The sequence below is a fragment of the Leuciscus leuciscus genome (genome assembly GCF_965113295.1).
Source record: "Leuciscus leuciscus genome assembly, chromosome: 8".
Taxonomy (NCBI): domain Eukaryota; kingdom Metazoa; phylum Chordata; class Actinopteri; order Cypriniformes; family Leuciscidae; genus Leuciscus; species Leuciscus leuciscus.
In genome coordinates this window covers 27,401,551-27,545,729 of record NC_138732.1, presented here as the reverse complement: position 1 = coordinate 27,545,729, position 144,179 = coordinate 27,401,551, and the positions used below count along the sequence as shown (strand labels likewise).

At 37.5% G+C, this 144,179-nt stretch overlaps 3 protein-coding genes, 2 long non-coding RNA genes and 1 pseudogene across 7 annotated transcripts in view; 3 read left to right on the top strand and 3 right to left on the bottom strand.

The window, feature by feature from the left end:
• Positions 1-37,799, top strand: part of aff2 (AF4/FMR2 family, member 2) — a 227,105-nt gene extending 189,306 nt beyond the window's left edge. The window contains exons 10-21 of the mRNA XM_082178263.1: positions 15,654-15,816; positions 18,440-19,492; positions 20,390-20,505; positions 22,357-22,615; positions 23,142-23,278; positions 23,428-23,491; positions 26,128-26,264; positions 26,365-26,436; positions 29,766-29,859; positions 30,103-30,152; positions 32,204-32,421; positions 36,839-37,799. Of these exons, the coding sequence (XP_082034389.1) occupies positions 15,654-15,816; positions 18,440-19,492; positions 20,390-20,505; positions 22,357-22,615; positions 23,142-23,278; positions 23,428-23,491; positions 26,128-26,264; positions 26,365-26,436; positions 29,766-29,859; positions 30,103-30,152; positions 32,204-32,421; positions 36,839-36,960 (2,485 nt within the window). The 3' untranslated portion in view covers positions 36,961-37,799. The remainder of the gene's footprint in view (positions 1-15,653; positions 15,817-18,439; positions 19,493-20,389; positions 20,506-22,356; positions 22,616-23,141; positions 23,279-23,427; positions 23,492-26,127; positions 26,265-26,364; positions 26,437-29,765; positions 29,860-30,102; positions 30,153-32,203; positions 32,422-36,838) is intronic.
• A 47,187-nt stretch (positions 37,800-84,986) lies between these two features.
• On the bottom strand, positions 84,987-98,612 carry ids (iduronate 2-sulfatase). The gene is made up of 8 exons (XM_082178351.1): positions 98,284-98,612; positions 97,993-98,170; positions 97,702-97,790; positions 96,005-96,205; positions 95,753-95,923; positions 95,503-95,629; positions 93,513-93,686; positions 84,987-86,400 (listed from the first exon to the last, which is right to left on the bottom strand). The coding sequence occupies exons 1-8, from the start codon at positions 98,503-98,505 to the stop codon at positions 85,874-85,876; spliced, it is 1,689 nt and encodes a 562-aa protein (XP_082034477.1). The 5' UTR covers positions 98,506-98,612; the 3' UTR covers positions 84,987-85,873.
• Positions 98,613-98,798: 186 nt separating this feature from the next.
• Positions 98,799-128,516, top strand: LOC309505100 (lysozyme g-like; annotated as a pseudogene). Its single transcript, XR_014211815.1, has 6 exons — positions 98,799-99,073; positions 99,198-99,314; positions 99,413-99,586; positions 127,845-127,989; positions 128,280-128,419; positions 128,450-128,516. The product of XR_014211815.1 is annotated as a lysozyme g-like (transcript).
• LOC309505121 lies at positions 113,702-116,683 on the bottom strand. The gene is made up of 4 exons (XR_014208297.1): positions 114,836-116,683; positions 114,511-114,760; positions 114,348-114,436; positions 113,702-114,215 (listed from the first exon to the last, which is right to left on the bottom strand). It is a non-coding gene; the product is annotated as an uncharacterized lncRNA (long non-coding RNA).
• Positions 120,886-123,306, bottom strand: LOC309505125. 2 transcript variants are annotated; one of them, XR_014208302.1, is made up of 5 exons: positions 122,011-123,306; positions 121,847-121,935; positions 121,686-121,774; positions 121,532-121,620; positions 120,886-121,399 (listed from the first exon to the last, which is right to left on the bottom strand). It is a non-coding gene; the product is annotated as an uncharacterized lncRNA (long non-coding RNA). The 2 variants fall into 2 exon arrangements; XR_014208301.1 differs by having other exon boundaries at positions 121,686-121,935.
• A 4,823-nt stretch (positions 128,517-133,339) lies between the features above and the next one.
• Positions 133,340-135,331, top strand: LOC309505076 (lysozyme g-like). Its single transcript, XM_082178462.1, has 5 exons — positions 133,340-133,462; positions 133,624-133,707; positions 133,797-133,993; positions 134,170-134,308; positions 134,767-135,331. The coding sequence occupies exons 1-5, from the start codon at positions 133,459-133,461 to the stop codon at positions 134,901-134,903; spliced, it is 561 nt and encodes a 186-aa protein (XP_082034588.1). The 5' UTR covers positions 133,340-133,458; the 3' UTR covers positions 134,904-135,331.
• Positions 135,332-144,179: the final 8,848 nt, after the last annotated feature.

The following is a 144,179-nucleotide window of genomic DNA, read 5'->3' as shown; positions in this document are numbered from 1 at the left end:
TCACAGTTAGATCATTAGGACACGCTCATTAGCAATTAAAAGAAATCTGGCAATATTAGCACCGCGGGTTAACCGCAAACTCTGCTTGGACAGTGTCCAGATGCTAGTGGGAGAATAGGTAGTGTTAGCGCTGAATAGATGCTCCAACACAAAAGCGTCTGTGATGGTAATTGAGCTTCATTAGCGATTAGCGGCAGCAGCGCGCTGTGGCTCAGGTGCCTGGGTCAGGTTAGCACAGGTTAGCGCTAATGTGCAGTGGCACTGTAATAACTGCCGCGTTACAGCCTTGTCAGAGCCCAGCGCAGACGTTAGCGGTGTATCTCCCCACGGGCGGTCAAACAGAGTAGGTGGGGGGCTGTTTCTCTATCTGCAGGATGGCATACGCGCAGAGGCAGTCAACACCACACACAATCAAATTAATTGGAAGCAAGACTATTATCCAGCTTGAATACATTAGCACTTCTAGCATGCAGAGCAATATCCTGCCCTTGTTGTGTTGGAGCTACATACTAGTGTGGCTGTTTTGATGAAGCTGGGATACAGGATGTGTTGACCTCGGTGGGACTGCCTCATGCTCAGGCACTGTTTTTAAATAAATGCAAAGTATATATGTTAACGAGAAATATCTACCGTTCCAGACGCAACAGGCACTGCAGTGAAGCAGAGAAGAGGACATCTGAAAACATCCCCAGTTTCTTCATCTGATGTGCTTTCCAAAAAGCATCGTTAGCCGACTATGGTCGCAAGTTCCGTCTTTAACAACATAGTTGAACGATTTGGCGTTTCCCGAAAGCATAGCTCCAACAAAGATTCGCAAAACAGCATCTCAAACTTCTGTGAGTGGAACGAGCTGTGAATAGAAGCATAGTTTCTTGTTAAAATGTGGACTTGAAGAGATCATGCTTTTTGGGCAAAGTAAGCAAGCTTTCTTTCAGTAACATTCAGTACATTCTATGGGCCCTATTTTAACGATCTAAGCGCATGGTCTAAGGTGCAAGTGCACAGGGCGCGTCCGAACACACTTTTGCTAGTTTAATGACGGGTTGTCCCTATTCTCTTAACGAGTAATTGATGTGTTTTGGCCGTAACATGCAATAAACCAATCAGAGTTTCATCTCTCATTCCCTTTAAAAGCCAGTTGCGCTCGCGCCATGGCGGATTACCAGCGAGGAAACAGATCTGCTCGTGCGCGAGGTTAAAGCGTGCAAGCAGACCATCTACGGGACAAAGTGTACGTGCATTGTAGACCCACCTATAGGCGCACATTACTAACATGCTCTTTAAATAAAATAAAAAAATTGCGCCATTGACCAACTGAAACCTGGTCTAAAGGCATAATTTTGTATTGTTATTTAAAGAGCGTTATGTCCGCCTATAGGTGGATCCGTTTCTTTTAGACCAGGTTTTTGTTGGTCAATGGTGTTGGTCACACCTCGTTTTCAGACCAGCACGCGCCCATGGGCGGACAAATGGCCGCAAATGCATTTGTTATTTAAACAACGTGGCGCAGGACGTGAAAATGATAACTGCGTCGGGCTGAAACTAGCAAAAAACACTTATGTCGTGCCTAGCGCTGCATTATATATATATACATTTTAATCTATATATTTTAGAAAGCATACGGGCAGGTAGTATGACGTAGAGGAACTCGCGATGAGTCATGACTAGCTAGTTAGTTTCAATAATGATGCATAGTATATGGTTAAGCTGTAAGTTGTGTCATTGGATGGAAAACATACCCCAGTTTGTTAAAGATTACCTATTATACCCTTATAGACCCTTGTTTTTGGGGGTCTAATAGGTTTTCATGCTTGAATGTTCAAAAAACATATCTCACATATTTTACAACTACTTCGAGCTTGTTTCATAAATGTCACAGCCCTTACCATAACCGCGAGGTTCAACAAACTACTAACACAGCTCAACCAGACCTCGCCCTCTTTGATTTTGTGTGTGCTTTGGGTGAGAATTATTTAAATGAGGGATACTGTGACTTGTTTGGTCCCGAAAGAGAATTCGAGAAACTCGAGGAACTCACGTTTCAGGGAGTTTAGAAACAGTGCACACTGATATAGAGAAGTTACTGTGCTTTGTAACTTTGCATACCTTTTTCATATTCAACTAGCACAGAAAGTTGAACATGTATAAGCATAACAGGAACTAAATTAGGCTTGACTTCTTTTTGAGTCGTTTAGTCATTCAGAAAAATGGTCAACTGGTTGGTGCCTTAATGTTTAATGGGCACTGAATTAGTTTCAGGGCAGTTCACTGTGGCTTTTTGTTTGAACACTCCAAATCAACTCAGACCATCTCTGATGTTTGCACAGGCAGCGTGGCTCACTTACATGCTTTGTAAATGCAAAGGGCTCCGGGTCAGCTTTATTTTCACATCAGCGTAACTGTAAATGTATTTGGCCATTACATCTTAGTATACACAGCTAATGACTTGCAGATTCACTGGGACATTAATAAAATAAATGCAACCTTGGTCAGCATAAGAGATTTCTTTTGAAAAACATTAAAAAAATATTACAGATCCCAAACTTATTATGGAGTGAAATTGGGTCGAATATTGAGAGATTCTTGATGGATCTTCTGAAAATCAACACATCATAATTTTTGTTTTTTCACTTATTCCCCTGATTTGAATATGACTTCACCAGAAGATGTAGCCAGAAACGTACTGTTTACAACTACAGAACATCCCTCGAAAATCAATACCAAAGTATTGAGTGCGTCAGCTGACTTTGTTTTCCAATTCGTCCACACACAAGCCCAATAAAGTTTAAGAGCACTAAACAATCACAAGATGACAACTTGAAAGGACAATTATCTGGCCACTGTATAATTTACAATGGATTGTATCCATTGGTCCATCATGCTAGGAACAAAAAGCCAGTGGAGAGAGGATGACATATTCATTGGCACTCACACACGTTTAAACCGAAGCTGAAGTCATAATCACAGTTGAAATGTTTGCTAATAGGGTGCAAGGCTGTCATTCTAAATTAAGGTGAATTTAATGTGCTTTTTCTGCTTAGCTTCACGTCTATGGAGTCTTTTTTACCACAGAGCTAAGAGGATGACTTGGGCATCAGAGAAACAACAGCTGCAGGCTACATTGCAAGCTCTCTCTCTATCTCTCTCTCTCTCTCTCTCTCTCTCTCTCTCTCTCTCTCTCTCTCTCTCTCTCTCTCTCTCTCAGTCTTTCTCTCACACACACACCTCTCAGCTGGAGTTAGTGTGTGTTATGCTGGCTGGTCTTCTGTTGAGGTAATTAGACTCTCTGTATGCCTCTAGCCTGCTCTCTCTCTCTCTCTCTCTCTCTCTCTCTCTCTCTCTCTCTCTCTCTCTCTCTCTCTCTCTCTCTCTCTCTCTCTCTTTTACCCAAAGCTCCACACACTCCAGATTTTCAACTCATTTATTGATGTGTTTTTCAGCTTGGATCCACTCTCCCCTTCAATTTACGTTTCTCTCTCCACTGTCAAAACACTCTCTTTTCCAGGCCTACACCCATCAAGTTTCATTGAATGAATTTTTCATTTACTGATCCCACTTTTTATCCTTTTTCCCTTACGCCCGAAAGTGTTTTCATCTCCGAGCGGAAGACAGATTAATGTCCCCCTGTCTGATTTTGACTCGCATGATGTGTTGTCTCTTAGACTTTGAGAAATTAGTGTGTTTGGGGCAATTTGGAAAGTCTGCATACATGACCATGTGCCAGAAACAAACCAACTGACCGAGAACATATTCAGAAATATACAGAGCAGGTCCAATGATATTCGGTATGCACCTAACTTTCACGTTCACCGAAACACAATCATATCCAGAAACTCTTCAATGATAGAGCATATACACTGCCAAGGCATCTATTCAATGCTTTTTATGTTTTTTTAATAGAGGATGTGGTTTGATCTTCTGCAGTATGTCATTAAAACATTTCTCATCTATTTGCATTTATTTCTAAAAGTGTCTGGTCAAAGAACATTCCAGGTTCAATGTAAGTTAAGCTTTATTAGCACTATTTGTAACATCATTTTGATCACCATTTTGGGGATAACAATTAAGTGCTAGATGGTAAAACTTAAAACTTATATTTTAAGTGTCTTTAACTACTACTGTATGTACTAACATTTAAATAATAATTTGATACAGTGCATTTATTGTGTACATACATGTTTTTTTTTTCATTTTACATACATCTATAATTACGCTGTTGACCTTCCCTTACACCTTAACCCACCTGTAAACATACAGAACCAACCCTAAACCTGTCCCTAACCTTACCCGTATCCAACCTCAATAGCAGCACAAGTGTTTTGTAATACATCATCAGTACATTATACCAACCAATGTTTTTGATGTAAGTAAGTACATAGTAGTTAAAGACGACTAATATAAAGTGTGACCGAAAGTTGCATTATGATATACAAAGCTGCAATTACAAAGTTGAAGGTGAAGTTGAAATTGTCATAAAATTTGCAATTACAGGAAAAAAGTTGCAATTTTGGGACGTTAAAATTGTGAGAAAGGAACAATTACAGGAAATAAAGTCGCGATTGTGGGAAATGAAGTTGAAATTGTAAGAAATAAAGTTGCGATAATGAGAAATAAAGTTGCAATTACAAGAAAAAAAGTTCCGACATTGAAATTGTGAGAAAATTACGATTACAGGAAATAAAGTCGCGATTGTGGGAAATTGAAGTTGAAATTGTACGAAATAAAGTTGCAATTATGCGAAATAAAGTCACAATTGTTTGATGTAAAGTCGTAATTACAAGAGGTAAAGTTGCAAATTTGAGATCTGAAGTTGCAATTACGAGTCATGAGAAATAGTCGCAATAGTGAAAATTAAAGTTTAATGTTGAAAACTCTTCCATAAAACAGAGCCAGCCTCCAGGGGATTTAATAACAAAAGTTTGAAGCACTTAGTAAAGAGCAGTTTATAAATTGAGCAGTAATTTGTCTAAATCGTCCCTTTTGAAATTGATAGATGAACTTCTGGTTAGGTGTTACAGATGTATTTCCTGTAAGTAGAGTTTGTTCCATTTCCACACTCCGTTTCAGGCATCTGTACATGTCACAAGCAAAGGTTACTGGGTTCACCGACATTACATGCACATGTCAGTGAAGTTGAAAACTGGATATAAGTTTACAGAGACAAGGTCAGGAAGCCATTCTATCATACAATCACATGCCAACAAGTATAAACTTTAAGTTTAAGTGCGACTATAATTTTGAAACACTAATGTTTACATCCTGGCTACAGACCCACAGTAACTATGATTTTTACTTTTTGAAGGACAAGTCAAAATGATTTCCTGTGGTAACCGACATCATGCCAACGTCATGCCATCATGCAACATTCCTCTTATCCAATGTGTGATTATTTCCAATACAATTTTTCTCAAAACAGGTTTTTGTACATTGCCACAAACAGGGTCTAATTAGTTATTGTCATTGGAGGAATGACAATGTAAACAGTTCACTTTTTCATACAGCAGCACGTTCCATTGATTTTAGAGAGAGGTGAGGCTTCAATTAGCCTCTGATGGTGTATAAAAGCCAGCGGAGCGCTAACATTAGCATTGAGAGGGTGTGTATGACAGAGGACATATCTCTGCCTCTGTGCCAGAGGTCTTTTTATAAGGCTGAATATAGAGAGCCCATGAGCAACAATGTACAAATTGCTGCTTCATTAGATTTCCAGCAGCACTTAGAATGAGCGTGTCAGCATTTGAGACTCTGCTGATCCCAGCTGAGCTGTGTGTGTGTGTGTGTGTGTGTGTGTGTGTGTGTGTGTGTGTGTGTGTGTGTGTGTGTGTGTGTGTGTGTGTGTGTGTGTGTGTGTGTGTGTGTGTGTGTGTGTGTGTGTGTGTGTGTGTGTGTGTGTGTGTGTGTGTGTGTGTGTGTGTGTGTGTGTGTGTGTGTGTGTGTGTGTTGGCAGCTCGTGGGTGGCTCAGCATTTGAATAAAGCTGGAATAGTGCAGGGTAAGAGGACACTCTGGTGCCCGGAGAGAGAACACACTAGATCAACACCTAAAATACAGGGTAAACTACATAAACATAGAAAGACACTCAGTACCACAGTACTTTGCCAAGTAACCATAGGCAATGGTATTCATAGTGGACATACTCTGTTTTACTAAACATTTAAAAGGCATTTATTAGGCATTATACTGTATAAGTAATGGTTTCATTTCAATGGTTTATTTCAATAGTTCACTTCACACATTCTACTGACTATAAGTAACTCTGCAACTACATGTCAACTAACTTTCATTAATTTGAAACTACATGTCAACTAACTCTCATTAGAGTATTAGCAGAGCATTAGTCGACTGTCTGCTTAATATCTGAAAACTCTGAAATTTTGATGCTCCTCCAAAAGACAATCTACTGACTACAAGTAACTCTGCAACTACATGTCAACTAATTCTACTAAGCCTAACCTAACCGAATACGCTAATGAGAGTTAGTTAACATGTAGGTAACATGTAGGTACAACGTTATTTATAGTCAGCAGAATGTCATATACAGTATGTATATACATGACAGACAAGTGACATTAAAGTATATTTGAATTCACCAGACTAATACAGATGTAAGTCCTGCTTAAGTGAGTCAAAAAAGCAACACATTAAAGTTCAACTTTATTTAGTGTAAATTTAAACTGTAATACGTTTTATTTTAATTGCATTTAACATGCAACTAAGTGTCTGAAAACATTTCACTCAGATCGGCCAAGGCTGATTAGTCAGACACTATTTGGCCAATTTGATATTTTTTACATTGTCACTGTCATTGCCAGTTAAGTATGCATTTCCAAAATCTATTGACAGATTGTCAATGGATAATATTTTATTTATTTTTTGCATTCTTTTTTTGTGTAGAATAAGTGTTAATTTTGATTTAGCAAAACTTTTTTAGTTGTCAGTTTTGTCATTAAATGGTATTGTTTATTAAAACTATAGGTAGTATTAGCATCAGTAATAAAAAAAAAAACAGTAAATAAAAAAAAAAAGAATATCTTTGAAACATTATTAATGTGCTTCTCAGAAAGTTATCAAAGTAATTTCAATGTTGTCTGTGTAATGTGGTAATCTTTTTTTTACATAAACACTCATGAAACTATGTTTACATGTATCCTGAACAGTTAAACCACACACATGCATCATCGAGGGAACGGCTCTGTTTTTAATAACAGATTTGTGTAATTAGAGGAATATTATTACACCTTTTTCTTAATGGCTCTTTTAATCTCTCTAGGCCAGAGTTCCTTTTCTCAATAGTGTGGGCCCTTTACATATTAATCATAGTCAACCAGTGCTTAATGTCTGCTGCTTTGTTTGCATCTTAATTCATTTATGTTTTTTGTTTTTTTTCATTCAGCTGTAATCTATTAACATTTTGCATCGCTATTCTTTCTCTCTTTCACTCCCCATCTCATTCATTTCTCCACTTCTTTGTTAATTGTATTCACACACATGGTGTGAATTCAGGTTGACGATGTGTGTTGGGAATATCTAGACGGGGGGAAAGCGTGTTCAGAAATCCCTCCACATATTAATAACTTGTTAACTGTGTCAACATTGCCATTTTATCTCTCAAAGGCAACTTATGAAATCAACTCACGCTCCAGTGAGGTGGATCTAATTGTATGAATATCAGGTGGCACTTTATAATATCCTATAAAGTCATCCATCTTAAATGTTGCTCATTAGCTTCAAAAATGGTCATTAATCCGATGGCACATGCAAATATACATGTACAAGAATGTATATGCGAGATATGATCTGATAGAGGACTGCTGTCGTTAAGTTATTTTGAAGCAAATTTCAAAATGTCGTCGTTTCTGAAAAGTGAACGAAGTTTCAATACAAAATTTGTATTGTTTTTGTTCATTACCTCAATCTGTTAGGATACGATTGCCTCATAAGTTTCCATTTTATGTCCAAAATGGTCAAAAGTTCATTCTTTTTTGGCATGTCTTGAACTGAACAGCCACTTTTAACTGCATGTATGCGTAATATATCCTTGTAAATCCACTATTAACATTGACATTTAACTTAGCTTGTTAGCTTTGATTCATCTCATTTGGCATTGTGGCGTAAAATGCTGTCCAAGGCGGTGGGATATGCTCTTTTAGCCCTCTCAGAATGCTTTAAGATAGGCCAAAAGCAAGCCTGGGATTTGTGTACCACCCTTTGCAATGGTCATGGTCCTGCTCTTTCTGGGGAAAAAAACACCAAACAAGCAGAGCTTAATTATGTGAGAAATATCTCCATCTGGAGCCTTTGGGGCTTTTCTGTGAGACTTTTGACATTTAAAGAAAACCACATATGGAGTGTTTCAAAATCATGATAATTTGGGTAATATTCCTTTAGCTAGATCAGACTGTAGAGCATGGCGCTTGCATAGCCAAGGTCATTCGTTCCATTGAATGCACAAATTGATCAAATGTATTGTATTTGGATAAAAGCATCTGCCAAAATGCATAAATGTAAAACATTTAGGTTAGCAATGCAATGTCACTCACAGACCTTGAAACATTTGAATCTACAAAAACATAAGAAAATATGGTAACACTTTAGTTTAACTAGTAACTAGTTGCTTATTGCATGCAAATTACTTGGATATTGGTGGTTTATTACTGCCTTATTCTGTATGACCATATTCTACATCCCTTATACCTCAGTTGTTGAGGTGTTCTGGGTGTGTGGTTGCTTACTGGTCAAAAAAGCCCACCCTCAAGTCTCCGACACTCTGTCTCTAAATATGTCTCGGTTTCCTCCTTCAATGTAACCACTAACAATGCTTCTTTTAAAAGCACAGCATAAAAATAGCATGTAAATGTCACCAGCTTAGACACAAGTGTGTCCTTTATAAATGGACTGCAAGTTAACCATTCAAGGCAATAGCCTCTTAATGACTGGACCATATGGTTGCATTGCCACAACAAAGCCAAAAAATGTCTCCTTTTTTTAAATGTATTCAAATATGCTTGCACAGACTGAGATTTTGGGTTATGATACAGGTGATTCAAGAGCAACTGACCATCCGTAGATCAGTGGTTTGGCATCAGTATACCCAGATTTGATTTTGGACATCAGGTGGTGATTCAATGCAGAAACAAAATTGTTGACAAAAATATCTTACTATTAAACGTGCAGCTTTATTCAATGTGTTCATATTTCCACTGAAACAGGAAGACAGGGCGGGACATAGAGCAGCTCCTTCTCTTTTTAAATAGCCAATAGCGTTTCGTTCAGGCCTATATCACAACTATAGGCCAACGTCATGAGGACGTTGAGTTAAGTTCGGTAAAGCCACAGTTTCCTCCTAATCTCGAACTGTTTCTCCTCCTAACCTCATCCATATCGCTTTAAAATACAGCATTCTGTGCAGAATTCAATTGGGTCCGATATGTTTTGTGGTCTTCAGATTCTAGAGAGCATTTGATTGGACAGAAAATCTGATGAAAAGCTAAAGCGCAGAGTGACGTCATCACAATCATTGATCCGTATTGGCGGAAGTGAGAAATGTGAATTGCTACATTGTTTTCGAGCACAGTAGCTTATAGATAACAGTAAGTCTAACATATTCAAACTAAAAGCCATAAAACTTACATTTTGATTTTATGGGGACTTTAAATATCAAACTGCATAGACCCAACAATATGAAAATGAATGAAATGAAAATGACATTGGATGAATTGGATCGATTTTAATTTTGGATAATTCATAGCACAGAATAAATTGTAATTTAACTTATGTTGTTTTGAACATGCTTTTTGAGGATGGCAGAATATTAAGCAACCTGTCCATGTTGACATCTCTCTGGTTCAGGGAGTTTCTACCAAGTGACAGACGAATTTGCACCAAAATACAATATAGTTTAATTGATCTACTATTAACTTTGACATTTAACTTTACTTTGATTTAGCTTGTTAGCTTTGATTTATCTCACTTGGCATTGTGGCATGATAAATGGCATTTAACTTTGTTTCTAACCAAATAAATTTTCACTCAAATGCCATATAGTTTGATTGAATGCATAAATTGACATCAACAACACGGGAAGGGTTTTTTCCTCGCTTTTTAAAGTTGATAAGCCAATGTATTTAGCTGTTACCTTAATGATGCACTATTATGATTATTAGCATTTTATTATTTGCATTTACCACTATTTTTCCCTGCTGTCAGCGACCCAATCAGAACAGACCAGCGACCCACCAGTTGAAAATCACTGCTTTAGATTATGGTATGGAAATGTATTTGACATCTGTGATGTGTTTTCACAGAGAGTAATCAGTGTAAGCAAGTCAGATGGAATTATAGTCTTGTTTTGAACATTCGCAGACAATTGAAACATTTTAATCAAGGACCAGACCTAATCTGAGCTTTGGAAACCAACCATCAACTTGTAAATACGCTCAGCGTGATCCTGTTGAGAACAGATCTTGTAATGATTCAGGAATCAGAGCCGTGTTTTGAAACAGGAACTATAATCCATTCCTCATGCGAACAGACCATTGATTGAATCAAATAACGCTTGTAATGGATTTAAGGGCAAAGGGAAGTCACAATCATCATCGTAGAGATGTGTGGCGAGTTATTCTTCGGGGTGATTTATAAAAATAATGTATGCGCTGCTCGCAGATGATCGTTTTATGAGGCGGTGGGCTGATGACTTATAAATGAAACTCCTTCAGGTCTCTCCTCATCTTCTCTCTCCGTCGTTTCATGCTTCAAGCACTTTGTTGCTTTCAACCACCCCCAAACACATAATCGTATTTAGTGCCGAGACCCCGGGTCCTCGAATTCTTTTGAACTTTTTCAAATTTAACTTATTGATGGAAATCATAAATTCACAGTTCATTAAATTCTCCTACGCCGAAGGCATCTGGCTGGCGGTATTGACTGGTTTCGGTCCAGACTAGATGTCTGAAACGGCCCCAGCTCTGTTTTCTAAAGGGAATAGAATCAAACGTGGGCTTCTGCTACAGCGACCGTAGGAATCATTCATCTATAATTTACTATTAAACTTCATTGAAGGAGAGGTTGAAAAAAACGAAGAAAAAACTTGGATACGAGACACGGCGGGAGATGGTAAGAATCATAATGCAAACTTGCTCAGAGTTCGTCACGCCTTTTGATAGATCTGCAAATAATTACAATCTAAAAACAAATGCGAGAACAGAGGCGGCCTTTGCTGAGGTCCCGAGCTGCAACGCTAGTCTCGACCCGCTAGTGGCCCTTGGGTCTGATGTGAATTTCTGGATGAACTTGTGTCTTAATGAGCATCTCTCACACATTGCTTTTTCTTTTTCTTCCCCCCTCCTTCCATTGTAAGCTCTCTCCATCTGCGATTCGAACCATCAGACAGACCGCCAGGCTGTGACTATCTGTCACATTGATCTGAGATTATGGTATCAGTGTAAACACAGAGAGAAAAACACTAGTCGATGGGGTCCCTGCAGCTTCCAGTGATGCATCAGCCTTTGTTTTTGGTGTGAGAATCTCAAAGGAGCGAGCATGGCTTTGGCCCTTGTGATATGTTCTGCTGTTAGCAAGAGCTGGAGATGCTGTGTTTTTAAATATCTTTTAGTTGGTAGTGCTCTTTTTGTGGACCCGAGTCAGAGTGTGGTTCATTCGCTTGGTGTGAAAAGGGTTGTCCAAACTTGATGGACAAGAAGAAGCTGTGTTCACCGTATATATAAAATGTATATATAAAATACATGAAGACTGTTTTTTTTATAGGCTTTATAGACAGACAGATTGAGAGTGACTCTTGAAGGACCAGCACCTCATCCTCTTCTACCACTATTTGAAGAATTCATCTTCCAGAATACGTTTTAATAGGTTTTGGGAGTTCATTTTTAGTCCATCTCTGCAAAACGGACTTCAGGGTAGGAGATGGACTAAAAATTAACTCCCAAAACGTATTAAAACATATTCTGGAAGATGAATTCTTCAAATAGTGGTAGAAGAGGATGTGGTGCTGGTCCTTCAAGAGTCACTCTCAATCTGTCTGTCTATAAAGCCATCAGTCTTCATGTATTTTACTACACTTCAGCTTGTGATTCTTATTTAGTGGGGGTCATTTTTTAGGATTCTTTACCTAACCTAAGTCTCTGAGACCCTGACACCTTGCTCTTCGGGAGACTCCAGGTAGGTTGCAGTTCTGGAAAATGGTGGCGCTGGAGACTTAAGGGTTCCTGATAGTTTCACACTTAATTCTTCACCTTAATTCTTAATTATTTTGCAGTTAACATGTGTCTTTTCTTCTCCACCTGTTTTTGTCTGACCCTGCTGACCCAATGAGTATTTCACTTTCCAATGGTCATACCTTAACTGCAATTTCAAAATTTGCATTAGTATTGCATTCTCATGGGGATTTAATAATTTAAATCTAAAGTTAAATCTCTTTTTTGGCTTATTTTATCTGTAAAAGAAAACGTGCCTAATAATTATGCACACCTGAATATAAGGCGTTTTTCATTTCCAGCCTGAACAATTATATATCACTTATAAATGATTAAATACAAAATGAATAGTAGTTATTACGATTAATGTGGTTTGGAATTGGTAAAAAATGCCTGGGAAAATAAATATGATCAGAAAATCAACGTGCCTAATAATTCTGCAAGCACAGAATATATATATAAGCTTTTAACACAGCTAAGCTTACATGCTTTCTTTTAAACTCTTTGTGAACCTATATAAATTATTAATTAAATTAATTAATTTAGTTTGCATTAATATAGTAATAGTGATATGTCCTTTCAGTTGCCTTCTCGAGCTATCGTGGCAGCATCATTGTTTTGTTCATTTTCTTTTTCTCCAGAGTTAATCATAAACTCTGGATCAAACCCTAAATTGACAGAGAACGTTTATAGCATCTAACCCGATTTGAATTTGTCTGGTTTTTTTTCCAACTCTAAACCTATTATGAAACTCAGACTTTGTTCAAGCTTTGTGTGACAGACCACAGAAGTCTAGCTAGTGTTTATTTTTTGTACATCAGATTTCATATTCCCTACTGTTTTGTATAGCACCAGCCTGGTAAATTGCTTGATTATAAAACATGAATATTTAAAATGTAAATTGTACTAAATATTGTTATTTATTTATTGGAGTTGTTTGAGATATTTTGCTTATGCCTGGAGATCTTTTTGGGTTTGTAACAGCAACATGCATTGACAGAGAATTATTTAAAGCCATGATAAACTAGGAGGTCTGTGCAAATTCTTCCCTTGCTGAATATTAATAAGTGCCTTGATGGCTTTCGCACTGCATAACTTATGATGGATTTGAGAAATATATGTGTGCACTTCTGTATATGTGTATATAGTGTGGCATGTGTAATGAGGATAGATTGTGAATAAATGCTAATATATTAATTAGTGAAACTGCTATGATATTTATATAGTTTGTGACTTTAAATATTTACACTTATCTTTTACAATGAATAGACACTGGCAATATTGCATTTCAGTTTTTTTTAACCTTGGCTTAAACATGTTTCTCAGGCTACAAGTTTTCAGACCTATAAGTATCAAACATAAACCCTTATGAAAGCAGATATGTTAACGTTCCTTATTACAGTTATAGTTCAGCAGTGAGATTAATTTACCCAGTTCTTTCAGTCCCGGTGGCCCAGTCCTAGTTGAGTTTGCCCAGGGCCTGCTGTAACTCCTTCAGGGGAACACTTCCTCCTTCCTGTATTCATGCAACGTGTGCTTCTTTACGAAAAGAAAGCTATTCCCAGAGCTGCTCTGTCCGGTCTGTTTGGGGACGAGGATACTGTTAATTAGGAATAATGATAATAAGTAAACTTTGTTTACTTTACATCACTATGCTAGGCAAATCTGCAGATCTCTCTCTCTCTCTCTCTCTCTCTCTCTCTCTCTCTCTCTCTCTCTCTGCCCCTGCATGGAAGTTAAATCATAAAAAAGTTGGTATAGCACTTATTATAGTAATAACTAGGTACTGAGCCTGAACCTTAACCCATGTAGTTACCTTATATTAACCATTACTTTCTTAGGTAAGTATGAAATGAAAATGTTTATCTATTAACGCACTATACAACACAATAAATATTTTCAGCCAATGTAATGTAATGCAACTTTTGAAGAATAAACTTTTTAGTTGCACTTTATTTTAAAGTACATGTACTTACAGTGTACTTACTTTCTTAGGTAAGTACACTGTAAGTACATGTACTTTAAAATAAAGTGCAACTAAAAAGTTTATTCTTCAAAAGTTGCATTACATTACATTGGCTGAAAATATTTATTGTGTTGTATAGTGCGTTAATAGATAAACATTTTCATTTGTAATAAAAGGTGAAAGAACCAGGAAATATTTTCTCAGACTTGCCTTTCTCTCATGAGATTCCACAGCTGTTAGCCAAAGGTCAACCTTATTTAGACCAAAAGATGGAGAGAAAATGACCTTCTGTTTTTTGTGTGTGTGTGTGTGTGTGTGTCTGTATCACACCAATCAGTGCTATTTGCATAGACAAAGGTCACACAGGTTGGTGTTTTGAGAGAACAGCGTATCCCAAGCCCTTTGTGTCTTTTCTGTAACAGTGTCCTATTTCTTTCAGATGGTATTTGATTATGAGACTTTCACTGTATAGCACACATTGGGTGTCAGGTAGTTTGTAGGGTTTTTTTTCTGTAGCTGACAGTGCCTGAGTGAACAAGTGGCCAATTTTGGATGGAGCTTATGCCGTGATTTGTCATGCATCTGTTTTTTGCTTTTTCGCTTTCCTGGGACAGGTTCCTCTCTCCTTGCTAGTGTTGTCCATGTCTTGCTGGCACAGCTGTAGACCAGAGCGCTTTTTCCTGTCGTAACATAATCTCTAATGAAGTGTCAACATAAAGCAGCCTGCTCTGACCTTTGGAAAGGAGTTTAATTTGCCTCCTTCTGGCATGTTTGACTCCATGTAGAACAATCTTGGATGGCCACGTCTGAGGATACCCTGAGAAGTGAAGTACTTATTGGATTAGAGCGCCGTGGCCTTTCATGAACTCATAAATAATGCCGAGCATGACTGATAACTCTGAGACAGAGCTGAGCAATAGCCTCACGGGTGGAGAAGTAAACAAATGCTTTCTATTTATATCTTTCTATCTCTGTCTCTCTCTAAATGATGTGGTCTATCATCAATTGGTTCAGTTGTCTCTTTATTAGTTGGTTCGCCAAAGCAGCATAGTGTTGAAAAATGTACAGTATTATACATTTAAAGAAAAGAAAAAACGCAGAGATAAATCAGATATCAAGGATATTATTCCCTTTTTCATTTGGAAAAAGGTGTGTATTTAGTATAAAGATTGAATTGAGTTGTGTTTTAAAGCATTGAACTAAAACGTAATAGCTGGCATTGGATTTTTATTTTATTTTTAATCTCCACATAAATTTATGTGACAAGCCCTTCAGCGATATAAACTTAGGAGTTGTTCACTCCAAAATCATGTCAGTTCAAACCTGAATGCTGCTATTTTTTACCATGGGTCAGAACAAATTAATATTTGTATGGAAAAGAGCAGCATGATCCTTCTTCAGCATCTGTGCACATTTGTATGGTTTAAATTGTGTGTCATATCGGTTGATGAGTGTTCTCCTCCGTTCTTTTGCCTAAAGCCTCCCTGGAACCACACCGCGGACCGGCGAACCGACCGGTCACTCCAGCGCGGCCTCGGGCAGCTCCAGCGAATCGGATAGCAGCTCTGAGTCCGACTCGGACAGCGAGAGCAGTTCTAGCGAAAGTGAATGCAACCGAGCGTCCCGTGTTCCCACACCAGAGGTACTGATCACTTTACCCCCCTCAAATACATTCACACACTGATCCATGGCTTAAGATGTTTGCTAAACTTCTATTAAGCTGCTTTAAAACAATATCCCTGATGCTTCAGTGGTGGAATATTTAGAATCCTGACAATTTCGAGCCGCTCAATTGTTAATTTATCATCTTTACTTCTCTATGAAGCTGATTTTAAGCAATTTTGGGGGGTTTTTTGCACAAATTGTTTCAGAAATTAAATTGATTGTGTATTGTATGTGACATTTTTTGCAAAACACCCATACTGTTTTCAAAATCAATTAATTACCATTATTGTAATCTAAAGAGAAATAATTTATTATTTAAATGTTGTATTGGTGAAGTGTAAGAAAATACTGTAGTAAATGTTGTATTTGGTAGCATTCATAGATTGTTTGAATTCATATTGCCATTATGCTTGCTTTCATAATAATGGTAACACTGTACAATAAGGTTCCGTTAGTTAAGGTTAGGTAATGCATTAACTAATATTAACTAACAATGAGCAATGCATTCATTACAGTATTCATTTATCTTTGTTAACATTAATTGATAAAAATACAACTGTTCATTGTTAGTTCTTGTTAGTTCAGGTTCATTAACTAATGTTTAAAGGGATAGTTCACCAAAAAAATTATTTACTCACCCTCATGTTGTTCCAAGTATGAATTTCTTTCTTCTGCTGAACACAAAAGAAGATATTTTGAAGAATATGGTTAACCAAACAGTTGATGGACCCCATTGACTTCCATAGTATGGAGAAAAAAATAATAATACATGTTTGGTACAACTTGAGGGTGAGTAAATGATGACAGAATTATCCTTGTTGGGTGATCTATCACTTTAACAGATACATCTTTTGATTTTAATAATGCATTAGTAAATGTTGAGATAAACATTATCTGAGATTAATAAATGCAAATCAATGCAAATATTTGTCATTGTTAGTTCATGTTAACTAATGTAGTTAACTAATGTTAACCAATGAAAACTTATTGTAAAGTGTTACCATAATAATAATAATAATAATAAAATAAAAAAATAACAACTAAAAACTAAACATCACTGTATTATGGTTGTAATAAGAATTTGGGGGGTTTGGTTGTTCAATTGTTATCAAAATAGTGTCACAATATAAAATATCACAATGGTCCTATAATATGCATTATGTACCTACAGCAAAATATATATGTTATATGTATGTATATATGTATATGCATATTTATTTATTTATTTATTTATTTATTTATTTATTTATTTATTTATTTATTTATTTATTTATTTATTTATTTTTGTGGTGAAGAATGACCCAGACATGTTCTTGACAGGTTGTGGGTAGATTTTCCTCACCCCTTCTGTTAGTGTTATTCACAGTTTTATTGTTTTGCTTGCCTTCTGAACTCTGGGCCCTGAGGTAAATGAATACCAGCTTATGCAATTATTTCTCTTAGATGATTAGAATTCGCCCATTACCAGAAATTTCAAAAGAACTGAGATGAATCTGAGTTAGTCTATTTTCTCCTTTAGCTGAAGGCAAAGAGAGACTTAGGCAGCATTCCCCCTCCGAGTTTTTCTCAGCATGGGTTAGGGGTAGGATTTTTGAAAGGATCTCCTCAAAGGATTAATTGGCAGCTTTAAAGTTGTCCTGCTATAGCCTGCCCGGGGCTCCCTAAGAGCATTACACAAGAGTAAACATCTCTCGGTTCTCATCGCCCCTTCTATAGCTTTGCTCTCTGCCAGGGATGGCCAATGGGAATCCGTATCTTAGCACTGCAAGCGCTCTGGTCTACAGAAAGATGTTCTCTTTCAAGCGGCGGCACATAGCCCTGATGCCTCAGTGGCGAAATATTGGGAGGCCTGTCAATTTCAACATGCTCAATTGTTAATTCATCATCTTTGCCAGTGCTTTCCCTATAACATTTGGTAGCTTGTATTGGCGGAAATGTCTCTCTGACAGATGGAGAAATATCATAGGAGATTGCCTTTTGTCTCAAAACGTACCATCAAGTCTGATTGGAAAGTGCACTGAATTGAATTTCTTACCCTTTGAGTTTAATGGTTAATATGGATGTCCACTCATTTCCACAGCTTCCTTTTCTGAATGATTTGCTATCATTCAGAGCATTCAAGGCAGTGTTTATGGGTTTGTGGGAAAGATTTACTTGTGTCTGGAAACATAATGGTACACAACAATCGGCGTGAGATAATATAGCTGATGAAAACATCTTTGCAGTGAGAGCTGTGAGCAGTCATCAGGACAGAACAGCATTTCCTCCATTATTCAGGAGTTTTATGACTTCCTCTCTTAATGGCCTTTTCATCATAGCGCCAGCTCATTGGTCTGTGAAAGTCATATGACTGCTTCTCATGAATCTCATGAATCAACACTTGAAGACAGATTAAATCTGTACCGATATGCATCATTACAAATTCCATTTCCATGTTATTTTAAACATGTATCCATTTACATTGTAGACCTCAAAATTCTGATCTGGATTTCATTTCCAGTCTTCAAGACTGTCCACAGTGTCACTGAGCAATTGATAAAATAAGTTGTAAATATGCCTAAAACTGTGGTCCACAAATTTGTTTTGTCTTTTTCCACTAGCCTGAACCTCCATCAACAAACAAGTGGCAACTAGATAAGTGGCTAAACAAAGTTAATCATCACAATAAAGCACTAATTAACACCCAGTCAGATAGTCATGGGCTTAACAGCTCTCGGACTGATGAAAGCCAAATCTCTGAGAACCAGAGCTCCAGCAAAAGCAAGCCTAGCACAGCACTGGCACTGGCACCAGCAGACCCCAAGGAGAGAACTTTGCTCAGTCCAATCCGTGAGAAAGTCAAACCCAAGACTGTTCAGAAGGCTCCAGAAAACAAAAGCACCAAGGTGAAATCACCAGCTTCAGTGGAGCTAGCACCCCCTAGGAGAAGCACTGGCAAGAAGCAGCCCAAAAAAGTTGAGCGATCTTCCAGCAGCGAGGAGCACAACTGGCCAAGACCAGGAAACTCAAGTTCTACCCCGAAAGAGAAAGAGCCTCCGCCTTTAGAACCACCAAAACCTAGAGGTAAGGGCCCTGGGGTTAAGACGGCTCCAAGAAAGGAACCTCGAACCATCACAACAAACACTGCGCCAACTAATATCACACCTGTTCAAGATAAAAAGAAGCACCGAGGACCCAACAAGATCATCCCCAAATCTAAGGAATTCATCGAGACAGAGTCCTCTTCATCCGAGTGTCATTCAGACCCTGAGGAACTCATCAAGGTTCAGCTTCCCTGTCCAGGTCCCAACAGCCTAAGCCTGAAATCCAAGGATTGCAACAGCAATATCCTGAGTGTTAGTAGCCTTACCAGCACAAGCAGCACCTCCATTCCTGACCCAGGTGCCTTGGATCTCCTGGAAGAGCCCCTCTTTTCTCCCATCCCCATTGTACAAAATGAACTTCTGTCACCGCTAAGAGATTTTGAGGACATCAAGTCCCTCTGGGTTAAGATCGAACTCAGCTTCCTGTCACGGGTCCCGGGGCAAGATCCCCCAGAGCCTCCCCCAACCAAGGCTGAGTGTCGGGAGGTCAGTGTCAAGCACAGACGGCAACAGTCACCGGCCTCCATCCCTGCAGAAAAGAACCCTAGCAAATCAAAGAGGAAACACAAGGCAAGTGATCAATGTTCTCACTCCCATTTCATGCACTATAATGATAAAATCAAGAACTGCAATAGCAAATTAATCATGTAATTATTATTTTCACTAAGTACTCATTCAGCAGGTCCTTTTTGCGAAGTGCAAACTGAGATGTCCTCTGAAGCAAACTGGGGGTCAAGTAACACATCATTGATAGCTGAAGAATTGGCCCCTTGTCGTGTTCAAATTGCACAATTCATTAGCAGTGCAGATATTTAATTACTATACATTTTTATTGTTTTATAATATAGTACAGTATCTCATCCAATGTCATGTTTATATCATAGAACTTCCTGGTGTTTCTGGTCAAAGGATCATACAAAAAAACGTAACACTGGCAGGCTAAAAATTGACAGCTCACGGAAGACCATTTGCACATCCAGCGTTTCAGGGCGTTTTCACACCTAGTTTGTTTGAGCACTACAAGTGATATCACACCGATATAACATATGTGATCACCCCGAAAGGACTCAGGGACCCACAAACAAACCATAGTCAGATTACCTAAGGAGGTTCATTTTAAGTCCGTTTTGATTTAAGTGCACTAACATTGTGAACACCAAAAGCACTGAGGTCACTTTCATTTCTGGTTCACTTTAACTGAAATGGGTTTGGTTCATTTGAAGTGTACTATATGTGAAAACACCCTCGGTTATTATATCCTGATCTTTAACCACCACCACCAGGTTATCCAGACCTCATTACAGAATTCTGAACACTATCTAACACTATACAGTCTTAGACTATAAAAGATGTTTGTTTGAGTCCTAGTGTAGATGTTTCAACTCGTCCTTCATCCTGCCAAGCTAAATAACATGTTCAATTCTGGACAGTGGTAATTAACTTCTCTCTCTCTCTCTCTCTCTGCAGTCGGAGCACTGTGACGTGATGAGTGGAGGCAAGAAGCTTCGAATGGACAAAGACGCACTGCTGCTTCCTCCTTGTATTTCGCCCATACACAACCACAAGGTCTCCAGCACAAAAGAGTGAGTATTCTATACTGACTCATGGCTTGTTGCCTCCATTATCGCACCATCCCCTAGCTTGTCTCGGGAGCTTGTCTAGTAACTTTTCGTTTTGATTTCCAATGAATTTAGTTATTTTCAATGGAAGGATTCTCATTAGATTGCATAAATTTGTTTACTGTTTGTTTCTTCAGTCCTGAAATCTGAAATCCTCCTCATAAACAGCCCGCAATGTTTCGGTTTTTCTTTAACATATGCTGCCAATGTCCCCTGATGTTTTTGCCACATGTGCACAGAGATTTGCCAACTCAGCTTAGTAGCCCACTCTGTCTTATGTCCTTTGAGAGAATTCTGGGATACGCAGGGTGAGCAGCAGGTCACCCTCTCGCGCCGCCTGCCTGCTTTGTCCCACTGCATTACAGTAATTTAACACTGACACCAGCACAACGGCTACTGCTAATTTTAGATATTCAATTAGTGCCGGGACAGGCTAGAGCTCATCAAAGACACACGCATGACAGGGGTCGTGTGCTTGTCCTGTCCGCCTGAGTGCCCACCGCACTGCGACACGACTAGCGGCAGCGAATCTCGATGATACGATCAGCAGTGCTAAGTTAAATTATTAGCCACCGCTAACGTCTATTACTGGAAGTGTTTAGCACCCCGGGCTATTTACTGTTATCACCTGCCCAGTGTGTTTTAAATCAGCTCATTCAACGCATTCACCCTTTTAATTGAATTAGAAAAGCAAAGAAGCCTTTTTATTTAGTGTTGTTAACTGATGAGACTCATGTTTTATAGCATATTTTCAGCCTAATAAACCAAGGTAAAAAAAAAAGAAAAGATGCTGCTGTACAGGACAGTCTGTCTCAGTGGAGCTTCTTTATTTAGCACTTAGGCTAAGTTTAGACATGTAAGCACTTATGTAAATGAATTTAGCCGAGTTTATATTAGAGCACATGCACGTGCCACCACCTTCACTTTCATATGCACATTACCTTTTGTCTGTCCCTTGTTGTTCTAGAAAAAGGACAAAAAGGAACAAAAATGTTGAATTTAAAAGCTTGGACCTAAAGTAGGCTTGGACTAATGTCAAGTAAAAAGAGAAAATGTATAGACCATAAATATTTCTTACTGGCCATGAAACTGTATTTATCATTATTGTAATAAAAAAAGGAATTGTCCCTCACATGCAGCGTCAAATATACAATAAGCCGACAGGCTCTGTCTCTCTGTGAAACCGCACCTGTCACAAAAACATGGACACATTGTGATTTTGTTTTTCATAATTTTGTTCCGATGCAAGTAGTAATCCACATATGTGTCGCCTCATGGAGTTTTGGTTAGTTCGCATTCGCAAACAGATTTTTGCAGAAGGTTGTATGTCTGAGCAGTCAGCGTTAGATTATCGTTCTTAAAACATTTAATGAGTGGCATCTCTATTCTGACTGATAAAACCAGGCATCACCAAACGGGGTGATGTAGTGCAAAAAGCATTGCATGATCATCAGTCCTAAGATGTTTTCAGAGAACATATCTTCAAAATACAGGCCATTGTGTGGTAACCTCACAAAATGTTATTAGATTTGGGCTTAAAAAAACTATTTGGCTATGAGAGTGAGGTAAGAACTTAATTTAAGAGACATTCTCTGAAAACAAGTCCTAATATATTTTAGGACGAGGACGATATCTTATTGCTTCTCCTAATTGTACTTAAACAGGATGTCTCTATATTAGGAAATGTTTGATAAGTCTCTGAGGTATTATGCTGCAATTACATTGCAAGTCCTAAAATCCAATATTTTGTGTCCTGTATGTGCATATAAAGAAACCTTTGACATGTTTTTAAAAAAAATGTTTATTTGTTCCAAGTTCATTGAAGAAGCAACCTCGCAAGCGGGAGGATAAACTGTTACCGCCTCTACTGTCACCGCTGTCGGATGAACCGGTGGGACGCCCACGGAGGAGCAGTGAATGCAGCTCCCTCAGTCAGGAAGGAAGCACCTCCACCGTCCCAAACACCCTCTCCTCCACCCGCACAATCCCTGCCTCCTGCTCTTCATCGTCGTCCTCGTCACACAAACACCGCAAAGGAGAGAACAAATCCTTCTCCCATTCAAAGACCAGCACTGTAAGATGGATGGATGGATGGATGGATGGATGGATGGATGGATGGATGGATGGATGGATGGATGGATGGATGGATGGATGGATGGATGGATGGATGGATGGATGGATGGATGGATGGATGGATGGATACAGTAGATAGATAGATAGATAGATAGATAGATAGATAGATAGATAGATAGATAGATAGATAGATAGATAGATAGATAGATAGATAGATAGATAGATAGATAGATAGATAGATAGATAGATAGATAGATAGATAGATAGATAGATAGCTCGTTTGAGGTCTTCACCACATTTCCTGTGTTTTTGCTAAACTAATTACCTTTTTGGAAAGATTTCAAAATAGCCTTCAAGACACGTGAATGGCTCCCATGAGCCCATCATCCAAAATCAATCCAACTAAATGGCCCTAAAAATAAAAACACTGAGTAGATGCAGAACAGATAAAGAGTGAATGGATCCTTTATGTATTATTCAAGCTTTTAAAGGCTAATCATCATTTTAATGTTCTCTTGTGTTTCCAGGATGAAGATGGTCACAGCAAGCCGTCCGGTGGTTTTCATGGCAATGGTCAGTCGGACACAGACCTCTGGTCAAACCCTTCAACACTGTCCATTGAGCACATGGAGCCCAGGAGACCTAAACTCACATTTAATAACACGTATGTAACAGCCATGTGATTATTTTGGGTAATAACTGACATATGTATTACGTGTTCCAATTGTATAGTAGCTCTACATATTTGAGGTTTGTGTTTATGCGAACAATTGCAGATACGTGAAAAACAAACCAATCTTTATATGATTACAGAGTTCACAATGCAGATTACTACATGCAGGAAGCCAAGAAGTTGAAGCACAAGGCAGATGCTTTGGTAAGTCTATTTATAATTAATCTATATGCCAGCAAAAAAGTTTAACCATTTAAAAAAAATGGTTACTTGAAATAAAATAAACATTAACTACATTTATATATATATATATATATATATATATATGAAGAGTTCAGATGCAAAAGCATCTAAGTACCATCTGAAATTTTCTTCTAGAATGATTTTTTAGTGTGTCTTTATTTTTCATTTGTATAATTTGTAATCACCATTTTTAAATGAAATCCATGTGTAAATAACAGATTTTTTTTTTCGAAGCAGAAACATTATGACTTACTATAGTGTAAACTACAGAAAGACATTATTGCTCAAAAATTGATCTGATAATTCTCCATTTTGATATTAGTGCTTATTCTGACTTTTGATTGCAGAATTTAGTTCCTATGGTCATTTTAAACCTGTAATTATGTTTTAAATATATAAAATGTCATTTCCCGGCTTAAAAAGCCCCAGAAAAAATATTATTATTATTATTTAATTTTAATTTTTTTATTGTTGTTTTTGTTGTGGTTAAACATATAATATTACTACTGCTAGTACTAATAATATTTTTAATCTTAAAAAGTCAAGCAAAATTTCTAGTGATATGTTTTTCTATCTTTGTTCCACTCTAAAAGATTGCTCAGATTTGTTCAGCTACAAATTGCTCTTTGTGAATGCAACATCTATAAGGCATTATCAGTGGCGTAACTTTGTTTTAAAAAGTGGGTGGGACAGGTGGGGTGGGGTGGGGTGGGGTGGGGTGGGGGGGTTGCTAATAAAATGCTAAATCAGATATATGAACAATAACATTACGATGACCTTCAATCGATTTAAATAGTAGGCTACATGGGGTTTAATTTGTCGTTTAATGAGATGTAACCTGATATATGTATCCGCTGCTTGACTAACGTGTATCTTAATGGTCCAGTGGTAGAACTTTCGCCAACCGTGTCAGAGGTTCTGGGTTCTAATCTGCTCTCGCATAGTTATTTTTTTTTTTTTTCTCATATAATTTTTTTTTTTCTCATCAAAACCGTTTATGTTCATCAGTGGTTGTATATCAAGCAGGGGCACGTTTGTGTGCATTATGTTTTGTGATTTCACCAGAACGAATAGAGAGTATCCGCAACGGACTGAAGCGCGCGTCCGAGTGAAGACAGTGCGGTCCACCGAAAACACTGTATCCGCGCCACTGATCACAGCGCCAACGAGCACTTTGATCACTTGATTTAAAAAACACATTTGAGCACTAGATCGTCTTTTATTTAAAAAACGAACGAAATGAATGCTCTGCCAGTTAACTGGAGATGTTTTATTTATTTGTAGAATTGGTACATTCGTGCCGCGAGATGTTTTAAAAAGTGATGGGGACAATATCGACCCTGGCAAAAAGTGGTGGGGACATGTCCCACCCGTCCCACCCGCAAATTACGCCTATGGGCATTATAATAGTGTGGGAACCCTGAATCTGAAATCTTGGCAGCTAAACACTGCTGGTAACATCCTTCAGATCTCTTCCGAAACTCTAGAGTAGACGCATGCGAAGTTATGAAGTGTTTTACTCAGGAGAATAATCTGCAAAGCCAGAGACTCCATTCAACTCTCCCTGCAGCCTAGGAGAAATTAGCGCAATCTTTAGAGATTTTTCTTTCCAATGGGAAGTTAGCACTCAGTGAGAGTAGATGAAAAATTCCTGTCACACTGCTCTTAACTACACGGACACATAACCCTTCCGCTACGGAGAGCCATTAGCAAGCTGAGAAAAAGCTCTCTCGGCAGACCTTTTATAATTGAAGACTTTCCAATCTAGGCGAGCGAGAGCCCTTGTGTCTGCCCTTAGCATCCATAAAACAGGAGCTTTGTTAGAGATTTACAAAACAGAACCCCCAGAACCCCTAATAATTGGATCCAGGCAATTATCTCTGGAGACATTGTCCATTATCGCAAGTTACTTCCTCTCTGTCATAAATCGCTATGACGATGTATAGGCCTAGTCATGAATACAAAGTAAAGGGAATTGATTGCCAGCGCTACATGAGCGTAGTGGCAGGCGTGTAATGAATCCCTCGCTTCGTATTGAAGGGCTCACTTGAAAACGAATGGACTTGGCTCCAGAGGTGCCGGCGGAGGCAAGTGGTCAGTAAATCTATTTTACGCTCCTATGGAGATGAGATATACTCTTATTGTTTGTAGTTGTCTGCGTGAGTTGGATGCTGTTGGGGTTTTTTCGGAGGCAGGCGTAATGTGGTTTCGGGCTATTGATTCGTTTGTGTTTGAGAAACGAGACATGCGAGTTCAAGTTAGCCTTTACGGGGTCGTACCGATAAGTCAGGGTGAAAAACATAATCCCTAAATGTGGAGAAAATCACTTCGCACTACTTCACCGCACAAAATGAACTGCTCTGAATCATAAACTTGTCGTGAAGTTGGAGATATATGCCAGTCCGGAGGCCATAAATCTGCACGTTGCAGCACTATCATAGAGACCTGCATTACATCTTGAGACATATGAGAATTACCTCAGTCTAATGGCTTTATTTCCTCCTCCCATGATATCTGTTTTCTATATGCCTTTACGAGCTTTGAAAATTACGTCAGTCTTTTTCATTCGCGTAATTACCGCCACTTTTGCTTCACAGATGGACAAGTTCGGCAAAGCTGTGAATTACGCAGACGGGGCGCTCTCGTTCATCGAATGTGGCAACGCCATGGAACGGGACCCGTTAGAGGCCAAGTCACCTTACACAATGTACTCAGAAACCGTAGAGCTCATCAGGTCAGTGCCCTCTTCGTATCTTGATAAATCGAAAATAAAAGATGGTTGTCATTATACGTCCTATCAGGCTTGTGTAACTCATGTACTTTTGTTATTTAAGGTACGCAATGAGATTAAAGAACTTCACCAGTCATTCCGCCACAATAGCTGAGAAGAAGCTCGCTGTACTGTGGTAAGTTTGCTCTATTTGATCATATATATCGTTCAAATGTTTGGGGTCAGTACGATTATTTTGGTTTTTATTTTTTGGAAATAAATGAATACTTTAAATATTAAATTAAAGACATTAAATTGATTGAAAGTGACAAAGCTTTCTGCTTACCAAAAATTTATCAGTTTTCACAAAAATATGAAGCACACAACTGTTTTCAACATTGATAATAATGAGAAATGTTTCTTGAACATCAAATCAGCATATTAGAATGATTTCTGAAGGAAACAGTGAACAGTGACACTGAAGACTGGAGAAATGTGCATCGCAGGAATAAATTACATTTTAAAGTGTATTCCAATAGAAAACAGTTATTTTAAATTGTAATAATAATTTTTTTTATCAAATAAATGCAGCCTTGGTTAGCAGAAGAGACTTATTTCTGAAACATTCAAAAAAATCTTGCCAATCACAATCTTCAATCTGATTGGCTAGCTCACAGTTTCCAGAAATTAAGGATGCATAAGTTTTGCTTACAATGCTTCTGCAATGAGCACTTTAGAAGAAGAGCTACTTGCTTGATTCTTACAATGTTTGCGAAGCTCATAGAATCGAACTTTAGCAAGTAAACATGCTGTCCTTGAGAATATCCCTACATTCCGCTTTGCTTCGAGAGTTACGCAGGTTATATGACATTAACCACCCTTAAACGTCACAGAAAAAGATGACTCATGGTCAATCACTTTAAATGTTAATTAGAAGAACCTTTCTTTACTATGTAGACAGAATGACCCACAATGTCCTCAAGCCGTTATGCCAAGTCTGGAGATGTCAGATTAAAGCAGTGCCTATTTGAGAGAAAACAATTTTATTTAAAGTGTCATATGCAGTTATACACTCAACATGCATGGAGGTCAAAATGCGAATTGCATTGATAACGCAACTGATGTAGTTGTTTTGGAGTGGTGTAAGCGTTCGGGCCTTCTAAGGGCGTTAGGGGTGGTATTATAACTCCAACGCCGTTCCCCGCGTACCATCAGAAGCTAAATCCAGCGCTTTGCTCTAGCAGCCAGTTAAATCTCCTCTCAGCCATCGCTCGACGACAATCATCCGTATCTGGAAGGAAGCTTTAAAACACTGCTAAAGCGCTTAATCAGCTTAGAGTGGATCATTATTCCTGTATTTCATTAAGCTATTAGAGGATAATGAAAGATTTCCACATGGTGACGGCAGAAACATATTCTCGCCCAGATAAAAGCCGCCCGTGCTCTGCCTGCCTGTCACGCCGCGGCGGCTTGTTTATTCTGAATGTCAAGGTTAGTTTTGCGCTTATAGCGGAATGACAGTCATCAGCGCAGATTGGAATTCAGCTGCCAGTCTTTCTGGCTTGTTAATGAAAGCCGTCTAGCAGCCGAAAGGGATTTTCAAAGGCTGCTGCGTTTATGATTTATAAACCTGGGTCGAGGACATAATACTGTTCGGGTGATATTATATGCATTTGAGAGAGCTGTGAAAAGATGTTTACTCTCTGGCTTCAGATATATTAGGCCAATAGATTTTGACCTGTGACATAGGGAAATGTTTCACGCACAATGAAGACGCATCAACAAGATGCCATAAAAGACCTTTTCAATTCTGGCCGGCTTTAGGGGGATAGACACCTTGCTTATATATTAATGTGACTTTAGTAGTTTGGACGCGTCAGAAATGTGAGAAAGCTAGTTTTGGTTTCATGGGGCTGTGCATATGTCCCAAGCATCTGGTGTCTCGCAAGCATACTGTTGAAAGGTCAGCCACCCCATGATACTGGCTGCTTTTTCCTCACTGCTCATATTGATGCACACTGATGCTTATGATAATACTGTTGTTGTTTTTGTTGTTGTTGTTGTTGTCAAAATGATTCAAGTTTTTGCTATAGGGTTTTTTGGCCCTGTGAATTTTCACAATTGCTAGTATTCAACTACTAACTGTGTCCAACTGTGGGCATACGTGCATCACAGGATCATTTGTTTTGTTTTGTTTTGTTTTTAACATTCACCTGAAGACATTTCCGCCTTATCTGAAAGTTTGTATTGTTTTTAATAACACTCGATGGTGGAAATGAAATTTTTGGAATAAAACAGCCGACTCCTTTAAAAGTCACATTCACACGGCAGCAGAATACAGTTGTCAGTCGTTGTACGGTTATGTTCACACACATTTCAGTTTCTTACGGGAGTGACACCCGTACACACTATTACCGTATAACTCACACCCGTACATTTTCAGGACTCACAACCGCATTCTCAAAAAAAAAATCTGCGCTGTGTGAACGGATCCGGACCAGACAACTAGTTGTCTGTCACGTCATACAGTGCGATAGCCGTGTGTTGTGGGTTTTCGTGTGACTCAAATGCTCCACTCTCCACACGGATATAGCCTAATAGCTGCTGTCGGTTAATGAAGATTTAACGGATGAACCTGGGGCTCGATTGGACACTTGTCGTGTCAAAAGTGATAAGACTTTTCAATTCTCTGGACGTCGCCATCTTTGTAATATTTGGTCCTGTCGCTATGAGTACTGGTTAGAGAGCACGGGCTTGATTCCCATTGGACGTTCATACAGACAGTATTCGAGATGCTACTGTAAGTTGCTGTTTGAACGGGACATTTCGAGACTCGTGGCTGTCAATCCCAAAAACTGACGGTGTGAATGTAGCCTTTGTCTTGCTAAAGCGAATTTCATGCATCCTAAAAACAATGTTTTCACATTTTTTGTAGGATTTGACAGAATTACCGCTTGGTTAGAAAAAAAGATTCATTTATATTGTTATTTTCTCTTTATTTACTTCACATTTTGTTTAATATATCATCTCAAGCTGTTCTTTAACACTGTAGTTAATATACTGTATAACATTTTTGGTCATAATGGAAATGATGGCACAATTGTGGGAACGTCATCATTTCATATACAGTACATGATGGTTGAAGATCACGTCACTTTTTTGATTATTATGTTTTTAGAAATGCAATAAAAAATTTCTATGATGGATTTTTATATTTAAGACAAAAAGTCTAGGTCTGTGACAAGAATAAAACAATCAATCAACACAAAATCATGATTTTTTTTGCATACATAATTAATAATGGCATGGTTAAAAATGTCCAGTTTTATTGTAATCTTAATATAACAAAAAGTTTGTTTTAATAAAAATCAAATCAGTGGGATATAAAAGTGCACAAAGCTAAAGAAACACCCATGCATTGCCTTGATGAAGCTACATTAGTATTCATAACAGCGTCTTTCAATATTCCTAGAATACGTTAGGCAGGATCTTAATGGCACATAATGATTATTTTCTCTTTTTCAGCAATCGATGTTTGTCACTTCTGTACTTGCGAATGTTCAAGTTGAAGAAAGATCACGCAATGAAGTATTCACGCTCACTAATGGAGTATTTCAAGGTAAGACCCCATGCCTTTGTTTCTTGCAAATAAGTAAAAGAGCCAGAGATCATGGTTTTTGACTGCATATTTATTTGAATAGCATGTTCTCATGTATTATGCATCCCATTATTACATGTACACCGTTAAATTGTAAACTAATTATGCAGTTCATTTGCACGAGACGTACCATGTTTGCATTTTCTGATTACGTGCTGTCTGTTTATAAATAATGTTCTCAACCTACGTTTCTTGTTCCCTCAGAATTCTGCGAAAAGTTCCCAAGCACCTTCACCGTGGGGAGCCAATGGAAAGTACGTGCATTTTTCCTCTCCTTGTCCTTTTGTATTTCTGCCAGCTTATGAAAAGATTCTGCCAGCTTATGAAAAGATTCCATCTTGCTTGAGAACAGCCTGAAACTTCCTCCCGCTGCCAAGTAGGGGGGGGAAAAAACTATAGTGTGAGATATGAAACCTCAGTCATGGTTTCTTGACATCAATGAAAGGACATGAAGAGATGAACTCTGGGAAAGCAGCATCGCTTCCATGTCAGCTCCATGGCAACTGAGTACCAATGGGGTGAGCTGGTGCGAGAGGCGCTGTGTTTGACTGTGTGTGTGTGTCTGATCTGGCCTTTAGCAGGACACTACCCAGGCCCGCTGTTCGCCTGCCAACCTGCCTGTCAAAAGCTATTAGCCTCACCGGTCCGGCCCCTGCAGCCACTACATTAGCAATAAAGAGTGTGATCAACACATCCATCCTCAACCTCCTCCTCATCCTTTACCATCATGAATCTTTTTTGCCTTTTTTTTTTTCGCCTCCGAGGGAGTTTATTTATCTTAGCGGAGCCCTGAAACCCGTTGCGAACGGGCCTGGCTGTTGACAGGGCGCATAATTTAGCCGGCCGAGGCTTGAGTGTGTTTTCATTTTTCAGTGGATTACAGGCCACTGAACCAGATTGTTTGGGGTTGCAGGACTAAAGAGACCAATGAATATGTGTGCCGATGGTTGTCTGGAGGGACGACTGTGTCTGCAGGTTACTGTTGAGAATGTACTGAGATTCTGATTAAAGGGTTGTTGGGTAAATATAAAGAATCGTATAGCTGGCGGCAGTGGTGCTACCCTTGTGAATAAGAAGTGTGATTTATTGTATTGAATGTGCACTTGAAGCGTACTTCAAATCTTAAAAGTATATTTAAAAAAATCTGTACTTGCAGATAATATAATATTAATGAAACAAAACACTATAAAGAAATATATGATCAATAAGTTAAGTTAAGAAATTTTCAACTTTGTTATACAAGATTCAACTCGTTTAAAGTCAGTTTAATGTAATTTAAGTTGAAATGACTTAAACATCCAAGTTGATTGTACTTAAAAATGTAAGGCAGCATTTTTTTTATTTTTTTTTTACAATGAAGGCCACTTCTTTTCTTAACAAACTTATCTAAACTTTTAAAAAGTGCCATTGTTATAAAATTTTTAAAAAGTGTTACTTTAAAGTACATTTTAAATCATTGTTTTAATAATCTTGCTTGCATGATTTAAAGACGTGCACTGTGTTGACTAACACACTTAAGATTGTGGTTACACTTTACAATAAGGTTACAGTAACAATACAGTAACAAATGTATTGCTCATGGTTAGTTCATGTTAGTTAATACATTAACTAATGTTAATTAATGAACCTTATTGTAAAGTGCTACCGCACATGTAAAGTGCTTTATTATCAACTGTAGTCTGTTATTTTATGGTACATTGAAAGTTAATATATACTAAATTGCAACTTCATCATTACAAATGCGTAATTACAAATACATGACACTAGTTTCATTAGAAAGCCACAGCCAATCAAAACGTATTTGAGTAATATAGAGTAATGTGGCACTGGATATTTATCCAATGAGAATTCACTGTGGGCGGGGTTACCATTACTCTTAAAATTAAATGTTCTTTATCAGCACCTATATGGTTCCATGCTGAACATTTAATATTTATGGAACCATTCCATTGCACAAAAGGTTCTTTATAGTGTCAAAAGGTTCTTTCATTAAAATGTTCTCCATGTTTTTTTTTTAAGAACTGTTGACTGAAAGGTTCTTAGGGGAACACAAAATATTTATTCTACGGTATTGCTACGAATACCCTTTTGGCATCTTTATTTTTAAGAATGAAGCATAAAAATATACAGAAACTGAGCAACAAACTTTCTTTTAATGTGTCGCTTGTTACTTACCTTTGAAGGATAGGAATGATCCGTTTTGAGGGTATGGAAAGTGCCGGCTCAATTTGAAATAATACTGGTATACAGTGGATTGGATTTTCCAAAATTCTCATTGGTCAATGTTTCATCTGTGTCCTACCAGGAGCACAGGTACCCCGTCTCCCATGTCCCTGAGTCCATCTCCTGTCAGTTCGGTCAGCAGCGGCACTGGAGTGATGGGCTCTTCCTCTGCCTCTGGAAGTGTGGCCATTCCCCAACGCATCCACCACATGGCAGCCAGCCATGTCAACATCACCAACAACATCCTGCGCAGCTACGAACACTGGGAAACCTCTGACAAGCTGGCCCAGGAAAGTCAAGGTAGGATGGGTTTTGAGTTATATTTCAGGTTTTATTGTTCAGTAGACAGCTTGTACAGACACTTGTTTAGACTGAAAGTACAGAGTGGAGCAGAGCGATAAATACTGATATAGCCTATATATACAGTGATTTTGTTGGGATATAACATTAAGCAATGCTGTTTAGACGAAAGCGACGAAAGGCTATAAAGGAAGTGTTGTGCGGAAAGCCCTTATATGGAGATGATTTGGGCGTGTTTTATGCAAATGACTAACCTCATGCACGCACACGCTCATTTAAAATACTCCAAATTCGTTAACATTAGAACGAGGTTAAAGTCGACATGAAACCAAAATTGACCCTGTTTACTTTGTTAGCGCATATTACTAGTCTTGTGGTGAACAACTAATCCGTGCAAGTTAATACACTGAAAAAAATGTTTTGCCGTGGTAATCTTTAATCAAAATCTGAAAAGTTACTTCCGGCCTGGAATGGCGTTCCTTCTCTGATGACGCCGGTTTGACGGCTTGGGTTGAAAACGCTTAACCACTCCCCTCAAACCGTTAGTCTGCTATGAGCAGAGATGGAGAGGAGGAGCACTAAAGTGAAACCCTGCCCTCTGTTCAATATTCCGTTTCACTTGGAAATACGTCACAACACTGGAGAAAAGTCGTTTGCAACTTCCGGTTCACACAGACTTTAAGAACAAAAATGCGGACACACGTGTTTTAGGTAGGAATTTTTTGTATAGTTATCCTGTATGTACAGGAAAAATGAGTGAAAAAGACCCATTCTTTTAAGCTGTTTCAGGAAAAATACTGTAAAGAGCAATACGTACAATATTTATCAAAGTTGATCAAATATCAATGTATATTTTTTATAGCTATAGTCGAGAGACAATTCGTCATTCGCCTGCCATTTTTAGGGCTTTTATATCTTGCATTACAAAACAATCATTGAAGTGAAGAATCACTTTCCCAAATTCTCCTAAAATCTCTCCCTCGCGGATAAATCTAATTCATCTTCGCTGTCATAAACTGTATCTCTGTGTTATATAAGAAATTCACCTCTCACACTTGCAGTGACTCAACATTTTGATATGAACCACCAGAGATATGAAAAAGCCACTATGCTAATTGCATTTGAGATCTGATGTGGTTTGTCATCCCTCTCTTTCGTTCTCTCTCTCTCTCTGTCCTCTGGAGGAGACTAATTAAAACGCTCTGAGACCCCGTGTGTTGTACGAGGTCTCCCCCGCCTCAGAAATCAGCCGTAATAAACTCTCTCTCAACTTCCCCTCCTCAGTGTCTTTCCTAGAAAGGAACGCAGTTAAAGGCTGGTGGGTACGAGCTTTGGTCAGAATGATAGCGGGATTGGCTCATTATGACAGTAGCAGGTCCTCGGGCGCGTACATGACTCTTTAGTCTGTTGTTGTCGTCTGTTTGCTAATTGCTGCAGTCATTAGTAGGTGGCAGTGATGTCATCAGATACTCACATTATCTTCAGGCTAAACTTAAGAAGATTCACATTGATGTTTCTCTTTGATTTTCAGTGCCTGGGAAAATTTAATTAAAGATGAATGGGTAGTGTTAAAAAAAAAATTTGATTTTTCTGTGTTCAGTGAAGAAAGAATTATTATTTTTAATTATTATCTTTATAGTAGTTTTTATTTTTATTTTATTTTTATTTATTTTTATCATAGCTGCATGAAAACTAGTGGCTGAAAGGGTAAAAAAAAAAAACATTTCTTAACTCTTGCCCCGCCAGTGTTTATTTTTTAAGTTGCCAGCCAGCGCCAGCATTTTTGATCATTTTCACAAAAATCTCACGGCCCCCTGAATATTTTGTTGTATGATCTGAACATGCAATATATCAAAAGAGAGAACAGAGCCTTTGCTTTTAAACACACACACACACACACACACACACACACACACAAAAAAAACAAGCTTCATGAATTATTTTTTTATCAACACTTGAATCTGGGTAAGATTCATAAAAAAAGCAACATTTTGTACAAAAAGCACAAAACATTTTTTTTTTTTTTGTAAAAGACTACAATATGCAAAGGCAATGCTTTTATCACTTGTTTCTGAATCTTTTTCGCCTGTAAAAAGTGATAATTTGACTTATTATAAAAAAATTGAGGAAACCCGTTGCCTTAAAATTATTAAGTAATTAAACTTCATGCTTAATCGAAAAAATTAAGTAATGTGGAATTGTCAAGTTCACATAACTTATTTTTTTTCAATTAAGCATTACGTTTATTTACTTAATACGTTTATTTACTTAATAATTTTAAGGCAATGGGTTTACTTTAAAAAAAATTAAGTAAAGCCGCGTTTCCACCGCAGGAACTTTCCCCAGGAACTAGGAACTTTGGGCTGGTACTCGATGTGTTTACACCGCAGGAACCAGGGTCTAAATGAAGTTCCGGGTAAATATTTCCCCCTCCGATAGTCCCTGCTCATGAGGTAGTACTTTTTCAAAGTTCAGGAACTTTCAGGGGTGGGACTTGTGCGCTGCACAACCTGATTGGTTGTGTTCTCGCCGCATTTTGGTTGGATGATTCCACGCAGCATTTTATTTATTTTTAACCTCCCTTTTTAAAAAATCGATTGCGGTTCGTGTCGTGGCTTCATGCAGTAAGAGTTGTCTGTCTGCAAATATGGAATTTAATAAAAAAACTGGTGGACTGGCGACGAGTTTCAGGCTTTATTAAGGGTATTTGTGGAAGAGGAAACTTTCTGCGCGTTCGTCCCAGCCATCTCACGGTCAATGTCCGCAATAGCTGATAACATACAAATTTTATATCTAACGTTAGCATTACGAGCTTACTGAACACGCTTTATCAGTGCTCATCTCTTTTCTGCCACAGCTTTTATTATTAAGTCTTTGTTTACACATTGTCATCTATTGCAAGGCACTCCAAACCATGTTACAAATTTACTATAACAGGATTGAAATAGCCCTTTTTTTGGTTAGAGTAACAAACAACTATTTACAAGACTGTCACTATTTATGATTGATAGACGGGGTTCAGGCTTTCTTTAAAGCGTATTTGCGAAAGAGGACATTTTTTTGCGCGTTCGTCCCAGGCATCTCACAATAACATAACATACGTTGTCTAATTTTATACGCATACGAGCTTTCTGAACACGCTTTAGTATCAGTGCTCGTCTATTTTGTTTTGTTAATTACCTCGTTAGTAAACCAATACATAACTGCAGCACAGTTTGAATCTCCTCTATACTTATTATAAATGTGGCGCTCAAAACTGATTACTGTCCGTCGCAGACTGGGAGGAGCAGTTGCGCGCAGTTTACCTTCCCGGTACTTTAGACCGCGGTGTAAACGCAGAAAGCAACCGGTCTGGGGCAAAAAAAGTTCCTGGGACAAAAGTTCCTGGGACAAATTGTTCCGGGTAATTTCGGTGGAAACGCGGCTTAAGTGAACTGAAAATTTTTTTTTACAGTGTGGAGATTCTGGCCTCTATCAGAATATGTGTAATAGCGCCCCCTACCATGTAACAGTGGATTGACTGAAAATTCCTGCAATGTTGGGAAAGAGTTGTGTCATAAATTACGGAAAATTCTGTCAATGGCGGGGGAAAGAGTTAAGATAAATTCTTAAGAATCTTGATACTTAATGGAATCATACAAAAACATACGATTATTAGAAAAAAGTAAGCACCCCTAAACATACCCGTCACTGGGGCGTAAGAAGACCGTACGAAAATGTTCAAATGACATTGTGCGAATTCATATTAATTAGCCACCAAAATGTAAAATAGTTGTGAATTGCCTTGAGATTGTTTTGGGATGTTTCTAAATGCAATTCGTGAAATAGTTCACACTAAAATGAAAATTCGGTCATAATTTACTCACCCTCAAGTTGTTCCAAAACCTGTATGCATTTCGTTCTTCTGCTGAACACAAAAGAAGATATTTTGAAGAATGTCTACCAAATTGATTGACTTCCATTGTGGAAAAAAACTACTATGGAAGTCAATGGTGTCCCTCAACTGTTTGGTTACCATTATTCTTCAAAATATCTTCCTTTGTGTTCCACATAACACAGGTTCTGGAACAACTTGAGAGTGAGTAAATTACAGAATTTTCATTTCTGGGTGAACTATCCCTTTAAGAAGTCCTCAAATATATTCTTAAGATCTTTTTTTTTTTTTTCTGAATACATAACTACTTTTGAATGCCGTCAATGGACCCACATGCTCTTTGGGTTAGATTAGTATTTACGTCTTTTTCGCCAGCAAGTTGCATCTGCTTTGTTGTTGGTTTTTGCTGTCAGTGCCACACTAAAAAATGGCACTTAATGTCCAATAGATCGTCAGCAGCTGTTATATGTAATTTACCAGAGTCTCAAACTTCCCTTGATGACGATCACTGATGTGTGTGTCTCTATCTCTCTCTTCTGCCAGAGTTCTTTGTGGAGCTGGACTCAGTAATGGAACCGTTGACGCAGCACAGCAGCATGACAGAACTGGTGCGCTACATACGCCAAGGATTGCACTGGCTTCGGCTGGAGGCCCATTTGTTATAGTGCTGGCACTTCCACTGTGCTCTTCCTCTCTCTCTGTCTTTCTCTCTCCCACTCTCTTCCCCACCGTTCATCACTACCTCCACCATCTTTGCCATCTACAACCCTCCAGAACCCTGAGGGAAGTCGGCAGTTAACCACTAGCGAGCCTCAGAACTGTGAGTTATTCCCTGGAGGGTGCCATGTCCTCGTTCAGGCTTGATTCCTGTAAGAGTACGTCAGGAAAGTCTTGGGATGTCGGATCTGGAAGGACGGAGCGCTGCTGCTTCAAATTACAGCACTATGGGAGGCCAAATGTATTAATCTGTTACAAGAATAGAATTTGTGACTGTATAGCAGCAACTTACTAATGTTGTTGAACGGAAATTCAACTAGTGACCTCTGTGTGGCAAATCAAATTTGCTTTGTGAGGCAGGTTAGGCCAGAAACACACTTTACGCAAGTACGCAAAGGCAGACATGAATTCTTGATCAACATATTGGAAGTGTTTTTAATGTGTGATACTCTGCCAGTATCAATCCTCAGCACTTAAGGGCCGTTAGATTTACCTTTCAATATCAACTTTTTTTCATCTTATCTATTATTTAGTCAAAAAATACATAAATGACATGAATACACCTCTGAACATGTTTTTAAATGTTTAATTAAAATAATTTTTTGTGGGACATAAAGTCAGAAATGTCAGTTATAAGAATGAAATTCTTTAAAAGAACTTAGTTTGGCATAATATATATACACACACTACCTTTCAAAAGTCTGTTTGTTTGATTTGTTTTCATACTTTTATTAAAGACATATTAAATTAAATCCAATCATATATATATACAGTATATATATATATATATATATATATATATATATATATATATATATATATATATATAATGTTACAAAATATTTTAAATAAATCCTCTTCTTTTGAACTTTCTATTCATCAAATAATGGTAATGGAAATTCAGGAACATTTTTTATCACAGTTTTGCAGTATCAGTATCAGCTTTGCATCACAGGAAAAAATTACATTTTAAAATATATTCAAATAGAAAACAGTTCTTTTAAATTATAATCACATTTTACAATATTACCGTATTTTTTATCAAAAGGGGAATTCCTTCGAAAACATGAAAAAAATCTTATGGACCCCAAACTTTTTAACTGTAGTGTATGTGTGTGTATATATAGTAACTGCTTTACTGCTTAATATATTTTTTTAAACATTTAGCAAAAAAAAAACAACTTAAAACAGGAAATGATATCATAGAGAGACCACTCTTGACATACTTGCTTAACTAGCTCTTTAAACTTTTGCTTTAAGTTGAACTGAAACAGAAGTGTCCAATCCTGGCGCTGCAGGGCCTTGGGAACAGGACTGGACATGTCTGGTTCACTCTAAGAGCCGCTATGGCATTGCTGAGAACACACATTGGCCTTTGCATTATGAATTGCGCTCTGACACCTTTTAGAACATGACACATGAAATCCAGCATGTCTAATGTACTTGCGTAGAGTATATTTCAGGCCTTAGCACTGCAAGATTGAGATACACAGGAATTAGGGGACAGATAAATGAGCTGTTAAAACTGCATTCATCTCAAACTTATAGATTCACCCCATCTGGAGATTCACACGCATCCATTAGAAATTGTGCTTATCTGTCAAGGGTTTTTTTTTTTTTTTTTTTTTTTTTTTGTAAGGGACGGGTGCAGCAGTCATGTATTCTCTCAAATGTCCCCGTCTTCTATTTTACTGTGGCACTATGACAGCTGGCGTCAGTGTGAGCAGTCTCGTTGGCTTCGCTCCAAAGCTGCGTTCTCGGAGACAGACTTCACGTCTTGTGTTCGCAGCGTCAGAGGCTGATGGGAGATTTTATCCGTGCAATTAACTTATACATATGCACATATGACAGATTGATATCTCTGAGGGGGGTATCAGAGAATCTTAAAGATTTTTTGGTTTTTGGTTTCAATATGTACCATAATGACTGTGTTGTATATGACAGCTATTTTAACTGTTTGGTGTTTGTTCAATCTTGCATGTTAATGCAGAGAGGTAGAGGTACAGTAGAACAGAGACATCAGCGTATTTCATGAGCACTATGAAGAATATATGTGTTTCGTCCAGTTTTTCGTCGTTTTTTTTGTTCTTTTTTCAGCCTCGTTAGGGCTGGCTTGATAACGTTTAACATTAAGTTATTATCTATAGAGAGTTTATTAATGCTTGTACTTGAACATTACATTTTTCTATCTCCAGAGACGCTCCCAAACAAGCTAGGTCAGAATTTTGAGGCCTAAACAATTGCATCACGTGATCAAATCACAAATCTTTTTTAATCAAATGTTAATTTTCCATGCATAAACTCTTTACTGATGAATTTAATGTTAAATATGATACGGAATTGTTGATAACCTATCAGTGAGAGTCAAACTGTTTCTTCTTGCTGGTGTGTTCATAGGTATTTGTGTGTGTGTGTGTGCGCGTGTGTGTGTGTGGATCAGATTTTCATTGGCAGGGTTCATTGTATTGTAAAGCTTCATATATCTGTCAGTCTATCACGTGAATGTCAGAATATGAGCGAGAGACGGGATGTATGTGTGAAATAGACATTTCACTAAGATTATTCAAAAGTGCCTGCGTATCCAATGGAAATTTATTAGAGTCTATATTTAAGGATGACAATGGATCTGAATGATTTTCCATACCATATTGGTATATCCAATTTTTCTGTTTTCATAACATGATTATTTATTTATTTTCTTTGTAAAATGGCGGTTGTGGTACCTGTTTTTCGCTTTAATGTTCAAGTACATTTCAAATGTTTGCTTTCTGCTCTGATGATGATAGAAAATGACTTAAAAGTGAATGACGTCTAAGTGCATCTTTACATATTGTACAGCTAAATATACGTTTCTCATTACCTCCTCCATGGGCAATGTTCACATAACGTAGCGAGAAATGCGTACTGTCCAATAATGGTTTATAGTGCAATACTCACTGTAGCACACGAACAGCAATATTAAAAACATCTAACGATCAGAAATAATTGTTGCCCAAATTAATTACAGAGCAAAAGCACGTTTTTGTTGGAAGCCTCTATTCACTTCATGGACTTCATGGACTTCCTTTGATGCAAGGCAAAAAATATCATTATGCAAATAGTGAAATTCACCTTCCCATGAACAATATTACCAGCTGTTTTCTTACGTACATGGAGTCGGTTTCTAAAAATTGTGTGGTTTCTGTGGCATCTGTTGCTGTGCTTGTTTGAGTTATGCCAGTCTGGCAAAGAAATCTGCGGCCCTCTGGCAGTCCATCAGAAACCAGCAGCTCTGACTCACTCTCGCAGTGAAGTAAACAACCTGCTCTGCCTATTAGATGCACCTCTAATGCCCCCAGTTTGTCTTGCAATGAAAAACAGAACAGTCGTGTTCTTTCTGGAGCTTTTTATCATGCTTTATATGCCGTTCTTGAATTGGGAATAAAGCAAGTGGGAAAATACATTTGGTCCGATAGACTAGTACATGTTCACTTTTGCTTTAGAAACCATTAATTGAGGCAAATCTTAAAAAAGCTGGTCTTTTTTACTTATTACATTGTTACAAATTGGTAATTACAATGTAATAAGGCAGAAAAATGCCATAGATGATACCAGCAGTGAATATTTGATTTCAGTTTATTAATAGTAGGTGGAAACATTACAGTTTACAGAGATATAGTGAACTTATCATGTGAATAAATTACAATGATGGAAATGTCAGTTTATAGATTGCATCAGTAGTTTGTTTGTATTCAGAGAAGGCTGGATGTTTAATGGAAAATCAGTTTCAGCTTTAAATAAAGGGCATTGATCCAATAGAACCAAACCAGGGCAAATACATATTTATTTGAATCATATATTCTAGGATACTAGGATTTACAACATTTAATGCAGTGAATAATGGCCTGAACATCTATACATACAGTTTTGTTGCATTCATTAGTTAAATAATAGAGCCTAAATCATCAAGGTTGTCCATTAAAGTGCCACAAAAATCATGTGTTTTTATCCCAAAACTGGGACATGTAACCTGCTTTTGCAATGGATTCAATATATTAGATTTTTCTTATATTGACTTTGGTAATATTTCAAATCTTGTAGAACTTCACTGTTACATATTAACTTAAAACAAACATTTTACATATTGCTTAAATCATTTAAAAAAGGACCACAAACTTATAGCATTTACATTTGCTGTTGTACCATTCAGACCTCTGGTTTGACAAAGCTGGAAGGTGTTTATTTGTTAAATAATGACAACATAATAGCAATTACCCCTCATCTTTCAGAGGTAGCATAAGGTCGCTTTGATTCTTTGTACTCCTGAATGAGCTCTACATCGATGAAAAAGCCTATAAGGAAGAACAATCTCCAATTAAAGCAGGCTCAGCTGGAGGCTTTCTATTTGCTCTGCACATTAGACATGTAAATAGCTCTCCGTTACCGTAAAACCACATCATGTCGTCAATTAAAGATCTTCCAATTTCCACACTGATTAACATGCGGCGTGTACCATGGTACTTTTAAAAGACATCGGCACTTTTGAACAAAACGCATCAAAAAGCCTTGATTTTAATTAAATGTGAGCACTTCTCTGGTCGTATGAATATTTCACTATAACACAAGTTTATCGTTTCCGCTGATTGCCTATGGATCATCAAAAATCTCTTTGCTGTTGTCAAATGAACACGTTGCAAAGTCAGTTTCTAACTTCATCAGAGATTTCTTTTTTTAAATACCTTGTTGCAAATGCCTTGTTACCAATGTAAACTGTAGAGAATCAAAGACCAGTTATTTACAGTCTTGTTCTGTCCGTTTGTCTTTTTCTGTACAGTATAAGGTTGTGCACCATGATTTGTCCTCTTGAGATTGTAATCACATCAAGGCGTTGCATTTGACCCTTAAACCCATCCACAGCTTTGAATCTATGAAGATATGCAACATCTCTCATTGCTTCCATGTCATACGAGTCGGCCTTTTCTGCTGAGTCCTACATTTTCAGTTAAATCACCAACTGGAGAAACTTATCGTTGGGTTTTTGAGTCAGAGTGTACAGATGGGTAACACTACAATGGATTTCTTAAAGAAGAAAGGTATTTACACACAAGGCAATATACTTACTCAAGGTGGATTGTTAGAAGCCATTGAAATAACCAAATGAAAGGCAATGTATTTGAGTACATTGGTGGCATAGTGTATTCAAAGTGATGTACATGCCAGGGCGTTTCGGGGTCACAACTGGCAAAATCTAAAACTGAAATTGGAGCAATGTCCCAAAGAGCAGTTAATCTCGATTGAGCCTTATGGGAAATGATAGCATTTCCTCTCCTTGTGGTTTTAGAAATGCAGCCATCATACTGTTATTTAAGGAAAGTTTCAAGAATTCATTTTGATAAAATATGCAAATCGATTTATGTGGAGAAAAAAAAAAACTTAAAGGCAAAGAAAAACCAGTTTTCTTACGAGTTTTAATGCAGCATGACTCTTTCTACCAAGTAACTGTCATAATCAAAGTTGCGTTGAATTAATACTCGATTTCAAAGACGTCAGTATTGTTATATGTTGTAGACATATTTAAACCTATCAGAAAGCAGTTCTGTGAAACTTGCGCTTTATAGAAATGCCTCAATGCTACCTATTGCCTAAAAGGATGTTGGTTTGACGTCACGAAAGAGCAGGATTTCTACTTTAAGTAAAAGGCCTTCATCTTACAAAGATATTGGCTGTTGGCAAAGTTGTACACATTACTTGCAATGACAGAAGATTTCAATGTTCTGGCATGCTGTAGAATTTAGGTTTTTGTTTTGTTCCTTTTTTTGTACAGAGCAGGTAACCTGCAGTGCTTTGAATTTATACATTGTATAGTTGTACGAATTCATTTTAAAATGCGTTATGTATCAAAAACCTTTCTGCCTGGTTAGCTTTGTATTTCCAATGTGTTGCACAAGTCCAGCGATTTTTTTATTATTATTGTTCTTTTTTTTTTTTTTTTTTTTTTTTTTTTTGGCTATTGTATGTTTATTTTATAATAAAACTGTCAAAACGTAATGAACAAAACTGAGATGTAGTTATGTTGTTTTTAAATGTTTAATGTCTGTATAAAAATGATGAATAAAAAATGGTATGAGCCAAAATGAAAAAAAAAAAATGAAAAAGTTTCGAAGAATTTCTGACCAAACAAGACTGAGTTTTCCATCTAATATATTTCAGAAAAATGTACAGTGTCTTCAATTTCTGAATAAACAAGCCTGGGAAGGAACACATAACTTAATATGACACACTACTGGATCTGACAATATTTAACAATATTAACAATAATGACCACAGTAACCTTAAAGCACCCCAGTAAATATAAACATGTTTCCCAGGACAGACTCGGTGAACTGAAAAATAGTTCATAAGTCAATGATTTTGTTGGTGTTTGCCAAATGTAGGAGGAAAATGTTTTTATGAATTTATTGCATGTATTTCCAAAATCCAGTGATCATATACAAGACATATTTTAATTTAAATTAGATTGTGGTTATACTGGGCCTCATAACGGAGCGTTCCTCTTGAATATAATGCCCTCTTATTTATTCATCACTGGGAAATTTGCATGCTCAGACATGTCTTATTAATTTATGAGCCTCTTTGTGTGCGGGGAAGCGCTTGGATTCTGTAATTTAAGCCATAAAATAATATATCTTTAATATAATAATGCACCTAATAAAATAGCACACCTTTCTCTCATATTTTAGCCATGGGTTCCTCCCATTAAATAATGCTCCAAATGATGTGTCAAAAAGACTTTTATTTACTGAATATGAGCTTTTCATTTCTTCCTGGCACTGAACCACCCCCTTGACAGTTAAGATTTATTGATTTAATTGCCTAAGGTAACCGTGCAATAAAATCATTGCAAAGATAAATTTCCATGTGCGCTGTGCACAATCAAGGTAATTTTTCAGACACTAGGGCCGCATGTCTTCAGGTTACAGGTGCAGATTTATAAGTCAGAGTCCCTCATTACCAGGGGATAGTTTTAACAGTGAAAGGTGTAATAGTTTCATGAGTGATTGTTTCCTGAACTGGGCATTTGCTAATTGACGGTTTCGGTGGCAAATTAGATTTAAAACATGACCAAAACCTGATTATGTTTCTCTTTACGATTCAGAAATGTGCTTGTTATGAGATGGTCATTTTTTGAGCTCTTGCAACCCATTAAAAACTCTAAAAGCAAGTCATTAATTTTGTGTGACAGCACAAAAGTTCACAGAAATTTAAATTTCGTCATCATTTCTTCATCCTCATGTTGTTTCTAACCTGTATGACTTTACATTTAGATGTTTAGATTTACATTTACATTTATTCATTTAGCAGACGCTTTTATCCAAAGCGACTTACAAATGAGAACAAATAGAAGCAGTTAAACTAACAATAGGACAACAATATGCAAGTGCTATGACCCTTCTCAGTTTAATCTAACGCAGTAATTCATTTATTTATTTAAAAAATATAGAATAGAAGAGAAAGTGTTAGTATTACTGGATCAAGTGCTATCGAAAAAGAAGCGTCTTCAGCCGTTTAGATGAATGTCTGAGCTGCTCTCTTCCAGAAAATGACAGTGGATGGGGACCAACTTCTTCAAGGAGAGCACAAAAGCATTATTACATTTCAAAATTACATTTAATCATTCATCATATGCTATCCAAAGTGACAACTGAGGAACATTACCAGCAATTCATCATGCGAGAGTCGACAATATTCACAGTTCCACAGTGCAGACTAAGATAAGAGTGAGCTGTTCCCTGTATGGCTTAATCTTATAAAAGCTGTTGGTGACACATTATTTTACAGTGTCCTTGTTACACACGTTACATGCAGTTACTGTAGTAATAGCAGTAAATGATGTCTAATTACATGCAACTAATCCTAACCTGTAAGTACCTGTTGTTAAAGGGATAGTTCACTTTGAAATTAAATTTTGGTATGTTTTAGCTTACCTCAAGGGCATCCAAGATGTAGGTGTCTTTTTTTCCGCAGTAGTTTCAATTTTGATATTTTTAGGTCAAACCGTTCTTGTCTGTCAGTCATATAATGCAGGTCGATGGTCACTGTCTCAAAGAGCAAGCACAGAGTCCAAATTAAAACAATTCCCCGTCGTCCAAATTAAACAATTCCCCATCGTAAGTACACATTGATGGCCCAAGACACGAAACGAGCGGTTTGTGTGAGAAAACGAACAGTATTTATATCGTTTTTACCTCTTGAACACAGCCGCGTCCAAATGATCTGAGAGCGCGGGCGGGTATAGATATATACACTAGATGTCGCATTGGCTACGGTTTTGCAGTGTATATATCTATACCCGCCCGCGCTCTCAGATCATTTGGACGCGGCTGTGTTCAAGAGGTAAAAACGATATAAATACTTTTCGTTTTCTCACACAACCCGCTCGTTTCGTGTCTTGGGCCATCAATGTGTACTTACGATGGGGAATTGTTTAATTTGGACGACGGGGAATTGTTTTAATTTGGACTCTGTGCATGCTCTTTGAGACAGTGACCATAGACCTGCATTATATGACTGACAGACAAGAACGGTTTGACCTAAAAATATCAAAATTGAAACTACTGCGGAAAAAAAGACACCTACATCTTGGATGCCCTTGAGGTAAGCTAAAACATACCAAAATTTAATTTCAAAGTGAACTATCCCTTTAATAACTCTTTCCCCACCAGCATTTTTGATCATTTTCACAAAAGTTTCATGGTCCCCAGAATATTCTGTTATATTAATATTTGAACATATAGATTCTGCTTTTAAACAAAGCAAAGCATATTCTATTTTCATGGGCTGTTGCAGTGTTAACGATTTTGTGCTTTTCTGTAAGCACACAAACACCTCCAGCCATCCTCTCAAACGTGTGAAATTTAGAGGAAGAAAAAAAAACACATTGTTTTAAAGGAATGAGCACAAACATCTGCTGTTTGTTCCCTACATGCGATGTTGCTGGTGAGGACAGTTCATTTTAAATTAGATGTTCATTAACAATATCTGTTTACTTTTTAAATTTGTTTTTCTATTTAAAGTTTTACTGATATTAATTATAAAATTCCTTATAAAAAAAACTAGTTTTACAATTGCCTAAGCACTGAATCTCTAGAAGTCAGTTTATTTGACACTCAGCTTATTTACTAGACATTTTAAGGAACGCTATCTACAAATATGCAATTATCCGATTTTTCCTCCTCCCCTTGCCGTTCTTGTGCTCAGCAGTATTGACTTAAGTGTGTTAGCTGCTTAATTAAATGATTCTTGATTAAAGCCAGAGCCTGGTGAGAACAGCACATCACATTTCACTGCTTTATAATTGGCTTCTTGTTACGTTCCCTCAGATTGTGATGTGCGGAGGGCACAATTTATTACTTTTCTCTTGCATCTCTTAGTTGAGCAATTAGACAGAGTGTACATGTGATATGCTTCATGAATTGGACCAAAAGAAATCTCGTTTTTGTTATATTGAACATGTGTTGGCAGAGTTTACTGCATCCATTTCCCACCTTTTCCACATGAAGAGAGTGTAAACACATGGATGCACATAAAGACACTGATGTTTGTACGGTGTATAATGTTTACTGCTTCGAACAATTGCATGGGTAACACTTTAAAATGCATCAACTAACAATGATCAATATATTCGTACAGCATTTATTAACCTTTGTTAATGTTAGTTAATAAAAATGATGGTTGGTTCACAGTGCATTAAGTAATGTTAACACATTTTTTTATCTTAAAAATGTATTAGTAAATGTTGAGATTAACATTAACTGAAATTAATAAATGCTGAAGTATTGTTTTTTTATTAGTTAATGTTAACTATCTGTTGTGCAGCTTTCCAAAATGCACAACTCGGGTAATAAATACAAATAATCTTTAATGAACAAGCAGAACATTCAAGAGATTCGTAGGAGAATAACAAATCAAATCATACACACTATAACCAAAGGCGAGAACCGACAAACACAACTGAAAACACAGGGCTGTATAAGAACAAATGTCGAAAATAATACGTAACAAATATAAACATATGAGGACCTATTAAAGGACAAGTTCGGTATTTTACACTTAAAGCCCTGTTTAGAGATCGTATCTGATGAAATAGAACGGTTAAGATTAAAATTTGGACACATATGCTCCTGTCCCGAGAATTTTAGGTTTATTTCGCTTTTGTGGACCTATTTTGCCAAACGCGTCACACCCGTGATTCTTCCGTTGAGAGCTTGAATAATAGACACTCCAGCCCAGTTGGTGGCGATAATGCACCTTTGCCAATTGCAAGCAAACCACGGGCATTTCATTGAATACACAGAAGAAGCAGAAGAAGAAGCGGCGGAGTAATATCGTAAAGGTGCTGCGGTCTCACACCACGTCCTATTAAGTCAATGGAGTTGGACAAAAACTACGATAAAACCTGTTGGAATGCATCTTTTTCAGCGATTTTTGATGGAACATATCAGTGAACACCCCCTGACCACTCGGTGAGTTTCACGTCTTTGTAAACGAAAGTTTAATGTGTTTTTAGGACGGAATCTTCCAGTGCATATAGACAACCATTGTGGGGGTGGTGGGGGGAAGCGAAATAAACCTAAAATTCTCGGGACAGCAGCATGTGTCCAAATTTTAATCTTAACCGTTCTATTTCATCAGATACGATCTGTAAACAGGGCTTTAAGTGTAAAATACCGAACTTGTCCTTTAAGTAACCAAGAAAACAGAACTAAACTGCAATGAAACAAAAGAAACAGAAACGACAAGACAACTAAACCCAACATAACCCTGACAACTGTAGGAAAGAAAAATGTTACATCCATTCCACAGAAGAAATAAAGTCAAATGGGTTTGGAACAACACAAGGGTCAATAAATGTGTGAGCAAATCCCATTCATTTGAATATGTATTTAAATATGTGTTTATCTGAGTGTTAAATTGTGAATGATGTCAGATATTGGACGTAATGGATGTTCTATGGTTCTAATAGACTACATGTTGGTTCATTTAGACAGGTTTCTCCAGACATAAGCTCATGTAAAAGGTCTGTACTTTTTCCTGCTGTCTGACATCATGGTCCAGGTTCCTCTCGACAGTCTGTCACGGACCGAAAAGTCTGGAAAATATAAGAGCAGTTTCATGAGAGCATGACACATCTATCCCAATAGCAGCCTGCTCTAATATAATAAATAAAGAGTCCTATTAGGATCAGCAATGCATGGCAGTCTATTATATAGTGTTAATCCACATCAGAATATACATTAATAATGCAGTAATATGGCATGGAAATACAAACAATTATAAACAAACGCACAATTTCAGTTTTGATGGATTCCAACCAATTGCTTCCAATCCTTGTTGTATTGACACATTTGAGAGAGTTTGTAGGAATGTTCCCTGTGTGTAAAGAGGAAGCAGTTCAACACACTCCAGTGACAGCATGTCTGTCACGATACAAACGGCGTCTGCCATACATCAAGCCGGCGACCTGACTTAAGGACGCGACTATTGTCTGCTTTTTATTACACGCCGCACTTGACAAAGAACAGCATGCTCTCCTGGAATTCACGGCCGCCTCGCTCCACAATACGTGTTGTGCTTCCCCAAGGTTATAATAAGAATTTATTCTCTCCCTCCTTCTGTTGGCAGATTGGAGGGAAGCCGATGATGTATGAGCCATCGCTTGTTATTTATTTGCCAAACTCTCCCAGATGTGGGGCTATCATTTATCTACTGACAAATCAAACCTTCCAAACAACCTCTGCTGTGACCCCAGCCGGAGCGGAGCAGTGCTGCTGGTGAAGATACACACACACACACACACACACACACACACACACACACACACACACACACACACACACACACACACACACACACACACACACACACAGACACCTCTGCTGTGACCCTATAGTGAAAAGAGAGGCACCGGCTGGTCAGGACACATGTATGCACACACACACACACACACACACACACACACACACACACACACACACACACACACACACACACACACATAAATGTGCCATAACATTTTGGAGGCTGGGGCTAGTTGTCATTACTCCATCATTTCTCAGTATCATTTTATTTCTGAAAGTTGTCTTCTGTATTGGCACCTTATAGTCTTGAATATTTACTCTGATGTTGCTCATAACAAAAATAAAAAAATAAAAAAAGATACAGATCATTGAACACACTATATGGAGTAAGCTGTCACTAAATCAAAATTATGACATTAAATGAGGCTTTCCGCAAAATATTAACAGCATAAAACGATTTTGAAGCACATTCATGAAACACCAAACATATAAAATGAAGCATACAAAAAATATCAAACTAATGCTCTCACTAAAAATATTGTAGTTCATGAATTTAATAGCTAAACTGTAACTAAATGAGTAACAATAATTAATCTATAACATTTGAAATGAATAACAACTTGTCACATTAAAAAAAGTGACAACGTTCCCAAACCTAACATCAACTATTACTAAAATATGATGATATCCTTTGTGATAAATAAGTACATTTTAGCATTTTTTTTAAGGGATGATGGAAGATTACAGAAATATTATACTGTGTGTATGAACTGAATGTAATGTATTCGGACACTTAAATGCATGTCAATTGCAATTTAAATGAAAGGGTTTTTTAGTTTATATTAAAACAAATTAGCTGAACTTTAGAGGGTAATTTTTTTTACCTCTTAAATGTACTTTTTAAGTACATCTTCATATGTAATTTCATAATTCTATTGTGCTTGAAATATGGTTAAAGTGTACTGACAAATGTACTGACAAGAATTTATGGTGACCTAAATTATACTTTAATGTCATTTTGGTTACACTTTATTTGGATAGTCCACTTAAGACATTCATTGTCAACTAACTGTCATTAGAGTATTAGTAGACTGTTTGGGTTAGTTGAATAAGTTGACATGTAGTTGAAAAGTTGAGTGAGTTAGTACACTGTAAAAAAATATTTTCATGATTTGTTATCACAACATTTTTTATTTTGTCAAGTCAACTTCGATAATTTATGCGATTCATATAACATAATCTTTTTAGTTTTTGTTGATTAAATCAATATCCTTCATTGTATTAACTGATTATTTTGTATTTATTTTTTTAATGAACTTAACATTTTAAGGCAACCAGGTGACATACTTTTTCAAATTAAACCAACAATAATTTTGTGGGCTATCGAAATAAAGTGTTACAATAATTTCTATTCAAACTTGTATGTCAGGCAATTTCAACATTACACATTAGTAATGATGATCTGCAAGCAACATACAGTTAAAATTATTTTATAGTCAACACAGCAAAATAAGTATATGTCTTTAAATGCAACAAAAGTTTATTAAAACATAAACATAATTAATGTGAAGTGCACTATTTTATCAGAAAAATCTCTTTAAAGTTTGTCAAAGTTGGCATTAAATGGAAGTTGAGTTAGTCTTTCTTTTTTTGTGATACGGCTTTTCAAACAAATGAAATGTAGGGCGGAGCTTGATTTTGTTCATGGGGAATTGATTGGATGGTTGTTGTTTGCTATTGGTGGATCTCATGTGAGTGACAGGTTCTCAGAGAAGAGAGAGATTTTAATTAAAGATCATGAGGACATATGAATTTTTTTAATATAATAATAGCGATATGCACATAATTCATTTATAATAAATACTGCAATATTCCATTTAAAAGGTGACTTTAAGAACTTTGACTTTAAGTCATGAAAGTGTCCTCTCTTTAAGTACTATACACTTAAGTGGCCTTTAATTGAATTAATACAAATGCAAGTAGCTTCAAAGTAGATTTGAAGTTCACTACAAGTGCACATTCAATAAAAAGCACACTTCTTTTTCACAAAGGATTGCAATTATTCTAAACATGATTTCAAACTAAACCACTGCAAAACAAAATGCACTTTCGTGTAATTGCTTTAAATGCATATAGTTACTTACAGTAAACCCTTGTGATACCTTATGCTGTACACCCTGTATACACACACCAAAGCATCTTCACTAGCTGAAGAGATCCTCACACTCATATGCACAAACTTTTAATGAATAAGTAAGAAGAGATAAATATTTTTATAGATCATTTTATAACACCATATGATCCGTTCGGCTCAGTCTGTTCTGGATTTGATCTAATTCTAAGTAAGCAGTCTGCGTTCTTCATTCCTCGAGTAGACAAGAAGAGTGTGCCAGTAATGAAATGATCATATGTCTCTGTTATGCTTTGAATGTCTGATGTCAGTGAAATAATGATTGATACTGTACGATTGAGCAGCGTGAAAGCCAAAATAATGAACAGCTTTTAAAGTCAATGGGCTGAACAGCTACAGACCACAACAGAAAGAGACAAGAGGAGATAATAAACGTTCCTACACATGCATGCTTAACCAAACAACTACACAATGATTGGTTTATGATTGTATAATTAGTCATAAACAATAATGATATATAGCATAAGTTAAAATAGCTTTAATAGAGGCAATAGTGTGTTAAATATGCCAAATGAAAGGGTTCTTTATAAATAGTCATAAATAGTTCCCTGTCCTGGCTTGTGATTGGTCAATACAGCATTCCAGTCATGCATGCATTCCACAATAAAGTGAGATCTATGACTTGAAACACCTGTTCGCTGTCTCACTGTGCAGCATTTATAGCGCATCGTCATTTTTCTTCCATAACGAGATTCTGGTAGGATGCCACTTAAAGAATCTGCTTGATAAATTAATGGTTTTATTTACATGTCATATTTTTGTTATGTAGAAAATGTTTTACCCAAGGCCATGCTGTATTGTGAATATACATTTTGTGAACCCTTATTACATTTAGCATGTGTATGTGTATGTGTATTATATATATATATATGTGTGTATGTGTATTAAATATAAATAAATATAAATATAATTTATTATATTTTTTTATATATACAATTTATATATATATATATATATACATTTTTTATATTATATATATATATATATATATATATATATACATACATACATACATACATACATACATACATACATATTAAATATAAATAAATCTTTTTATGCTGAGTTGAAGAGTTCAGATGCAAAAGCCTCTAAGTGCCATCTGAATTTTTATCAAGCTCGTATATTTAAGTTCAGTAATTTCACTTAAATGGCAATACAAATTACCTATTAGTTGTCATTTAAGTGAAAGTACTGAACTTAAATATACAAGCTATATTTATTATATTTATTATATATTTTTATATTAAATATACTATTATTATTCTAGAAGAAAATTTCAGATGGCACTTAGAGGCGTCTGAACTCTTCATATACATATATATATATACATTTTATATTTAGAATGAATAGAATAGAATTAGGCATTTATATAGCGCTTTCATATGTACCGCTGTACACCCAAAGCGCTTTACAATCATATCAGGGGATCTCTCCTCAACCACCACCAGTGTGCAGCATCCACTTGGATGATGCGACGGCAGCCACAGTACAACAGCGCCAGTGCGCTCACCACACACCAGCTATAGGTGGAGAGAGGAGAGAGAGTGATAGAGCCAATTCAATGGAAGGGGATTATTAGGAGGCCATGATTGTTGAGGGCTAGTGGGTGGAATGTGGATGTATTGATGTATTGATGTATTGATGTATTGATGTATTGATTGATTGATTGATTGATTTATTGATTGATTGAGTGCTTGAGTGATTGATTGATTGATTGATTGACTGGTTGATTGATTGATTGATTGATTGATTGATTGATTGATTGATTGATTGATTGGTTGATTGATTGATTGATTGATTGATTGATTGATTGATTGATTGATTGATTGATTGATTGATTGATTGATTGATTGATTGATTGATTGATTGATTGATTGATTGATTGATTGATTGATTGGAAAGCTTTTGATCAGATACATGTGAACTGCAGGATAAATATGATAATATCTGAGAAAAGGAAGTGTGAGATGTCTGTAATTGTAATACTGCCCCCCTCTGCTCACTTTATGCTCTCAAAGTCTGTGATTGAGCAGACAATGACATCAGCTTTACTCACTGTTGATGTGACTGAAGACGCTGAGATGTGACATTAAAAGTAATGTGACATTGTGTCATAATTGTTTATTAACTAATGAATCTTGATCAGTTTACTTATTTAAATATTTTCTTTTCATTTATTTTAAATTCTAGATCATAATAATACAGACAATTATGTTTCAAACTGCCGCTGCGTATGCAGTCATAAGCATTTTTGTGTAATTTGCCTTTCAGTTTATTGGTATCAATTACAACTTCGGGAAGACTTTAGAATACTGTTCCGTCATTAATGAATAACCACACAAGAGTAACACAAAATTAACATTCTGGTAACTGAAGTAAGTCATTTTGAATAATGTCGGTAATCAAACCAGTTGATTTACCCCATTGACTTTTTCCTACTATGGAAGTCCATCAACTGTCTGGTTACCGACATTATAAAATTTTCCTTTTGGAGTGAACTGTTCCTTTAAGCCTAAAATGTGTTTTAATATCCTATTATGATCTCTGTAAAATGTAATTATTTAAATGCAAGATATTTAAAGTGTACCCAAAGTATACTTGCAATAGTTCCACTTTAGCACAATCAATACTGAAGTATATATTTAGTTGAACTTCAGCACTATTTCTGGATAACTAAAGTGCATTAAGTACAAAATTAGTTGTTCCAATTTAGCAGACTTTAAGTATATCAATTTAGTATACTAAAAGTATTTCAGGGTATTTATATCAAGTACATAAATATGTAAATGTATTTGTAGTATACTTAGCATAAAAAAAGTATTTCAAATACATTTAGTTATTTTTACAGTATTTTTCACTAGGGAGCACTTTATTTTACAGTCTTGTTTCGCATGAACATATGTTATTGTAGTAATAAAAATAATTGGGTAATAACTATGTACTAACACTGAACCTACCTATGGGTTAAGGTTAAGTACACTTTAAGTACATAGAAAGTGCACGTACTGTAAAATAAAGTGGAACCTTGTAAAGTATTGGATAGTAATGACTCAAGTGTTCCTACATAATTCTAAAGTGATTACTATTATTTGGATCAGTATTCTAAAGTGACGATCATGGTAACCCACTAGTAATGACTCAAGTGTTATCAAATCTGTTGGAAGGAATTACTATACAAAACATTACAAAAGCCTCAAAGTCTTACAATGACTTCAGTCATTACTAGCTATCATGCTTTTCACTTCAGAATACTGATCCAAGTAATGAATCATTCCTTTTGAAGAATTTGTTTATTTGTTTATCATTACTAGTGGGTCTTCACTTTAGAATTAATAATAAATTATGCATTATTCAAGTTAATTATGAACTTGTGGTTCCACTGGGAGATATGAAAAATAGTAGTTATTGGTTAGCTATTAGTGAAGTCTACCTCATTCAACTGAGCGCTTTTACTTGCCATTTTGTTAATCAAAGTGAATGTTGATATTGTGTTACTCCTTTGTTCCTGAGTAGTTATTCAATAATGACGGAACAGTATTCTTGTCATGTCTAGTTTTGAGTTTTATTTCATGTTCATGTTTCATGTTACTAGTTTTGGTTCATGTTTCATGTCAGTCATGTTTCCTGTCTTGTCATGTGATTCCCTTGCCCTCATGTGATCCTGCCATGTGCTTCCCTAGTCTTTTGTGTCATGTTGTCATTGGTTAACTGTCTAATCATGTTCACAGGTGTGTCTTGTTTAGTGATTAGTCCTTGTGTGCATTTAACGGTACAATATGTAAGATTTTTCTAATAAAATATCCAAAAATGACTTGCACAGTGTGACATATTTCCAGCAGTTGTGTACTTACAATATCCCAAAATTTCCCAAAGATTTTTAATTTCAGAGAAATTTTAATTTTGAACAATGGCTCGTCCCTGGTTATTGTCGCCTGTCAATGACGTAATATCCGTGTTATCCCTGGTTTCCACTCATACTGCCATAGTAACCATGGCGACAGACGTGGACAACTGTGTTACATCTAGCGGCACGCCCACACTGTTGTTGTTTCGTTCAAACATTATGGACCATGGCAAGCAGACTTTGGGACAAAAGGAGAACTACTGTAAAACGTGGATCAATATCAGCATGGCGTTTTCGAGATGCCGAGAGCTCCACGTCCGCGACTAACTTCAACTTGACAGAGACATACTCTTGCATGTATTAGACAGGTGAGCAAATGTACATAAAACGAATCAATATAGCTCAACATGATGAAATATTAGAATATGATCAGTATGTTATTCTAATGTTGATCTAGCTTACTGCTAGTCTCATACAGCCAACACAATAGCACATAGAATGACATTATAACTTTCAAGACACTTTCTATGCAGTTTAGTGTGACAGTGTAGACCAAGTGAAACAGCGCTGCGTAACCTCACACGTTTCATTCGTCTAATAAACTGACCTGTGTGAGTATTAATTCAGCACTTGCGGGTAGTTCGGAAGAATGAAATATACTTATTCCTTTATATCCGCGGGACTCTCATTAGCAATCGCGACCTTCTTCATACCACAGTCATGTTAAAAACATCAATGTATTCACTCATCCATAACATTATCACATCCATCAGCATGATGACAAGATCCATAATTCCGCTTATGCATCATCAACCTACGTCTTTGTTATTGTAAGAGGTTAGCGACCGCTAGTGGTGAAAAAATTCGTCAAGTATTGTTTGTGTAACCACTGTGGTGAGCGTTAGTTTATGTCTAGTTGTGTCATGTCAAGTTATGCTTAGTCAAGTCTTTGTTTTGTATTTTGATCACATTTGGATGTAAATAAACTACACTTGGGTTCTGCAACTCGCCTCCAGTGGATTCGTTACAATTCTAAAGTCTCACCACAACTTAATAATAATTGCAATAATTAACACGCAATAATTATGACTTTTACAGTGTAAAAAAGCTTTGTTCTATTCACATTAGAAAACATATACCCAAAAAGATAACTGACAGTTCTTGAAGAAACATCTCTGATGGCAGGAATAGACAAAGAGACTGTGTCCAGCCGAACGAGTATCTTAACAAGCGCATAGTGCTACATGGCATCAAAGTGTTTGCTGTTGGTTTGATAAAAGCAGGAGGCTGCGTGCACAACCAACATAAATCGGTTCTGCCGTTCCAGCTAGACTCAGAATGCTCTTAGATGAAATATTGGCTTTGCACTAAAAACACAAACAAAACGACTGTTGCGCTCGAAGCCAAACTCAATATTTTTCTTTGGTGAATGCGAGCACTACGATCAAATGTGACCCTGGAGTAACTGTAGCTCACATCAGAAGCGAACAGCAGTTTTTCCTTTAATTTGTTGAAAGAGTGTGAAGCTCAAGGTCTTGTTTGTTCCGATGGAAAATACGAAGCGAAGGTCACTGCCTGAGACTCTAGCGAAGAAGCTGAGATGATACTGAAGGATTTCACCTTAACGCCTCCTGAGAGCAGAGCGTGAAGCAATTACTACCAAATGTTCAAGCCATTGTTCTTACCGACAATCTCTTACGGTGCGAATCCCTGGAGAGTGTGTGCTGTGTGCGGCAGGTAGCCATAGCAACAACATCTCAGACTTTATCTCTAAAAGTTTTGAGATAACAAATCTGTTTTTCCTGGATGGAAAACTTGGATTTGAGGCTCGCCAAAAAAAAACAAAAAAACATGCAGCCAATGTTGACAGAAACAGTGAACAATTACCGTACGACTTGGGAGTGCAAAATGCAAGTAACGGATTTCATCATGTTTGGCGATTAAACAGAAGATAGAAATAAAATCAGGTTTATTGGATTCAAAGCACTGGAGCTCTTTTCACTTTCCATGACATGAAAAAACCTATAATGGATATTGTTTATTCATGAATGTGATTGGCGTATAAATTCACTGCATCTGATTGATGTCTTAATAAGACACGTCCAACACAGCTAATATGCAAAGTCCCAACTGGCAAAGTCTATGAATATCATGTTACACTTTCAAATGATTTCTTCTGGCCTGCAAGAACAGCTTTGAATCAGTGTCGATATTTGTCAGGGGACAGTAAATTCCATTTACTTACCAGTAAGTGTCCCGCGGTGAATAACCTGTCCCGCCTCAGCTTTGTATCGGTGTTCCAAGCGCTCGTCTGATGACAATGGATGTGTTGGCTGTATTAAGCTGTCACTCACCCCATCCCTTGTAGAGACGCACAAGCAACACTGACACAATTATATCCCGTCCTTCACAACTGAGAGTAACACAGTCAATATTTGGCTGGTGAAGAGCACGTTTTTGATTTGCGATTACTGTAATTCACATGCAGCAGGATCAAAGCAACTCAATGGGATGTTATCCACACAAAGACAGGGCATTTAACATCGCTCAGTTTGATGGCTCACGCAGTGAAATTTGTGAACAGTGCCGATATGTCTGCGTTCTGAAGCACATAATGGACTAAATGTGTGACTGAACTGATACCAGTCATTCATTACTGAATCAAAACCCTTTCCAGTTCTTCACTTATTCTCACACCAAACCAGTGCTGAAATACAGTGCCTGTACAGGCCATATGTTCTGAAAGCTAAACTCTCACTCTTAAACATTAAATTGTTGTTCTCTAAGTAAAAATAAAAAATAAAAAAATGGTTCTTTTAAGAATAACTGACTGAAAGATTATTTTGGGAACCCAAAAATGTTTCTTCTGTGGCATTACTGTGAACCTTTCTTTTTAAGAGTGCAGTCTGGCACCCAACACTTTATGTGAAAATGGATGGATTTGGATTCAACCAACTGTCAAAGGGATAGTTCACCCAAAAATTACAATTCTGTCTTCATTTACTCACCCTCAAGTTGTTAGAAGATATTTTGAAGATTATGGGTAACCAAACAGTTGATGGCACCCATTGACTTCCATAGTATGTGGGTTGGGGGGGATACTATGGAAGTCAATGGGGTTCATCAACTGTTTGGATACTGATATTCTTCAAAATATCGTCTTTTGTGTTAATTCGAAGAAAGAAATTCAAACAGGTTTGGAACAACTTGAGGATAATGATGACAGAATTTTCATTTTTGGGTGAACTGTCCCTTTAAGTTCCCCATTCTGAAATCAAATATGTGTGTTTCGATGTTTTAAGAAGCCATTGGTCAAAAAAGTGAAGATGTATTAGTGAAAATAACCTCAAAGAGCAAAAACTCTGTAATAGCCCATAATAGACTACGCACGCTGTATGATTACAACCAAAGTCAAGAGTTCTTACTGATTGACAGACTCCCTATGTGGTGTTCACTGCTCCCTACTCCTTGAGCACAGGATATCTGTTTCACTTCACTTCACTTAAGAGAAAGCTATTATGCTTTTTCACTTTTTAATGTTTCTGTTTGAGCATTAAAAAGAGCTGCAAGATTACAAAGCTCGGTCCACTCCAAAGAGAGATATTTTGTATAACAAAATCCACTTTCCAAGAACTACAACGAGCGGGCTCGTTTGGAACACATGTGCCAAAACACATGCAATTTGCTTAAATCAATAAAAAATCCAAATCTAATGTGAACAAGAAACTGAACTTGAAATCTGAACTTGTTTTGAGAAAGAAAAAAAAATGGTCATTCGAGAATTGAGCCAAAGCGATCGAGAAAAACTGTAAATAGCAATGGACAAATAAAAAGAAAATCAGAAAATGATATGGATGTAGAGTTTCTCAACATGCCGAATCCTCAGTGCAAATATTTTGACAACCTGGGCATATTAAATATGATATTCATTAATCAACTATTTAACCCTCCTTTAAATAGCCGTAGAATGAACAAATATTAAATGTGCAGCAGAAACTTCAGTAAGAGCTGATGTCTGGCAACTGTTGTTCATGAGGCTCAGAGACAGGGGGCTGTAATGGAAACAAATGAAGAGGTATAAGCATGGAGACAAATCCATATTTCTCTCCGTCTTGCTCCCTCTGGAACAGTGGCTCCCTTGATGTGTCTAATCAATCTTAGGCAAGCTGCCGACATCATCAGTGCCAATCCAGCCTGAGACAAAATTGCCGTGCCATTCATGATTAGCTGCATGCAAACAGTAGCACTCATGTAGGTCAGCAGCTCTCATGTGGTTATTCCCTTTCTATGCATTATGTGTTTTCATTGATACATTCAACATCTTTCGTTTCTATTATATACACACACCCCAAGTATAACAGCTTTAAGACATTATTACATGTCAAAAAAATCTGCACTTCAAAGTGCTTGACAAATGCAGTAACTGAATTCCACAGTCTTTTTAAATTAACATTGCTCATAAGATTTTTATTTTTTATTTTGTAATTATGGCGGACTGATAAATACAGTGATTAAAGACACCTTAGGAGCCCTTAAAGTCAATTAAGGTTAGAACACCAATCAAGTATGCAGAAAGCATACTGTTTTAAATTACAGCCTGTTAATTGGCCTCCTCCACCTCAGAACAATAAAAACACAAGGCTATGCACTTTTAGTAAAAGAAGAAAGCTTTCTATTGTGTTGCTATGGCAACACAGACAATCTTTTGTTCTCTTGTTCAGTAAGACTGAAGCTGAAGTCAATATCCACAACCTCAACTAAAGGCACTGCTACATTATCTGTTACGCTAGATTATTAACTTCCTTCGTTTACCAGCCACTTTTAGAACTGGAAATGATGAAGTAATAAATACTAGCATATCATTATTTCACAGAATGTGTCACGCAGTCGGTCTACAGGTATTATCAGATTTGCTGTCTTGCTTGCATAATCTCTTATACAAAATTCCATCACAATATAATTGTTTTATTATTTGTTTTTACATGTATTTTGGTTTGTATTTTATAGGTGTTAGTGTATAAGACAAGATAAATGTTCGCATGATACTAAACAAAAGGTCACATATATACAGTAACACACACACACACACACACACACACACACACACACACACACACACACACACACACACACACGTGTGTGTGTGTGTGTGTGTGTGTGTGTGTGTGTGTGTGTGTTACTGTATATATGTGACCTTTTGTTTAGTATCATGCGAACATTTATCTTGTCTTATACACTAACACCTATAAAATACAAAACCAAAAGAATTGGTCATATTTCAGAAATATTTCATATTTGTTATGACCCACTTTCACTGTAATGACTGCAGATGACAAACCCGATGACCATGTTTTCCAGCATATTTTGAGAGTGTTTGATTGAGATAGATGATAGATAGATAGATAGATAGATAGATAGATAGATAGATAGATAGATAGATAGATAGATAGATAGATAGATAGATAGATAGATAGATGATAGATAGATAGATAGATAGATAGATAGATAGATAGATAGATAGATAGATAGATAGATAGATAGATAGATAGATAGATAGATAGATAGATAGATAGATAGATAGATAGATAGATAGATAGATAGTCAGTCAGTCTATGGATAGATGGATGATGAAAACATTTTTTTACAGTATAGATAAAACTTTATCCTGCCTTAGAAAAATATTCACTCTCACATTTTCTCATTTCTTGTCTTCTTGAGAAAGCAATTGAAAATGCTTTTTCCCCCAGACATAGTGAATGTTTAATGCACACACCAGGCAGATGAGTGTCTCATTAGGGAGTGGAGGGCTATAGTGTTGCTTTACGGTTCTGTTCTGACTCTGTTTTAATTACGCGGGGGGGAACAGTGTGGCTGGTGGCAGTTGAGTGATTAGGCTTGCGGGCAGGCAGAGCCCTGGGGCCTGTCATTATTATGCTCATTCAACTCAGCACTAATGAAAAAGTCAACTCAACACCAGTTCTGTTCCCCAGAACAAGAGCTCATGGCAGGAGCGCTCTGTATCTGTCTCACTGGCTGCAGTCAGTGGGGTAGACCTAGTACAGTGGGAACACTTTTTGCTTTTTCACACAAAAACTAGTCATTGCAAACACAAATCTTTTATTTGTATACTAAAGAGCATTGCACGTGTGGAGCAAAAATCATGGGTCAGGTGTGATGCACATGCAACTTTCCCTCTGTTGCACATTTGTCCGATTAGGAAGTAAGCGCTCTGTAAAGTAATGCATAGTTGCATAAAATGACTTTTACCTTCAGTGATCCAATATCAGTTTTCAAATTCATGAGCAGAAGTTTTTGAAATGCTGTGAATTTCAGTTTATCCTGTTAAGGTTTATTCTAACTTATTTTGCCTCACATTACTAATGGTAAAAATATACGTTTCCACTGAAACACAATGCTTAATCATGAAATAACGTAATAAGTAATTTTTTATATGCACATGACATTTAGAAACTGTATTTGAAATGAATAAGGAGCAATGAATAAATGCTGGTCCAAAAAACAAAAACAAAGAAATTACATTTATTTGTTATGACTGATTTTATTTGACATGTGCAACATGGACCGATGCACATGTGTGCGCTATTTAAAACGGATTTGTGTTGAAGAGCCACAAGTCATTTATTCACATAATATTCTCTCTCTTAAAATGTAAATGGGTGTAAATGTCAAAATTATCATGTATGTCTAAAAGATTACATTTGTTCAGGCAAAACAAGAGCTTATTGATGCAATTGTTAAATTCCATTCTGGTCAGATGATTCTTTAAATATTTAGTTTATACACTGAGTTATGTTTCTATGACAAGTTTAATGGTGCAATGCATATTTAGTAGTGTGTAAGTTGTAACTTACGTCGCAACTAAACTAAACTGTAACTTACACACAGCTGGTGTAACCGGCCACTGGACTTCAGCTGCTTTCCAATAGAGGCTCTACTAACTGTAACTCCACGTCCCTGCTAGTATCCTCAACATGGATTGTGCCAGAAAACTCCTGCAGCCAAACTCAACCAGTACCACACAAGTCTGCCATCTCTTCTCCCTATAGTCCTGCGTCAGGGTTTGGTATTTGAAGGTTCTCATCTTAAAGGTCAACTCAGCCCTCCACCCATGAGACCGTCAGGTCAACCAGGATGACCTTCTTTGACTCTTCAGACCAGATAACTACTGTACACATGGCCTCAGGCTTGTGTGGGCAGTCCATGGAAACGGCAGTGGTTTCCTCCGGTTATCCCTCATTCGCTCTTATGCATGGGCACTCTGCATTATTTCTAAATGATTACAGTATAACTCTTAAAAGCGACTTTTTAAAAACCCAATGATTTTTTTGTTTTTTATAGAAAAACATGATGTGTATTTTGATAGACGTTTTTTTTGGAAATTGATCAGATTGATCAAAATGACCTAGATGTGTTATTGTAGTTTTGTTTTGTTTCATTTTCTCTGTGTTCTGTTCCTGTTTTGCCTGTGTTCCCTTTGCAAGTTTGTTTCCATGGTAATTCATTGAGTTGGCGTGTGTTCCTAAGTTACGTTAATCCTCACCTGTCTATATAAGCCCTGGTTTCTCTTTAGTCCTTGGTTCTGTATCTTCAATGTTAGTTTGGTTGTTTTCGGTAACACTTTAGAGTTCTTCTCTGTCAGTATACAATGAATAACTACACAGAAACACTATTAACATTCTAGTAGCTACTTTTAACTAACAAGAAACTAATTCATGAATTAGTAAGTAATAGCGCTCAGTGGAACGTGGTAGTTCACTATAGCTAATAACAATTCTTAAGTAAAGATCATGGTAACCCATAGTAATGTCTCAAGTATTACCAAATCCTTCAGAAGGAATTACTAATTATTAGGAACAGTATTCTAAAGTGAAAAACATGAAAACTCTCCTATAATGACTCAAGGTTTCCTATATAGGTTTTTGTAAGGTTTAAGATAGTGATTACTCAAGTATTACTACATCCTTGAAGGAATTAATAATTATTTGGATCAGTACTCTTAAGTGAAGATCATGGTAACCCACTAGTAATGACTCAAGATGACTCGGAAATAATTATTGTCCAAAATTTGATTAAATATTACAATTTACCTTAAAAAAAAAAAAACATAAAATCAAAAAGCTATTTTATTTTAGTGAGTGTATCTTGCTTTGTTGTTAGTCTTGACTTTTCAGTTTTATACAGCCACTAATGCATTTGCATGGCATCTCTGAAGATGCTTGTACTGTATGTTTGTAAGTATGATAATTATTATAGCACTTCCCAAGGCATTTGAATTTATTGGATGACCCAAACTTTCCCTTTGTTTTCCTTTTCTAATGCTGTAATGAGGAGATTTATTCCCATAGTTGAAACAATTCAGAGACATTCTGAAGCTTGTTATTCTCTTTTTTAAATCAAACTGGGTATTTACATTTGCAACTGGGTAGACTTTTTTTTGTCCAAAACAACTTATATTGCATTACATAATTATTTTATCAGGTTTAGGCATTGCTAGAGGCATGTTTTAGAGAAACTGTACAAAATGATTGTTCCCTGGAAGGGATCACAATTGTATTGCTTTGTCACAAATATTAGGTCATGTGGGAGTGACCCATCCACCAGATCGACTGACCACTGCTAGGTCACTGCTAGGTCACTGTTATTTATTTTGACCTTCTAGATCATCTGGCTAAGAACTCTGGTGCGGTCCAGGCATCGTAAGATGTCCCCTTTCTGAATAGATGTGTCAATATGCCTATTCTCAGTCATGAGGTCATCCTTTGAGCTTTTACTGCAAAAATCTCGCTTTTCATGCTGAGAGGTGAGATTGTTCTGAATTTATTGATCTCAAAGAGTCCTTCTTCTTCAGTATGAAACAGCTCTCTACTCCTTTCATGTGAGATGGAGTGGTCCCATTTGGCTGTATATTTAGAAACATCCATAATCTTCTGAGAAGGTTCAGGCCACTTTGTCCTCAGACAAATGCTGATGGGATTTTTTACCGCTAGCTTTTGTATATTGTGTGCTTGTGTTCTTCATCTTCCTAATTATTATGGGGAAAAAATCACTTCCAACAGCTCAGAGGGTTGAATAACTATTTTGTGGACCATGAGGGCAGTTTTTCCACTTAAAGATTATACAATGCATCATAAAGTTCCCCTGTTCTGCTATTTTCAAGGTTCCTTATTTTGTTTTGGAGGTCTCCTACAACAGGTCCAACAGGTTCTCATAATATACATTGCAGCTCTTTTCTCACAGTATCTGAAACTGTTCGTTACACGATTCAGTCTCTCTAAACCCCTCCTTTCCGAGAGTCTACTCTGCTCTGATTGGTCAGATGGCCCAGTCTGTTGTGATTGGTCTACTCAGTTCTGATTGGTCAGATGCCCCAGTCTGTTGTGATTGGTCTACTCTGCTCTGATTGGTCAGATGGCCCAGTCTGTTGTGATTGGTCTACTCTGCTCTGATTGGTCAGATGGCCCAGTCTGTTGTGATTGGTCTACTCAGTTCTGATTGGTCAGATGACCCAGTCTGTTGTGATTGGTCTACTCTGCTCTGATTGGTCAGATGGTCCAGTCTGTTGTGATTGGTCTACTCTGCTCTGATTGGTCAGATGGCTCAGTTTGTTGTGACTGGTCTCAGTTCTGATTGGTCAGATGGTCCATTCTGTTGTGATTGGTCTACTCTGCTCTGATTGGTCAGATGGCTCAGTCTATTGTGATTGGTCTACTCTGCTCTGATTGGTCAGATGATCCAGTCTGTTGTGATTGGTCTACTCTGCTCTGATTGGTCAGATGGTCCAGTCTGTTGTGATTGGTCTACCCTGCTCTGATTGGTCAGATGGCCCAGTCTGTTGTGCGCATGTCGGAAACAAAATACTCATTACCATATCAAAATTTTAGCTCTAGATCTTCCTCAGCACTTGATACACAGTGATACGGACAGTAACAATGACATCAGTTTAACTGTATCAGTTCGAGCTCGAGTCCTCAAGTGCATACAAAGTTGATTTGCGATGCAGAAAACAGCGTCTTCTCGATATGTCGGCACGAACCAAACTCTTGTAGGCCTCAGCCACAACTACAGTGTTTGAGGGTCAAAGTAGACGTTGTTTACAGGCAGCCAATGAAGACCATTGGTCGGCATTATGCTAATTTGTTACAAACCTGAGTAGGTTTGAGCAGGAAGTAAGACTAGTTACTGACGACTCGTTTCAGGCAGTACAGAATCGGTTCTTTTTTGTGAGAAAATAACTCCATATATCTGTTCTTTGATCTTTGAAACTTTGCAGACCTTTTACATTCACAACAACTATTCACACATGAAAGGTAATATCTGGAAAATAAATCATAACAATGGCATTTTAATGTTATGAAAGTGAAAATTTTGTAATAATAAATCATATTTAAATTGTGTTTATTATTCATATTAAATTTGATAATAATTTAATCATATTCATGATTTAAAAAATATAAATTAATCATAAATCATTACCAAAAATACACTAAGAAAATGTCAAATGAGGAAATCTTTATGTAGACCCAGGAAAGAAAGAAAGAAAGAAAGAAAGAAAGAAAGAAAGAAAGAAAGAAAGAAAGAAAGAAAGAAAGAAAGAAAGAAAGAAAGAAAGAAAGAAAGAAAGAAAGAAAGAAAGAAAGAAAGAAAGAAAGAAAGAGCATTATGTGGTCGTAATTTGCTATTTTGTGAGGTCCTGTATGGACGATAAAATTCCAAGGTGCTGTTTCAGTCAATAGTGAGCCACAGTGCTGGTTCAAACCATCAGCCTAATAGATTACAGAGAAAGCAACTGTGTGCAATAACAAAGCTTCACCCCAGCAAAACTCTTGTCTTCCAGACCTCAAGGCTGAAACGATCACTTAAGGAAACATTTTCCATTAAACCCATCCAGCAATCACATAACATTTGAATCCAGAACAGGCAATACAAAGCTGTTCCAACATCTTGGTAAACCACAACCTCAAAACGTCAAAGCAATTACCCCTTAAAAAATATGAGAAATAATCCTTGCATGATGCAGTCATATGGAGAATGGAAACTTAAAGGGTTTCAGGAGGTTATATATCACTGAAAAGAATTACTGTAAACATTAACAAAATGATTTTTTAACGTATCATATTTCCATTTCACACATCTTTTCCTGGTCCAAATCTTGTCAGAACTCAGTCATCCAGTGAATATGAGTCCTCGAGGAATTTTTAAGGTTGATTTATTTTGGTTATTAATAACAAGTCCTGCACGTCAACCCTCCAAAATATATTATGATTACAATTAGCATGGCTTTGTGTTAACATGACACGCCAAACTGCTTGAAATGGAGAGATTCTAGGATCAATCAAATGCAAAAGCACATACTTATTGTATGATCACCTACTGGGATGATTTACTTGTTTTAAAAATATTTAATTTATGTTACTTTTGGCTATTAATTTGGGTTGCAAAATTATGCAGAATGTGAGGACATTTTGCAATAAGTTCTAAATGGAGTTAAAATTGTGTTTTGAAATGAATATACACTTTTTTTCTCTCACAGATTCTCACCAACTGTAAAACATTTATTGTGTGTGTGTGCGTGCGTGCGTTCGTGTGTGCGTTTTAATGGATTTGAAAGAAGCTCAGATGCTCAACCAAGGCTCCATTCAATTAATCAAAATACAGTAAAAACAGTGAAATATTATTACAATTAAAAATAACTTTTCTATCTGAATAATAGTACATTATTTTCATTAGTATCCCAGTTTTGCCAATCAAATAATTCATTAAAAAAAGACATTCACATGTAATATTACACTGTAAGTGAAAGTCATCCAGGTTTTCCATGCATATAGACAATTTTTTATAGCTGTACAGTATGCAAACACACTGCAAGAATAGTTTTTTTTTTTTTAAGCCTGTGCCATATTCCGAACACATAGCTAACACAAACTGATAAAGCACTAACTCCATGAAAGATACTGACAGTAAAGCTCTTTTTGTTTGTCCAGTTTCAACGGGCTATTGCCTCTGTGCTTAACAACATTAAAAAGTGCTGGACAGATTCATTAAATATTAAGGACAGAAAGAAAAAGAGGTCCTAAGTGCAGAAAAGGAAATGTCCCATCTCACCATTGGCAATTAGATTTGCCAGAAAAGCCATTGTGGGTCAATAACATCCACTGAGAGGAAGAGCTAATTAGCCAGCAATTAAACTCCCTCAAGAGGGCAAAGTGAGACCCAGTCACCCAAAGTCTCCAGGCCCATTTTCATGTGCCACTGAGTAACAAACAACCCTTTACTTTCTTGATCTGAGGGCGCTTTGTCCAAATTCACTTTGCTCATAGGTCATAATAGTGGAGTGGGACTACATATGACATTATTGCATTACATGTTGTACCTTTACATTCTTTAAAGTAAAAAGCCAAGAGCATTTTTTATCTAGCAGATGTATTTAAACTGTACTGTAAAAACAAAGGTCAGGTAGGTCCGGAATTGGCAACAGTCTTAATAAGTCACAATAATTATGAATTATTCCACAGGCAAACTCTGAAAATAAATATACAGTTCTGCATGTGGATATCGTTTAATTTCATAAACTTTACTAAGTTTATTAAATCCCGTAATTAGTTAGTAACTCAGAGACAATGGTTGCTTTTAAACATGATGCTACTTTCAAGTCCAAGATGGCAGACAGGACAATATAAATGACAAGATCACCTTGAAGTGCATTACCCTGACAATACTGTATATAATAGTCAGAAAAAATATTTGTTTTTACTGAACGGGACATTTTATTAAACCTTTAGAAAAAAAGAACGAAATGTGTATAAATGTATATACATATATAGTTATATATATAGTTATATGTTAGTTTTATATATATATATATATATATATGTATATAAAGTTTGCATTTGTGCTTTTTGGTATATCAGAATTTTATGGCTCAAACATAGTATTATTTAGGTGAGTACGAAGCTCATAAAAGGCGAAAAACACCTCAAGTTTATTCAGAGGCCCACACTGATCGAAAATATGCAATTTGGTGCTAATATTATTATGGCCAGAAAGTAAAATGAAATATAAATCTGCCAATAATATGTCTTTCACGAGTTTACTTGAAATTAGATATAGGGCCCTATATTAACGATCTGAAACGCAAGTATCAAAGGCGAAACGCAAGTAACTTTGTGGGCGGGTCTTGGGCGCTGTTGCTATTATACCGGCGGGGTAAATGACTCTTGCGACGCAAATCTAAAATGGGTTGATCTGAAGTAGCTTCATTACTCATAGGTGTGGTTTGGGCGTAACGTGAAATAAACCAATCAGAGCGTCATCTCACATTCCCTTTAAGAGCAGGCACGCTTATTCCATGGCAAGCATTTTTCCTTGATTTGCAAAAATGAGAACTGCTGCTTCTGTGTAGATGAGAGAATCAAAGTGTATGCGCGTTGTGCACACGCTACATTGATTATGGCCAAGCATGCGCCCATATGAATAATATGCACAACACGCCACTGACTTTAGACTAGGTTTTTCATGGTCAGAGGCGGAATTGTTTTCTAAACCTGCAAAATAGCATCAGGGAACGTTTGCGCCGGAACACGGCTCTTCTTTTCGCTGCACCGCCCCCGGGAGCGTAAGTTCACTCCTTAGTTTACCAGCGTGCGTCTGTGGAGGGAAAAGTCCGCTGTGCGCGGGTGCAAACTAGGAATGATACATGCGTCGGTGTACAAAGTCAATTGCGCTGGGTGCAAGATAGGGCCCATTGTAAATGATGCATATTTGACGTGCTGTCCGGGGGAGACATATATAATGTGAAGTAACATGAACAAAAAATGGACAGGTGGATTAACTAACATTAATAAAGATAAAAAAATACTGTAACAGATGTATTGCTCATTCTTGGTTCATGTTAGTTATACATTAACTATAATGTTAACAAATGAGACCTTATTGTAAAGTGTTACCATATGTACAGTAGGCCTACGTATATTGGTTGGATTACTTAAACGTGCTCCTCCAGAACTTTGTTAAATAAACTTCCTCAAGATGATATTTGAATGCTTAGTTATATGATCAAAGTTCTGTAGTTTTTATTGTCGGGGCATTCCTACATTCCTAAAAATTCCTAAAACGCCTGATCTTTCATATTTGATGGTTATTAACATGCTTTTCTAAAAATTATGTATCAGTCCAGTAATTGTTCATCTTGAATTATTATTAACAATAAAAATGTTTCTTACGCTTCTTTTATACAGAGCCCCTAAAGGGACATGATGATAGAAAAAATTATGAGATGGTAGGAAAATATATATATATTTCAATGCTTTTGTGTTTTCGCGCAAATTTGTTGAGCTCTTTGCGAGCAAATGCAAAGTTTTTCGGGAGAACGCAAAAAAAATAATTTTTCCTCCCATCTCATATTTATTTTCCTTCACAATGTCCCAATAGGGGCTCTGTCATAAAAAAAAAAAAAAATGTGTATGTTTATTTTTTTTAAATCAGTAAAGACCTAGACCTGTAGGTGTTTTTTCAACCATACTAAAAAGGCCTTTTATTTGCTAAAAAAATTAACTATCAATCAGACGACAGAAGGCATAGGTTTTTCATGTTGACGGTTCAGAGTTAGACTTAGAAATTTGCATATCAAATCTGATACAGTGGGCTTTAGAGGGTTAAAAATGGCAATGTCTTTCTAACAGCATTGTAGAATATAGGCACTAGTTATGATGGAAAGTTCTTTAAAGAATTCACCTTCATTAAGCATTATGACTGGTCATTATTGATTTCAATTATTCAGTTCATATTCAATCAGCTTGCAAAGCCTAATGATCCCCTATTAACACAATACACTTAATAAGATGTTTCAGAATGTAACAATTTAATCAGTTTGCCGTCTTCATCACTCTATCTGCATGACATACAAGTTTTTCTCTTTTAACTTACACCTGTTTTCTTCTATTAAAACAAGTTGACGTTCAGTGCCAATTGTTTCGTATTAAACAACTCTCAGGGAACATTGTGTTTCTCGAAGAGCATCAAACGGCTTTATTTCGATTAGTTCATTAGATATTCAACCACTTTTTTATTTTAGAGCAAAATATATGAGGCATTTCAGCCAGTTTCATCATGGGTAGCTGCAATGCTGTAATTTTTACAACCCTTGTTTAAAGACGGAGAGGGTCGTTGTGCCTTAAAAGCAAGTGATGTATGACTGTTTTATCACAGTTAACTCGCTCCAGTGCCTTAACGAATTGAACTATGCCCCGGGGAAACAGTCAAGCTAATTCCTCAGCCTCTTATTATTATTATCACCCCGGCTGCCGTATAATTTTTTTTCCTTTTATCGTTTAGTGGGTGCTAGATGCTAGCAGTGTTCATTCCAAACTCCAAACCTCAGAGGTCATTACCAATCCTGTTTCCCTCTCCTCCTCCAACCCAAGGATACGGCCTGACTTGCGGAGACTAAACAGATGGCTGTGCACCATCCAAGATGACAGCCCATCAGAGCAGATGGCAATCTAAAGGGCACCAACCTCAAGATCCACACAGCGAGAGAGAGCACTGCTGTCACCAGAGCAAGACGTTACACATGATACACCCTAGCATCTCTGTACTGCAAATGACTGTGCTTTTGTTAACAGAGAACAACCCATTCGTAATGTGTCACGAGCAGCGTCACACCCCGCAGAAGACATCAGTCATCAAACGGCTGAGGTTAGAGGATCATTTACACATTGCTGTTATGCAGCTCCTAAAAAAGGCTTGAATATAAAATTTTGATTAGAAAAAGAAAAATGAGCTGGAATGTTTCTAAATAAAAGAAAACATTTTTTTAATACACTTTATTTCAATGGTTCACTTTAGACATTCTAACTCTACAGTAAGTAACTTTGCAACTATGTCAACTTGTTCTACTAACCCACAACTGCATGTCAACGTGTTTTACTAACCCGCAACTCGTCAACTTGTTCTACTAACCCGCAACTACGTCAACTTGTTCTACTAACCCACAACTCATCAACTTGTTCTACTAACCCACAACTCGTCAACTTGTTCTACTAACACAATACTACGTCAACTTGTTCTACTAACCCACAACTACGTCAACTTGTTCTTCTAACCCAATATCTAATATTCTAACACAATACTACGTCAACTTTATTTAATTTAATTTATAATTAAATAATTTATATTTTTTCTCAATTGTTTTATTGTCTGAATTGACAAAAATACTTGATTTACTATTTACTTAAAAAAAACACATAATTTCACCCTTGTTGATGCATCAAAGTATAATAATGGTTCAGTATTTAGTTATTTTATTTGATTTTTTTATTATTTTTTCTGTGGAACATAAAAGAAGATATTTTGATTTTGATTTTGTTTTTCTATACAATGGTAGTCAATGGTCACCAATTTACCACCACTCTACACCATATCTTCTTTTGTGTTCTACAGAAGAAAGAAAGTCATACATGTTTCGAACAGTGAGTAAATTATGACAGAATTTTCATTTTTGGTTGAACTAATCCTCAGAATATGTTTCGTCTTGCATCTAAAAAACATGTTGATGTTGAGAAAATGTTTCTGATGAGATAATCATATTTCTGCCTTTGTAGACCCATCTCTGCACTAGATTACTTTATTTCAGTTTGCATATTTTATCTACCAGCCAAGACTGTATTTGTGTTTCCTTTCACTGTGTCTCCATGGAAATAATTGCGACAGAAATGCGACATATGCCAGCTGTCACTTGAAAAGGAGGTCAAAATAGATAAATACGCTTCTTTGAAGTTAGTGCTCAAAAGACCAAGACGTTCTAAGAGAGAGAAAAAGCTGTTATTTCTGAAAAGTGACCAATAAATATGCTATTTGAAGTCATTTTCCCTCTCTTACTTAACTCATACTAATGTGTGGAACGATTAAGAGAGAAGATGGAGAAAGAGTTCCTGCAAAACTCCTAAGGAATTACTGTCACTTATAAACGGCTTTTCCGCTGTCAACCCGAGGGTGTGTCGGGCTAATTCAGTAGCAGCATGACTTTATGTCTGATGTCAGGTGGCATCATTGTCATTTCGGAGGAACCCCTGTACGGCCATTAGAATGACACTTTCTCACCGTTCCCCACACAATGCAAGTCCCACAAATGTGATGTATTAAGAGATAATGAACATCCATCTCCCCGAACACATATTTTGCTGATGCAAGCCAACTTGCACTGTCTCTGCGGGCTTGCTTAGCCCGATTCAACCAAGACTCTGGCTTGTGGAGTGACATTCCTAAATGCCAACATAGTGCCATGGGAGCATCAGGGGGAAATAATGATGGAGTGCCCATGCCCGCAGGTCGGAGCAAGCTTGCTGCTGGAGTCGCTCCCTGGCTGCGCCAGATGGAGGACATCAGATCCTGGACTATAATGTGCATAACTCTGCCTTGCATTTTATTTTTTTATTTTTTTTGCTTTTTCTCTTTCTCTTGTCTGCTCATTTCCCAGCGGAGCTGCACAGTCATTAGCAGGCGCTCAGCTGCCAAACACTATTGAGCATGTGGCGGCTCCAACTTTGCAGTTCCTACTGGAAATGGCACTAGCTATGACAACATCCTAATGTAGGTATGTGTGGTGGTGCTGCATTGTGTCGATCGCGCAAACATTGTGTTACAGGGTTTGTGTTGTTCTGATCTTATTGTGCATGATTCAATGGTGCATGTTGTTACAGGTAATAAAATATTGTTGTCTTTAGGCTTTTATAAAGACTTTCATTTTTGATGAAGAACCAGTTGGTCTAATACAACCTGGAAAAAGCTATATGTTAGAATTCCCATTTATCTCAATGGCACTTGCTTGACTGGCACATAATCCCCCAATGACTACATAATTCTGCCATTTTCGCTCATAGGAACCACAGAAGTTTTTGAGCCAATCGTTTGAGTCTTAAATGCCATGAATGCAATCACTCTGGAGCAGCAAGAGAAAGTCCATGATAGCAGTGTTATACATATAGTCGTGGTCAGAATTATTGCCACCTTAGGTAAATATGTTCAAAGAAGGCTGTGGAAATAAATCTGTATTGTTTATCCTTGTGATCTTTCATTTTCATAAAATTACAAAAATCTAAACTTTCAACAAGTAATGCCTGGTAGACATTGTACCATTTTGGGCAGTTCCAGATGAGGGATGAGCAATCGTGGCGATTTCGTATAATATACATACATATCTAGTTTCTTGGATCCATGTTGTACAGTGTGATTTAATGATCTTGTAGGATTGCCAAAAATCGCAGTCTGTAGCAGGCATAATAGACATAAAGTGTGTGTGGGGGGGAACACATTATGAAATAATGATGCCATTTTAAATGGTTTTACTTCAATGAAAAGATGTTTTTTTGTGTGTGTGTGTGTGTGTGAGTTCTTTTTTTATATATAAGATCAAAACGATATATATATACAGTATACTGTATATATATATATATATGTCACAGTGGGAAAACGTAAAAATTCTACGAAGTGGCTTATTCGTACGAATTCATACGACCTGACTCGAATTAGTACGATTTTTGCAAAATCGTACATATTTTACGAATTGGCCAATTCGTATGAATTCATACGAATGACCTACCCCTGACCCCGCCCCTAAAACTACCCATCACGTGGGTTTAGACAAATCGTACAAATTCTTATGAGTGAGGTCGTACGAATTAGTACGAATTAGCCAACTTTTTATCATTCGTACGAATTCGTACGAATTGGTCGTGAGATAGCGTTGGAATAACACAGCCACACAAAACTCAGATGAGAAAGGATCACAAGCCTGGACTCAAACTCAGAACTGACTGCTTTTTCTTTTTTTTTTTTTTTATGTTGAATATCCTGTTTCTCTCTGTAATACGTCAGATCACAGAAGAATAATTGGTTGTTTTTCACGTTGATTTTCAAGCTAGGTTTGCGGCAGCATTTTTGGCGAGCTCCGTCTGTTTACCAGCGCTCGGTGCGATATGATCTGGGCACATGATGGTTGTGGCACTGGCCCCGAGGGTGGACGTCACTGAGCCAGCCGGAAAACAGCTTCCCCACCAGGACACTCAGACAACAGGGCCAAGAAATCTGGCCCCAATCTGACTGGCACCATTAAACTCATCTGAGACAGAGAGACTGTGTGTGACCCCTAAGAGCACAATCAGCCAAAGTGCACAAGATGACAGAAAACTGTAGCTGTTAGCGCAGTTTGGTACAGACATGCATGAACACACTGATTAACCCGTTAAAGCCTACTGTGTCACATTTGATACACACATTTGTACATCCTCTAAATTATTAACACGATCTACACAATCTTCTATGCTTCTGTCGTCTGATTGATAGTTCATACTTTTTTCTTTTTTTTTTTATAAAAAGGCCTTTTAAAATCGTCCACCTTCAGGTTGTGGTTCACGTGTCTTTTTGCTGTGAAATCTTTACCGACTTTTTGGTCACATAAATATCAGGAACTCCAACAAATTGCATATTTTAGCTCAGTTTGGACCTCTGAATAATATTTTCTTGAGTACATATTCTCACTATATAAACCCTAAAAGCCTGATGTATCAAATATGAAAGAAAAAAGAAGAAAAAAACACATAATGCAAACTTTTTATATACATTTCTATTTTGTCTAAAGGTTCAATAAATAAATAAAATATTTTTCTGACTAAAAGTGCACATCAATTTAGGCTTTACATGGATAATTCCATAACTGCAGTTGACTTCACAGAAATGCATTTTCATTTTAGAATTATAAACTGTACATTTATTATTAGCTTACACATATAACAGCACATCATAAGAACCATAACATGTTGAAAATATCATATCAAAAATAAATGAGCAAATTAATTATAATAATTATCATTCATTGAGTAGAAATGTAATAGCACACCTCTCTTAAACAAGCCGTTTGATCTGAGATATGATTCATGTCCGTAGCATGTGATGAGTTACATATTGAATTTAAATGTGTGGTAATTGTTTGTTTAAATCTTTAACCCCAATGTAAGCAAGAGTAATTGTTATTCTTGCAAACACACTAATGATGAGTAATAATTAACTGTTAACCGTTCTCATTTTTCACCATTGGTGGGATTCATGCAGTTCAGTCTGTCCCCTCTGACCCGAAGCTGAAAAACATCATTACACAGTTCTGATTTTGAGATTCTTGTAAATCAGTTTGTTTTGCTGGCTGTTTGTGAGCCTTGTCAGACCATCAGATCTCTGGAGACGGCCATCTAAAGAATCTCCAAGTTCATTACAAAAGCGTTCATGTTCACAAATCTAATTGCAAAAGTAATAGGTCACAGACTGTTTCATAATACAGTCCAGCTGTCTTTTATTGCTCCCATGTCAGAGCTCCAGCAAGCATGGCATTGTTACTTTTCATCCAGGACCGTGCGGTTAGAGTTGGGTTTCCAAACAACAGTGTCTGGTTGTTTCCAGAGGATATGGAGGAAGCCTTCAACTTTGTCAAACTTACATCACTTTTGCTAAGTGAATGTCGTGTGGTTTCTTACAACACTTCAGGTATAAAGCAGACAGAAGAACTTGTGATTATGGGGTACTGAGAAAGCCACAAAAAAATTAAAAAAAAAAATTGATTCATCTGTTGATTCAAATGAGAAATTATATAATATAATATAATATAATATAATATAATATAATATAATATAATATAATATAATATAATATAATATAATATAACATAATATAACACAATATAATACAATACAATACAATACAATATAATGAAATATAATATCATATAACATAACATAATATAACATAACACAATATAATACAATACAATACAATATAATGAAATATAATATTAAATAACATAATATAACATAACATAACACAATATAATATAATATAATATAATGAAATATAATATAACATAATATAACATAATATAACATAACATAACATAACATAACATAACATTACATAACACAATATAATATAATATAATATAATTAACATAACATAACATTACATAACACAATATAATCTAATATAATTAACACAACATAACATAACATAAGATAACATAGCACGATACAATACAATATAATACAATATAATAAAATATAATATAACATAACATAACATAACATAACATAACATGACATGACTGAAATGGTGAAATGCGTTATGGTTAGGATCAAGGGTTTGGTTTAGGGTTAGTAACTATGCTTAATTTGCTGTTCAATTAGTTAATGTAAGATATGTAACAAGGACACTGTAAAATAAAGTGTTACATAATATAATATAATAGTAAATATGAATGTATAAATTGACTAATAAATGAACAGATTAAAAAGGGATTTAATTCAATGTTTTAAATTTAAATATAATAAAAATGCAACACTTGTGTGCAGATATCTCCATTTCAGCAGCAAACGTGTATTCCTGTATATGTTCTGAAGGTTTTAAAGGGGAATTTGTTTGTATACAGTTTGTCTGAGTTTATAAAACATTTTATTTATTTAATTGTTCTGGCTGTTGACAGTATTTTCTGATTTATGAAGGGATATTTAATTTGATTGACTCATTTGCATTTTTAAGCAGCATTTCCAAAAACTTGTAGCCTAATCCAAAAAAAAAAAAAAAAAAAAAAATTTGCAATTCTTAATGTAATCAACTGTGAAAGTATGATGATATCTTTTTTTTTTTTTTTTTTACCTGTTCACCTGAGGTGTCTTGCTTTAAAGCCACACTAAGTAGAAATTGTGTTTTTGTCAAACAGCGACCCCTAGAGTCGCTCTGGAATACTTGCACTGTCGTAAATATATTAGCCTATATTATAACGTTTTTACATGATTGCAGCTAAATCACAAGTAAATAGTCTATAGTCTAGGCAATCCGTGTATCATTCGTTCAGTCGTTTTTTGAATTAATACTGAAAGTAGAACATTTTGAAAACGGTTCCTTTTTCGTTTTTTCATTTTTTGCAAAAAACGAAAAACAAGAATTCAGCTGGATTTTTCGTTTTTCGTTCTCAGTTAGAAAAATGAATAAACAGCTTGAATATTCGATTTCTACACGTGGGCGGGAATTAAACGCCCATTTCCTCTGATTTGTCAGCCGAAGATCAAACTGTTCCGTCATCAGTTCTGCACAGCAGAATAAGAGTCCTCCGTTGTGCGGATTCTTAACGCATTTATTGCAACTACATTTAAACTTTTTCTCATCAAACCACCAGACTAACGAATGTCTCGACACAACCCGTACCGGGGAATAGACTAGATGGGGCTTTCTTCTGTGTAGACCAGGAGTTCTCAAGTGCCAGGGGGTCCGTGAAATAATTTGCTATTTTCCGGATTGTAAAGTCAAGTCACGGGTTTTTTTTTTTAACATGAAGCACGCTGTGATTAATCTTAATGTTGACCTTCAAAAATATATAGGCGCGCCAAGAAGGCTATTGGCTGTAGGCTATTTTGGTTAATTTTTGGTGTGCGCCAGAAAGAATATAATAGCCTAATAATTTATAATAATAATTATTCTTATATAATAATTTCAAAGGCATGATATGTTGTAGTCATTTTGAAAGTACACAAATAGGCATATAAAATCCCTATTAAATCCCCCGTTGAGCAACACATCCAAGTGATGTCGGGTGTCGCAGCCTGTTCGTTATTAAAATAAAACAGTCAACCAAACATATAAAACGTTATTCTGCTTAATTGGTCTGTTGACATTCCAAACTAATTTCCCTTGCTGTGGAGATGCTGATTTACGTGTATATTGGGACTCAAATGAAGTACGAAGCCTTCTTTACATTATTAATTAGCATCCAAATGTTACATTGCAAATATGGATAGGCTACTGGACGAATGAGAGATGCCCGAAACCAACGTCTGCTCTGTACAGTTTCAGTTTCTCGTTAAAATACGCATATTATGTTATTAATAGTGTTTATAATGTTAATGTTGTATTTTATTTACCGGTCTTTTACACTATTTATGAATATGCTTTTTTTTTACAACGATGTGACGCGCGCGTTTCCCTCTCAACATGACCCGGCGCGCCACGCACATGCGCGAATCCTAGAGATATAAATTATAATACATTTTAATAAAACACAAGGCCTACATCATAAAACTTCTCCAGTTGTTAGATAGGCTAGTCAGTCTGAATGACATTTTATAAGTTAACGTTAATATAGGCCAATTATAGTCAATGCATTATTCTTTTCTTTTTGTATTAGTGTTAAAAATATTTAATTTACAACTAATTATATTGATTTATATATATATATATATATATATATATATATATATATATATATATATAAATATATATATAATATATATATATATATATATATATAAAAAATGTATTTTAATTACTGGGCGAGGGCGACAATGATAGGCTAACAGCCGTCATTTACCCTGCCCATATAGCCAGCTGATGCAAAGCGTAGGTGAATTTATATACACAGAAGAAAGCCCTATCTAGTCTATTCCCCGGTACGGGTTGTGTCGAGACATTCGTTAGTCTGGTGGTTTGATGAGAAAAATATTAAATGTAGTTGCAATAAATACGTTAAGAATCCGCACAACGGAGGACTCTTATTCTGCTGTGCAGAACTGATGACGGAACAGTTTGATCTTCGGCTGACAAATCAGAGGAAAGGGGAGTTTAATTTCCGCCCACGTGTAGAAATCGAATATTCAAGCTGTTTATTCATTTTTCTAAATGGGAACGAAAAACGAGAAATCCAGCTGAATTCTTGGTTTTCGTTTTTTTGTAAAAAATGAAAAAATAAAAAAGGAACCGTTTTCTCATTTTTCTATATTCAATATTAATTCAGAAAACGACTGAACGAATGATACACGGATTCTAGGCCTACTGTATAATTTAATTTGTGTTGTTTTTATTGGAATGTAAACATTACAAAATGCCAGATAACATCAATTAAGTTAAATGTACCGCGCATTATTTCATAACATTGGCCGTTATGATGTCATTAGACATGATTATTGCAATTTATCATAATAGTTTGCAAATTGTGCTCGTTTACACTATACAACCTCTACGTTAGGCGTATTTATGTCCTGATAATTATGTGAGATATTGAAAGCTGTTCTCATGATAATCGCAGTAATCAACGTCAACAGCGTTGTCTGATATCCGTCAGGACTACGTGATAAATACACCTCACAACACCTGAGTTCAGCTGGCAAACTAATTTGTGAGGCATAGCTATCTGATTTATCAAAACGATTCCATTTACACCTGGTCACATAAATGTATTTTTGCGAAACGGATTTAAATTCGATCTTCAATTCTCGCGCTATATGCAGATTTAATGGAGTTCACGTCACCGAAAGCAACAGATATGAGCTGCATTTTATAGATCATCAGCTAAAATTTCAAAATCAAAGACCGCAATAATAGAGAGCAGTAACAGCCCTGGTAAGATCATTTCGTTTCTTTACTTTTAATGATGAAGATTGTGTGTTAAGCGTCTGCGACTTACTTTCACTTTGATTTGCGATAGTTTGCACGTTGGCTTGATGCAGTTGCTCATCTGCGGTGATGCGTGTTCCAGCGCGTCGTCATATCTGGATATAACATATATACAACGCTCTCACACGTTTTTTTTTTTTTTTTTTTTTTTTGCATTTTTGGGAGGAGTACAATTTGCATATGTGGTTTCAACAACCATATGCATTTACACTTGTCCAGTTTCGTCTGGAATGCGTCTCAGATCTCCTCCTGAAGTGGTTTGAGGGATCGGATTCAAATCCGTCTCAAATGCGTTTCGGAGGGCATTTAAACCTGGACTTTTCACGATCGGATAGCTATCCGATCTGAGAAAACGCATGAAGTGGCCAGGTGTAAACAACCCCCATGACAAAAACATACGCACGAAAGCCGAAAACAAACGCTGGTTGGCCTCTCACGTCCAAATTTGACGAAGTGGTGGGGGAAGTGACGTATGCCGTAAGTAAAGCAGTCGAATTTTGTAGTTCTTTTTGTGCTCTGGTTACTACCCGAACACCGAAGTTACATAGTGCCAGTAAAAGCGATACAGACCCTGTCAGGCTATGGCAGACGTGTCATTCAACCTATTGTAAGTCGATGTACCATCACAAGGATCTTGGAAATATATTATGAAGGTTGAAAAGTTACATAGTGTTACTTTAAGTGACTTTAAGTGAGTACGCCAACATTATACAGGACCCAAAGGAAGAAATGCGCTGTGGCTTTTTGCACCTATTCATCCAGCGGTTTGTGCATAAGTTGGCCAGCTATTGTTTTTGGTTGCTTTTCCACAACCACTATACATTTGGAAGAAAATTTGCAGCATTTTAGACAAGAAAACCCACTATCAAACTCCAGGCGTAATTACTCACATTCTCACTGTGCTTATGGAAATCAATGTTTATTATCCAGAGCAGTGATCCCTAACCATGTGTGCATTGATTCTGTGTTTGAAATCACCCAACATAATGGAGTTAATACAAACCATTTATCATCACCCACTCTAATTCTTTCTCCAGATGTTAGTCTTAGAGTGTTAGGGAACAAATGTTAAAATAGTACTACGTCTACGTTTAATGTTTGTTGCAACAATCCATGACAGGTTTTGGTCAGTTATTGTCAGTGTTGGTAACACTAGTTACGTACACTCTAAAAAATAATTCTGTGGCTTAGTAAATATTACAGTAATGTTACTTTATTAACTTAATAAAATCTCTGAATATCGTTTACTTGATTGTTTGAGTTAAACATACCAAAATAATTGACTAAAAATCCAACAGTTAATCTTATCTAAAAGTTACAGTTATATTTAAGTTTTTTGTTTCACTAAAATAATTTAGTATTTGACTAACCAATTATTTATTTATAATACACTTAATATATTTGTGAAATTTCTATCAAAGTATTTGAGAATGGAGAATTAAACTGACCTGTTTCAAGAAACAAAAATATTACTTAATTCAAATCAATATTATTAATATATTTAACACACTCTTAAGAAATTGAGCAAGTTTACTCAATTAAAACAATGCACCCCTCCCCCACCCTCTGAAGTGACGACAACTCAGCGGTTGAGTGAGCGCGGGCTGTTTGAACTCTCTCCAGTCCAGAACAGTGATCGTTTAGGTGTCGAATTACACCTCTGTATGTTGTTTTGCATTAAATAAAATGATGTAAAGCACAGTAATGATTTTATAGATAAAATAAAACATACACAAACCTGAATTTCACAGAGGAAATGCACCAATTATGCGCCGCTGTCTGGGGAGAGTAGCGCCTGTCTTTTTGCGTGATTGAAACGCCTTGCATAAAACACATGACTTTATTCCTAATGATAATGAATATAATTAATTTGGATAATAAAATGTCGCTCGCAGTATCTTTCGGCTATGAGTGAAACGCAGGACGGTGGTCTAAAGTTCAAAGTTCACCCGCAGAGCGCGAGTCCGTCCCTTGCACGAGAACCAGCGCTGATCCGGTGATCATTACTTTTAAATGTACAAAATATCTGAATTTCTTTTTCAAATAAGTAATGCAAGACTGAATACTTTACTGTCCCCAAGTTGAGAGAAATCAAGAGTAAACTTACAGATGCGTTGTGTGCGCATGTAAACATGATGGTTATTGTAGTTCTAGACTAAATGTGAACATGCATTTACTCATCTCACTTGCACAATTTACAGATTCAGAATTCCTCAAGATGAATGTGAACTGCAAACTCAGAATATTATGCAAACCTGCAATATGTTAAATTACAAAAATATACTTTATGTATTTAATCTCACTTTATTAACCAATGTCAGGCGTGAATTTGCATTTCCGTCAGCCTGAGGCTTCTTCATTTCACTTTTGGTGTGAAAAGGCCTTTACATTTGCCAAAAATATAACTTTTTATTATTATTATTATTTTATTTATTTTTATTTAAAAAAAAAACTAGCAAGCCCCACCCAGACAGTAAAAAAGTGTCGGCCTAGATCCGGCCCGCTTCTGGAACGTGTGGATTCAATGCATATAACCAGATGTTATAGTGCATATAATGCATATGACCAAATCCGGCCAGATGTGGGCCGGATCTGGGCCGAGATTGTGTACACAAAAGTAAAGTAGAGCATTACTTTACATAAAAAGTAACTAATGCAATTAGTTACTTTTTTAGGGAGAAAAGCAATATTGTAATGCATTACTTTTGAAAAGAAATTTTCCGCAATAGCCTACTGGTTATTGTTTTTTCTTGATAGAATATCTATTGAAAGTCATTTGAGAGGAGCAATTTAGATTATTTTAATTAGGAAATTTAAAGACTTTTCAATACTAAAGCATCACGGAATCAGCTGGTGGACAAGAAAAGCCAAGGTAGTTTGGTATGAGCAATTAAAATATCAGCTTCAATCAGCCCTGTGGATTCTTCTCCGACTGCCCTGACCTTGCTTTTAGTCGACAAAAAAAAAAGAAAAAAAAAAGAAAGAGAGACAGCAGTGGAATTTTCCGGACCAGCTGGCAATGAAGCCTGTCTGCTGAAGCTGAATATATTGGCGGTCCCAAAGGATCCCCTCAGTATAACACTCCTGCTGCACTCTTATAAGAACACACTTGAAAAGGGACAGACACACAGACACAAAAATAATGCGCTTGCTTTGTTTTGTTGTTTTTCCTTTTGAGAGAAAGCGAGAAAATGTATTTATGTTGCCACATAAATATTTAAAATATTCCTTCAAAAATAATTCATACTCTGCAGGAGTAAACAATGTGGCATCTAACAGGAAAGAGTGCGGGGAATCCAAAATAAACCTGAAAAGAGAAAGCAGGTAAACGTGTTTAAAATGCAGACTAGCATGGCAAGTAGTCAATTTTCACTATATACTTAAAAGTTCATTCTTTGATATCAGGAATTACAATTCTACTAGTAAAAATATTCATTCTTGATATCAACAATGATGTCATCACTTGCAGAAATACATTTCAACAATGTAAAAATTGTAATTCTTGATATCTGTAATCTGTAATATCTATAATCACAATTTAAATGTCACATAGGCTGCCATTCAAATTCAATTGTTGATATCAATTAATTTCTTATAGTTTTACATAGTTTCTTGTAAAAATTATCATTTTTGTTATCAATAATAGTGTTTATTCTTTATATCAACACTTGGATTGCTACTATAGTAAAAATGTTTATTTTTAATATCAATTATGCAATTGTCACTAATGAATGTGATTGTTACTAGTAAGAAAGACATTTTAGATTTTCTGAAATTACTCTCCTAATTATTGATTACAGAAATTAATTTTCAGATATCAAGAAATGACAAGTGTAACATGTTAAAGTACATTACAGATTTCACGAATTAACATTTCAACTAGTGATAATTGAGTTCTTGATATCAGGAATTTAGGTTTTTACAAACCACATAATTCTATCAATAATGATTTTTACTAGGAAGTTTTGTATTTCTGAATTTCAACTAGTAAGAAACAACAACTGAATTTGAATGGCAGCCTATGGTGACATTTAACTACTGAAAATACAATTACAAAATACAAATACAGATGTCAAGAATTGCAGTTTTTATTAGTTGAAATTAAATCTTGATATCAGGAATTCGTAGGCCTATTTCTGCGAGTGGTGACATAATTTTTTATATCAAGAATTGTAGAAATGTAATTCCTGATAACAAGAATTAGCATTTTAAAGGGATAGTTCACTTTGAAATTAATTTTTGGTATGTTTTAGCTTACCTCAAGGGCATCCAAGATGTAGGTGTCTTTTTTTCCGCAGTAATTTCAATTTTGATATTTTTAGGTCAAACCGTTCTTGTCTGTCAGTCATATAATGCAGGTCTATGGTCACCACCTCAAAGAGCATGCACAAAGTCCAAATTAAAACAATTCCCCGTCGTCCAAATTAAACAATTCCCCATCGTAAGTACACATTGATGGCCTAAGACACGAAACGAGCGGTTTGTGTGAGAAAACGAACAGTATTTATATCGTTTTTACCTCTTATACGCAGCCATGTCCAAGTGATCTGATCTGACGTGTACGCAGACTGGTGCATAGATACATACACACTAGATGTCGCCTTGTCTACGGCAGTTCATTGGAACGAATGTCTTTAAGGCGACATCTAGTGTATGTATCTATGCACCAGTCTGCGTACACGTCAGATCAGATCACTTGGACATGGCTGTGTATAAGAGGTAAAAACGATATAAATACTGTTCGTTTTCTCACACAAACCGCTCGTTTCGTGTCTTAGGCCATCAATGTGTACTTACGATGGGGAATTGTTTAATTTGGACGACGGGGAATTGTTTTAATTTGGATTCTGTGCATGCTCTTTGAGGTGGTGACCATAGACCTGCATTATATGACTGACAGACAAGAACGGTTTGACCTAAAAATATCAAAATTGAAATTACTGCGGAAAAAAAGACACCTACATCTTGGATGCCCTTGAGGTAAGCTAAAACATACCAAAAATTAATTTCAAAGTGAACTATCCCTTTAACTAGTGAAAATAGAATAGTTGATGTCAAGAATTCATATCCTTGGAATTAATAAAAGTCAAAACGGCTTGCCATAGTGGCATGAAATGAGTCGGTGACGTCACAACATGCAAACGCTGCTAAGCAAACACTTCCTTTTTTTTTTTTATGTTGGCCAAAACATTCATCACAGTTAAACTATTCTCTGAGGTGTATCCGGGCAACATCATTTGCAAGTTTTCACATTTAAGCATCTAATTACCTTGGCAACGGTGCAGTGGGAGCGCATGACTTGAAATTTTATATTTAAGTTGATTTTCATCACGCTTCCTGGGAAAACAAGAGCTTAGTGCTGGCAGAGTCTCCGTCGGCCTCCAAGACAAAATACAATTACGACTTAGTGACCTGATAAATTGCTGAAGCAGTGTTGTCTGAGCAGAGCTTTCTATTTCTCTGAGACTTAAATTAAACTCATTTCTCACTTTGATGTCGTTACATCATTTCCATGCATCACGTTCTGAAGGGAACGAGGAAATTAAGTCAATGGACTCATATTTATCACGATATTATCTTAAATATACTTAACAAGAGTCGAGTGAATATTCCCTTTTATTCTTTTAAGGAAAGTGTTGTGGAATTTTATTCCATTACAACATTAGGAGGTACATGATTAATTATTAAATAAATCAACCAAATAAAGACAGCAAAAAAATGTATAAAATAAAAATAGAAAAATTATTTTGAATGAGGTTTGAAAACTCTTTTAAATGAATCTTAATGCTTAAAATAGGAAGAATCCAACTGTGAGTGCAAAACAGATACTATAATGCTGTTCGAGATTCATTTCTTGATTATGTAACATTTGGCTGAACCTCACAAAAACATGGGAATATTTCAAGTCCATTGCTATTTTTTGCCTTGTGGCACATTTTAGCCCAAATTCCTCATTTTAATTTTGTATGATTCTCATAAAATTCTTATTACTGTAATGTAGTAAAAAAATAAATAAAAAAAAGGTTTTATTGAAATAAAAATAAATTAGTTATGTCGTCTTTAATATATTCTGATTTTAAAATATATGAAAAAAAAAAATATATTAAAGTATTTTTCAATGTTATTCCTTTTTATTTTATTCTTATAAAATTAGTGTATTTTAGGACAAAATACAGCAGTACATTTTTTATTTAAATCAGAATAAATTAAAGGCAACATAAATTCTACCATGATGCACTAATACTTACTATAATAAATTATATTTTCACATTACAGTAATGAGAATGAGAAGTTATTAGCATTATGATCAGGATAATTGGTGGGAGAGCTACTTCATTATCATGACAATATGTCAGAAAGCAAAAAAATCTTCCTTGCCCTAAAATAGGCTTTATTTTCTGCCTTTCAGTTTTTGATGAAGCATGTCCAGACATGTTCTTGACAGGTTTTGTAACATAAACATTCCCTTTATTGTGAAACTAGAATCACATAATCCCTTTTGATTTCAACCCACTGCTGAGAAACATTATATGATGCTTTAAACTCTCTGTCCATGACGGCAACATGCCAAGCTTGTGCAATACAGTGGCGTGGTCGAACTCATCAAACACGTTATTGTCCTGTCCCGGGTCTTCAGCCAGGAGGTACATCTCTCCCGCGTGGATGTCCGTCAAGTTGGGCTGACAGTGGAGCGGGTCAAAGCCCACCCATAACGTGTAGCGGTAGTCAGTGGAGCGGATGGAGTAGCCCATGACGCGGATATCGGCGAGGTCGGGAAGGTCAGAGTTCTCCTGGATGGAGTCGGAGGGCCGAGGGAACTGGCTGAATGAGTAGGCTTCTCTGCTGTGGTGTCTTTCTGGGATGCGGATGAGATCGTCCACGCTAAAGCCCTCGGTGCACAGCTCAATCTTAAAGGATGACGCGGGACAGCGGCGCAGGGGGCGCAGTCCGGCCAGGTTCGACAGGGTGGGGAAAACATCCACCAGCTCCACCACGCTCTCAACTCCTTGACCTGGGAGGTGCAAAGAAGGACAAAAAGGCCTGATGGAAAACTATGATGGAAATTCTCACTGTGAGATTCAGATGCATAGCATTATTCTGTAATGATTATTTATGAGAACCAACCATTTTTTCACAAATTTCACAATTAATTATAAAGAAGAGGCAAGTAACACATTGAATTAAATGTGAAATTCGGAAGTAGAAGCACTGAAATTGTTTTTTCTTGTAGCCTAAAACGTACTCCAATAATCTTTATTTACCACTTCGAAAAATCTTTGGTAAACATGGTAAACTTCGAAAACAAAATGGTTAGCATCATATTCAGTGTAGACAGTTTTGATGCCTTATATATATATATATATATATATATATATATATATATATATATATATATATTAGTGCTGGGCAAAGATTAATCGCATCCAAAATAAAAGTTTGTGTTTGCATAATATATGTGTGTGTACTGTGTATAATTATTTTGTATATATAAATAGACACATATGCATGTATTTATTTAAGAAATATTTGCATGTATATACTGTATATACATTTATACATAATTTATATTATATATAAATATAAATAATTTATATATAAATAAAAAAAAACTTAAATATATACATGCATATGTGTGTATTTATATATACAAAATAATTATACACAGTACACACACATATATTATGCAAACACAAACTTTTATTTTGGATGCGATTAATCGCGATTAATCTTTGCCCAGCACTAATATATATATATATTAGTGGTGGGCCGTTATCGGCGTTAACGTGCTGCGTTAACGCGAGACTCTTATCGCGCGATAAAAAAAATATCGCCGTTAATCTATTCTCCAAGTTGGGTTGGGAGATGGCTCTATACTACACAAGCTATGATGACGCAATCTACCCGCGGCCGCGAGGTAAACCCGGCTGCAACGCATATTCGTCGTCATCTTAAGTAAACACGGCTGAAAGTGAAAGCTGGTGAAAAAGATCGGTGCAACATCCATTATTTGGACTTGGTTCGGGTTTAAGCCGTCAGACGTTCGCTGCTACATAAAAATAGTATACACAAGGCTTTGCCTCGATCTTGATAATTATCCAATCAGAATTTTAAAAAAGTGTATATTACATTATATGATCTCTTATTCATGCAAATGCTTTTAAACAATTCATGTGCGACAAGACAAAAGTCTGACTGTGACACACACACACACACAGACACAGAAAGACGCGCGCGCGCCAGTATCGTGCGCACAGACAGCACGCCAGAATACAGTTATCTTTCGTGCTTGAACTTACAATAACACACACAATTATGCCAAAATGTCCGTTTTGTCGAGTATCTTCATAACATAAGAGCTGTCTTATGATGAACGTCAAGAGTTGTGAAAGAATGAGGCGCGTGCGAGAGCCGCGTCTCCGTCAGCTGGTCTTAAAGAGACAGCAGCCAATAAAGCTTTCTGTCAGTAAAGTTAATCAAAGAACAAAAAGAACAGAGAAAATGACTCACTGCTGTTGACTAAAGTTTTTTTTTTTTTTTTTTTGCTATAATAAGGATTAGTCTATATTTAATTTATAATTTATGCAGTGCAGTTTGACAATTTCGGTATATGTCCTAGGTCTACCTGTTTGACAGGCACAGGTAAATATGACATTTATTTTTAACTCTTGTATTATTGAGACAAATAACAATATTGAATTTATTTTTATTTGAAAACAGTGCATTTAGTTGTTGTTTCTAGTTTGAGTTGAGAAATGGGCTACAAATTTCAGCATTATCACTAATCTGTGTGTGCATTTTACTTGAGAAATAAGCAAGTTAACTCATGAAACCATTTGTTTACTATATCGCAATCGCATATCGCAATATATTATCACAATATGACATTTTCCCCAAATCGTGCAGCCATACTTTTCAGAAAAATGTATTTCGTATCATTGTCTTGTGAACTAGTCATTCAGCTTTTGATCAATAGTGATTGGCATGTTAAATCCCACACCTGGTGTGTGTTCCTTTGGAGGGTGTGGTTGTCAGGTAGGGGAGGGGGCCCATGAGCTTCAGTGCCCAGGGGCCCCTGGGGGTACTAATCCAGCCTTGCTTAGTGGTGTAGCACATCATCTCGATTTTAAGAATCGTTGTTGTGTTTCTTTTTAACTGAAAAGACATCAGTTAGACAATATTCTAATTTTAAATTTGGGGTTTCATAAGCTCCAAGCCATAATAAACATTAGACCTACTTAAGTCTCTGCAGCTAGTGTACTTAAATTTTATTTATCTGCAAAATTATGTTGTATACTTACAGTTTTGCACAATATATGTTCTCAAAACTACATACACCCTTTAAAAAAAAATACATTTAGCAGTTGTTTAGCATGGGTCTGTGTAATCTGTTCTGAAATGGTTTTATTATAATATACTGTAAATCGTTATCGCAAGAGGCTGCAATGTATATCACAATATAGATTTTAGGCCATATCGCCCATCCCTAATTGATAGCCTATAGTAGTTGATAATAACATAGGCCTACCTAATGTTGCCTATGGACGGTAACAGTACAGTAGTAACCTTTTACAGTCTATGAGTAGAACAGCTTTCTCAAGCAGTTTATGATGCATTTTGGAAACAGGAGATGACCCCCTGGTCTAATGCGCCACCTGGCTTGAGAAACCCGTTCTCAAAGACTTACTTTTATAGTCATTATTTGGGTAGCACACATATTCTGAATGCCTTCGGCAGAATTCAAATGAGCCATTTTAATCTAGATTAATCTAGATTAATTTCAAAATTAATCTAGATTAATCTAGATAAAAAAAATTAATCTATGCCCACCTCTAATATATATATATATATATATATATATATATATATATATATATATATATATATATATATTAGAGGTGGGCATAGATTAATTTTTTTTATCTAGATTAATCTAGATTAATTTTTATATATATATATACTGTGTTGTTTAACTGCATCACACAGGGCTTTCTTTTGCCTGGCTAAAAAGAAATTACTTAATTTGTATTATTATTAATATTTTCACTTGCTATTCTATAGAGCATAAAGGCCCATTCACACCAAAAATGATAACTATATTAGCGTCCACACCAGCGGATGATATCGTTTTGTTTATTATAAGCGCATGCTTGTCTGCCACTTTAAATACTCAGCTCCTTACAGCAGGATGGATTCTGATTGGCTGTCAATGTTTTTATCGTTCATCAGCTGGATAAAATCGTTCTGAAAGTGATTCCAACTATATAGTTTCTGTGTGCTGTTATAGTTATAGCTGTGGTGTGAACTCTGCTATTCTTTAAAATTGAGAATGATCTTTATCGTCCTTGGTGTGAACAGATCTTAACAGTGAACACCCACACAGCCGCCTTATTCCAAAAGTATTTTTCCCCATTCATTTTCACCATAGGTATTTGAAAATAATTTTCAGTAAGACTTTAACGCCATGAACTAAATTAGCTAGTTTCAAGATGAATCACAGCCTTAAAAATGTTTTAAAAAACTAAACAAATGGACAATACTGTGTACTTAATGTCTTTTATGAGGAAATAAACTACATGCATTCCAATGCAATTCAAACTGAAATTATGGTATAAAATAAAACGGTGTATGAAATCAATGACTTATAAGCATTGATTATAAGCATAAAATGCAATATTGGATGATTACCAATTTCATAAATTTACACTAACATTAAAAAGTAAAAACAATGATATTGTGAACTATTGTAGCAATTTAAACTAACTGTTATTCTATTTTAATACATTTTAAAATGTAATTTATTCCTGTGATGGCAGAGCTGATTTTTTAGCAGCCAGACTTTAGTGTACTGTTGGGGAAAGTTACTTTTAAAAGTAATGCGTTACAACAGGTTTCTCAAACTCGGTCCTGGAAGGGCCACTGTCCTGCACAGTTTAGCTCCAACCCTGAACAAACACACCTGAGCAAGCTAATCAATGTCTTCAGGATCATAGATATTAGAGATGCGCGGATGGGCTATTATTTCATCCGCAACCGCATCACAAAACTCATCATCCGTCCGCCATCCATCCGCACCAACGTTTTTGACCAATTTTCAAAACCGCACCCGCCCGCCATCCGCTGATTGCTGTATACATAATATTTTTCATTTGATTGGTTCAACCGCCCGCCACCCGCCCGAATTGAATTAAAATATTATTTTTCGTCACGTCATCCGCCCGATCCGCGGAGTCCGCGGCTGTAACCGCCAACCGCGCATCTCTAATAGATATCCATATAAGGCTAGATGTCTTAAAGGGGTCATATAATGGTACATGCACTTTTACAAGTTGATTGTACTGAAATGTGTGTTGGCAGTGCCTGTACACAACCATCATAAAATGATAGAAATCCATCCAGTGTTTTTTTTTAAATCTTCTTATACGTTTCCCCCCCATCTCAAATCAAGCTGTTCGATATTGTGACGTCACAAAATTGATGCCCCTCCCACAATTGCTGATTGACAGAAGCGTTTCCACACAGACCCGCCCTTGCTCGTGAGCGAGCTGTCAATCATAGCCCGCGCGGACCGGCGCGGTCATTGTTGATAGCTGGAGCACTGTCTGTCTATGAGCAGAATGGTGGTGTTCTGTTCTTCGGTGCAATAACGAACACAGCAGTCATATTGATGTTCCTAAATCCGAACCGCTGAAGACGCAGTGGCTGAGTTTTTTTTCGAAGGGAATATTCCCCACGATCAACGTCAATGCTTTCATGTTTGCGAGCGTGAATCATTTCACAAACCAGACTGCTTTATAAACGAGGTCAGTATAAAGCTGGTTTTACTAAGAAGCTGCTCCTGAAAAAAGGATCGTTACCAACTATTCGTGTTCCTGCTGCACCTCCAGAAGAACTGAAGTCAGTGTAACGTTTTATTAACCTTTATATTAATATTTATATTAATCTTTGCAAATCGCTTACACGCTTCACGAATGCGGCTATTTTTACACTCAGGGTACATTACGGCATGTTTTCTATGTACGACGTTCTCAATATAATTCATAATCCCACGTTTATAATGAACAACGCGTTATGGTTATTGTGTTATTATTACAAACGGTGTACGCACAGAACAGAGGGGCGGGGTGAGCAAAGCTCATTATCATTTAAAGACACATGCACTCAAACGGCTGAAAACAGAGCTGTTTTTGACCAGGTAAAATTAGTGTTTTCTTACAATACTAATGAGAATTTTTTATTAAAGTATATTACAAACTTTTAATTTAGACCCTAAAGAATCATATTAGCTTGTACAAAAATGGCATTATATGACCCCTTTAAGGCGGAGTCTTGAACGGCATCACCGGCGGCCATCTTGTCACAGGGAAGCTTTCTGGCAGCTCTGTGGTATCTGAAGTAATGCAAGTGATCAGCACGAACACAAATCCTCTTATCTCGCTGAAATCTTGACGGATTTACAAACGGTTTGGTTTCTTACAAACGTTATTAACGTGGCTATAATTCTTTCATATGGAAGTCCATTGTTATAATTATTCATATGTATGCAGTGTCATAACTACATCTCTGACGTTTATAACAAACCAAACCGTTTGAAAATCGGTAGAAAATTTTGCAAGTTATGGTTATTTAAAAGTACATGCACCATTAAAACACAATGTTACGAGTGAGCGAGCTCCCTGTGGCAAGATGGCCTCCGTGTGCGGACGTCGACCTCCATTGGCCAGCAGTGCGGACGAGACATCTAGCCTTTATTATATGATATCTATGTTCAGGATCACTAGAAACTCACAGCTAGGTGTGTTTGATCAGGGTTGGAGCTAAACTGTGCAGGACAGTGGCCCTCCAGGACAGAGTTTGAGAAACCCTGCGTTACAATATTGTGTTACTCCCTTAAAAACGAACTAATTGTGTTAGTTACTTTTTACGGAAAGTAGTGTTACATTACTTTTGTGTAACATTTTCTCACCTGGGCTGGGCTTTCTTGTTTGTTTTTTAATAACAAAAATTATATTTGTGGCAAATGTAAAGGCTTTTTCACACCAGAAGTAAAATGAATAAACCTCAGGCTGAAGAAAATGAGAGGAAGAAGGAAAAGAATAGGACGCAGGAGAAGAAAGTTCAACACTTCAGCAATAATAACAAAAACTGAAACACAAATGTGATGTATATCTAAAGTTATTTTTGCTTATTCGTAAGGTTGAATTGGATCATCGAAGGTCAGCAGCAAAGACATTGAGTAATAAAGTGAGATTAAATACATAAAGTGTATTTGTGTTATTTAACATTTAATAATTGCAGAAAACTGAATCTGTTTTTGTGCAAGTGAGATAAGTTTGTGGAAACAGTTATGCTTTTACAGGATTATTTGATGAATAGAGACATTTGTTTTGCTTTGATTCCAGTTTCTAACAGTGACTCTTCTAATTGTGCAATTAACACAGAATTATAAAAACGAAGCTGAAATCACGGTGACGGTCTGAGTACAGTCCACATTAAACAGCCAAAGGGCTCGTAACATGTCTGTCTTTAAACTGTACACATTATTGCTAAAATATTTCTGTATGGAGTAAATTAATGTTGTCAGTGTTGTTTTTACTTATGAAACCCAAGTGTTGCCATAACAAACCATAAAATATAAATAAATGCATGAAATCCTCACACTGAATTTAGCCACTATTCTGGCCCCAGCTCTGAAATTTCCATGACATTTACTGATACGGTTACTGAATATAGCACAGTTTATTAGAGCAACAAGCGGCAACAATCCAGAGCCCACAGTGAGAGCAATAACTCTCAGGACTTATTAGCTTCTCTATGCTGTGGCATTATCATTACAGTCATTACTCCAGCTGCTTATGCTCTGTGTTTTCTAAAGATTGCCACAAATGTGCACTTGAGAGCTGAAAGCGAGAAACACCACCAGATGCGAGCGCTCTCGGTAAAACCTTTGCTCTGCACAAAAGCAAAAATAAGAATCAAAGCTCTAAATGGGCCGATACTTTAGCCATAACATCGTTTCCAGTAAGTTGATATCACACGCTTGAGTGACTTCGGTTGGAGTCTCGGATTCTTGTGAAGGACCCTTGCGGTCTTTTGCGTGATGACAGCTGCTTTGAGTAACATTACCTTTGCCAAACTGCTCCCGTGTGCCCTGAAACACGTCGACGAAGGGGAACGTCTTCTCCCCGGGCCGAGAGAGAGGTGAGGTCACACCTGGCTTGTACACGATCAATGGCACTCGGGTGGCCACATCAAAGTTGCTGTATTTGGCCCACTCGCCGTGTTCTCCTAATGACCAACCTGAGAGAGAGAGAGAGAGAGAGAGTTAACCGTGAGAAAACTGCTCCGAGTCACACAGAACGAGCAGTTCAAACGCTCTTTGAGGGCAGTTTCTCTCATTTAAGGTATTACATAATTGTGGAATAACGAATGAACGCAGAAACTAGAATTAAAAAGGAGTCAAATTTGACTCATTAGCTTCAAGAATACAACATATGGGGTATTTCCAGAAACATTAGATATTGAAATAGCACCAATAATGTGCAATATGTATTTAATTTACAGTATTTGGTAAGACTTTACAATGAGGTTTCGTTCGTTAACATTCGTTAACTACTTTAGTTTACATGAGCTAAGAATAAACTGTGCTTCTATAGCATCAATGTTAATCACAACACCTATTAATACATTTTTAAGAGCAACATTTGAATCTGTTAACATTGGTTAATGCACTGCGAACTAACAAGAAAATTAACATTTGTATTAACCAATATTAACAAAGGCTAATAAATGCTGTAAAAATATATTTACTAACTGTTAGTTCATGTAAGTTAATGAATTAACTATTGCTAACCAATTAGACCTTATTGTAAATTGTTGCCATGTATTTATATATGAATGTTGCAGCTGCTTATTAAAATTAATGTAATATTGTTATTTAAAAATTGAATAATATATAATGTAATATTTAAGAACATTTTATACTATTATTATTATTATAGATCTTTTTAAGAGGTTATCTGTTTTGTTCATGTCAGGGATATTATTCTTTTTATTGAAACTTTTCATAAAAAATCATTTTGTGGCTGAAATAAAATAAACGTTAGCTTAAATAAATACAATTTTAAATAACTTAAACGTATTTTATCTCAGCTAGTTGCCAAGGCAACATTTGTCATTTTTATATAGTTTAGCCTGATGTACTAAAATAACTAATTATAATTATAATAAATAATAATAACAACTATAGACATATAAAAAAATTTAATTAAATTAAAAACACACACCAAAATTACTACAACTTTAACTGAAATTAAAATGAAAATATTAAAAAATATTAATTAACTATAATAGTATCTCATTGATACTAAATCAAACCTGCTTCATGTTGCCAATGTTGAATTTCTTTGAAAAAAATATTCTCTTGCTGTCATTTCAATCCAGCATTGTGGGCCAATTCAATACAAATTCATGCATTAAAAGTGAGCCTATTAATATATTCAGATGTACAACAGCCACTTAATGCACTGCATGAATGTTTGCATTATGACAAGAAATAATAAAATAAAAAACGTCAGCCATATGACCAACTGAACCGACAATTCAAAATGCAATTAATGCTAAATGAAACAAAAATGTGACAGCATCATTTCTGAAAGAACTTACCAGGATGTGAAATCAGAATAATATGGAAGCCCACAGAATAGACTGAAAATCTCAGCATTAATATAAACCAAACGCATCAATACTGCCATCTAATGGATGTACGGTAACACTTTACAATAAGGTTCATTAGTTAACTACCTTAGTTAACATGAACAATACTTCTTCAGCATTTATTAATCTTAATTTCAACATTTACTGATACATTATTAAAACCAGCGGTTGTATTTGTTAACATTAGTTAATGCACTGTGAACTAGCAATGAACAAACAATGAACAGCTGTATTTTTATTAACTAACATTAACAAAGATTAATAAATACTGTAACAAATGTATTGCTCATTGTTAGTTCATGTTAGTTAATACATTAACTGATGTTAACTAATGAACCTTATTGTAAAGTGTTACCGGATGTACTATCTAACAACAGGCTGAATTGATTCTTCAACAAACCGTGATCGGAGCTAAACACCACTATAGTGTTCTTGGCGAGGCCGAAATCATCAAGGGCTTGCAGAATTATTCCCACCTGAGCATCCACATATGACACCGAGGCAAAGTAGTGCTGTCGGATCTGCAGCTAAAAGATGAGGAGGAAAAAAACATCATGTATGATTCTACAAGAGATCAAATTAGCCATTACAAACCAATGATATACTAGTACAAAATCTCCAAGTGTGACTATTGTTTTTCTGCATGGTACCTGAAAATCTTTAGGAATGGGGCCATAAGGAAAGCTCAGATTTAACGCCTGAACATCTTCCCTCTTGCGGATGTCAGTCCAGGGGTTGTAGGCCACATCAGGAAGTTTCTTAGGAACATCTGGGTCTGGAGCCAGAGTCATATTCTCAATAGGATACAGCTTTAGGTACTCCTATAAAAATGCAATATTTCCCAGATTTAACAGCTGCTCATACAGTATGTCACATGCTTCACTAAAAACAAACACACACACCCGTGGGATTCTGAAAGGAATATGAGGCTTATAGAAACCAACAGCCAGGAAGAATGGATTCTGGGAATCCTTCATGGAGTCCAGGAGTCGTACGGCCTCTGCTGTATTCTCCATGTCAGGAAGGGTTCCTAAAGGCATCTCGGACACATCCACGGGACACAGTAAATTACTGTGCAGTGCGCCATCTTTATCTTTGCAAACCTAACAGATGAATATAAGATACTGGTAATTGGTAATTGCGACTTTTTATCTCACAGTTCTGACTTTACTTAAAAAAGGTCCGAATTGTGAGATATGCGAGGTGGAAACAAGTGAGAATTGCCAGATATAAACTCGCAATTTCTGTATTTATTTCTCACAATTCTGAGTTTATCTCACTAAATTGTTTCTATAGTGAGATACTGTGGAGAAAAGAAAGTCAGAATTGTGAGATTAAAAAAAAAAAAAACATTTAAATTGCCCTTTTAATTGTTTAATTCGTTTTATGGTGGAAACAAGCTTCCATAGGAAATAAACATTATAATAATTTAGAAACCTATTTGTAACTCACTAAAAGCAACTTAATTTTTGTCCTTTTCTTATCAAGCTAACAAGCTGAATCAGCTCTCATGAACTTTACATTTAGAAATTAAGTATTCACATTTTTTAACCATATTAAATGTTATTTATATTTAAATGTAGGTAATTATTCTATATAAAATATTTTATATTAAAGGTGATCCATGCTTTAACTTAAAGGGATATTTCACCCAAAATGGAAGTCAGTGGGTGCCATCAACTGTCTGCTTACAAACATTCTTCAGAATATCTTCTTTTATGTTCAACAGAAGAAAGAAATTCAGGTTTGGAACAACATGAGGGTAAATGATTTAAATGATGACAGAATTTTACTTTTTTGGTGAACTATCCCTTTAAGAATAATGTCTAACAGCATTTTCTTTACCATTTATTTTTTATTACATTCATTATTTTATTTACTTGTTGTACTTGTATCTGATACTACCTTAATTTGCACACAGACCTTAGAAACTCAGGAAGCTCTCAAAGGATTATGTGACATATTAACCAGCAGGTGTCAGAATTGTATAAAAGTGAGAGAGATATGGGACAGATAGATAGATAGATAGATAGATAGATAGATAGATAGATAGATAGATAGATAGATAGATAGATAGATAGATAGATAGATAGATAGATAGATAGATAGATAGATAGATAGATAGATAGATAGATAGATAGATATTTTTTTTTTTGTATTTTTTTTTTTTTTTGTATAGGCTACTTTTTTTACTTGTGTCATAAGACATTTGGCATTATCAGGACCCACAAATATTCCCCCATTGCATTAATGATACTATATATAATGTTGAATATATAATATTCAACATTATATATAGTAGTTTAATGTAGTACTGACACTAAAACTTTTTCACACACAGTAACTATACACAATACATATTGTCACTATCCATGACACATATTGGTGCATTTTTGTATTGCAATATATTTTGACACGATATATTGTTTCACCCCTAATATATATATATATATATATATATATATATATATATATATATGTATGTGTGTGTTTATTTATGTGTGTGTGTGAGTGTGTGTGTACAGCTGGACAGCATGGGTTTGAAAGCACAGACATTGAGGAAGTGTGTACACATATCCACACTAACTCACACACTAACCTTCCTCTTTTCATATTTAAAAGAGGGTGGATGATACGGCGGTACAGACCAGCTGTACGGGTAATCATCCGAGTGGTTGGAGGCAATGCCTTGAGGACGAGCACGTAAAAGAGAAACATTATTAGATAAACATCAAACCAGACAGTTAACACATGAAAGGGTTACAGGGCAACTCTCATCAAAAAGAAATGCCAAAATGAAAAAGAACAAATTTGGCATAACAAAATCGACTTTTTTAGGATTTTGTGCATTTTTACATCATGCACACAGTACACCATGTGGTCTAGTTACCAGGATGGAAGACTTTTCCCACTGATAAAGTGGTGTATCCATTAGACTTGAAGTATTGAGGGAGTGTAGTGTAGTTCCCTGCATGAACTCTCCAGTATGAGTTGAAATCATACAGCTTTGTGGTGTCTGGTCTTCGACTTGTTAGGAAAGACACCCTACTTGGTCCACAAACAGCTTGCTTTAAAAGAACATAATAACAATGTACACCTGTAACTTAAATGTACAATACTTATAAAGCTTTATATGGTATCATGCATCTTTTTGTTTTTCATGACCAATATTTCAACATACCTGCGCATAGGCGTTATGAAACACCGTGCTCACAGATGCAAGCTGGTCGATGTTTGGTGATTTGACCACTGGATCAGAGTAGCAGCCTAAAGTTGGTCTCAAATCATCAGCAAGTAGATACAAAATGTTGAACTTTTTGCTGTCTTTTGCAAACACAGCTTGCTCCGAGTCCGAAACGTGTAAAATTAAAACAAACAACCACATCTGAGTATTTACAAACATTATATTAATATATGTGAATTTAATAAAGCGATATATAGTCTAAAGTCAATACTATCGCATCTGCATCTTTATTTTTGTCCAGCTACTTCCAGTGTTTTCTGTTTTGCTTCCTGGTTTTCGACTGGCTGCGATCAGTGGGACTGTCCTTAAAGGCGCAGTACACGTTTTTCTCTTGTCTGTCTACTGTAGTCAGGGTTGGGAGCCGAGAAAAAAGCTCGTTTGAGCTGCACATTTTTTTTTTTATCTCTTTTTTTTTTTGCTAAACTTTCATTTGCTAAGATTAGCTGATATGCTTTAATTAAGATAAGATAATAAATTATGTATATGTTAACTACTTCATGTTAACCAAAGGGGGTAACAAATGAAACCTTATTTAATCTTCAAACCGTCTCTGGTGACTATACTAAAGGGAATTCCACAATGTCCACAGTTGATTTTGCCCCACCTTCACAGAAGAACTGCGAAAACAGAAAGAGAAACCAGTTCAACTACGATCACAAGTTCACACAATTCAGCGGTCTTGATTGTTTTGTTTTGTTTTTTTCACAACATTTTCTAGTCATCATGGGTATAAGACAAATAATAAATAACACCTAAATAATACCTCACTTAATGTGATACTTATAGTAGCCTAGCAGGCTAATAACATACATTTTCTATTTGTAAATCAATTATTTATTGACTTTTTAAAGGCTTTCAGACGATACTTGCCATGTTTTCTCTAGCATGTATTTATGGAGACATCATGAAAATAGACACCACCGGTGCTTCAGAGGTGACAGCAAAACAGGATAAACTAACCGTAAAGGGTATGACTGACTAACTGTGTCCAGTGACCAAACTTTACCAATATATATATATGCACCTTATTGCATTTTATATTAACAATGATTTATTCTTTTCAAAGGTGTTGAAGCCTCCAAAAAGCTGGCTGAGCATGATCTGGCCCGCATGGAGAAATACAAGAGTATAATCACCAAAAGTTGACAGAGCTTAGCAGATGGACCCGGCTGTGATCGCAGGGATCATATAGTCCAGAGCCGGAGCCGCTCTGAAGGATGGGTGGACCCCGACGGTCACCGTGATTTTGCCAAATAAGATGTGTTCCTGGATCAACATTTAATCAACCAATCACAAGCCTCTGATGTCATCAGTGTGTGCCGACCAAATCCAATCGGTCCATTTTGAACGTCCCCTCCTCTCTTCCCTCGGCTGACTGACAAAAGGTCAGTTATTTTGTCTGACCTCTTTCTTTGACCCTCTCTGCAACTAAAAATCTGACTTTGTAAATGTATTTATTCACTAAAAAATCCTGAAATAGAACACTTAAATGGCCTAATGTAATGCAACTGAACATACAATACAAAAGTCATGTGCTGTTTAGCTAATAGCTAAGCTTTACTCCACAACCCCTAAAAGTCTTCTTTCTCTCATACCTTTACACACAAATACACATTAAATATTTAATAAAATGTTATAAAAATGTTTACAAATTTCAATAAATTCCAGGGCCCGTATTCATAAAGATTCTAAGAATCCTCTCAGAAAACTTTTAATTTAGCTTAAAAACTTTTACGTAGGAGTCTTAGCTTAAAAGCGATTCGGGAACGATCTGAGAGCAACTCTGCGTAAGGAAAAGACAAAAACTTTCATCTTAGTAAGGAGGCGGGGTTGACCCCGTTGCTATGTATGACACAATCTTTTGACGACTGTGATTGGTTGGTTGTCCAAGAAGGGAAAAAAAAAGTTATTTTAAGTATAGGGTCTATTCTAAGCCTTCACTTTGAAATTACATACGTAATTTTTCCTATTTGACCGTTCTCACACACACACACACACACACACACATTATATATGTGTATATAAATCCTTTTTATTTTTATTTACCATGCTGTTAATTTCCTATAAGGTATTTGCTTGGCTTAGAATGATAAAAATTGTTCCACTCTTTCCAATTACACTAATTGCTGGCATGTCTATTTAAGTGGTGGTTTGAATGTTGGTTTTAATGTATCAAACATGGAATTTTCCCAGTTGCCAAATATCGTAATGTAGTGATTACTTTCATTTCTGGCGCTATGGCATATGCGCTGTATCGGAGATATTAGCGTGTCTCTAATAAGATCAGTCACAAACATGATCCCTGCACGATCTAATCTATAGCGTCTTATTAACTCACTGTTATTCATTGTCTGCAACACATTTCTTCTCCCTCTTCGTCTTTCTGCCATTTTCTCCTCTGCTAAAGAAACTCTTAAGCCTCTTAAAAGTCCTCGTCCGTGCTCCTAACAATTTTGACCTTAAGACCTCTTTTAAGGGTTAAGATGCTTTCTGAATTACTCTTTTCTTTACTAGGATTTTTTCTTTAATTTTAAGAGTAAACGCCCACATTTCTAAGAATTTTCTTAGAATTTTGTCACTAGGAGCTACTCTTTGCATTAAGATTCTTTATGAATACGGGCCCAGGTCTTTAAAACAGATTACTATGATTTTAGTCTGAATAAAGTGTGCAAAAAGTATATGACATTTAAAAAAACAGTAGAATAATTGCTTTTTTAATTCTGATTGTAATAAATATATTTTGATAATTGATTCGAATATATATATATATTAGAATCGTCATCATTTCAATATGGAGTAGATTCGCTAATGTTGATCCAGGACCATCATGGTCATTTCAATACGGGGTATATTCGCTATTGTTGATCCAGGACCATCATGATCATTTCAATATGGGGTAGATTCGCTAATGTTGATCCAGGACCATCATGATCATTTCAATACGGGGTAGATTCACTAATGTTGATCCAGGACCATCATGACCATTTCAATATGGAGTAGATTCATCATGACCAGGGCTTGACATTAACACCCGCCAACCCGCCATGCAAATGCGGGTGGATTTTGCTCGTGGCGGGTAACACAGTCACTCCAACTAGCCACTTTGGCGGGTTGAATAATTGTAGTCTTTTCAAAAGGCATCTGAAATAAGTGTGAAACTACGACACTACAACTCCCATAGGGCTGTCAACGAATATTCTAAATTCGAATATATATTCGAATAGTTTTAAAAAACAGAATTTCAAAGGTGAAAATTAAAATTCGAATGTGGAAAAACGCCCGCGGTAGCAGAGGCGCGGCTGTCTGCTTTGCGAGTGGGCGCGCTGCCTGAGGGGTCATTTTATTTAACGTTAAACAGAAACATTACTAAAGTGTAGGCTACTGTACTGACTGAACAGATATTGCATGAATAGGTTAGATACAGCAGTTTCATGCACTGCAGGCTTCCACTGGTTTGATTATTTACCGTTTCATGTCAAGGAAAAGTTCCATGTTTACCACAGCACAGCTCGCTCGGAGCGTTCAATGTCGGTTCTATATAGCCTACTGTAAAACTTCAATTAATGTTAATAATATTTGTTTCAATCACTGAATGAAGCCTGCTATATAAGAGTCGCGACCTTAAATTGCTTGCACAAATCTCTTGATCAGCACTCAACATTTGCTTATCTGTTATGCACAGAGCGCGTGACGCCTCAAGGCCAATTTATACTTCTGCGTCGGGTGCGCGTAGAAGGTACGGCGTAGTATACGCATTGACGTGTACCATACGTCGTACCCTTCGCCGTACCCTGACGCGCACCTCCTCAAAAATGTAACTACGCGTCGCGGCGACGCGGACCGCAAGATCTGTGATCGGTCGGCTGGATTCCTCCTACGCATTTCCGGAATGATCTTCTGCACTCTGCAGCGCCCGCCCGCCATTTTTAAATTCCGAAGATCAGTGAAGAGCCATGGAAATAGACCAAGTGACCGAGAGATTGCTTGAAGAAGTGCGGAAATACAGCCATCTGTATGACTCCTTCAGTCGCCATTGCTCGTAGAAACCTAAACTCAAAACAGCCGCGAGGAATGTAAACACAGTGGAACTGGAACATTAAAACCCACCCGCGCCAACTAGCGTTTAGGCGGTGTAACTGCAGAGCAACACAGACATTCGCAGAAGTATAAATGCTCACGACGGCGTCGCCTACGTGCGTAGCCTACAACGTACACTACGGCGTACACTCGACGCAGAAGTATAAATTGGCCTTCATTCACGCCGCAAGACCTCCAGACGCGCGTAAACGCGTCTAATTACACTCGCGCCAGACGCTCTATTCGCGTTTGGTGTGAACGCAGCATGAGGGTGAGGGCGAGAGAGAGAAAGAGTGCCTGCGAGTGCAAGCGAGCGAGAGAGAGTGAGGTCTGCGGTCTTGGCCATTAGTTGATTTACTTGTTTTCGTGTAGGTAATACGTTGTCAAATATGTTTAAACTTAAATAAACTACCTATACAAGTAGTTATGTCTCTTTGTATTAATTTGTCCTGTTATTGACGTAATGCGCGTCATTGACAAAATGCGCAACCAGATGTTCGAATAGTTCGAATATAAGCTATGTGTTTTTTTTAGAGGGAATATTCGAATGTCGTTTTTGAGCGATTTTGACAGCCCTAATGAGTATTGATCGTGTAATGGGAGATTTTTGATTTTCATTACTTACTTTGATTTTCATTAACATACACAGGATTGACTTCTATGTGTACTGTTGACCATGTGATATAATGATTGATGTGAAACGCGTGCGAAGCAGGAGAAGAGGGGGAGAGCTTTGAAGGCTGAAGCCCTGACCCCTAAGGTCAAAGGGCTGTCCAATTTAGGACTTGCAGGCTGCAAGTTAAGCTAAACTAAAGTTCAGTGTATAATAGGATCACTGGTGGTGTCTTATCCATCATGGAGTTTAAAGAACCTTGGAAGATAACAATAACACAGTATAAAGACTGCCCTTACGAAAAAAAAGTATACTTCAAGTTCATTTTATGAAGTATACTTGAGTAATGTTCAAGTATATTTTTAAGTATACTTTATGTAGTAAGTATACTAATGTCAATATGTACTACTAGTAAACTTGTAAGTGTACTATTTTAATACCGCTTGGGACTAAATTGGCCCACTTGAAGTATATAAAAGTATATGTTTAAGTGTACTATAAGTGTAACAGTAGTAAACTTTAAGTGCACAACTAGTTCATAATTATGTTTCTCATTTGTACTGCAAGTGAACTTATGAGTATACTAGTAGTTTACTATTTTAATACTTGTAGCAACTTTTAAGTATACTCTCAGTAAACTACTAGTTTAGTAGTTTTATACTACAAGTTTTATTTAAGTGAACTTAACATCATACTTATAGTTCACCATTTATATATTATTTTTACTCTTTTAGTGTACTCTCAGTAAACTACTAGTTTAGTAGTTTTATTCTACAAGTTTTCTTTAAGTGAACTTAACATTATACTTATAGTTTACTATTTATATAAAATTTTAGCAGTTGCAGTAGGCCTATACTACTATGTTCAAATGTTATTTTTTTATACTTGAAAAATACCTTTAATTCTACTTTAATTTTAAAAACATTTTATTAGCTTCATGCATCCTTTTTTATCAACACTTGAATGTCAGTAAGTTTCATAAAGGCAACATTTTATACAAAATAGTTGAGAAAATCAAATTTTTGTCAAAGACTACGCCTTGATCAGATCCAGAATGATGATCAAACACAGGTGGAGTAGATCGAGTCCAACACCCCCAAAGCTTCACAGTCGTTTTCTCTTCATGGGTTAGGCCTACACTTCATTTCATTTGGAAACATTAAGCAGTTTTGATTTACAAGCTGTTTAATGTTTGATATTACATTATTTTACATTTGAGTGAGCAATCTTCTATCACTTGTTTCAGCTTCTTCTTCTCCTGGGTTTGATCCAGAGATTCTGTACTAGAAGATGTGTCATAGCACCCCCTACCATATACCAGTGAAAACATGGATAGCTGGAAAATTCAGTCAATGGTGGGGAAAAGTTAAAGTAAATATGTACACTACCAGTGGACTAGCCTATACAAAAATTCAGATACGCAGAATTAGAAACATATCTGTTTTATATCAATATTTTAATCAATGTTTTCAAACAATGTTTCATAAGACTGTATATGAAAAACTATGTAAAAAAAAGTATATTTAATAGGCTACTCGATCAAAAGAGTTAACACAACTACAAGCCAAGTATACTTTGAATAATTCAAATTTTAAGTATATCTCGATCAAAAGATTGAGTACAAGTATAGGCCAAACATACTTGGACTTTTCTCTCAGTATAAGTCAAGTACACTTAAGTGTAATTAAGTATATTTTTGAGAAGTTTATAAAATGTAGACTGAAAGTATGCTTTCTTCTTTTTAGTTGAAAAGAAGTATACTAATAGAACACTTGAATAAACTTATTTTCCATGCTTATGTTATTTACTCTATAAGCTATTCCACCCGAAAGTTTGTTACTATATAAAGCTGAACATGTTAGTTTATAAGACGGTGTGTAATATTATGTTTTTTAAAAAGTATTTAATAAGCTACTCAATCAAAATAGTAAACACAAGTACAAGCCAAGAATACTTAGAATACTTAATTATACTTTTAAGTATATCTCGATCAACAAGTATAGAACAAATATACTTAGACTTTTCTGTCAGTATAAGTCAAGTATACTTAAGTGCAATTTGAAGTAAATTTCTGAGAAGTACATAAAGTATATTTCTGAGAAGTAGACTGAAAGTATACTTTCTTATTTTTAGTTTAAAGAAGTATACTAATAGAACACTTGAATAAACTTCTTTTTCGTAAGGGTGGCCTGCCTCTCTCTCCTGGTCGCACTTGTTCCACAGACTGTACTTGTGACTTCTGTGTGGCAACTGGGCCTTCTTGCAAGAATAAATTACTTATTAATGATCATTTGATTCCAGACTGTCTCTTACGCCAAAGATGATTGTTTAGTGAATTAAACTGCCACAACAATTGGTGTCAGAAGTTGGGATTCCATGGCAGTTTCTTCTGGCCCTGAGTAAAGCGGATTGACGACTGATCATCCTGAAGCACCAGGCTTTAGTCTTACCTCGCAGAATGGAGAGAGAAGAGCCAACTGCTATCAGGGCCAGGAGGAACTCCACTGGAATCAGAAAGAATCCAGGTGGCAACAGAAAATCTTGGGTAAGAGACAGCAAATTTATTTTTCATTTGGGGATTTTGAAAAGAAAATTTTGTGGGTGAACCGGCTGTGTTTAAGAACTGAAGCTAGAGCTGTGGTACGAGGAAAAGAAGGCTTTTAAAAAGGGCGAGGAAATTGAGACCTAGGCAGGTCAAGCGATTGTCCAGACCGAAGCCGAGTACTCGTCATTGTGAGATTAATAGGAGCTGAAATAATTGATCACTGGAACACTTCCAGGGAGTCAATTGAGAGTAAGCAGAGAAATTAATTCCAACCTTTCCTGATTTCGGGTGAAAGTCAGAGTAAGCGCGCTGAAGTAAAATCCACAGGCAATAGTGAAAGAAGGAAAATAACAGCCATTATGGGGACATCTAATAGTAAATACTGCACACCGGTATACTGTGCAATGAAGAAAATTTATATGGGCAAAATGCATGCAAGTCAAATTAAGTGATATAAAGATGAGGAATGAACAAAGGTTTTATTAAGCAGAATGGGGAACAATTATATATTTTATTGGTAAAATAATGATGTCTAGAGAATTTTCGTAACAAGAGTTGAAGGAGGAGGCAGCTATAATGGCTGTCTGTGCATTTTAGGGATTGAGATATGAGTAATATGATATTTTGTTTTTTTTGTGAAACAGCAGAGATAAGTGGGACTGAGAAAATAATGGTAACATTAAGTTGAATATGCGGACTAACCATTTGATAGAGGACAGAAGAGAGCAAACGCTGTAAGCAGCTGTGCTCTGAAGCTCACTTCAAAGAAATGTGGAGAAATTATTAAGTAAATGGTAGTCAGGGTTTTGATTGTGTTTGGAAATTTAAACAACAACTTGACTGGCTAAACAAAGAAAGAAACTGAAAATTGTTCATTTTTAGCCTTGTATTGCTTCCGATGATTAAAAAAAAGCAAGTAAATGTTGAGTGATTTTCTTTGTAACTTATGAAATTAAAGCGGCCAATAATAATGATGAAGATTATGATTTGGCTATTGTGATTGAATCCGCCACTGGTGGACGGTAAAAGAATACAGAGAACTGCTTATCAGTGGCTCTGTTCACATTCCTGATCGGGACACACTGCTTCAAGGGTGTGCAGTAAGTTGGAGCCGTTTGAAAGCTCAGATAAAACTAGGCAAAGAGAGTGTTTTAATTGTGGTCAGCAGGGCCATTTAGCCGTAATTGTAAATGGACACTCAGGAAAAAAAGTGATAATGTGAAAGTGACGTGTATTAATGTGTGTTTGAAAGTAGAACAGTATTTAAATGACGATATTAAAGTTTTCGTCTGAGAAAGAACTAAGAATGTGAACGCAGTGTTAAAGAAAGTGAAAAGAACGTACAAGTAAGTGAGGTAGAAAAGAAAGTTAAAGGAAAGTTGATAGATGGAAGTCGTAAGAAGATTGAAGGTTAAAAGAAGGTTGAAAGATTTAAGTCGGGAATCCTTTTGAAGGAAAGAGCTAGTGAATTGATGAATACAGGTTGATGTAAAATTACAGATAATGACAAAATATGAGTTGCTAAATGTAAAATGTGTAGAAAGGCATCTGATTAAACAAACAGATTGTTAAGTGTTTTGAACGTGGATGGAATAGTGTTGACCATGAAAGAACTAGGAGCTGATGTTTTGCTTTAAGGAGATAAGCTTGTGATTGGCTGAAACAGTTTGCTTATCTGAATCTGGTGTGTGCTGTGGCTGAAACAGCCAGTGCGACAGAGACACGATCTGAGTGAAAATTTGTAATGTCTAAATTCCCTGATATGGGCAAAAGACAAATATAAAATATGGTTGTTGGAAAATACATGTAAATTCTGTCAAAGATGCCTAACGCTGGGCTAGAGTTAAAAGATGGTAGATAAAGTTTGATTTTGGAAGTTTATGAGAGTGCAGTGTACCAGTCCTAAATGCTTCAGGGTCTCTCTCTCATTCAATGTCAGCTAAAAGCTGTTATCTGAGCCTGTGTCATAAATGATAATAGGCTATTTATAGTAAGGCACAGTGTTTTAGTTGAAAACCATAGATATGGAGATGTTAAAAGAAATCATGCTACAGGCATTTCATACATTTAAAGGGAAGTTTGTAAATGTTTTAAAAGTAAAACTGAATGACCTTAAAGAAGTCTTAAACGATAGAAGGGACGTTTTTGACTAGTTTAATTCAGGACCAGTAACTTCTTTGTCTGATTTTAGCCTCCACCATGAAACAGGGCTGATGGCTCCGGCTACAGATGTAACAGTACACTGAATGGACGGATGTGATTAAAATTCACGACACGGTTACGACAGTCTGACCCAGAAAATGTGAGTTCCTCTATATACCACTCACCAGAAAACCGCATTCATTGTATGGCTTGTTTTTCATTATGACAAGTGTCTGCAACTATGCCAGGGGACAACACCCTGAAGAGAAGAAAATTATAGATTAAGAGCTAATGGGAATGGGCTTTCAAGAGCCAGCTGAGACCATGAGGTGATTGTCATTATTGGTTGTGGAGACAGTAACAAAACTTAATTTATTTCAGGAACATGATGCTGGTTGCCTTATGGGCAAGGGAAAATTATAGAAGTGTTGATATTGAAAAAATATGTCTGTAAGATAGTTTTAACTCCTGAAGGTCATTAGACATGTTGGTGGCTAAAGATGAAGACAGCTTGTGATGAGTTAAGAGAAATTTCTGGATAACAAAGGTTAGGTGAATTGAGTATTTAAACTAAAGATAACCTTAGAAATGCTCATAGCATAATGTATTTTAGATTGTTGTAATGATACTAATTAGGGCTGTCACGATGTTAGATTTTTCACACCACGGTTATTGTGGCCAAAAGAATTCACGATATCAATATATCGCGATATCTATAGAATCTATTTCGGGTAGTTATCAGTCAAATTCATTTTTACCTTGTTTATATAGTTTTTCTTTTTTACCCAACAAACATAAGGATACTGATAGACAAGGCACATGCATTTTTTACTTCTTGCGTACTCAATCTATGGCAAATTCTTGTGAAGGAAGACAAGCATGTGAAGTTTATCTGGTTTCAAACTGAAGCAAAACACTGTCTGAAGGTTTCCTGAAGAACTGAAAAGCTCTTAAACCTATTGTTGCACCCAGTGGTGTAGTCTACGTGATACGCAGGTATACGCCGTATACCCACTAGAAAAGGCCAAGGATTTCCGTATACCCACTTAAAAAATGTCACGATCCACACTTAATGAAACAAAGGAAGATCCAATCGCAGTATAAGATTTATTAAGGGTAGTCCAAAAGCAATGGTCAAGTCCAGGCATGGGTCAAAATCCGATAAGGCTATCCAAAACAGAACAGGAACAGGAAACAGACACAGAAGTGGCGTGAAATACAACAAGGACTCCGTAACAAACACTAAACAGGCAGGGTATTTATACACAGGGAAATGACAATGATAATGGGAAACAGGCTGAATGCAATGATCAGTGATAAGGGACAGCTGAGTGCAATGAAAAGACAAGGATCATGGGGAATGTAGTTCAAGAGTGTGCTGGACACCGTGAGGAAGGAGGACATCTAGTGGTGACCCAAGGAACATAAACCAGACACTGTGACATAACCCCCCCTCTACGGAGCGGCTACCAGACGCTCCAAGACATAACAAAAAACAAAACCCAACAAAAGTCCAGGAGGAAGGTGCAACGGTTGGAGGATCAGGGGGAGGGATGGAGGGCCAGGACCATGGAGGGGAACAGAAACAGGGGGTGATGACTTAGCCGGGGGCCAGGGCAAAGCAGATGACCCCTCAGACGGCCATGGCGAAGACGACCCTTCGGGCGGCCAGGGCAGAGACTTTCCCTCGGGCGGCCAGGGCGGAGACTCTCCCTCGGGCGGCCAGGGCGGAGACTCTCCCTCGGGCGGCCAGGGCGGAGACTCTCCCTCGGGCGGCCAGGGCGGAGACTCTCCCTCGGGCGGCCAGGGCGGAGACTCTCCCTCGGGCGGCCAGGGCGGAGACTCTCCCTCGGGCGGCCAGGGCGGAGACTCTCCCTCGGGCGGCCAGGGCGGAGACTCTCCCTCGGGCGGCCAGGGCGGAGACTCTCCCTCGGGCGGCCAGGGTGGAGACTCTCCCTCGGGCGGCCAGGGTGGAGTCAACAGTCCATCGGACGACCAAAGCAGAGACAACAGTCCATCGGGCGGCCAGAGCGGAGACTTTCCCTCAGGCGGCCACGGCGATGAAGACCCCTCGGGCGGCCATCTTGTCTGAAGACACAGGCTCGGCAGACGTGACGTGAACACTCTCGGCGGCGGCCATCTTGTCCGAAGACATAGGCTCGGCAGACGTGACGTGAACATTCCTGGGTGTTTCTAGGATCTTAAGTAGAATTGAAAAATAATCAAACAATGTTCCAGTGGCCATCTCCTCAGGGGACACCAGCTCCGCGTCGGCCATCTTGTCCGAAGACACAGGCTCGACAGACGTGACGTGAACAGTCTCTGGATCGGCCAACGTGACATGAACAGTCTCTGGATCAGCAGACGTGTTCCTTTTCCCTCTTCTCCGTCCGCGACGGCGAGATGGTGGTTGCGGTCCGTCCCTCACGAGCCCAGGGTCGAAGGGGGGCCATGGTGGAGAGTGCTGTTGGATCTCCACTCGACCACCTCCTCCTCTGCGACCACCCCGGGTCCCACGAAAAATAACTAGGCGGGTTCCCTTAAAAAATTCTCTCCTCTCCAGTTCGGTGGCTGGGGAAGAGAAGTTTGAACTCATACCGCTGGTTCTTGTTTGACGGAGTCCTTCTGTCACGATCCACACTTAATGAAACAAAGGAAGATCCAATCGCAGTATAAGATTTATTAAGGGTAGTCCAAAAGCAATGGTCAAGTCCAGGCATGGGTCAAAATCCGATAAGGCTATCCAAAACAGAACAGGAACAGGAAACAGACACAGAAGTGGCATGAAATACAACAAGGACTCCGTAACAAACACTAAACAGGCAGGGTATTTATACACAGGGAAATGACAATGATAATGGGAAACAGGCTGAATGCAATGATCAGTGATAAGGGACAGCTGAGTGCAATGAAAAGACAAGGATCATGGGGAATGTAGTTCAAGAGTGTGCTGGACACCGTGAGGAAGGAGGACATCTAGTGGTGACCCAAGGAACATAAACCAGACACTGTGACAAAAAAAGCGTGAGGATACGTAACAACTTCGTTTTGTGTCAGAACTTTCACACTTTCATTCATAAATTCACCCCGTCTGTGTTTGCGAAGTGATACGGATAGAATCGCGGAAAACAGTCACGGAATTTGGCTATTTTTGAATGAATAAATCAAAAGTAGGGCTGTACAATGAATCAAATCTCGATATGGACTAGTGTCTGTGAATATTAAAGTTAAAAGAGACTGCAATTGTTCTACGCGTCTCTGGGAATGAGCGCTCAATGTGTGCTACACACACACACACACACACGTGTATACTAAAGCACGCGTGACTCACGCTCGTGGTGTTTTCAGCGTTTCACTGTATTGAGACATGATGTAGGCTACATATGTGCACTTCATCGCAGAGCTGATATGAAAGTCACTTCACGAGAATTTCACCATTTCATTTAATAAAACTATCGTCATTCATTCGTTTCATATACACACAGAAACTGTAATGTCTTTACGACAACCTGTCAAAATAAAAGTTCGGTATAACTTATATTAAATTATAACAGAAATATATTACTATTGCACAGTAGAGTATACTTCAAGTAGGCCTAATAATAATAATAATAATAATAGTTTATTAAAACACACAGAAACTCAAATGTGTACAACCCACCAAAATAAAAGTTCGGTCCAACTCAAAGAAATTAGAAAGAAATTGCACAGTAAAATGTATTTTAAAATAATAATAATAATACAATCTATTAAAACGTTATAAGGGAATATCACACAAAGTTTTTCAACAGTAAACTTGCCAAAACAATAACACCATATTTTTTTTCAAAAACACCATTTCTAAAAGCAAATTTGTATTTGTATGTTTTAATTATTTATTTATTTTTATTAAATTGTCAGCTGATAAAACCTGTGGTTCAGGGACCATATTCATGTAACATCTAAGGCTAAATGTAGCTCTTAACTGGCTGAGTTGTGTTTGATAACACTTAGTATTTCATAATGCTCTCAATTACATGTCGATGCATACTGTATGCATTAGTGAGTGTGGTGGTGCTTATGGGGTGACGCTCTCGGACGGGAGTATGAGGCGGGGGGGGGGGGTTACAGTATACTCACTACAAAAAACTAGACTACACCACTGGTTGCACCGGCGCCAATAAAGTCATGCAGATAGCAGATTTGAATAAAAAAATCAAGTGCAAATACAAAGTAAAGAAAACGGGGTTCTTAATTTTAATAATCACCCTTTATTAATATATGAATTATGAACACAGAAACCCCCTGTTAACAGTTAATGTCACGTTTCCCATTCCATGACTAGTAAAATAATAGCCGCGTCGCGTCTATAACAACTCGAGGTATCTCACACGCACGCGCGTCTCAGTTTATGGCCAGCAATGTCATTGTTTAAGGACATTATGGAATTGAGATAATGTCTGTACTATGTTATGATTACACTGTATAATTAAATAATAGTTGCTGAGTCTGTGATCTGAACACTTTACCTCAGAGCGTCCGTTAACTGAATGAATTGAGAATATCACCTGAAAATCCGATAACATCAGCAATTTTCATTCAGGCAGCTGATTTCTGTAAATTAATGTAAAATTAAATGTATATTGCAGCACCGGGTGAAATCATTTACGATGATTTGAGACAAATATAATGTAAATTTAATATAAAACGATGTAAATGACGCTCTGTGTCGCGGCAGGATTTTGAACATGGTCCTGAGCCGTTGCTGGGCGTCGCAGCCGCCGGTGTGTGTACAATGTATAGAATGTGTTCGAATTTTAAAGACGTGGCGCTGCGCTTCTCGTCCGGTGTGCGACCACCTTTAAGGTGCTGTTTTCTTTGAAGCCGAAGAACTCTATTCTTAATTCTGGCGAGCTTACTTTTTTCGGGTGTGGACAGTGTTCCACTCTAGCTGCGCGGGCGCGGACGAGCGCTGCGTCGTCTTCTTTTTTGACAGTTGTCAGCGGGTGCAATACTGCCACCTGAGAGTATTTACGTGTCATGTTATCATAAGAGTCCTATTCATTTTAAACATTGTGGTTATCGCCAATACCGGTATATTGTCACACTCTAAATTAACACGATGTCGATATTTCATGCTTTGACTATCACGATTATCGTCAACACCGGTATATTGCGACACCCCTAATTTGAGTTAAACATTTGTATTTTAAAATTTGTGAACTATTAAGGGTTCTAGACTATGATTTATTTAGTTACAGTCTTAGGGGGCTGTTGAAAAGATTATTTGTTTATAGTGAGAGAGACTGCTGAGTGGAGGAAGGGTACTCTGTCTGTCTTTCTGTTATCGGCCTGATAAAGCAAGCTGAAGCAAAATAATGATAATGAACAAAAACAACCCAGCTGACTTTTCTAAGAGAAAATGAAAATAATGAACAGACGTGCTTTGAAACTGGTTAAGAGACAATGTAAAATTAGATCAAAGCTACAGGAAAATGAGAAGTTTAAAATCTTATTTAAAAATTTAAATATGTTTAGAGTAAACACCAAAAGATATGAATATGAGAATATGAGCGGTTCATAGTCAGGTATGCGTGTGTGTTTGTTTGGCGGTGACAGCATTGTATGTTTTATGAGTGTTAATTCATGTTTGGTATGTGTTTGTTTAGGGGAGCTATTCCGTCTGAATAGTGTGTATATTGTGTCATTAACATCTGGAATGAGTTTTATCATGACAGATGGGTTAAGGTAAATGACAAATTTTAAAGAAGCCAAAAATCTGATGAAAAGACAATACAGAACACGGGGCAAGCTTTAAGGTGATTAGTCATCAAGCTCTGTCTGGCAGTAATTATTTTTGACATTTATGGTGTTGATTTGAATTACTTTCTGGATCAGTTTAAGTATTTATGTGTAACAAGGCGGACCTCCGCCGTCTATAATTAGTGGGGAATTAAACTCGCTCAAGTTGTTCAATTGAATGAAAGTATAGGCAATAGTGAGGTACACGGTCTTTATTTCTTTACAATGACTCTTAAAACATTTACTGGGAGCAAATACTAAACATCATAATCATACACCCAATACAAACAAATGAAATGGCCATAATAAGGAGGGCGACCAGATTGAATCAGGTATACAAGTCTTGGGCTGGAAGCAACGATCTCCACTTATTTAAGTGCAACCCGGGAAAATTGTAACACACGTGTTGAATGAAATATACAACCACAGCAATCCAAAAATAGTGTTATCACTGCATCACACCACCTCCTAAGATGGAAAATATAGCCGCTTCCAGTAGCCTACCCAGCCCCCTAAAATGGCCAAACAAAGTTAAATAAAAGAAACAAAAAAAGAAATAATAATCACAATATACAATACAACAATCAACCAAAGAAAACGAAGTTTCAGTACTTCTGATCCAAAACAAATACAAACAAAAAAACTCAATTAAAAACAAACTTTAAGTACTGGGAAAAAGCAGTGGTCTAGTGCCATCGGCTGCCGGATAATCTGTCAACACATAATACATGTTTAACACACCTACATTTGTATAACATTGAAATATACAAATAACATCTAGACTATACCTTTCATTTACATATCTCTATACAAAATATAAAACCACATAAAACATTTCACTACCTGCACCATGTGTCACAAATCACGAACACGATGCTGCTTAATATGAGACGTACAGCTCCACGTGCATGACCGTGGTTTCAGGTTTGTTACTATAACACATACAACACATGCTCAACACAATACTCCATTTTCTCTTGTACGTAATAAAAATCGAACAACCTACCCCTCCCTCGTCACCAGCAACATGGACAGAAAGCTGATTAATATGAGGCGTACAACTCCACGTGAATGACCGGGATTTCAGGTTTGTTACTATAACACATATAACACATGCTTAAAACAATGCTCATTTTCCCTTATACGTAATAAAATCAAACAACCTACCCCTCCCTCGTCACCAGCAACATGGACAGGAAAGCTGATCAGTATGAGGCGTGCACTCCACGTGAATGACCGTGATTTCAGGTTTGTTACTATAACACATGCACGGATACTCAGGAACAAACAATACTCCGCTTTTATCATACATAATAAATCGCATGACCTACCCGGGGATTATTGGCAACATAAACTAGCAGGCGATAACTTCGGCATGCAGATTCAAAAGCTCTTCCCGCGTACAGCAATGCCACGCCAAACAACCATGTGCGTCTCCCACAATAATGTGCCACGCCTCTTTTAACTTCCTTAAGCGGAAATTACGCTAAACGCATTCTGCCATGACGTCAATCAAACTAAAAGAAAAAAACACATATACATCCCCACTACCAACCCACTACACACACCCCCACTTTAGAACAATTCGCCGTCCCGGTGAATTCCTCATAATACTCCTATAACCATGGTCTAAATGCTGTTAAATGTGAACTCACTACTGCATCACTAGGACCCAACTCTTGAGATACAGGCTGAGGTAATCGAAATGGATTTGGGTGACATCCAGCAGTGGGACGTGTAGTTCGCCTAACTGAGGGAGGAACTATATCCTCTCTGCCTAATCCATTACCACTTAGAGCAGACGGACCACCACACCCTGCATTTTCAGGTGAAGCCAAACTTTCACTTGGTGTAACACTCTGGTCCCCCGTCCCCCTAAAACAATCTACCTGACCTCCAGAACAAGAATATGGACGCAACTGTATTCCTGTTTCAATTTGCCCCTCACTTACTTGACCTAAAGTACTTGGGTGGGAGACAGTAACTTCCACCACCAATCCATCACCTTCCTCCAATTCAATCTCCTCCTCCACTCCTTCACCACTCTCTACTCCTCCCTCTACCACCGGGACCATGCTGATATGTGAAGTCGGGACCGGTTTTAACTCAGATCTATGAAGGCACTTAGAAGGACCTGTGCCATCTCGACGTCGCACTTCGTAAACATTTCCAAGGCCATCCTTACATTCTACTACTTCAAACATGCTAGGAGACCATGCATCTTGGATCTTATTGCGCCCCAAAGGGTGACTCCTACAATAAACCAACGTGCCTGGAGCAAGTATAGATGCATCATTTGGTAGCACTACTCCCTGGTATGGGGCCTTCTCCTCCAGATACCTCCGTGCACGATCATAAACTAAAGACAAATGCTCTTTATGTTGGAGAATCCAGTCGCTCACATGGCCTCCTACCAACTCTTCCTCCGCTGCACCCAAGAGGAAATCAATCGGCAACTGTGGCTTCTGACCAAACATAAGTTCGTAAGGGGAGTGCTGTGTGGACTGATGAACAGTGGTGTTATACGCAAACAACAGTTGCGGAAGGAAGTGTGGCCACTTCCCTTTCTTATCTGGAGGCAAAGTCCTCAACAAATCATGCAACGTTCGATTGAAACGTTCGCACTGCCCGTTCCCCTGAGGGTGATATGGGGTAGTACGACTCTTTTGAATCCCATAAAGGTCACAAAGATGTTTAAACAGCTCACTCTCAAAGCTACGGCCTTGATCCGAATGTATACGCTTAGGTACGCCATACACACAAAACCACTTTTCCACCAGTATTTTAGCCACGGTCCTTGCTCTCTGATCTGAGGTTGCAAAGGCTTGAGTAAACTTGGAAAACACGTCGGTCACCACCAGAACATTCTCTTGACCGTTGCTAGCTCGTTCCATGAGAGTGAAATCAATTGCAAGGATTTCTAAAGGTCGGGATGCAGTTAGACTTCCCATAAAGGTGCGGAATTTAGGCTGTGTGGCCTTAGCCAGTACACACCGCTCACATGCACTGCACCACTGTTTAACATCCTTCCAAATTCCTGGCCAATAGCATCTTTCCCTTAGCAAGGTCATGGTTCGCTCGACACCCTGATGGCCATGGTTATTGTGCACATTGTTAAGAACCTCAGTCCGTAAAGCAATAGGGAGTAATAACTGCAAGACGGTCTCTCCTGCCGGTGGAAGCTGTACTTGGCGGTATAACACTCCTTTATCCTCCCTAATCCGAGGCCACTGCCTAACCAACTCCCTAAGGCCTACCTGGCTCTGATCTACTTCTCCCTTCGAGGGCAGTGTTCCCCTCCTCCAGTGTCTCAGGAAACTTCCAATCACCGGATCGGAGGCCTGCAATGCAAAGAGATCACATTTCTCTCGCACTGGTACAGCATTTATAGCTGAGGCATTAGCGACATGGGGGTTTGACTTAACAGCCGGCTGATGTAAAATAACCTCAACTGGAACTACAGTCCCGGCACTGCTCATCATCTGACTACTCATAGTGGGGGAGGGAAGACGTGATAATGCGTCCGCGTTACGATTAGCCGCCCCTGGTCGATACCGAAGGTCAAAATCAAAAAGAACCAGCTGAGAAGCCCAACGCTGTTCTACGGCTGCCAATTTTGCAGTTTGCAAATAACTCAAGGGGTTATTATCGGTATACACAATGAACCTGTTGCCCATTAGGTATTCCCTGAACTTCTCCGTTATTGACCATTTTAAAGCCAAAAGCTCCAATTTCATCGAGCTATAATTTGACATATTCGTTTCAGGGGGCCGCAAACCTCTACTGGCAAATGCGATAGGCCTAGTCTGTCCCCCCTGGTCTTGAGACAAAACTGCTCCGAGACCACGGTGACTCGCATCAATTTCCAAAATAAAAGGTTTAGAAAAGTCTGCATACCCCAACACCGGAGTATGCACCAACTTCTCTTTAAGGATCACAAAAGCTCTCTCACAATTATCACTCCAATGTTGTTCAAAGGAGCCTGTAGTTCTACGAACCACCCTCTTACCACCTTGCAGTGCTCCCACCAACTTATGCAAGGGTGCAGCAACCGAAGCAAACCCTTCAACAAATCGGCGATAATATGAAGCAAAGCCCAAAAAGGAACGCAATTCTGTCACACTACTAGGCCTTCGCCACTGGGCAACAACACTAACCTTTTCGGGGTCAGTAGCTACTCCCTCTGCCGAAATAATGTGCCCTAAATATTTCACTTCAGTCTGGAACAGATGGCACTTTTGTAGCTTCAATTTCAAGTGATATTGCTGGAGACGTCTCAGCACCATTTCTAACCTCTCCAAATGCTGCTGGAAAGAAGTTGAAAAGACCACTATATCGTCAAGATATAAAAGCAAAGCATGAAATCGTTGGTCACCAAATATCCTTTCCATGAGGCGCTGGAAGGTACTCGGCGCATTGCACAACCCAAAGGGCATCCTAGTAAACTCGAAGAGCCCAAAGGGAGTGCAAAACGCAGTCTTCTCTTGATCTTGACTGGCTACAGGAACCTGGTTGTATCCGCTAGCTAGATCTAAGGTACTAAACAACCTAGCCCCAGCCAAAGCATCCAAGGACTCCTCAATCCGTGGGAGAGGGAAGGCGTCCTTACGAGTTCTTAAATTCAGTTGTCTATAGTCTACACACAGCCTAATTGAACCATCCTTCTTTTGTACAACAACAATTGGAGATGCATATGGACTGCAACTCTGCTTTACCACTCCTTGATCTATCAGCTCTTGGATATGCCTCTTTACCTGATCGTACTGAGAAGGAGGTAACCTACGATAACGCTGTCGCACTGGAGTCTCGTCTATCAAAGGTATTGTATGCTCAACCAAGGTAGCACAGCCCAAATCACCTTCCCCACGACTAAAGATGTCACTATACCTCTCCAGAAGAGTACGGGCCTCCAATACTTCCTGAGAAGACAGATTAGGGCAAACTAACTGTGAAAAATCCACAGAGGGGAGTTCTTCCACTGCCACCGCTTGGACTACAGCTACCTGCTCTCCAGTGGAACTCTGGGAATTGAACTCTACTTGTGTTGTAGACTGCACTGAAACTAGATGAAAGTCTCCAAGAACTACCTTAGGTTGGATCCACCGATCCTGAGTCCCTAAGTTTACGACAGGTACCTCCAGCCTCCCCTGAGCTACTGACAGAAATGCAGCAGATATGATCAAATCACAAGGTAAGTGACAATTCTCCAAAGGCAAAGGCTCCAACAAACCTGAAGAAAATGTAGATCCTAATCCAGTGTGACAAATAGCAGAAACAAACTTTAAAGTACCAGCTGGAACCAGAACAGCAGGTCCGGGACGAACCCGAACGCGGCCAACTAACCCTGTGTCCAGGACACGATCAAGCTGTCTGCATTCCGCCATTGCCTTCTTCCATTCTTTTCCTGAAGCTTGTACCCCTAGGTGCTGAAACAAAGAATCTCCATGCTGGATAAATAACTCTTGATAACACTGATTGATTACGTTCATTCCTAACAAGCCGGCGATATGGCCATGCTGCCCCTGACCCCGCACTCCCTCTGGATTCTTCACTACTAGAATTCCCATACCAGGAAGTAATCTGCCCAATACTTGGACATCCACCTCCAAATAGCCCAAATATGGGATAGCGAGACCATTAGCAGCCTTTAACTTTAGCCAGTTGCAAGACTGCAACTCTGTTCCCAAAGACGGCTGAAGATGTTCAAAAAAAAATTGTTCGGTAATCGTGGTCACCATAGAACCGGTGTCTAACAAACAAGCTACAGGTAACCCCCCAATTATCATTTCTACCGTAGGACAGTTCCCTATAAGCTTAATACCATCCTGTCCTTTAAAACCCGAAAACTCCCCTTCCGATGCCTGGGCACCAGCACCGGAGGGTTCTAGTTTTCCGAGTGATCAACAGTGGCTCTAGATGTAACGTTGGACTGACTTGAACTTCGTGGGCCATCCCCTCCAGCAACATGCTGAGATGACTTCAGATCTACCTTGCAAAACCTAGCAATATGACCTGCTTTATTGCAACGAATACATATGGGTTTACCATCTGGCTGGTAGGGAAAATTAGCACCACGTGGACGCCCATCATACCTCTTAGGAAACACTGGTGGTTCAAGATGTCTCATAATAGAGTCTAATTGTGCTTGTTGCTTACGCAAGCATTCCTTTAATTCTATTAGCTCATCTACTGGCTGTACTGCAGCTACATTTGTTTGAATCTCCGCAGCCCTGCCCTGAGCACTATATGAATAAGCACGGGGCCTCTGACTAGCCATGCGTTCTCCTTCTTCTACCCATTGGATAGCTTCAGTACGAATATCCAAAAAGGAGGCAGAAGGTTCCATACGTACCCTTCTCTTTAACTCTCGTCTCAACATGCTATCCCTAACATGCTCGATAAACTGGTCCCTAAGAACAGAATCAGGATTAGCAAAACATTGTGGGTCTCGTCGCTTAACTGACTCAATAAGAGACATAAGGGCATGAGAATATTCCCTCAGCGATTCTCCCTCCATCTGTTTTCGTTGAAAGAACTGAGTCTGCAGACCTATGTAAGATTTAGAACAACCATAGGTCTCCCGAAGGATGGAAAAAATCTTTTCTGCAGTATTTCTTTCTGCAGGGGTCCTAAACTTCATCTCAGCCTTTGCCTCACCTTCCAGTAAATTGAAAACAAAAAAAGCTTGTTCATTTTCTGACATATGACGTAAAGTCAAAGAGCTACGCACCTCCTCTATCCAGTCCTCAACTCCCAAAGAATCCTGGGAAGCCTTTCCTGAGAAATGCGGACACTTTCTTTCCCTTGGGACATAAACATACCGCTCTGTTACCACTGGAAGAGATGGTCCAGACACAGGAATTGGTAAAGAATTAGTAACAGGAATAGTCACAGAGGAAGGGCCCTCCAACGAATCACTAGCCGGGATAGCTATCACTCTCTGGGTGGTTTCTTCTCTAAGCCTAGCATTTTCTGACTGCAATTGTTGTACCAATTCAGTTAATGCCTGCAATTGTATTGCCATTTCTTCTGCCATACTGTGAAGAGAAAAAAAAAAAAGGGGAAAAAAAAGAAAAGAATTTTTTTTTTTTACATATGTCTATCACTCAGCACATGAACAATCTACTGTTCCCAACCGGTGCTCCCAGCCCTTTAGCGATGATCCAGGTCTTCAACCACTGCTTTTCCCAGTACACAACACCATTTAAAAAAAAAAAAAAAGGAGAAGGAGAAAAAAAAACCGTGCACCATACACCCACAGCCTTAATACGAAAATCCTGCCGACTACGCCAATTGTAACAAGGCGGACCTCCGCCGTCTATAATTAGTGGGGAATTAAACTCGCTCAAGTTGTTCAATTGAATGAAAGTATAGGCAATAGTGAGGTACACGGTCTTTATTTCTTTACAATGACTCTTAAAACATTTACTGGGAGCAAATACTAAACATCATAATCATACACCCAATACAAACAAATGAAATGGCCATAATAAGGAGGGCGACCAGATTGAATCAGGTATACAAGTCTTGGGCTGGAAGCAACGATCTCCACTTATTTAAGTGCAACCCGGGAAAATTGTAACACACGTGTTGAATGAAATATACAACCACAGCAATCCAAAAATAGTGTTATCACTGCATCACACCACCTCCTAAGATGGAAAATATAGCCGCTTCCAGTAGCCTACCCAGCCCCCTAAAATGGCCAAACAAAGTTAAATAAAAGAAACAAAAAAAGAAATAATAATCACAATATACAATACAACAATCAACCAAAGAAAACGAAGTTTCAGTACTTCTGATCCAAAACAAATACAAACAAAAAAACTCAATTAAAAACAAACTTTAAGTACTGGGAAAAAGCAGTGGTCTAGTGCCATCGGCTGCCGGATAATCTGTCAACACATAATACATGTTTAACACACCTACATTTGTATAACATTGAAATATACAAATAACATCTAGACTATACCTTTCATTTACATATCTCTATACAAAATATAAAACCACATAAAACATTTCACTACCTGCACCATGTGTCACAAATCACGAACACGATGCTGCTTAATATGAGACGTACAGCTCCACGTGCATGACCGTGGTTTCAGGTTTGTTACTATAACACATGCTCAACACAATACTCCATTTTCTCTTGTACGTAATAAAAATCGAACAACCTACCCCTCCCTCGTCACCAGCAACATGGACAGAAAGCTGATTAATATGAGGCGTACAACTCCACGTGAATGACCGGGATTTCAGGTTTGTTACTATAACACATATAACACATGCTTAAAACAATGCTCATTTTCCCTTATACGTAATAAAATCAAACAACCTACCCCTCCCTCGTCACCAGCAACATGGACAGGAAAGCTGATCAGTATGAGGCGTGCACTCCACGTGAATGACCGTGATTTCAGGTTTGTTACTATAACACATGCACGGATACTCAGGAACAAACAATACTCCGCTTTTATCATACATAATAAATCGCATGACCTACCCGGGGATTATTGGCAACATAAACTAGCAGGCGATAACTTCGGCATGCAGATTCAAAAGCTCTTCCCGCGTACAGCAATGCCACGCCAAACAACCATGTGCGTCTCCCACAATAATGTGCCACGCCTCTTTTAACTTCCTTAAGCGGAAATTACGCTAAACGCATTCTGCCATGACGTCAATCAAACTAAAAGAAAAAAACACATATACATCCCCACTACCAACCCACTACATATGTAAATCTGAATTGTGAAGTTGCAGATCGTCATCCATTATGAGTTGAGAAAATGGTACAGATTTGATGGCAACAACAAAAGTGACACATTGGCGAAGGCAATATCAACTTATCCAGAGAGCCCTTCACATTTATGAATATTGTGAACTGAACAAAGAAGGAGAATGTTGTTTGACTGATACTGACCAAGTCTTTACACCACGACCTGACCTGATAGAAACAATTGATGACTTTGACATTGGAAAATGTTGTTGATGACTGACTTAAGAGACCAAACAACAGGCCTGAAAGGCAGGATATGCGGTGAAACTGAGGGCCGCTGTCCTTCAAATACTTCGATAAGAAGATGACATTGTGGCTTGGAGTGAAGAATGTAATGTTTTGTTTCAGAGGCAGAGAAAGATGTCTGGGGGAAAAACCCCTGCAAAAAGTCATTCTTCTCCCTAACAAAAGTGTTGTATGTGTGTGTTAATAACAGGGACTGTTTCAACAGGGAACGCCAGGGCAGATGCGGCAGCGAAGGCCGCGGCAGCACCGCAGACAAAAGAAACTACGTACTTTACTATCTGACAGTAACCTCGACATTTGTTTTTCTTTACAGAGCATGCAGACTTTTAATACAGGGCAGAATGTCAGGATGGATTGTGTCGAACAGAACTGATTCTGTTCCAAATGTAGAAATATTGTTTTGTTGACATGAGCAAAATGGGTTGAGTGTTTTTCAGGTAAAACAAGGACCCTGAGTGCTATTCAGTGAGCAAAATTATCTGGTGACAATATGTTTCAGGCTGTTGATTCCACAGGTCACACCAAAAGGGATGACCGGCTAGACAAATGGTCAATAACAAAATAGCTAGGGTCTGCATTCACAGGTGACAGCAGGCAGGAAATGGTTCATTCCAGTGGAGGTGCGGTCAGGATCTAAGGGAAAATCTTGTAAGGATCAGAAAGTGGTTGGAGAGGGTGACACCTGGGTCCACGCCTCTCACCTTAGACTACACCAACCAACCTCAGCAACCCCACGCGCCGACGCGGAGGGCAGTGAGGGATCAAGGACGTGCTAGTAACGTAATTTTGGCAAATTCCCTTTGCCAGCGAGGGAAAGCCCATTGCAACGGCACGCAAAGTGTCATATTGGTGAAGACGGAATGTCCATGGGGCTAACGAGATGATCAACACACCTGGAGGAGGATGTGGACCAACTAATGTTTAAGTTTAGCAGAATAATTTGTTTTGTGACGATTTTGATGATTTTATTTTATTAAATCAAACTAGGGCTTAGTATTGATATGGATCTAATGATTTGATTGGTGCAAATGTTTTCAGGGAAAGTAGAAAATCTATTCAGTGATGACTCTTATGGTTAGATTTTATTAAATAGGGTATTAAACAGAGCTTACTAAGTAAAACCATTGCCCGATTGAATTAAAAGTTAACAAAAAATGGTTAGGAAATATGTGGATGGGCGTGGATTAATGGAAAAGGCTGAATGTATAGGTTATGATTGTATGTGTTATTCTGATAATTTTGTTATTCATGGGTGAATATGAGTGCGGGAATGAATGTTCAATTGGCGAAAATGACAGTCCATTCTGATGATGAAACTGGTGAACAAAATGTGACTTTCATACTGATAGCGGAAGCTATAGTAACATGTGGTAAATGAATGTTTTCTTTATGTTTTCTGTTTATGTTTTTATTTTTCTTATTTCATTTTTGTTGAATTTTTCTGATGTTTTAATTTTTTGGAACGATGATGATATGTAAAGAGGGTTAAAAGCAGTAGCCATCCGTGTTACGAGATGGCATACAAGGACAGGGTTTGAATATGAGGAGTTTTCCTATCTACTTTATCTGTGTTTTTATAGCATGTTTTGTTTTCCTACTAAATATTAATCCAACTTTTTCTTGTTTATACTGTAATGACTGAGGGTCCGACCTATAGTGTTGGGGATGAAATGACAGAGCTCGTTCGTCTAGGTTTCAGAATAAACCTTTATCTGCTTGCTGTAAAATGAAGGGCCTATCCTTGGGAAAATAGCCTGAGCTTATTTCATTTTAATCTTTTTTCCAACTAGTTTTAATTTTTATCTTTTTGCCTACTAAGTTTAAGGGTATGATCAGTTATATGAAATTCAGAAATGAGAACTATAAGGGTGATGTAAGACTTAAACTTGGTACGTTTCATTATTATTTATACTGTGTGAGTGTTTTGATGAAACAATTATCAATGAATGATAAAATGGGAGGAGTGTAATGGGAGATTTTTGATTTTCATTACTTACTTTGATTTTCATTAACATACACAGGATTGACTTCTATGTGTACTGTTGACCATGTGATATAATGATTGATGTGAAACGCGTGCGAAGCAGGAGAAGAGGGGGAGAGCTTTGAAGGCTGAAGCCCTGACCCCTAAGGTCAAAGGGCTGTCCAATTTAGGACTTGCAGGCTGCAAGTTAAGCTAAACTAAAGTTCAGTGTATAATAGGATCACTGGTGGTGTCTTATCCATCATGGAGTTTAAAGAACCTTGGAAGATAACAATAACACAGTATTAAGACTGGCCTGCCTCTCTCTCCTGGTCGCACTTGTTCCACAGACTGTACTTGTGACTTCTGTGTGGCAACTGGGCCTTCTTGCAAGAATAAATTACTTTTTAATGATCATTTTATTCCAGACTGTCTCTTACGCCAAAGATGATTGTTTAGTGAATTAAACTGCCACAACAATCGCTAGTGACCGACAACAAAGAATCGAAGAGACAGCTAGCTGCCCTGCTGGGGTTACGTATGCCGGTGGAGCAATGTGGCGACATATAATACATAATACATGGTTTTATTTTAAAAAAGGAGCTTTACACACAACCTTATCAGAGCTAATGATAATGACCTGTATTGTTATATATTTATGTAGTCTTGATTTGGGTGTGTACAGTGGTTTTACATTTAAAAGGGTTGTAAATCTAGTTCAAGTCAATTTTAGCACGCCATAGTCAACTTTTATCAGATAATTTCACAACAACAAAAATGTGGCTAGTAAAAATGCTGTGTGGCTAGTAACTTTGGAAAACCACTAGCCACATTGGCTGAGCAAAAAAGTTAATGTCAAGCCCTGATCATGACCATTTCAATACGGGGTAGATTCGCTAATGTTGATCCAGGACCATCATGATCATTTCAATATGGAGTAGATTCGCTAATGTTGATCCAGGACCATCATGACCATTTCAATACGGGGTAGATTCGCTAATGTTGATCCAGGACCATCATGACCATTTCAATATGGGGTAAATTCGCTAATGTTGATCCAGGACCATCATGACCATTTCAATACGGGGTAATTTCGCTAATGTTGATCCAGGACCATCATGACCATTTCAATATGGGGTATATTCGCTAATGTTGATCCAGGACCATCATGACCATTTCAATATGGGGTAGATTCGCTAATGTTGATCCAGGACCATCATGACCATTTCAATACGGGGTAGATTCACTAATGTTGATCCAGGACCATCCAACCCAGTCTCACGGCAGTTCGTGATATGGTCACGTAATTGAATCTATTGATTCGTGACACGGACACGGACACGTTTATTTAGTTATTTTCATAATATCAGCACGTTTTTTAAAGTAATGTATTTCAATGGGAAGCATCTTTCGTGATCACAGCACGATTCTTTCTGCCTGTCGGGCTGCAGCAGAGAAGCTGTTTAATCAACATTTATTCACGAGATCTTATCTTATCATGGTTTATATTTTGTTTTGTTTTTGTTATTATTTCGGTCTTATTGCCAGGTAAGCAGGATTGCTTTGCTGTTTATTGATATTTTTTAAATTATATTTTATCAGTAGGAAATCGCGCTGAAGAAGTCTCGTTCCAATCACATTGCGATATTTGGCATCAGTTCACGTGTGTCAGATGTTGGTAAGTAGTAAATACGCTGTCCTAATAATGTGTGATATAATGTATTTTCTGTTTGTCGATATTAATCAGATTAGCTCACGTTCAGTCACTGCATTATATTTGTCATCTCCACGGAGGCTTTGCATTTCATTGCTTTCTAATTCAAAACAGGATGATTAAACACTGTCTGTCACGTGACGTGCTATAGGCAGTTAATCATATTCATATCAGATTTAAAGTAGTAAAATTTGTTCCAAAGTTGTATTTGTAGTAGAAGCACATTAAAAACAACACTTACCATGCTTTTACCACAGTAACATTAGTTTTACTGTGATAAGTGTAGTAAAAAGACAGTAATCACAAAACTTACCATGCTTTTACCACACTATTGGTAGTTTTAATGTGATACCTATTGTAAATGCACAGTAACCACAACACTTACCATGCTTTTACCACAGTAACCCTAGTTTTACTGTGATAGGTGTGGTAAAAGGACAGTAACCACAAAACTCACCATGCTTTAAACCACAGTAACCTTTTACTGTGATTGGTGTAGTAAAGGACAGTAATCACAAAACCTCAGTATTGGTAGTTTTAAAGTAGTGATGCACGATATATTGGCCGCCGATATAATATCGGCCGATATGGTCATTTTTTTACACATCGGTATCGTTCCGATGTCAAAACAGGGCCGATGTGAACAGGCCGATAATCATTCCTGTGTATTTGACGAGTAAAGTTGAAGATGAAGTTGACATCATGTTCTTTGCGGTATGAACACGCCTGAGAGAAATGCACATTTCATAAGGATGACATAAGCAGAGAACAGTCTGTTCTCTTACGAGAGGTCTCTCGTACTGCGTAAGTATCTTACGCTAGGGGAAAATCCCTCTTCCGCGAGATATTGAAGCCAAAAAATTATCCTTAATTTTGTATTATTGTAAAACGCGTTGCGGCAGCATAGAGACATAGGCAAGACGGCTCGTGTGCCTACTGGCTGTTCTGCGCCAACTGCAGCAGCCTATCGAGCGAGGCCTAGCGTGACGTCAGACCCAATGAGGGTGCTTCGCGCCCACTGCGTCACGTCCCGCCGAAACGGGCGTGGCTTAGGCCTATAAATCCAGCTCGCAGGCAGCTGATATCTGATTTTTCATCTCTTCAGCGAAGCACACGCATCTTAGTATGAGGGATATACAAGTTTGCAAGTGCACATAAGATGACATTTAGGGTGTTTAAACTAAATTTGAAAATAAAATGGAAATACTAATCAGAGACAATACATGCAAAGTTTTAAAAAAGCATTAATGTTATATATTGTTTTGCATTAAGGAACCTATAAATAATGAACATTCTTTAGTCTTTTTGTAGACGAGAAAATGTTGGATAGTTTGGAGGGATTGGGAAGTAACACAATATCAACCGCATGAATTCAACATATCAAAGCATGTACACAGTTTGTCAGGCCATGCCTCCAGCTCATGAGCCAATCCGAAGACTTGTGTTACATAAAAAGATGATGTTGGGTTGTTGTTGTTTTTCAATTATTGTGTAAACTTGATTCAAATATTGTGTAAACTTGATTTTCCCAACTTCCCTTTTCAACAGTTCCCCTGCAGTGCTTCCTTAATTTGCCACATGTTGACCCAATTTATTAATCTGTAACATATTTAGTTGTTATTCTCTTTATTACTGATGTTTAGTTTTTTTCAGGTTGACAAACGCTACCACAAGCTGGTAGCATACTAGCATGTCACACAAGGAACTGAGATACTCATTGGCTTCATTAAAGAAATTAAAGCAAAGTTTCCCCAGTGGACCCAAGAGCAATGCTTTAAAGGTCGGGTTAGGATACACTCGTATCTCAGATTATCCATAAATTAACTCTAATTAAAACTTTGATTAACTTACAATTAGTGGATAAGTACACAAGGACTTGCTCTTTCCAGTTTTTAAGATTTTTATTGATTTATTGATTAATTTGATTGTTGAATTTAACTGTAAAATGTACATTTAGAAGATTTCACAAAGGTTTTAGAAGTAATGTTAACTTTGCAGAGTATAAATGTAAATAGTATGTGATTGATTTGGAGCAAGTGTTTCATGTGTAATTTATAATATCTGTTCCAGGGGGAATATCAGCCTACAACGCAGGTGTGAAGAACGTCCGTACATACGAGCGCATGGACGTGGGCACCACAGGCGGTGATTACGCCAATGATGTTGTGGCCCGAGCCCAGTGGTTCAAAAGCAAGGGTTACTGAAGAACAGCATTTATAATCTATGAACCAAGTGAACCACTGTTCACTGTTCTGTATTCTGTTTTTCTGTATTTTTGGGAATTAAATAAAACTCATTTATTAATTTGATCATGTGTCTTTCATGTAACGTAAATTTAATGAACAGCCTTTCTTCTCTGTAAAGCACAAAAGTCTGATAAGGGAAATAGACGTCTGACTTTTTACGCTATGTGGAAAGCCTCATCATGAATGTGTCTGAAGCACGTGTGCAACTATTCCAATACGGATTGCCGCAGCGTCACCGTGACAGCGCTCTGCATTTTATTAAGTGTTGTTTGTCCCGTATAGGCCATTCACTTTTACATGATGTTTAATTAAAGGGGTCATATGATAGCCTGGTAATACCAGACTCTGCTACTTCGCTTTGCTTCGTAGAGAGAGTCTGGAGTTCCGTAATAGAAAAACGTTTTCTTTACCGCCTGGGGGCGCTAGTCTGAAGCTTAAAATCATTGGTTACCCGTAAGCCAATCACATAACGTTTGGTTATGACGTGTGTTATGCGCTGGCTCAGCCGTATCTAACTTCCACTGTAAACACATGTATGATGCGAAAACAAAACCATCGAGCGAAATACCGGAGTGAACATGGCTGTGAACGACTTCTGCAGATTATGTGAAGTAAATCTACGCATCCACGGTACAATCAGCGTCTACGTCACTGCTCTCAGCCCACCCTCTGTTCGTTGATTGGCCGGCTGTTTTCAGGCCGGAGGAAAAACTGAGAGATAGGTCGCGGTCTCAGACTGAGTACAGGAGCGAAATGAAATAGAGCGGAAGAACGAAGTCTGACGTAGTCAGGCTAGTCATATGATGCTGTTTTCAAAGATCATTATTTTGTATATTGGTTATAATAGAATATGTTAACATGCTTTAAAGGAACACGCCTACTTTTTGGGACTTTAGCTCACCGTATCCCCCAGAGTTAGATAAATCCATACATACCCTTCTCATCTCCGTGCGTGCCGTAACTCTGTTCGACGCACCCACCGCTAGCCTAGCTTAGCACAAAGACTGGAGGTAAACAGCTCCAGCTAGCATACTGCTCCCAATAAGTGACAAAATAACGCCAACATTTTCCTATTTACATGTTGTGATTTGTATAGTTACACCGTGTACAAATAACAAGAATAGAATAGAATAGCCTTTATTGTCATTGCACTGTGGAGGTACAACAAAATTTAGGGTGCTCCCACAGAGCCACCTGTGCACCAAAAAACAACAACAACAAGAAACAAGAAACAGCATACAACAGGACAAAAGACAAAACAGGCTAAACGAGCGGTGTTCTCTCATTAAAATAGAGACAACAATAATATAATGTATACAACAGAATGTAGAAATATATATATATACACAGTATATATATATATATATATATGTACATGTGTGTATATATATATATAAATTTTTTTATTTATGGGCTTATGTGTGTGAGTGTCCGTGGGTGTTGGCAGTTCGTATGGCCCAGGGGGAAAAGCTGTTCGTCAGCCTGCTGGTGTGGGATTTGGTTGACCTGTAGCGTCTCCCCGAGGGCAACTGATCAAACAGGGGGTAGGCAGAGTGTGAGGGGTCTCCTGTGATGGCGTTGGTTCTCCTGAGGCAGCAGGATGTGGAGATGTTTTCCAGGCTGGGCAGAGGGTAGCCAATGATCTTTTGGGCAGTGTTAATGACCCTCTGCACCACCTTCCTGTCCTCAGCCTTTGTAGTTGGTTAGGGCCTGGATGCCCCTCTACATCTGTTGCAGGTTGTTGTCAGTCAGATGTCCCTCTACTTTCCTCTTGTAGGAGTCCTTGGCCTGTTAAATGCCCCTCCTCAGGTCAGCTCTGGCGGTGCTGTAGAGAGCTCTGTCTCCTGTCCTGAAGGCCGAGTTGCGAGCTCTGATCAGGGTCTGGACTTCACTTGTCATCCAGGGCTTCCTGTTTGGGAAGACCCGGATGCATCTCTCCGCTGTGACGTTTTCGATACAGCACTTGATGTAGAAGAGGACAGACTCGGTGTGTGTGTCCAGGTCCTGATCTTCAAAAATACTCCACTCTGTGCAGGCGAAGCAGTCTAGCAGCTGGATGAGAGCATTTTCAGGCCAGACTGTGATGGTCTGTGTGGCTGGTTTTGTTTGCCTCCTGAGGGGGGTGTAGGCCGGGAAGAGGAGCAGGGAGAGGTGGTCTGATTGTCCGAGGTGGGGAAGGGGGGACGCTCTGTAGGCATGTTTAATGTTGGAGTAAACATGATCTAGTGTGTTTTCTCCCCTAGTAGCACACTTGACATGCTGGTGGAATTTGGGGAGAACAGTCTTGAGGCGTGTTTTATTAAAGTCCCCTGCGATGATGTGAACGCCATCCGGATGAGCCCTCTGTTGTTTAGTTACCATGAGCTGAAGCTGGCCGAGTGCCGTGCTAACGTTAGCATTGGGGTGGAGGTAAACAACAGTCACAATGGCTACCGTTAGCTCCCGTGGCAGGTAGAAGGGTCGGCACTGGGCAGACTTGGCCTCTAGGTCCGGTGAGCAGAAGGTGGCGATAACTCTGCTGTCTGAGCACCAGTCCTCATGTACGTAAACACAGAGTCCACCTCCTCTGGTCTTACCGGAGGCTTACCGGACGCCTCCGGCGCCTGCCGGGCCCGACAACAGTCCACGGGGCTCCTGGCGGTCTCGCTATCTCCGGTGGGATGTTGTGAGTCCGTGAAAGCACTTTTCAATTTCCATTTTCACTTGGAATCCAATGCCTATCAGTTTTTGACGGTTGTAGATTGAGTTGCTGTGGCATGGGTGTGTCAGAAAAAGACAAAACAGACATAAAAGGTGCAAAGTAGCTGGGAGCGTCGGGCCGCTGCGTCCGTGCGCGCCGCCATCTTGAAAAATGATGGTCACAACAAGGTCACATTAGACACAGCCATCTTCTAACTGAATACATACTGGGAACTATATTCTCAGAAGGTGAAGCACTGCTACTTGGGCGGAGTGATTTGCTTGCAGCACCTGAGAAGCCCCGTGGTGAGGAGCAGAGAGTTCGCTCAGAGTTGGAGCAAAAAAGAAGTAGCAGTGCTTTGCCTTCTGATAATATAGTTCCCAGTATGTATACGGTTAGAAGAAAAATAATATAGTTTACCTATTTGAAATAGGATAGGAAATATTTACTGAAAAAAATGTCTCCCAGTTAAAAAAAATGTGTTTGTTTGTTTCTTTCCATTGAGATTTGTTTGAACCATTTTCTCTCTCTTTCCCTTACTCAGTTGAGTGACGAAGTCTTCACATTACTAGCCTACTAGTCTACACTGAGACCAACACTTAGTGCTAACCACACTTCACTATTGGTGTACAATCACTGAAATGAAACTTAGCTGTTCAACCATCATAAAACCCACCTCTGGCCGGTTATGATATCCCTTATACATAAAGACCCGACAGTGTCCGGTCTTATTGGTATATTAGGTTGGATATGGGTGTATAGACATATATACATATATATATTATCAGGCCCGACGGTGTCCGGCCTTTTTCAATATATATAATTGGGTTCTGGCATTTTTCTGTGAGCTCAGGGATCTTGAGCCGTAGCAGGCAACCAGTTACTTAGTGCGGCATTTTACATGGCGTCCCCTCTGCGTATAGCTACGCAATACGAAGTGACCGTTCTCGAAAGGGGACGTGCTCGGTTACTTTCGTAACCTCGGTTGCCTGAGAGTTAGGGAACGAGTATTGCGTAGCCGGCCGCACTATAGTAACATGGCAAGTATGTCGCTTCAGTCGATGTAACCTGCTAAAATGGCGATTTCGGGGACTGATATAGGCTAGGCCACGCCCCCCTCGGCGGTCTCTGACATGTTTTGGTGCGTTGCTAGCTCATTGGCGCACACATCAGAGGCGCCCGTGCCTTTGGTTGTGAAGTTGCCGCAGCACAGCCAATGAGTGAGCCAGACACTCACTGCGCTAGCTGTGCAGCTGCAAATGCATTTTACATTTTAGGCTTCAGAATTTTCGAGGAAAAGGAGTTTCCCCACTGCGTATAGCTACGCAATACTCGTTCCCTAACTCTCAGGGAACCGAGGTTACGATAGTAACCGAGTACATTTGCTCTGTATGTGTCTGCTTCTTCCTTGTTTCTCCAGTGTTCGCCAATGTCTTCATTTCAACACATCGCCTTATTAATGAATTAATAAACAAATTATTAATAATTCAGCATTTACTAATACATTATTAAAATTTGTTAACATTAGTTAATGCACTGTGAACTAACATGAAGGACTGTATTTTTATTAACTAACATTAATAAAGATGAATAAATACTGTAACAAATGTACTGCTCATTGTTAGTCCACGTTAGTTAATACATTATTGTTAACAAATGAGACCTTATTGTAAAATGTTACCAAATAAATCAATAAAAAATACTTAATCTGGCTTTGTATAAAGTGCTAGAAGACGGCTGCCAAATTTAATACATTTGTATTGGGGCCCATAACTAAACAAATCGTACAAGCATTTGATCAAGGAAGTTGAAATTTGGCATGCTTCTACACTGGTACGAGAGCCAACATTTCCAGATAAAAATACTTTTTTACCACAACCTTTTATTTCTCTTCATTTTCTTCTCATGCCTAATAGCAAAGTTAGGGATTCACTTGTCATCAAAAGTAGCTAAACCTTTTGAGGTGTATGAAATGTCCACCTGATACAACAACATAGTGTTGGCCCAGATCCGGCCCACATCTGGTACCCGTTGAATCCACATGTACCAGATGTGGCCCGGATCTGGGCAGACACTTTGTTTGGGTCTCTGCGCTCGGGTGTACTTAGACTAATAATATAAAAAGGATTCTAAATTTTGCAACATTCACAGTTGCAAATTTTGTAACCTTACATTTCTCCACACATTTCTTTTTTCTTAAAAAAAAAAAAAAGAGAGAGACCACACCCTCTGTGATCATATATAATCACATCCTTCAGCGGTCTGATTTTGTGACAGGACTCATCAAACTCAGTGATTTGATCTTACACAGCAGTTGTAAGTCATGGGTAAGTTATAAAATATCAGGTACTGCGTTTTTTTATCTGATATTGTCTGAATTATGAGGAACTTTTTGTGATTGTGTGCATAGGGTTAGGGTTAGTGCTTGTGTGCATATTTACTTAATGATTGAAAGAGCTTCATGACATATTTTCCATGATGTTTCTAGCATGCATTTTTGGAGACGTCATGAAGATAGACACCACCGGTGCATCAGAGGTGACAGCAAAACAGGATAAATTAACCATAAAGGGTGAGAATTCATGACTGCATCCAACTCACATGTGATTTTTTATTTTATTACCAATATATGGAATATATATTAACAATAATTTAAACTAGGGGTTGAAGCCTCTAAAAAACTGGCTGAGGTTGATCTGACCCGGATGGAGAAATACAAGAGTATAATCACTAAAGTTGGCAAAGCAAAGAAGATGGACCCGGCTGTGATCGCGGGGATCATATCCAGAGAAACTAGAGCTGGAAATTTACTGAAGAATGGATGGGATCCTACAGGCAATGGCTTTGGCCTCATGCAGGTTTAGATCTAATCTATTTGAAATAATTCACAGATAGACTTTATGAGGTTCATGTAAGAGTTTGCATAAAACAAGTTTCCAACTTAAGTTTTAGTCTAAACATAGTCTGAACATAAGTGTTTAAACTAAAGTTTACTAATCACCCATGCAACCAATTACCTTTTTTCTTCTTCCAGGTTGACAAACGCCACCACACTCCAGCAGGTGCATGGGACAGTGAGCAGCATATCACGCAAGCTACTGAGATTCTCATTGGCTTCATTAAAGAAATTAAAGCAAAGTTTTCCGAGTGGACTCCAGAGCAAAGCTTTAAAGGTAGGCTATATTTACTCAAGAGATAAATAAAGATAAATAGCATTACAAAAAGACAAATAAATGCAGATAGCAAATTGTACTGAATGGGTTACATATTGAATCTCCTGTAAACTGCTAAATGTATGTTTATGTGTGAGCATGTTAAAGGAAAAAAAATCAACTCAGAGAAACCACAGATGCAACTTGTTTTAGAAACTACATACATCAGATATATATCACCAAAGAAGTACAAAATATTATGATTTGACAGCTTTTCATAGATGAATATTGATGAATGAATTGATTGATAAATGTATTTACTTTGATGCATTAACTGAAAACCTTTATTATAAAAAAAAAAAAAAACTTTATAGGTATTCAAAAATGTAAATAGAATGTCATCTATTCATCTATCTATTCACTAACTTCTGGTTAAGTTAGTGTTTCATGTCTCAGTTATAGTATAATGTTTGTTCCAGGTGGAATAGCAGCCTACAACAAAGGTGTGAGTAGAGTCACTGCTCAATATGAAAATATTGATGTGAAAACGTCACACCTTGATTACTCCAATGATGTTGTTGCCAGAGCCCAGTGGTTCCGAAGCAAGGGTTACTGAAGAACAGCGGTTTCTGAGCTGTTAAACTCTAACATTTATTAAATAGACACAGTATATTAACTTCACTTGATTACTCCTCTTTATTGCATTTTATGTATTAGATCAGTAAAATACACATACAGGTCAAAAGTTTGGAATAATTAAGATTTGTTAATGTTTTTGAAAAATGTCTTATGCTCAACATGGCTGCATGTATTTGATTAAAAATACAGTAAAAACTGTAATCTGAAATATTATTAGTATTACCATTTAAAATAACTGTTTTCTATTGTAATACATCTTAAAATGTATTGATTCTTGTGATGAAAAAGCAGAATTTCCAGCAGCCATTATTTTTCGTTTCAGTATTTTTTTATTTCCAGTAATCAAGCCAAACTGCATATGGCATTGCATATGGCAAGATGAAATAAACAAATCTTTCACTCAAATCATCAATGTTATGAACAGTCTTTCCATATCCACATTAAAATGACCTCATATTCTACATTGCTCTCGGAAGTCAATAGTATCCAACTGGAGAGCTATAAACTACATCAGTTTCTGACCGGCAGAGACAGGCCAGCAGGTTCAGTACATTAGGATGCTTTCATTGCTTGGTTCAAAGCTACCCCTCTCCTGCCTCCACTAGATTCTATTGAAATTCTGTTTTTGGGTCAGAACTGTATGCATCATCAAACATTCAGATTTCAAAAGGAGTTTGCTTTCATTGTGACAAGACTGGCTGGGTTGATTTGATTACATTAAATAGACTTGAATTCCAACATGGAATCTTGACATCTAGTTTCCCCTATTTGGACCTAATAGGTGGAGTTTGAAGGTTTAGCCAGACCTTAACTCTACCCCTAAACCTAACTGTGTCAAGCTCCACACATTTGGCACTGCTGTGAGCACCACTTGATTTCAGCAGTACTGATTACAACATGATTACAATGGGAAATACGCAAGCTTTGTTTCCAAATGTCCAAAGTACAGATACCGTGACAATGGTGAAACTATTAAATGCACAACTGAACAGGCTGTAACTATCAACTCTGCAGCAGATATTAATACCCAAACTATAGTGAAAACACTATTTATTAGTATGGTAACAAGATCAGCAGTTTAAGGCATTAAATTCGTAAGCACATAACACAAGACACTTCTCTTTAAATACAAACAAGACTTTGACTATTCTAACACAAACTAATATCTAACATATAAACACTCGCACATACACATTCAAACGAGTTGCAAAAAGGAAGAAAGTGAGGAAAGAATGAATTTTAAGAGATTGAAATGATGAAATCCCAAGTTATTAGCTATGCAATTCATAAGACCTAACCTGAATGAACCATAAATCATAAATTTAACCCTTCTATCTTTTCTTAGGTGAGACTATTGAAATTTTATATCAATGCACCAGTTCAGAGACGTTACTTGCTTTTGTTGTTTGTGTCTTTGATGGGAATTCCCTTCTGTGGAGTCTATCTGGAGTGGGAAGCCAATCACGTTGTAATGTGTTGCCAGATGAATGGAAAAGGAGGCTGTGTCCCAATGCAAAGGCCACGCCTTCGAAGGCCATGAAGGTCGGACTGTGTCATTAAATGGGACGGTCTAGCATACGGAGGATTGTACTTGTCGCCTATCAACTGTGACAGATACCGTTGATGAGTGACAGTAATGTTTGTACTATACTTTTTTGAAAATGTTATTTGAAACTTTTTTGATAGTTTGTACTAGACTTTTTTATGAACCCTGACTAAAAACAAAACAGGGTTCACAAACTCTCTAAATATGTTCAGCATGGTCCGTTTCTATAATATAGATATAAACTATACATAACTAGTTTAAGTTTATAACCATATAGTATAAACTATAAATAATCACATCTTAGTAAGAAATAAGTCAAAATTTGCTTTAAAGTGTGTTATTTTTAAGTTTGTATCATTAGATATTTGAGTGTAGGGTTAGGTAAGTGTAATTCGTCAATCTCTCAAAAAAATCCTGCCGTCAATGGCGCGGATTGGCAAGGCCACGACTGAACCATCTGTTGTATCATTAATTTCAGAGGAAACGAAGGACGCATTCAGAGGCCGCATCTGAAAGAGCCTTCGAATTGGGACAGCCTTCGTCGCACCGCGGTTACGGAATCAGCCTTCAAATGCAGCTTTCGAAGGATGCAGCCTCTGAATCGAGACGCAGCAGCAGTCTCGTGGCTAGAGTTTGAAGTTTGAGGCGAGGAAAGACTATAGAGTTGTTGACTGAAGCTTTGCGGCAAAAAAGCTTTCGACTGGACATAACTATTATATATATATATATACAGGGTTGGGGAGTAACGGAATACATGTAACGGCGTTATGTAATCAGGATACAAAAATCCAGTAACTGTAATCCGTTACAGTTACGTCAAAAAACATAGTAATCAGATTATAGTTACATTTTGAAAAAAGGGGGAATACTTTCAGGATTACAATGGTTTCATTTAAAACTAAATAAATAAGTATTTTGGCATAATAACACTATATTAAGCGCTGCTTGATTATACAGTAGTTCCTGGTTCTGTTGCCAGTAATGACTCACGTGTGTCACGCGCTGGTGCATGTGCAAATAGCAGCTTTCTACAATCTCCTCAGACGCAGATTGAATCACTGCTGCTAGTAGAAACGATGCTGCCTGCGGGTAAAATCGCTTTTAATTCATGGAAATTCAGCTGCTATTTTGTAGAAATTAGGAGAGTAGCTTTTTTAGTACCCAAAATGTCCTTTCTTATCTTTTCTCACGTAACGGAAGGTTCGCTGTCTAGGTAACGTAGGGGAACTCCCACTGCCAACGCCCCAAGTTCAGTCAGGCAAATTAAGAAAGATCACGGCTTTAGTCAACATGTAGGCCTATTTTAAAATAAACTAATATGTAGATTGTGTAAAAATGTTAAATGTTGTGTTTTTATTTTTTTGTTACAAATTTGTTAAAAATAAAACAAAATAATCTGTAATACCATACATTAGCCACTAGATGTCTGTATAGCCCTTTACATAAATATATAATCAGGCATGTGTGTATATTTTGCAAATATTGTACACTGGACCAAATTCTTAATAAAAAATAAAAAAATAAACTTTATTTATTGACTTTATTTATATACGTGACCTTGAAGTAATCCCAAAGTAATCAGTTACATTACTTTCATATTATAGTACTTGGATTACGTTACTGAATACTTTTTTTATGAAGTAATTTGTAACTGTAACGGAATACATTTTTAAAGTAACCCTCCCAAGCCTGTATATATATATATATATAGGTTATATGTGTTTGGGCACGTAATATCAGGAAGCAACATAATACACACATGACGACAGGAGGGTGATGACGGTGCGCAAATCGAGTTTCCCCTCCCACTTCTGCTAGTTTTACTGAGATCTGGAGCACATTTTAATATCAAGAAAAAGACAGAGACTTCAAACACATTTCAGAATAGCTCAGAAGATAACAACATAATCTTCCATTGGTGAGTAGCTACTTTGGGGGCTTAACCCTTTAGGCGCCAGAGGTTTTTTCCTAAAACGTTCGATTTTGACATCTTAATTTCAAAAGGCTATATCTTAAAAGTGATAAAAGATAGAGACTTTCTGTAAATTAGAGAAATATTAAGGAGGACCCAAAGTCTATGTAGGGATTACATTTTCCCATCTAATTTGCATATTATGACGTCAAATGGTGGCGGCCATCTTGGATTATAGAATTTTCATGAAAAGTCACGTTTAAATGATAAAATGCAGCACTTCTTTCCCCCCAAAATGTCCCTCACCTTCTGTATGCTATATTGCACAATACTGAATGCTCAGGTAAATAGTAAGTAGTAAACAAACTGTGTAAATCATTACTAATAAATGGTAGAAACAAACATTGATTGATTGATTGTGGATTCTGCATGTAGCGTTTGGCCTTTTGCTGTAGAGATTTTCCATTTACTACATACAGTAGGCACTCTGATTCAGCTGCTTAGATGGACCATACATTGCTGAAAACCAGGGGATGACCAAATTGATGATTGGGCGGATTTTGAATAGCCTGTCATACCCTGGCTGACCCCTGTCAACACACTCCTCATTATTGGTGAAGTGAAGGAAAGACAAAATCATCTTAAATCTATTCCTGGACATCACCTTGCCAAATCCAGGTGTTGCTGTTGGCCAATATTCGGCCCAATAATCCTCCAACTCTGACTTCTCTACCAGACCCATGCTCAAATGCAGAGAAAAGAAGGCTTTCATTTCACTGACAGTTACGTCAGACCATTGATGAAATCTGGAGTGTGGATGGAGTTGATGGGAGGCTAAAAACTGATGGGCGTAGCGATTTGTCTCATTTACAAGTAAATTTCAGAAATCATCAGAGAGAAAGAGTGATAGAAAATCTAGGGGCGAATTGGCATTGGAGAGTTCTCTTTCCCCCAGATATCCAATTGGCTGATCAAAGGGTGTGATCCAACTTTGGTACTCATCCTCATTGGCCAAGTACTCAAAGCCGGCATTCCCATCAGCTTGCGATAGACAGTGGCTGCGTTCGAAACCGCATACTTCCCTACTATTTAGTATGGGAAAAAGAGTAGGCGAGCGAAAAAGTATGTACGAATCCAAAAGAGTAGGCGAGAATTACCTGGGTGACGTACTAATTATCGCGAGATTCGGACTTAAGTGCGTTCGAATATGCCTACTTTCCTACTATATAGTAGGCGAAAACAGTACGTGAAGGAAGCAGTACGTTCGAAACATCAGTATTCATAAAAGAGTAGGCGAGAAGTTCCCGGATGGCTTACTGCTTCCGCTCAGATTTTTGAGTGCTCCACGATGGATACTCTTCTATCCCAGGAGGCCACGCGAGAGGATACGTCATAAAAAAGAAGAAGAAGGATAGGTCATACTCGAACATGACGGAAAGGATGACGGACGAGACTGTTTTCAAATGTGAGTATTACAAATCAAATGATCGCATGTGTTGAACTACTGTACAATAAACTGTTGAATTGTTGAAGATGTAAAGACGCTATATATTTGTGATTTTGCTGTAAATCACATTTTATTATGTAGCTAACAGAGAAGCTCCAGTAAGGACACATACGTCTCCAAAGTGGATTTGCATACATTTTAAACCGTATACATCTTAAATACAATTACTAAATGTCTATTTAATATCTGGCAAGAAAATCTTCTATAAGAATTGCAGATTACTACGTCTAATATAGATATGAAATAGGCATCTGAGTGATGTATGTGTGCTATTATGTAGAACAAATCTATAAAGTAACTAAACATAAGTTATCTATTTTATTTGTCCATTAGTACTGTTGATAAATTAAGGAACATTTATGTAGGATAAAAAGTTAAAACAACCTCAACATGTAAATGTAGTGTTGAGCTCATAAATCACAGAGGTAACGTGAGTCTGGTCTGGATGTTACAGGGACAGATGAACAGATGTGTGTTTATCCAGTGGAGAGTGGCTCATGAAGCTGAATGCTAGAATCAAAGGCTCTGTGACATTACAGAAATGAATACAACAACTATTTAAATATTAAGTTGTAGTTTATTTTAATTATTGTAGTTTCAAACAGAGCTATTACAGCACTTTTCTGATTCTTGATTTCTGTGCATTTGCTGCACAGCTTTTGTGGTGGAGCAGGACCTGCAAGGAAAGATGATGTGGCGGCATTTGTGGAAAAAAAGCGTTTTTGTCTTCTAAATAATACTGAAATCAAATGAGATTGTGCTGTTAAAATTACTGCTTTTGTGTTATGTTTGTGTAATTTGTAGGATCTGAAATGTCAGCAGACTGGTGTGAGCACTGAGGATGAAGAGCCCAGAGCTGAATCCTGGAGATGGTGCCATGGATGAGTCCCTTCATCACTCCACCTGCCCTTATGAGACCCTCCATCACTCCACCTGCCCTTATGAGAACCTCCACCTGCCCTCATGAGACCCACCATCACTCCACCTGCCCTTATTGCCTCAGATTGTGAAGCACAACACATCACGCAACAACCTCCGGCACGAAGGCACGGCTCACCTCTGGCGGTCAGCTGATTCATCAGAGCCGCAGAATGGGAACCGCTGTGTTGAGATGGCAGAAGGATGTGGTTCAGCGCCTGTAGCCTACATACATACATGATTGACTGTAGTTTTAATAAAGCTTTGTTTCATGTGTTGACTTGTATATGCATTTGTTTATTGTGTGATGGTGACTTTGATTCATTCTTTTACTAATTTATTTATTAATATTTCTCATTGTTGTCAGTAAATAAAATACAATTAATTAATGCTTTATTTATTGTTTGAATGAAAATGTAGATGTTCACTATATACACATCTAGAGTGTATTCATGCATAGCTATTTCAAATGACATACATTACATTTTGTTTGTTTTATTGAATTATATAATTTACAGTAAAAAGTAATATAATTAATTGATCAGCATTTATCGTTGTTATTATTGTATGTTTTGGGGCTGGAATAGCAATGCAATTCTTTCTGGGGTAATATTAATTTTTAATAATGATACTTAAATTTTTCGAGTATAAAATCAACAGTTTTCTCCAAAGGTGAATCTCCCTTTGTGCAGACATTACAAACGCTGAGGAAAACCGTTCTAGGTAGGGCTGTCGAGTTACTGATGTTATGAGGTATATCATGTATATGTATGTATATATATATATATATATATATATATCAATCATGGGTTTGCAAACATATTATGATATTTTATACACAGGAAAAAACCTATAAGGTTGAATATCAATATTTATTTTCTTAAATAATTAATTATATAATACATTTAAAAAAAAATGCATTTTCTGTTATTTATAGGCCTGAGGGATGAAACGAGAGTTAAATTTAACAAGAAAAAGAGGAAAACAAAGCAGTAAGCCACTTTTGCTTATGGATGAAAATGTTTGGATATAAAATAAAGAAATTAACAACATATTCAAGAGATGACAATTTTGGGATTTCGTAATAAAAATAAATATCGTTAAGGATAAAACGGTGGGTCACATTAGTAGGGTTAAATATAAGAACTTAAATCAACCCTAAATGTACTCACAAAATAAATGGGAAGCAGTTTTTTCAAAAAGACCACAAAATGAGCAAGTTTAATCAATATCATGATATTTACAGACAGATTAATTAAGCGTGTCGTTCAAATCTTTTAAGTTGTTGCGCTTGTGATAACGCGTCGTATGGTCACATGATAACGTCAACATGGCAGATGTCCGGTTCTCATTCATACTCAACGAGATCTGGCTATAAAGTACCTACTCTTTTAGCGCTCGTTAAGTAAGTACTCATTGAAATTAAGTACCTACTCATTGAGTATGCGGTTTCGAACGCAGCCTATGTGTAACCGGCAGAGTAGTCGCTGTCTGGTTGAAGTTTGTCCCTCTGCAGCTACGGTAGCCCCCTGACGTCACCCAGCTAGCCGTGAGTGGCTAAACAACTCATTTGCGTCTAGGCCAGTTTCTATAAAACAGTCTGCACTGTTGGGCTTAGAGAGATTATCTGCTGTCCAGATACATTTTCAGTCTTGTTACTGCTTGGGTATGTGGTTCTCCTGTGCAACGAAGGTATGGTAAATGTTTATATGATGTAGCAAGCTAAGTATTTATATTGTATCTAATACTGGGCTATTGGAAAAAAGGTGTTTGACTGATTGCCAGACGCTTCCGGGTAATCGTGCTGTGTATTACTGAAGGTATTATTTGTGCATTTTACTGTTAATCATAATGTGGGTGTCATTGTTGGGACATATGCATTTTAATGAGCACATTTGCGCACAGGTCTTGGGCAAAGCACCCGCCGGGTAGCTGTACCGCAATTAAGCAGCAACATCAAGAAGGTAAATGTTTATTGTTTATTGTGTTACGAGTAGATCCAGTGTGTTAGGACTAAAAGCTTTGAACACATGTAAAATTAGTCTGATTGTGTTGCCCTGACGTAATGCATGGCTGGGTTTTATTGTCAACTCTTAATATAAATGTATTTAATGAATATGCTGTGTGTAACAACTGTTAGGATTGTAAAGACTGGCGCAAAGGGCTGTTTTTCCACTGTATCAGTTCGTATGTCAACATTGAGGTAAAAGAAAATAATGTTTTTATGAAATGTTTGCGATGCTACGTGACTATTTGTGCATGTGTATATCAAGCACTAATTTTAATGATTTTGTGTCTGCAGGCAGATTGCTCCTGCTCCTTTGCCTTGCCTAAATTAAGTTTTATATACAGTATATCTTTTCTTTTCTTTATTGTGGTTATTTTGCCGTAGCTTCCGTCTAATGCTCTGTTTGACTGATGTGGTATTGGCTGTTCTAGTAGTGTATAGTTTTACATTCTCTATCCACTCTGCTAGTGATAACTTTCTTGTCCTTTTCTTCCTTTTTCTAGAGTACTAGAGTAGCTGCTCACAAGAGAGGTTCCTGGTTCCGTCCTCGCGCACTGCACCACGTATTGTAGTGGTAAACTGCACTTCACAATATTGATTGAATCATTGGCTTGTAGTGGTTGTGTGTGTGTGTGTGTGCGTGTGTGTGTGATCGTGGGCACCAGATTCCAGAGCACGGGCGGTGAACGTCACGCGTATCCCGGACAGGTAACCTGCCTTGACAGTGAATCAGTATTTTCCAGTTAAATTGTTAATCGTATTGTCCCTTGTAACAGCCAATACCAGGTCTGGTCTCTCGCTTTAGTACTGTGCCTCTAGTATGACGGTGTGGCTCTTTTAATTATACCATTGTACAATAAAGTTTTGTTATTGTTTTTCTACTGAAAGCACGTCTCTGTCTAGTTCATCTTTAGTGTATTTCTACGAACCTGCTTGCCTTAGATTAGGTATTTAGCAGTTAAGGTGCAAAGTATATCCTGGTGTGAGAGGCACCAGGTGGCGTAGTCAAGAACCTTTAAACCTAGATCTGGTCAAAGTTCCATAAGGTCACATATGCATAATAGCCCCTCTGCCCCGTGTCACACCGCCTCTGCTCCTGCTACGAACAGCGCGGCCAGATCTGCCTCGCGCGCGCACCAAGTGTGCACAGCTCGGACTACTGTCATTGTCATTGCGACTCCCCACCCTGGCTCCACGTTGCCCCCTAGCTGTCCTATGAATTCTTCGACCTCATCTAACATACCCAGTGGCATTAGACAAAGTCTCCACCACAATACTGTCGCCGCGATTGCGGAGAGGCACACGGTCAGAAGACAAAGCTACATGGCTAGCACGGTAAAAATCTCCTGCCTCGTTCCCCAC

Bases quoted from the DNA above. Each gene is read 5' to 3' on its own strand.
- ids (XM_082178351.1), bottom strand. From the start codon at position 98,505: ATGTTTGTAAATACTCAGATGTGGTTGTTTGTTTTAATTTTACACGTT. The intron at 95,630-95,752 runs GTACCATGCAGA...CTCATCTTTTAG, and splicing joins CCATTCCTAAAGATTTTCAG to CTGCAGATCCGACAGCACTA. The intron at 86,401-93,512 runs GTAATGTTACTC...TGCACCTCCCAG, and splicing joins ACGGGAGCAGTTTGGCAAAG to GTCAAGGAGTTGAGAGCGTG.
- LOC309505076 (XM_082178462.1), top strand. The intron at 133,708-133,796 runs GTGAGAATTCAT...AATTTAAACTAG, and splicing joins GGATAAATTAACCATAAAGG to GGGTTGAAGCCTCTAAAAAA. The intron at 133,994-134,169 runs GTTTAGATCTAA...TTCTTCTTCCAG, and splicing joins ATGGCTTTGGCCTCATGCAG to GTTGACAAACGCCACCACAC.